This window comes from Pempheris klunzingeri, chromosome 18, assembly GCF_042242105.1.
Source record: "Pempheris klunzingeri isolate RE-2024b chromosome 18, fPemKlu1.hap1, whole genome shotgun sequence".
Taxonomy (NCBI): Eukaryota; Metazoa; Chordata; class Actinopteri; order Acropomatiformes; family Pempheridae; genus Pempheris; species Pempheris klunzingeri.
In genome coordinates this window covers 19,145,853-19,290,031 of record NC_092029.1, presented here as the reverse complement: position 1 = coordinate 19,290,031, position 144,179 = coordinate 19,145,853, and the positions used below count along the sequence as shown (strand labels likewise).

The 144,179-nt window shown below is 41.1% G+C and overlaps 8 protein-coding genes and 1 pseudogene across 8 annotated transcripts; 1 reads left to right on the top strand and 8 right to left on the bottom strand.

Annotated features, from left to right (window-relative positions):
- Nucleotides 1–21,004: 21,004 nt before the first annotated feature.
- LOC139218344 (potassium channel subfamily K member 10-like) lies at nt 21,005–53,092 on the bottom strand. Its single transcript, XM_070849905.1, has 7 exons — nt 53,038–53,092; nt 51,085–51,470; nt 27,456–27,573; nt 26,103–26,263; nt 23,711–23,903; nt 22,820–22,962; nt 21,005–21,634 (listed from the first exon to the last, which is right to left on the bottom strand). The coding sequence occupies exons 1-7, from the start codon at nt 53,090–53,092 to the stop codon at nt 21,005–21,007; spliced, it is 1,686 nt and encodes a 561-aa protein (XP_070706006.1).
- Nucleotides 53,093–59,764: 6,672 nt separating this feature from the next.
- On the bottom strand, nt 59,765–60,751 carry LOC139218137 (trace amine-associated receptor 1-like). Its single transcript, XM_070849692.1, has one exon. It carries the CDS (start codon nt 60,749–60,751, stop codon nt 59,765–59,767), a length of 987 nt encoding a protein of 328 aa, XP_070705793.1.
- Nucleotides 60,752–73,858: 13,107 nt separating this feature from the next.
- Nucleotides 73,859–74,845, bottom strand: LOC139218159 (trace amine-associated receptor 1-like). Its single transcript, XM_070849715.1, has one exon. It carries the CDS (start codon nt 74,843–74,845, stop codon nt 73,859–73,861), a length of 987 nt encoding a protein of 328 aa, XP_070705816.1.
- A 6,156-nt stretch (nt 74,846–81,001) lies between these two features.
- On the bottom strand, nt 81,002–81,988 carry LOC139218134 (trace amine-associated receptor 1-like). The gene has a single exon (XM_070849689.1). It carries the CDS (start codon nt 81,986–81,988, stop codon nt 81,002–81,004), a length of 987 nt encoding a protein of 328 aa, XP_070705790.1.
- A 2,790-nt stretch (nt 81,989–84,778) lies between these two features.
- LOC139218128 (trace amine-associated receptor 1-like) lies at nt 84,779–85,765 on the bottom strand. The gene has a single exon (XM_070849681.1). The coding sequence runs from the start codon at nt 85,763–85,765 to the stop codon at nt 84,779–84,781; it is 987 nt and encodes a 328-aa protein (XP_070705782.1).
- A 3,784-nt stretch (nt 85,766–89,549) lies between these two features.
- Nucleotides 89,550–90,536, bottom strand: LOC139218139 (trace amine-associated receptor 1-like). The gene has a single exon (XM_070849694.1). It carries the CDS (start codon nt 90,534–90,536, stop codon nt 89,550–89,552), a length of 987 nt encoding a protein of 328 aa, XP_070705795.1.
- A 3,781-nt stretch (nt 90,537–94,317) lies between these two features.
- On the bottom strand, nt 94,318–95,304 carry LOC139218105 (trace amine-associated receptor 1-like). Its single transcript, XM_070849651.1, has one exon. It carries the CDS (start codon nt 95,302–95,304, stop codon nt 94,318–94,320), a length of 987 nt encoding a protein of 328 aa, XP_070705752.1.
- Nucleotides 95,305–100,214: 4,910 nt separating this feature from the next.
- Nucleotides 100,215–103,649, bottom strand: LOC139218343 (trace amine-associated receptor 9-like; annotated as a pseudogene).
- Nucleotides 103,650–109,422: 5,773 nt separating this feature from the next.
- On the top strand, nt 109,423–132,036 carry LOC139218342 (adhesion G protein-coupled receptor F5-like). The gene is made up of 29 exons (XM_070849904.1): nt 109,423–109,462; nt 109,680–109,733; nt 115,635–115,790; nt 115,905–116,072; nt 116,258–116,287; nt 116,816–116,971; nt 117,085–117,252; nt 117,366–117,395; nt 118,046–118,201; nt 118,315–118,482; nt 118,596–118,625; nt 119,260–119,415; nt 119,529–119,696; nt 119,813–119,842; nt 119,977–120,167; nt 120,642–120,693; nt 120,851–121,018; nt 121,390–121,815; nt 123,001–123,072; nt 123,234–123,449; nt 124,062–124,259; nt 124,418–124,549; nt 124,650–124,831; nt 126,817–126,987; nt 127,071–128,450; nt 128,575–128,616; nt 130,319–130,366; nt 130,459–130,528; nt 131,016–132,036. The coding sequence occupies exons 1-29, from the start codon at nt 109,423–109,425 to the stop codon at nt 131,072–131,074; spliced, it is 4,917 nt and encodes a 1,638-aa protein (XP_070706005.1). The 3' UTR covers nt 131,075–132,036.
- Nucleotides 132,037–144,179: the final 12,143 nt, after the last annotated feature.

Below are 144,179 nucleotides of genomic sequence, written 5' to 3'. Positions count from 1 at the left end.
CTGCTTATTTATTCATGATTTCTGATCCCTTCTCACATGGCCGACCCAATCCTGGCTCTGACAGGTCAGCACTCAAGGAGCCAGACAGCAGTCCCTCAGGACTGAACTCATTTCCTGCCCTCTCCCTTCTCTCTGTGCCAGAACTGTGCAGTGGCCTTGTTTCACTGTGTTTACAAAGACTCAGATCAGTTCACCTTCTATTCAGTCAATTGGGAGGATCATTTATGATTCAGTTAGTGCATGCATTCTCATTTGACTTCTTTATACAATTAGGACAAAATGTTGCTTCACACTGAAGTTGCACTATGGCAGAATGTAAATATTCAGGCAAAAAGGTGCACATTTGAAGAAATTCCATAAACAATTGGACAACAATCAGTGGCTTAAGCATTAACCCTAACAGCATGACAGCATGTCCCTTAATTCGTTCCCTTATTGGAGGACATAAATTAGATGACACTGAACAAAATGGACAGAGACGGATTCTAACCCCATTTGTCTGTATCGAGAAAAAAGGGTTGTAATTTTAAAAGATTGTTACCAATCAACCATCGGAAGTCATTGGTCAGTCAGTGGAAAGCACTGCTTGTCTCAGATGTCAGCACCATAGCTGCAGTGTTGATCTCTCCTGTCCGACAAGAATCTGGAGCCTCGAGTCCCATAATGTCGCAGATGTAATCAGAAAGTATAATTTTGCCATGGGGTCAGTTAGTTAGCTGTGAGCTAACAAGATTTAGTCTGTGTTTGTTTTTGAAATACTGGCACCATGAAAAGCATGCTGAATCAGACATAGGCAGTTGCTGTTTACAATGCATGGATCCATAGATGTACAGACAACCATGACTGGATCACTTTGATACTTAAGAAAATCTAAAATCCAAATGATTCTTGGGCAAATTCTGCAGTTAAAAGGATGGTCTTTTTTTTTTTTTTATCATTTCCTACCAATTACTCAGTGACATTACCATTGCCATTCATATGCCATGTACGACCTCCACAGGGCTGACCACAGTTAGCGAGCTTTTTGATATATACATTTGCTTGTGTTTGTGCAGCACTACGTAATCCTTTGCGCACCCTGGAACAGGAACTGCTAATCTCACACAGATGGCCATGTGTTAGTTCAGGGAGGTGGAGGGCATATGGACAACAGACCACTAGCCCAAATGCCGCTTCCGCCACCTAGGAGAAGGCTCAGAAGGCCTGGCATGCTGTATGTTACTGCTGCCAAGGACACACACACACAGTGTCCAAGTGAGATCACTCAGGAGTACGAACACCAGACTCTCATACATATCCCCTTACTCAGCTCTTATTCGAGAAAATTGAGACTGAAGAACTGGCAGGCATGACTATACAGTACCAGCTTGTTCAGGGAGAGGCAGAATCGATGGCAAATGGGGGGTGGGGAGTGCAGCTGTCAATAGCAACAGATGAGAGTCTGACATCAAGATTAATAAAGGAAAGGATGAAGCAGTAGATGGAGTCGTGTCCTGCTGTGCATCACCCTTTTTACCTCCAGCCACTTACACCTTTCAGCTGCTGTAACTGACTCAGTGGCTGCTCCTTTACTGATCATCACTGCTCACTCCAGCAGCAAGGCTGCTTCTGGTTGTAGTGTGACCAGTGTTCCTTTAGCTTTGAACTTAGTGCCTTTACTATTCTATATCTATTTTCTTGTTTGTGCAAAGCAATGATCTCCTCTCCCAGATTTCTAACATGCAGCCAAATGTCACTGTGAACAGTCCCCTAATCAGTCCTGGTATTCGATGTGTTCTATCTCAAGCACACCTGATGCAACTAATCAAGAGCCATATTAGTTTGAGACAACACCTGATTTGCAAATGTGTCCCTCTTATGAGGGGGGTTGAATAAATTTGAGACTGCAGTAGTCATTAAAGCTGGCATATTAATGGTAAACGGTCTGTATTTGTATAGCACCTTTCTAATCATTTCAACAACTCAAAGCGCTTTTACATCACATCCTCATTCACCCATTGACACATCGTTCATACAGGGGGAATCTAAGCTGGAGTCACACGCGTTCACACCCGAAGCTATGGTTCAGTGTCTTACCCAAGGACTTCAACATGCTGACTCATAGGAGTCGAGGGACGACCCACAATCGGAAGGTCGGAAGGCCCACAGCCGCCCACAAATATTGTGTTGAATTTAGGAAAACCACCTGTAATATTAGTTGTCTTGAGCTATTTCTGTTGTTCTTGTTTGAGTTGTTCATTGAACAAAGCTGAAAGCAGCCTCTCACCATCTTTCCTATCGTCTGTCTACTTCTTAATAAAAGGCAAACACAAGCTTTCCCTTCATTTTTAAGCAGCATTTCAATCTGAGGAACCTAGTCGACAGATTTTTCACTTACATGTGTCACTTATCCTCCTACGTGTTGCTATGAGCCGTTGCCATCTAAGTTGGAGGACAGTATTCTTTCACACACATAACAAGTGCTGTTGGGGTTCAGTGCCTCGCCCCATGGACACTCCTTCATGACAGGCGAGGGGCCGGGGACTGAACCGCCAATCTTCCAGTTGATGGATGACCCATTCTACCAGTGAGCCACAGCCATTCACTAAATGAATAACATAGTTATCAATATCATCACCTCTGTGTGATACTCAAGTTAATAAGTCATCAAAGCCATGACAGGAGAACCTGTACATCTTTATCTCAGTCTTCGTTCAATATTTTCCACTGCTTATTACTTTTTATTTTTCCCAGCTCAAACATGATGACTGTCCTAGTCTGTCCTGTCTTAGTACAAGTGGAAGTCCAGGATGTAGAGATGCTAAGAGAAATCCAAGGGATTCTGATGGTGAATATCAAAAATCTTTTATCAATGTGTGGATGAACCAACGCACAGAGTCTTCATCAGGGAATAAGGTGCGGTGAGCAGGTCACAGGGCCAAACAGCCAAAACCATAACGGTAGTCTTTTCATAAAACACGGCTGTCTATAAAGTAGAAAGGAATTTAGAGCCAGCAAGTTTTTTCTGTTTTTTTTTTTTTTTGCTAGCAAATGAGCTGGGAGTTATGGGTGGAGGCAAAATGGAGGAAAGTAAAACACTGTTCATTTGCATATAATACCCATATTGTAATCATACAACGGCAGTTGAAAAGTTTCCAATTATTTTGTTCTCTGGCTGTTAATTATCTCCAGTGTGAACATGGGCTCAGTCATACAAACTATGACTCAATGACTCGTGCGTATGACTATGCTGTCCCGTGGTTTTAAGTCCTGCTACTGTTTCTGTGAAGTGATGACTCAATAACTGATCTCGATTTGTCCCAGATTGCTGCTCCCGTCTCCTGCTGCTCTGTGATTACACCTCTCACAGATACTGTTAAACAAACACGCTGCTACTAAAGCTACTCTTCGGTCCCTACATTGGCTGGGGGGGGGGGGGGGTTGAGGCAGATGCTGATTCAATAAATAACTGGATAGAGGGATGATCGGCGGAGATGACTGAGATGTAGGGACAAAATGAGAGTGCTGCTCAGGAGGATGTCATATGCCGTAGTCTGTGTCAAGGCCTGTCAAGACTGAGACGCAGCACTCTGCTGGTCCCTATGAAGCTCAGGATAGGGCTTAGTATATGTCAGCCAAGACCATGGTGACATATGTGACATTATTTATAGCCAGCAGATCCGCTGAGAGACCCAGGGGCTGCTTAGAGAAGGTATTATTTGAGAACCTAAAGACCTGGCCACCATAAGCTCACAGGGCATTTGACAGCAAAAAATAACCCACAAACACAGCACCTCTCTTCTCAAGAGAGGTGCTAATACTGTCATAAGAAGAGAATTACAGCAAAGACAGTCAAGCAAGCGCTGAGACCAGTATTTACTAGATCCCAAGTAACGAGCTGGAACAATAGCATTGGTGTAAGACAACAGGAAACCTGTCTTTTTCATTCTGACACATCCTGGACTTTTAAAAAAAAACCAAAAAAAACCTCAGGTCTCCCGTGATACATTTCATGTTTCTCATTAGAGCAATCTGTTCCATTTGCTGCACCCCAGAGGTAAAGCAAGTCATACCTTTGACAGATTTAAGATATGATCACAGATGGATTAGCAGTTTCACTGTGGCGCCTGGGCTGGGAACTCCGTGATGGACAATGAGGTAGATTAATGTCCCCTCCCCCTCAACAATCAGGACACAGTGCTACTCCAGTTCTTGCAGCTCAGCCACCTCTAGCATGACACCGATGTGCGCGTTGGAAGGGTTAATGGTAAGTCAATTAGCATGTGGTGCTAATCCACACGAGGCAAATGTTATCTCTCAGTAGACAGTAGGATTAGGGCCGGAGGTTCCCTCGTTTGGTGTGCTACTTCACCTGAAGCCACACCTGCCTGTACATCCCAATTCAAACAACTTCCAGCCATCTGTGGCTCCTTCACTACCAAGTGGTGGGCCTACCCACCCTCCAACGTGGTTACCTGGTCAAGAAGCAAGGCAAAAGTCAAGGTCGCAAACTGTGAATGTCACATTCACAATCCTCAGACAGGAGGATTGAATCCCAAACGCAAACAGTATTAAAAAAAAAAAAAGACGAGTTACAAATGTGATCAAGTTGAGAGGCTGACTCACCTGCTGCAGTCTCACCTCAGGCTGCCATTGCTGGCTTTTAATCAGCTGATTGGATCATTACTGAACAAGTTTTCTGTGTTTTTTTTTCCCCCCACAGCATATAGGTGCAGAGCAACCATCTGCCTCTGCACATCTGAACACACTCAGAGGCTGGTACGTGCACTGACATGTGATGTCGACTAAGCACTCAAAACTGTATCTCATTTAATCTGCCATCAATAAGTTGAGTTGAATGAAAGGGCAGCAGGGAGTTGCTTCCGAGCACAGAGGCGCTGTGCATCTGTATTGGAGAATATCTCATCCCCCAGTACATTAATATCAGCCAGGGATCCTGCATGTGTGTGTGTGTGTGTGTGTGTGTGTGTGGAGGGGGGGCAATTGACCGCTAAGCGGATCGCTGAGTCTATGGGAGCTAAATAGGGCATTGTGAGAAAGGCGGAGCAGAATCAGCACCCAGATGATGGAAACGCATCGGCATTCGCTCTAAAACGGCGCAACACCTTGGTCTCATCAACACTGGGCTCCATTACATTAGTGCATTACCCGATCCCTCCTGCTACACCTCTTACTGGCCCATCCATACGCACACACACACACACACACACACACACACAACTCCGCAATGTGTCACATACAAACACGTATGATTGAGTCCCCGCGTGGTTTTTCCACCGTCCAGATAATCCGCGGAGTCACAGTGTGGCTCGGCGCGACTTCTTACCTCTCCTCTCAGGAGATCTCTCTGTCCTCGAGATGCAAGTCGATCATCGGGGCACTGTAGTGTTCACACAGTTAATTCCACAACCATTTGTAATTTCCATCCCTCGTCTTGGAATCATGATTTCACCGGATCACTCGGTTTTTCTTGTTTTTTTTTTTTTTTTCTCCCCTTTTGCGTAAAAGCAGCGACGCGCTCACAGCCTGCTCTGGTCCCACAGCTGACGAGCGAACAACTCCATCGATTTCCTCGCGTCGATCAGCTCCCAATAAGGGCTATTTTAAGTTTGAGAAGTGGCAACTTTGACGCCATCGTATGTTTCTGTTATGATGCGCGTTTGAAGGAACGTGGAGCCTCGGCGGCGCGCTGACGGGACGGCGGCTGATAAGATCCCGTCGGAGCGCCCTGCGCTGCTGTCTGTGCTCTGATCTGACTGCAAAACACCCGCAGTCCAGTTCCCTGCATGCACTGACTGACTGCGCGCTGTGTTGTCGGCAGAGAGAGAGAGAGAGAGAAAGAGAGAGAGAGGCAGCAGATGGACAGGAAATTCACGGACATGTGACACATTTGAAATGCAAATTCTGGACGTTTCATATCACACTCGGGAGGCTCATTAAGAAAAAAAAAAAAAAAAGCAACAAAACAGCACTTGTAAAAGAGATTGGGGGACATTCCTGACGAAACCACTGCCCAAGACTGGGTGCAGCTCTCCCAGAAGACACCATTTTAAAGGGCTTGGTAGTAACTAATGGCTTCATTAATGGTTAATGTTTCATTTTATCCATCCACTGTCTATACTGCCTATTGCTATTATATTTATTTTTTTATTCTAACAGAAAAAAAAAAAAAAGTCCAAACCAAAGATCAGACATTTTCCACTTCCCACCAAGCCATCAGATCTTCAGTCATGAATGATGTTCAAGCAGCAGTTGTAACTTTTATACAAATATCTCCTCATCCTGTGCTGAAATTGCCACTATATCTTCACAGCGGTGACATGAGACAAGTAATCTGTTAAATCTGTGGGAAAACAGCTTCACCTCCTTCAGGCTCCTCCTAATGTCATTTGCACAAATCTACTGCACATGAATCAAAACACCCAATCAGCTCAGCAGCAGACTGTAGTGCGAGCGTGCACATGATGCACAGGCGACCTAATCTGGCAGATATACACACGGGATGACCAGGACTTCTTAGCACAGTGGACGTCAGTGGAAATCAACCCAGCCTCAAAGAAGTTTGTGAAATAGTCACGGAATCTATTCTATTCACTCCTGCCCATGGGCAGTGGTGACGGTGATGACAAGCAAAGCATCTTTGTCTCCATAGAAACAGACAAAAAAAGCACGATTTCTTTAATGAAATCAAATAAGCTGGACGGTCATAGCATGAACTGATCACATTGCTGACGTATCTAGCACACATGCTTGCGATCAGCAAGCAGCGTTCATGTTTTGTCCTCTTGCTCTGCAGCTACCGCCCACCACCTTAGTTAGAGCGGAGGCAGTGTCAGACTGAGGATGAAAATGAATTCACAATTCTGTCTGATGTCAGGTTAGATTTATAAAGCAACCCAGCTCTAACTCATCTCCTCTCCCTGTGTATTAGAGCATAAGCCTTCTTTGTGGCCTCAACAATGCACTACTTTACCTCAGTCAGTCAAATCCACCATCTGCTTTGTGTAATACCGTAGAGCTGAGGACCAGATCAGCTCTCTGATCCGTTAGCTCCAACATAAATAATGGATACAGATAGATGAGCATGTGAGGGCATAATACTGCAGACATGGGTAGTGCCAAAGACTGACATGTTAAATTGAAGTGATATAAAGGGGACATGTTATGCTCAGTTTCAGGTTCATACTTTGAGGATTCTACTGGATTATGATTACATGCTGTTGATTTTTTTTAAAAACCAAATTTTCCCCATTCGGTGCATAATGCATACCGCTCTTGTCCCCCTTCTTTTCTGAATGCTCCATTCTAGCTCCTGTCTCCTGTCTCAGCTCTGCCACCTCCAATGGTCAGCCGCATTATCCTAGCTCAAACGCTTACTCTCTCTTCTCTAAGCGCTATGGATTTATAACCATATATCGCATAATAGCTTTGGTCATGCTGTCATTGTTTATGCACTGTTGCCCATCAAGTTGGAATCAAATGTTTTTCACCTCTTCTCATGAAATGATTGTGACAATGTGATTTATTCTTGATAAATAAAGTTTGTATCTTCTCAGTTTTATTGATCAAACTCTTCCAAACATATCACAGTGAAACTTAAACCACAATGATCCTTTGCAAACTGTGTATTCAGGCTTTAACTAAATTGGGGGTATTGAACAATTATTCCAACTTTATGGGCAACAGTGTAGGAGAGAACCATGCCTGTTCTATCGATTATATTGTTGAAAGTTTGTGGCTAACGCAGATGATGTTTAAACTAGCTGCTAGAGCCCTGTGGTGTCGCCGTAGAGATCATTGTCGTTAACATTTAAGACAATGTACATTCGTGTTTGTTCTGGTAAGATGGCAAAGGGTTTAGATTATTTTTGTACGACTGTATTTCATACAGCAGTGGTCCTGTGTCACATCGTGCAGACTGGGGTGTAATACTGCAGATTTAGATTTCCTACACTACAGTGCAGCATTTGAATCACTCACTTTTATTATTCCATTTTTTTTTTTACGTTTATCCAAAGACTTGGACTAAAATGATTCATAAAAACTCTCAGAAAGTGAACAGATGAACTATACCAAGTGTTTAAACTTACCAAGGTCCAGACATCATGGAACTCAGTGGTAGGCAGTTTCCATAGCAATCAAAGTAATCCTCTCTACAACATGAAATATTCAGCAGTATTCATATTCATAAGCAATTGAAATGAAAAATGGTATCACTTACTGTGCTTAACAGGCTTGTGTGGATTTGGGTTGATCAGATTTGACTAAAAGTGACCAAATAATCCGCCGACTGCCATCAGATAATGTAATGGTGCTATATCGTGATTGGTAACACGCATTCGCAATTCAGCACATTAAACTGTGAGTAGTTACAAAGGAATGGGTAAGGAAATGACCAGGAACCACTATATAGTAGATCAGTGATTCCCACAGTGTGGGCCGAGGTCCCCCGTGGGCCGTGTAGGTACCACAGGTGGGCTGCAAGAGGTCATTTACAATAAAGCACTGAATTTTCACCATGCAAGCTGTGCCGCCACCTAGAAACTAAACATGGACAATATTCCAAGCCACGAGAAGAGAGAGTATCTGAGCTGCAAGGAAGTAATTGAATCCACGTGTCACTGGGAGTGAAAACCCTTTTTCTACACTCTCCAGATTGATGAGTCTCAGTTCAAGGGAGCAGGACAGCCTTGTGGAGTTATTATGTGATACTACTCTGAAACTGATCTTCACACAGAAGCATTTGGCACATTTCCGGCTGCACGTCTACTCAGAATATACTGATGACTAGAAAGTCTGGTTTTTCTTCAAATTGACATTATGTTGTTACAGATTGTTGCGTGTATGTGGATGGATTATTAATTTGCACCGCATTGCCCCAGGCCTTACTGAATCATCACGATCCTAAAATAAAAATGATATAGGGGAAATATGTCATCTTAGTCTCATGTGTTAATCAAAGGTTTGGGTGGTTTGGTATCTAAAGCAGTCTGGTTTCCGCTTGTACTCCAAGTAGTTTTGATCTGATCTGATTGTAGCAGACTTTGGTTGCATCCTGGTAAACAGTCTGTTGGTGACAAAAGAGGCAGAATGCATGATCAAAATGCAACCTCAGAACTCATCAGTTATCGTCTAACGATGTAGTTCTTTCTCAGATTTATCTGTATTCATATGGGTTGTTAACAATGATCTGCACATTGGATGGATGTCCATTAAAATTGGCCCTAAAGTGTTGTTAGATGATAACCCATGGGTTCCAATGTTGGTTACTAGGTAACTTGATCCTCAGTAACTATTATCAATTTCTGTATCATATCATAAAGTGTTACCAAAATGTCTTTAAAAAATTTACTTTTCCCAACCGGGCCCTACCCACGTCAGGCCATTTAATATGTGGGGAGCTCTATGTGGGGAAAATAACATGATTCTAACTAAGGTAGTACATGCAGTGTTTGTGTATGATCCCATTCATTCCATTGTAAGAAACTGAAAACACATTTTCACGGTCTATAGAATAATTTTCTGAGAATGGCCCCGGATTTCTAAAATAGTGACTGAAAGCAAAATTCACCAGGCAGCTCAAGCCTTACTTAGACAATGAGCAAAATGAGACCATCCTCCCAAGGAGAATAACAAAAACAGTCCCAATCACGGTGCATAATTACATGCGGCCATAGTAATTATGAATGGAGCAGCAGAGAAAGTTAGTTGACTGTATTATAAAGCGACACAATCTGCACAGGGAGGAGGTCAGGGTGGATTCATGGGTTGAGAAAACATCATTACCATTACTTCTGTTCGTTGTTCGAGAGGGCATGTCCCTTAGCCAAACGGGAAACAGGGAGAGAGTTGCCAGCTGGAACTGAACCAGCAGTGATTGTGACCATGCAGCTTATGTTGTAACAATTCAGCTACCAAGGCAGTCCAAACCCGTGCATTTTGTTATTTAATTTGGAGGATTTGTTGGGCAAAACACTTCAGTCCAAACGCCTAAATCTGAGCGAGTACCTATTATCGCGATGACTAATGAAAACCTTATTTTTAATAAGCAATGTGGGCACACTATGGGCTCAGGCAATATAATTCAATTCAATTTAACCTCACACATTTTGTAAAGTTATAAAATGTATTAAAAAAAAAACCTCCTACAATATCTCCTGCCAGCAATAAATACTGGCAGCCAATGAGATGCTCCAACCTGAAGCTGTGGAGACAGCAGAAATCACAGCATCAAGGCAAAAATAAAATACATTAAATAATTTGCTTGGAAGGCAGGTGAGTTGTTAATAGCTGTGGTATGCGGTCTAACCCCAAGCAGAGCAGTTGATGACAACGCTGATCTTTCATCAGGGAAATGTACAATGCACTTCACTGCTGAATCTGTAAGCTGATAGTAAGATGATAGTATTTTCCATGTAGCTGCAAAATCTGTGCTCAAGTAATCCAGGAAATATAACAGTGACCAGACTTCTTTTAGGTTATTCCTATGCAAAAATTCAAACTAATGCAAAGTGTATGCGTTATGCATTACACAAGTGTGAATGTATTCTTGATGTCACAGTGTAACCAGTCTTCCATTCCTAGTTTTCCATTCAGCAGTCAGCCAAGTCCCACCAGTTGATACAATTTCTTTGGTTTTTCTGATTGAAAAGTGAAACATCTGAGACACCTTTCTAACTTTCTTTCGTCTCATTTAATATCCATATCCAGGAGCTGGGTGTGTTTTTTTTGAAAGACTTGGGGGATGGGTGTCAGAGGCTCATGTGCAATGTTTCCTGGTCGCTGGCGCCATCTACAGGGATGCATTGGGTTTTGTGCAATGCCTCCCCAATACTGATGCAAAGCATGAAAAAACCCCAGCTGTAAAAGTGATTTAAGTACAGTAAGAGTTTACAATACCACTTATATCCACATGCATATGTTCTAATACAATACAAACTAAAGTGATAGATTTACAGTGGTGGAACTAGTATCCGAGGACTTTAGCCAATCACAGTACAGTACAGGGGAAGAAAAAAAAAAAACGCTAGTGAAACATTACAGACAGAAGAAAAACAATCTTCTCGCTGAGTTCATGCATTGGTATTAAAATCTTTTAAAAAGTTTATTATAGTTGCAACACAACAGGACAGTTAGCACCTTCTTTTATTATCTAAGATTCCGTGTGATGGCAGAGCCTGGTTGTTACGTTAGCAGGTGCTTCTTAGAAGCCAACCACAGGGGATGCCAAGCAACCACCATAACTGTAATATTCGTACAGGATTTTTTTTTTTCCAAATATGTGATTGGTGCTGCTGATGCGCCTGCTGAAGCGACTGCAGCTCATGCTGTCACAGCAGGGGGACGCACGGCGGGACTTAAGGCAGATATTATTGACAGAGAAGACAGAAGATGACAGGCTCGCCTCAGTGTGAGCACAGGAACATCATGCATGAGGAACGAGAAAATGCTGGTGCAGGCCTTGGTCCTTAAAAAGCAACAATATACCTGATGTAACATATTTTATTGACTTTCTTTTTAGCAAAGGGCTCACAGAGTAATTTTCTCTGTAGGTGTATTCACCTGGTTGTTATTTCAGCAGTGATTATGAGTATCCACCTGACTATTGCTCAGGGGCCATCTGGTCACACTACAAAGGCTACTGTGTCATTATCCTCAACTCATTCCTCAGACACACACAAACACACTTACACACCTGACATGATGACCTGACACAGTAGCTAGCATCTACCAGTGGGAGTCTACACTACACCCTGTAGGCAGAACTAGCCTCCAGCCAGCACACCTCTTAGTTGATAACACTGATACTCAATCAGCACATCACTTGGTGGAGCCCTTTGCTGGCTATTTTTGAGGTGATGTTCCCTCTCAGGCAGCCTTCCCGATCCTCTTCTCGGCCTCTGGTGCACGAGGTCCCGAAAGATTCCACAGGACACACAAACCTGGTCACGGTGGCTGGCGTGCACCAAAGTAGCCCTCGCTGCGATCTTTACCACTGTTTTAGGTTAGAGAGTTAGGGAACATTAGCTTGCAGTTTACTGCATACAGCCGGTGGCTGGACTGAACGTACGATGTGGAAGTTACACTGGAATTTGTCATTTTTTAATGTGCCAGATTTCACAAAACTGGAGTGACAATTGTGATGGAAGTTTCTGGAGCTTCAGAGCTCAGACTTCTCCCCTGTAGTTTGGGATCATGGAAAAGTCACTAAAGTTCATTAATATATGAATGATGAATGAAAACATGCTGATTTGTTTTTCTGCATGAATAATTGTTTTAAAAAAGACCATTTGTTTAAGGTATTACACATGACCTGATAATCCAATCTGAGTATCAGCCCCACCGACACGCTTAAACAATGCATGATAGTGACAGGGGACCACCTTGTGGGTGATGGACAGACACAAACCAGCTGCAGTTGCTGATGAGACTACACTTGTGCTGGTTCCAGCAGCTGCTTAGCTTAGCTTAGCTTAGCACAAAGACTGGAAACAGGAGGAAACAGCTAGCCTGGCTCTATCTAAAGCTGCAGTGACTTCCTGTAGGCTCCACTGGTTTCTTAGAAAGTTGATGGTAATGATACTGGGTCTGATTGACAGACTCTTTTCATTTTGTCTGACTGCTCAGCTGTTCCTTAGAGGATATCTGGCCATGAATGGCGTCAAACTACCAGCAGTACAGTAGTAAAAGTCTGTATCACATTGTGCGTGGATTCAGCTGCCTGTCCTGTTTCCTTAAACAAACTAGCTGCAGTTTGTCTATTCTGATGCTAAAAAACCAAGATGGCGAGGGCCATGAAAACAATATGGCGACGCCTGTACAGCGGGACTCAAGGCCTCAAAGTGGCGGTCCACAAACCAAGCCCTGAGTCCAGATAAAAATTCATAGTTGAAAAGTAAATACGAAGATGGAATGATGCAGGCGGCACACAAACAGAGGCAGCGCTACGGAAACGAGTCAAGCTTGGCTTCCCCTATACCCGATCTTGCACGCCGAGTGAATCTGACAGCGGGGGGAACACCCTGCAGAAACTCGGCGGCTCAACTCGAGGCCTCTGTTGGTGAGGGACACCCGCTGCATCATCCCATCTAAGGGAGTGGGGTCGACTCCAACTCAGTGGGTTTGATCTTTTCAAGGTCTATATACAAACTTCCGTATGACAACTGGTGACATCATATGTGACATCATATGTGAGGTCACCATTCCAACCAACTGTGACATCATCTGTGAGGTCACTATTCCAACCAACTGTGACATCATCTGTGAGGTCACTAATCCAACATGGTGGCCAACTGTCATCAGAATCAGAATTCCTTTAATAATCCTCAGGGGGAAATTGCTTTTTGTTCCACACAGCTCCAAAAGAATAAGAATAAACACAAAAAAAACAAAATCACCTGTGAAGTAACAGAAGAGGCTAAAGCCTTAACACAACAAAAGACTAGGGCTGTACTGGAAATGGCCTACTAGACTGGCAGTTTGTATTGAATAGGACAAAATGTAGTTTGTCTTATACAGTTTGCAAACAAAAGCAAAATCTGCAGCATGCATGGGACCAGTCTACTTCACCTACTGTGTCCCATGATGCAAGGCGCTTACCGTTGTATGAACAAAGACGTTCCAGAAAGCCATGTAAAGTTTGACTTATTTCTCCTGAGCAGTCCACCTAAAGCTGTTAGTGAGGGAATTTCAGGCAAGAAATATGCTACCCAGCTGCTGGACATTCACTTCTGTTAGATTTACAAGGACAATTTAAGTGCTTGTTCCCACTTTGGTCGACCTGCTTTCTTCTGAAATCTGAAGCTTCAGCTGAAGTACAGAGCGGTTAACTTTCCCCCTGGCTCTGGATGAGAGCTGCGATGTACGTGACACTGCCCAGCTACTCATCTTCTTCCGTGGGATCACTGCAGACTTCAAAATCACGGAGGAGCTGGCAGCCATGCAGTCAATGAAAGGGACAACAACAGGGAGTGAGTTCTTAACGGAGGGAAATGGAGTTTGCAGTGGCTGCTCCTTCAGCAGCTAATCAAAATATATAATTGACTGCCTTTTACAATGGGAGAAAATTAACATTGAGCACAATTTAGTTCAAGTTATCGTTGGTTCGGCCCTCCAACACAGTTCAGATTTTTAATGTGGCCGCCTGTAGAGATGAATTGCCCAGCCCTGGTTTTGGTGGTGAGCAGCATTTGGTTGGTCTGCTTCTGGTGCTTTCTTGTGATGTTCTTTGTCAGCGCCCAGCCACCAAGTTTGGGTCTGTGTAGCATTGCTTCAGCTGGATTTCACCTGTGAATGCAATGGCATCAGAGAAACAGAGAGGCACAACATCTCAGCATTAAATCTTCACAGTAGATGGCGGGTAGATGTTTTATTGAACCAATGCCAGCGTTAGGTATTTTCAAATGGACTCAAGATCTCACACCTGCATAGATCTGACCTGCATTAACCCATGAGAGACCAGTCTCATTACAACACTTCACAAGTTTAGCTTTAATCATCCCATTTTCACATTCCGTTGGTCCTGCACTTTGTGGGCGGTAAGAGCAGTGATGGAGGATGTTGAAGCCCAAAAATTAGGTGGTACAGTTACAACACTACCAACAAATGCTGGCATTGATGTCAGAGTTGTTAAGACAGAGCATCTTTTGACTGTGTGCGTGAGTGTGTGTGTGTGTCTGTGTGTGTGTGTGTGTGTGTGTGTGTGTGTGTGTGTGTGTGTGTCAGTCAGTGAGTTGTAATGCAGGTGATCCATCAGCAGATGGCACCAGAGACCACGCATGACTGTACAACATCTGCGAGACTGCATTAGTTTATCTGGTCACTTTTAAAGCATCCAGATGTGCTGTAGTGACAATAGCATGCCTCATCATTGAATCTCTGCCAAGGAGGTTAATGTATGAATGATGGCAGCAAAATGAAAAAAAGCACAAGAGAGATTTCACCAAAAATACCATATCTTAACCTCCCATTTGCAATTTCTGACATTTGACTGATTCAGTAAAGATGCAATATGGTACATTTACTTTCATCTTATTTTCAGCTTTAATTTTAGCTTCTCAGCGTTCAGCTATCAACTGTAGTTCAACAGCATCTGTCACTTCTGACTGCGTGCTGTCGTCAGATCCTGTCTCTGTTTTGGGCGTCCGCTCCACCTGCCCTTGCTGTCAGTGCGATGGCTCTGGGCGCTGTTGCTTCTTTTGACAGTCCTGATTAGATTCTGGACGGCCCACCGCGGGAGGCAGTCTTTTTCTCCAGTATCCAGCCAGACTACCAAGGTTTGGGTCACACGTGGCTGGATGATGGCCAACGCCAAGGCCTTTTATGCCCACACCCTCTGCCTTGGCTGTGCCCTCCACGCCCTCTGCCTGCTCGGCTTGCTGAGCCAGATGACACCTTTCAGCCTCTTCTGACTAGCAGTTTGCTTTTCTTTAGCTGCAGTATTTATTAGATCCTAAGCATGCTTATTGTAGTCCGGGATAGTCTGCAGGGATGTAGTTTTTCAAGCAATGCAGTTCTTTTTTTTACCAGCATTTGAATGTCATCAGAAAGTCCATTCCAGTGAGGTGTAAGGAGGCCCCAACTGTCTCCCCAGCTTTATGTTTCACTGCAGTGATGTGAGAAGTGTTCATTCTGGTGGGAAACTGTGCTCTTCAAATCCAGTTTCTTTGGTCTATGTGCCTTGGTCAAACAACGATACGTTTTAGTGTCTTTGCTTCTGTTCTGTTCAGGCTTATCTCTACATACTTTACTTTCTACTCTACGGTTCAGTCTTTCCCTTTTCTCCGCCCTCTTCTCCGTAAACTCTCTGCCTTGAATAGCAGATGCTTTTTCTGTTCAGCTGCATGCTCAGTTTAGCATGCTCTTGTTTTTAAATGGTCTAATTGACCCACACTAAGGCTTCCCTCTTTTGGAAAACCATTGTGTTCCCAAATTTTCAATTGATTTAAACCGCCATTATTTACATATTGTCACTTGGAGGAGGAGGGATTTCACTTTACTCTGACTTCTACCCACTCTCTAGTTATTGTCTGTTGTAAAAATATATATATTATTATCTTTCAAATTAGAAAGGGTTGAAAAAAAAAGGAAAGAGGCTGCTGTTTTACTCCTAAGGTACCAAACCCCAACAATGCATTCACAGGCAGTAGGAAATCCTAGCACTTAAATCATGGAACCTTAAACCATGAACTTCTACTGGGGATGCTCAGCTGAAGGAAATCAGTTAACTAGTGAAGTTTGATGCAGTTAATTGAATTTAATGCAGTTGGACACATCACATAATCATTCAAGATTCAGCAGTCACCTTTCCAACTATTCCTATATATATTCTGGACGTCATTCAACTTTGGAATCATGTTCAACCCATTGAAAATATTTAACTTTATTCAAGTATTACAATGATTTTCAACTTTTAAATCCCTTTCATAGCGATTAGAATCTCATTCCTGTTCCTTCAGCTGATTCTTCATTCAACCCAAAAGGCAGCAATGCAGTTTGGCATCAGCTTTTCAGTGGCTGCTCCTTCATTCAAAAGGGAGCAATCCAGCATTCACGGCACAATTTCTTCAGATATTGCATTCTCTAGTTACCTTGAATGGTTCCTCTTGTGCTGGGATTGCAGTTTGTCTTGTCTTGGTGTGTCTTATTGCATGGGGCCTCTCACATTAACTTTATGCAAGGTGTTGCACCCTCTCTGAAATAGCTTATCCAGGTTTGATTGCCTTGATAAAATGACTCCCTATTCTACAGACTCGGTGACCAAGGTGCATATAATCAAACAGAGCAAACACAAAACTCCTCTTCAAAGTTTGAACTGAATTTCGATACAATTGTGTTTCACCATAAGGAACAAGTTCACCTTGCTCACCTGCATGCAAGCCTGTTAAGGAGCCTCCATTGCTGCACGTTTTGAAATCAGCCAGTCACAAAGTGCATCTGAAGGTGATACGTTTCTGTGAATGGACTCCCAGGGGTTTTCAGAGGTAGTACACACGAAACAGCTCAAAACAGGATACTTTCAGTTTTTAGAGGTCACAGGCAATGACTGTGAAACTGATCCAACCTCTTTCCGTCCCGATAAAGGACACTGGCGTGAAAGGAGGAGGTACATGTGACCCAAAACCACATCAAGGACCTTGAGATGGACCGCCACACACTCAGAAATAGCACTTAATTCAGTCATCTTTATTTCCAAAATGCAACCACTACATTTAATATAATGGTTGCAGTGATACTGTGAGCAATGTCCAAGTACAGAGCATGTCCTGCTTGTGCATCTTGACACAGGCAGTTATAAAAAAAACATTGTAAGCATCATCCTCTGAAGCACGTGGTGGTATACAATCAACACCATATACATCATAATACAGTTTTGCAATATAGCATGCCATTTTGTTCCATGTCTTTGTTTTCTTTTTGAGCTTTTGACACTTTTGAAGCTCTTAGAAGCATTTTCTAAAACACAGGTAGTCCTTGCTTTTGCCGCAGTCTCACACTAGTGTTAGAGCTTCAATTCGTAACGGGAACAGGGTCAGACGGATAATGTGCATACAGAGACACTGAGTACATCAACATGAGGCTGAAGAGTGTGTGGAAAGAGACGATGTGAGCATCATAATATCACTGTAATACAATCAGTGGCACAGTTAACATTTTTATGCATGTTGTGGAATTTCCCTCAACAGCGGTGTGTTGTGTGGGAATAATATTTTACGCTAGGCTGCCACCACCACCACCACCACGGCTGAAAGCTGCAGCTTTTGCAAACGTGCAGTCCCACTAGACTGCAAAATGTCTCCAACTGCGCATAGTTCCTTTAAAAAAAAAAAAAAATCCACCAAGAAGTATTAAGGCCTCCACAAAATTATGTTTTCAAGCACGTTTTTCAGCCCATCAGATATGTCAGCTGTGGTGGTTGCCACTAAGGTCCATCCAGGCACCTTAATCTTAAGTCAAACGTAGATGTTTCAGGTTGTAGATGAGGCTAAACTCCAAAATGTGCCACCCCAGAAGCTTAGGGATGATCTATACTTCCAGTCTGTGCATATGCTAGTGTCAGATACGGCGACAGGATGATCTCACAGCAATAGCAGCGTGCTTTACGAACTTACACCCCTCAGCCACTTTATTGGTGTTCCGCGTTCAGCACGGAACAGTTCCCTTCTTGCGTTATGGCTTATCTTCCATTCTGTTGTCACTTCTGTTCATTAGCACGGGTGCAGTCATTGTTCCCTCGTGAGAATACATGTTAGGCAATGTCAACGACAACGATGATGACAACAAGCCCTGAGATAGTGTTCAAAGAGGTCATGATTTGGATAGTACTGTTGGACAGACAACATCTTAGCTCAGGAACCATGCACAGATAACATGTGTTCTGAAATCGCACTCATTCACATTTACAGCTTTCCCCAGCAGTGTTTTTTTTTTTTCTTCATCATTATTTTTGTGTAATACTTCCCAAATATGGACTAACTTCAGGTCCCTCCCTCTGTGCTGCACTTCAACTCTGCCTCCAAAGCTCCTTCCAACAGAGGAGGCTGACATGCATATGCAGGTAGGGTACATATCTGTGTCCACAATGGTACACAATGTTAACAGTGCAGATAGCCAGCCGGCCATGGAGCTCTGGGTAATGGGCAAGAGCTCCCCGCAGCTCAGAGCTCCGGGGGGGGGATTACAAGCCAGCCTGCTTCGGAGTGCCAGTATCATCGCTGTTTGTGATTGGGAGTTTTAAATGAGGAACTTGCTTCCACATATTTATCAGTCGTGTGAAAACAGAGAGCGAGGGACACAACATACACAAGCACACACCAGCAGACAGAGAGAGAGGGGGGGGGGGGGTGTGTTCGTAGTGGCTTCACATTCCAACTTCAAGATCAGCTCTACGGATGATTTATAAAAGAGCAGAATCGCCAGAGAAATGTGCTTCTACCACCGACAGCCAGGCCACTTCTCACCAAGAGCTGACATAACATGATGCTTCCAACTCGGGAGTGAGAACAAAACATGAACTAAGCTCTACATAGCTAGAAATACCAAAACTCCTATTGAAGCCACCACTGAAGATACTGAGCTTGAGCGAGAGCATGCACGGAGGTGGGGTGTGTGTGTGTGTGTGTGTGGGGGGGTGATCTAAAGGAAGCTGCTTTTTACACAGATCACCTGTCAGGATACAGGGACAAGCAAATTTGACAAAAAGATGTTTTTATAAAAGTTACCACCTGCTGCTGCTTTAACACCCACCCTGCACCAAATCCGGATAGATTTTCCGTTTGGCGAGTAAATCATAGAAGGCTAGCTGCCACGGGTGAACGATTGGTAAATGGATTGAGTCTCTTCTGCATTTTGGTGTCTTTTATGGGCGCGCTTGCTTCTATCCTCTGCTGTGTCTGTCGATATGCTCGGATGCAGGGTGCTAGTGCCACATATTCTAACTTTTCATGCCACACGCTGTAAAAAGTCGGCGCATTCAAAACGTATTCGAACAAAAAAAACTATGAACTCGTGGAGGAAAGGAGATCAAATCAAACGCTGAAACATGACGCATCATTAACAGCATGCTAAGGAGTGTTAGTCAGCCAACATTATTTCCATCGACCACACAAGTTTCAGATTAAAAAAATATATATACCTTATCGTCTCAATACAATGTATTGAAACAAATATATATGTGACAAATGTGGATTTATTTATTAAATAATATCATCGTTATTTATACCCATGGATGGGCAGTCAAAACGTTAATTTCAGATGCTGCTTCAAATTCCCTCTTTGACATCCATCAACAGCAATATATTCTTCATATATAGATTTTATATAGAGATTTTTTAGAAATGTTTAGAATGATCTGTGTTTCTAAGATATCTGTAATTTTCTATTCTGCATCGTCCACTTTTATCTAGCTCCCCATCTCACATCAGTGCAAATCTGAACTTTCCTGGCTTGTACAGCTGACACATCTTGGAAGTGATTAACAGACCCCCCCTTTTATATGTTCAAGGATACTTCCAGATCCATCACAACTCAGTTTTAATTGTAATATATCTTTTTTTTTTTGCACCCTATAACTTCATTGCTGAAATCTGGTACCACGCTGACATCACTACAACAAAGGCAGATGAGGCAAGATACAAGAAAACGCAAAGCTTGTTCTTCTAGATAGACGAAGGGCAAACCCAGTCAGACATTAGAGGGGAGCTGTTCTGCCACACCATCACCGAGAGTGTATGTTTCAATGAACAATACAATGATAACCCAGTTGGTTAAGACAGAGCTAGTGGCACGCAGATCATTAAAAAACACAGATAATACCTGTCCTGGTGTGTTCAGGGCCGGATATACACAAATACAGATGGACAATGGATAAACAAATGGTTTCAGACCACATGTCTGCAGAGATGGGCGTATTCATACATGTTTGTCGGCAGGTACAGTCATGCATAATTTTTTAGACTGCACATAAACCCTTTCCAAAGTCATTTTTCTGCTTAAATGAACGAGCTGTCACACTGATGCATGTGACTTACTGATGGTGTGATTCAGACAGTGTCTTCCCTGTGTACTGTGTATTAAAGCGGTTACAGAACTGACTCAAAACGCAGTTGTGCACACTGTTGATAGTTGATATATAGACTATACATCACTGAGAGAAATAATGGCCAAAGCTGTGAAACTAAGACAGAAGTTGTTATGTTTTAAACACCTATTAGCTGAATAATGTTTTTTTTTAATATGACCATCATTTGGCATAGCACAATTGGAGAAACCCTACCAAGTCTTGCATCTATACAACACAAGGTGCATCAAACAGATCCATAGGGCACAGTGAATATGTGAAAATTACAGTATGTAGCACAAAGGGACAGGTGTCCCTGCTTAAGCACACACAGGAAGGAGAGAGACCTAAGGCACCAATGGTGGTATTTAAAACCTCCATTTGTAGGGGAACAGACTGTCTATCGGCCCATCTGAATATGCAACGCTTTTGTTTGTTTAAGTTTTGTCACTCAATATCTTTGATCTGATCTGGAATAAACCCATTCTGTGGCTTGCAAGCTTCTACAAACAGTGGAAAATCAGACAAGCTAGTGTTGCACTCCTTGTCTTCGTTCTCATCCTCCCCCTCGTCCTTTCTTTTCCCTTCATCTGCAGTGGGTGTGCTGCAGTCGAAAGTGGGTGTGCTGCAGCCGTAGGCCTCGCTGTGAGGTCGGCGAGCCTCGTTCGGGATGTTTTTCTTCAGATCTCGGTTCCTGTTGCGCTTGGCCAGCTTGGTGACGGAGCCCAAGCGGTTGAAAATGTTGTCCTCAGACGTGGTCTGGTGGTTGGAGTGCGGGTCGCACTGCTCAGCCCCCCGCAGCCGAAGATTGTTTAGCTTAGTGTCGATGCTCTCCTGGGAAGAGGTCTTATAGCTGTTGGTGTCTAGGCTGTTGAACATGGCACGGCGCTCTGGGGAAAGCATGTCCAACGACACGGCGCGCTGGTCCAGGCCAAGCTGCCGTCTCTCCATGCTCCGAATGGTGGCGGCTCGCTGCAGCTTGTCGTGGACCTCGACACTCATACGCCGACGCGTCTCCCGGAATTCTGCTCGAACATTTGCTTTCCACTCTGCTGCATGAGCCTTGATCTCTCCAACCTTGACCAAAGACAAATATTACAGTTATCATTATTATGTATGTATACTTTGTTCTAATATAATGTTGCAGCACAATGCTAAGGTTCTTTAAATAAAAAAGTCATCCATGAAATTTTGTCAAACATTTTACTTCCTCATGCCTCTGCAAATCATTCTAATATATCAACCTGAGACGGTTTACAGATCATAAGCTTTCTGTATGTAACAAGGGGCTGTATAGACGCTGCTTTGGTGTCGGGGTATGAAAGATAAAATGGATCCACTGCATTATATAACAATGTAAAGCTGTTTAATTCCCCAGTAAAAATACTTAAATCCTTTTATATTGTATAGGAAATGGTGGCCTCACACAAAAGCATGAGCCCATATAGTAATTTAACAAGAATCTGTTATTTTTGTTCTAAATTTCAACTTTAAAAATGTTCAAACTGTAATGGCCTGTTCAAATGCAAACATTACTGTCTGTCAGTGCAACAGCATGCATATTCAGATTGACCTATTGTATGCCCTATTAGTAAACTAGGCTACTAAACAGGAGGTGGATACTAGTGCTCTCCTGGGAAGAGGTCTTATAGCTGTTGGTGTCTAGGCTGTTGAGTGTGAAAGTGGTGGGTAACTGTAAAAACAGCTACTTTGTGCTGTACAACCTCGTTTGACTGCTTATTTTTCATTTCTCACCCTCAAGAACCTGGGCAGAAGCCTGTAAAAAGGCCATCACTGATAAGATAGCAACATTTATATGCAAGCATATGCAGCACCACTGTCACTGTTTTTACGGTTAAGGATTTTTAAAGATAATGGTAAAAATGTAGCCATGCCATAAAATCCATCATCACAACATGCATAAGCTTGGAAACTTCTTTGGAATTAGTTTGAATGAATTACATGTTCAAATTTGTTTGACTTTTAAAAAACGTGACAAATGATTAAATAACTAATTGCATTCTGCAGTTTTTTCTCATCCAAACAAAATATTATATTCCTAATATTCCTTCTTGTATTCCTAGAACTTTGGGTTTGATAACTTCAGGCTAAATCAATTAAACATATTGCATATAATAAACATGATTATTGGTTGTAGACCTTTTTAGTAATTCATAAATCAGAATTCAATATAATTTATCAGAATATAACATATCAACATCTTCTTCATGTCAGCATTAATTATTTCTTATGACAGCGTACCTCTTCTTTTGTCTTTTTGGACAGCACTCTCAGCCAGTCACCAATCATGTTCAGCACTGCAGCAAAGTAGGCCAAACCACCCAGGATCCAGAACCACACTAGTGGTCTGTACCACTTCCGGTAGTCAATCCTCCGGTCTCCCCCTGGGAAATTGACAGATTCACATTTTACTGTGTTTGGATTATCTTCCCGGTCAGCGACTGTTGAACAACAGGTAGGTCCATGAAGCGGATTCTGCTTTAAATTAGACATATTACGCTTATTATAGGTTTATACTGGAATTTGGGGGTCCTGCTAGAATATGTTTATATGTTGTAATGTCTCATACTGCTCACTGCTTCTCAGCCTCTGCCTTAATGCTCTGCTTTAGCTCTCTTCAAGGCCACCCTTCAGAAAGCCCAGTCTGCTCTATTCAATTTCAACAGACTAACCTGCCGAATAAACAGGAAAACAACACGAAACGTGGCAAAACTTACAGCTTCCAAGTCTGAACTCACAAGTTCATTCAAAATAAAAGTAAATCTGCTGTGTCTTTACTTCCACAGATGAAGGAGTGGGCGTGGAGGCTGCTGTGGGTTTTTGCAGACACCAGCATAGTATGTCCCCTTTAATAAAACAATTGTCACCAGCTGCTTTTAACATTACTCAAATGTCACAGCAATGCAGTGAGGTCTTCATCCATATTTTGAAATGAACATGCCAGTGAGAAGAGCTGCTACACACTGTTTTACTAGGAAAAAAGAAGGCACATGTCAAGTGTTTCTGTATTAGGGAATCCACTGATCACAATTCCAATTGGATGGCTATTTAGTGATTAATTATATGTAAGAAATAAAACAGGTCAGACATTTTCATTCATGAATATTTTGACTACGAACGATGTGCTCTCACCTGCCACATAGTCACCTATTCCAACTGTCGTCAGAGTGATGACGACAAAGTATGTTGACTCCAGGGCCGTCCAGCCCTCGATGTGTTTGAAGATTACGGCTGGGATGGTGACAAACAAGATGCAGCCAGCCAGGATGAAGAGGAGGGTGGAGGCCACCCGGATTTTAGTCTGGCTGATCTGGTTGTGCTTATTCTGTGAGAGAACGTCACAGAAATACACATACAAAGTACAAACGGTGTAAGTCACAACACCAGCACTTCCCCCAATTCCAGGCCTTGTACTGCTATTGATATTATGAACATCACTAGGAAAGACTGGAGCGTGATGGATGTGTGGAGGGTATTTAACATTTTACTCTGCCTGTCATCAGGTCTAGACAGTGACTGATTATTTATTGATATCCCAGCTTCTCCTTACCCATGTAGCCTAATATGTTACACTGTGATATACAGTATGTGCTATTCTTGTATTGAATCATACATAGCATAACTTAGTAACACCATAAATCACATGGATGCCGACTAAATTCAAGTATATTACACAATACGATGTATACAAGACCATTTTAAACTGCCACTACATGAGTAGATAAATATGTTTAAAGAAACCAACATTTCACAAGAGATAGCCAAGGAGGCATGAAAGGCCTTTTTAAGCATAAATACTGCGCTTTGTTAACTCAGAGGGTAATTTTTTTAGGCACCACAGTGTTTTTCTTTTTAAAGAGAGGTAGAAGGCTTCATTTAGCTTAATCTTGCACCCATGGACTGTGTTAAAAGAAGTGGACGTAACTTCCTGGTCTGAAGGGTGAAGCCGAAGGAGAAGTGCCTTTAACCTGCATTGTTTCTAATGGCCAGCAGGAGTCGACTTGGATGGCTCCAAAAGAAGTCGGATTGTATCGCATATTATAATAGAATGACCACATTTCTTGTTTTACTTTGATACAGCATGATGTTCAATCAGGTCCTATGTAGAGTAAATGAAACGATAAAGCAGGACAGCACTACCTTGCGAATAGTTAATCAGAAGCAGGTCATGCCTAAACCTAACCAATCATAGACAAGGGCAAAAAAACTCATCCTTCACTTCTGACTCTAAAATCAAGATGGCAATGGCTGTAATGGCTGGTTTTAAAAATGCTAAACTCTCTAAATGGCAGTCCACAAAACAATGGGAACCAATGACATCACAGTGTCTTTGTCCACTTCTTTTACACAGTCTATACCTACCTCATGTGTCATCCTGACCTCCCTCTCTACATTCACCATGCACGGATCAAGCAATGCCCCTGTGGGGAAATATATGATTTTGAAAATGGTTCATAATATTCACTCTAAATATTTAATCTCATAGTTTGTGAAATGTAAAATGCGGTAGTTATTAGATCCATAATGTTTGATTATATCGCGTAACAATATTGTTATCTATTGATTAAGAGACAGGAAATCTTGGTAATGTAAATACCATACGTAAATATATCAGACTGTATTCTTAAATCCAATTACTCAAGTGTTGTATGTTTCATCCTGTCACTTCTTATTTGTACTGAATATAAAACTTTGATTTTAGTTCATTATAGTATGATCAATTAAGTGTTTAACCTTCTGTTCTACTTTCAACAGTACTATATATTAAACTTTGATATTTAACTTGAACCTATTAAAAAGAAGATTTCATATCCGACCCATCAAAGGGTCAAGACTCCTGATACATCTACCAACAGCCACTCTGCCTTTAACCAACTTGTAGAAACACATCACTCGCCCTATTCATCCCATACTGATGGTTTTACCAGCCGAGGACTACTGGTCAATGACTCCTAACGCCACAGTTCATCTATCGGTATCACCTTGCTGGGTTGGCTGTGCCAAGCCATGTCGCAGGCTAACACGGTGCTAAATAATGCTTGACCCGACTCTGTGGCGATGTTGCAAGTCTGACTGATTCTAAATCTACATCGTAGGATGAAAAGACATTTTCCTACATTTGATATTGACATGATGTATGTTGAGTGAATTTTGTGTGAGTTTGGGCAACTTGAAGATATATTTTTCAGAAGAGTTAGCAGCTCTAACTGACCACATGATTACTAATGGGGAAAATTCTGTGCATTCTTTTCCAATTTACGTAAAAAAAAAGTTGGGTCTCTGAGAAAAGTCATGGCAACCTGCTCCTAATAAGGCCACAGGATTTGATGTATTTTTTGCATATGTGCTGCCAATGGTGCAGGAATAGTATTGCTGTGTAAAAACATACTGATGAAGAATAATATTTTGACTAGAAAATTTCCCATGGAAATTAAACTAGGGGACCACATTCAAAATGTCAGTTTCATAACCACATCATTTCCACAAAGCTACATGACAATAGGATATTTACAATGTGACTCACCCGGAACATCTTCTCCACCTTGGCAATGCTTTTGACAAATATGGTCCCTAGCTGGTCCCCAACGCCTGCCAGGAGGAATCCAAACAAAGGGATGCCAAATATTGCATACAGAATGCAGAAAATCTTTCCCCCCTCTGTGCTTGGGGCAATGTTGCCATACCCTGGAGGAGAGAAAGGAAAACAAAGAGGCTTTATATGAGTTCACAAAGCAAACCCAATCACTGGACAGATTTAGTGAGGGATATGCAATAGGCATATGGTGAATAGTATGTGCCTCAATAGCACCTGTCTAGTCATTTTTACACAACACAGAGCTTTTTCATGGCATTCACATTCACCCATTCTCACATCATACATACAGGAGGAGTTTAAGATGGAGGGGACTATTTTCCACACACAGTCACACACCTATGGCTTTGCTTTTGCCCAAGGTCACTTTGACATGAGGACTTGGAGGAGCCGGGGATCTTCCGATAGATTGACGACACACTCTCCCTCCAAGCCACAGCCGCTCAATATTAGACATCGTTTTGTAATTCCAGAAACATGTCACTTCTCATAATTAATTAATTAGCCCCAATATCACATGTCTGGAACACTAGCGTGAAGTAGTAGTAATAAGTAATGAAATCTGTGATCAGTCTGATCTCTTCAGCTGATACACTTTGACCAGATTCAACCAACCCACCATTGCTCCTGGGTGTTTTCAGAGTTGAAACAAGCTTGAAGGGCAGCAAGCACTGCTTTTCAACTTGCTGTTAGCGTTACTCTTTAAGCAGGCCACAGGCTGATGTTTCAATAAGTGTAATGTACTGTTTCAAATGTAATTCAGAAATCATGAATTATATTTGGTAATGACAAACAAACAATTGATCTCAGGAATACATAAATGGGGAAAACACCTGTGCCGACTAGACACAAAAACACACGGGTGCTACTGCTGCTACAGATAAAGGTCTCAAAGCTAATTCTACTAATGCACTCATTAAAAGTCACTCTGTTGTGACACATTGGGAAATGTTCTACAGTGCGTCGTGTGTAATCATCCAATCAGCTTAATGACAGCATGAGGAGCTGAATTATCACTTTTGTTTGAGGCAGAGTCGTAATCAGAGAGTTGATGTGAACCATGTTTTGTTCCAGAAACAGGGCAGCTTACTTTGATTTCATTTGAGGTGCTTACAATCCTTTATATCTACATCTGTATATTCATCTTAGAAAACAGATAAACAAGATGGAGTACAGGGCAAATAATTGTGTAAACCCACCACCCAATGCAACATACAGTCCATACCTAGTACATCACATTAATCCGTTCACTATGACCCTTGAGTCATGCCGTAATCACAGTACCTATGGTTGTGATGACAGTTCCAGCAAAGAAGAATGCACTACCCAGATCCCAGTGGCTGGAGTTGTAGGAGGTATCACCGATGGGATTCACTCCAGCATTCACAGCCTCCACAGAGTGCTGGGAAGAGAGGTAGAGACAGAGGCACATAAGAAAGGTGTGGTCTCACTGGGGTTATTGAGGATTCTGTCTTACTGTGCTTTGGATTCACAAGTTTGCCAAACTACCCGACTCTCCACTCTTCAGTGTCTGCTGAGCTCTGAGAGACAGTTTGCTGCCGATGTTGGTGCTGATAGCCTACTGCTGTAGGTTTTGTTGGTGCTGATACTGGCACCCAGATGTTCCAGTATCCATTATCCATTATTCCCCTGTCCTTTTACAGGGAACATACACAATGCTTTCACTGCTCATCTGCAGCTCTACCTATCATAACTTTCTGCTACTGATACACACAAGCACTGAAACACCAGAACGCACTCACCTACAGTGTCAGCCAGCGGTCCCTTGCATGTACCAACTGGAGTGTTTTCATTCAGCAATCTGAATGCGAGAGCCAAGGTAATGAAAGATTACATCTAGTTGTACACGGCAGCTACCATTCCAGCCTAAACTATTAAAACAGACCCCAACTCAACAGGTTAAATAAAACTTAGGTTTAAGGAAAAACAGCATGTATTCCATTGCAATCTATGGCTTTTCCTCCGAGCCATTGACTGCTCTGTGAAAAATTTGCATATATGGAAAAATTAGAAAAGGACTTTAGCAGCATGAATACCGAGCAGGCCTTTCAAAGGAGGACACTCATCAGCCACTATGCAAGAGTCCTCTGCCAAGCTCTCAACAAAGACTCTCATCCATCTACAAGCTTAGGGCTTTCTTAGTCAAACCCCAGTCAAACCCTGCCTCTTGCTTATTCTCTTTTGATAACAATTGGTCTTCTCACTTCCAACTTGCCAGCGCAAATTGACACTGCCGCTATTTGTAGTACACTGACTATAGCAGATCCCCATGAACCCCTCAACTCGTCCTTCACCCTCCTCCGCTCTGGCCATAGATACAAAAAAGCTAGGGCACACTGTAATACATTTGTGTACCCGTAATGTTCCACATATACATTTCAAATTAAGAATGAATCTGAATCCATACAGCATGATGTGACACTGCTGAGCAGATAGATTTCTTGTGGTTGTCTAGCATCTGCTTTATTGCTATTGGCTTTGTTGCTACTAAAGTAATAGTTTTAGTGCATCTGCAAGGTCTGAATTGGTTTTTGCCACATTTTCCCATGGTGGTTTGAAGTTGTTTGTTTTTGCTCATGCAGGATATTTATCTCATTGCTAGATAATACTTACCTCAAATTTTATGGTTTATGGTTGTTTGCATTATAATGGAATTTATCGCTGAACTTGTGCTTATTGCTAATTTGGTTTTCTTTAAGAGAGGAGATATGACCTGGCTTGCACGTGAGCAACAATGTGTCTTTATACAGACTATATACATTTTAGTTGTAGAATATTTCCCTTGTATCAGGGGATACTGTTTACTCAGGGGATACTCACTGTTTATCTAATGTAGTTGATTTTATTAAGATCTCAGATGAGAAGGGCATAGCAACATGGCATTGCATCACATAGATAAGGTGCATTTAGTTCAGAATATTTTCCTGGAATCAGGATAGTGTATCTGGCATGTCTGCCTCTCAGCCAGGATGCTGTCTGAGCTCAGATCGGAAGAGATTGCTTGGTTAGCAATCAAGGGACATTCCAATGTGCTTGTTGCATAGATTCAGGATGACAAATCACAACAGTTCTGTTATTTTGGGTCAGGATCAGCTCTTTTAAGAAAATGCCTGTCGGTGCTTGTCTTCTTTGAGAGCTCCCTGAAACAGCTGAGCCTTTTGGACAGTGGAATAAATGATCGATTTCTTGACATGACCGAACTAATATTTGCTTACCACAACCTCAGAAATAACCAAACCAAACAAACTAGTGGTATAAAGCACAAATCAATTCTATCAGCATGAGTCTTTGTAATGAACTGAATGAAATAATTCAAAATAGCTAAAATCTACCTTTTTTTCAAAGCAAAGTGATCCCATCAAAGGTTCATAATACTGTGATGTTCTGCACTGATGAACTGTCTTCAGTTCCGTAGTATGTAATCTGTTGCCAGATAGGGCAGTTTTAGCCCAAATTGGACTGCTTTCTATTTAATTGGCCAATTAGAGTAGTTTGAGGTGGGTTGTGATAATTCGGGACACTTTTTACACTATTTGGGTCCATCAGCATAATGGCTGTATTCCAATAAAGTGGCTTCCAATCCCATCTGACTAGTACGTAGGATACTGGCTGAGCAGAGGACACAAAAAGACTTTCTCAGGTAAGACAAGTCTCACAAATCCGTCCATCAGTACATCAACAACACTCCTGTTAAAAACAAGTACCCTCCTCCACTGCTTGTGAGATGCTATGAGGAGACTCAGGAATGCTTCTCTCTTGGCACTCAGTAGGGAGGGGGGAGGAGTGGGAGACAGCAATCAATATACCCTGTGGCCACTTTTAAATACCTGTTGATGCCTTTCAAGCTGACCAATACACCTGCAGGCTCTAGTAAGCAACACACTCAGGAACAACAACTTTGTGTTTGTCTATCTGGATGACATTCTGATCTTTACTCAGACCTTTTCTACGTGCTCTCTTGAGACTGCAGGAGAATCAGTTGTTTGCCAGTTCAGAAAACTGTGAGTTCCACATCTCAGGTGCTGTTCCTGTGTTTCAATGCAGGCAGCACTCAGACGGAGTGCTTCTTCTGTAGTTGCAATGTTTCCTGTGGTTCACAAACTTCTATCGGCTTTTCATCAAGAGCTACAGCTTTGTGGCAGCGCCCCTCAATCCCCTCACCCGCCGAGGTCCCCTTTTGTGTGGTCTCCATCTACTGATGGAGCCTTAAGAGTGAAAACATTGCTTCTCCACACCTCCCATCCTCATGTTCTCAATCTGTTAAAGAACACGTTCCGGCTCACAACAGCATCATTTCTGTTTTACTTCACTGTTTGCAATCGTGGAAAAGAACTCTCTGCTCCTATAGGTCAAAAACAACCTATGGCGAAACAATTCTGAAATGTATGATACACAGGTTGTCTTTAACTATGACACACAACGCTGTCATGCTCATTTTCACTCCTAATGCCCCATGTCTAGTCTGATCCCAGTGTAAGTCATACTTCTTCAGGTGTCAGAAACATAATTAATACATACTAGTAACGTGTCTAGGTTAAATAAGAGCCAACTTTGACAGCATTTCTTCTGCTAATACTGTTCACTGCAGCTTCTGTGTCTAATTCTCATGCAGGTGAACGCTGTCCTTGTGTGTTTCATCGTGAATTAAATGTTACTATTCAATATGTGAGCAGACTAATAGAATTTAGGTTAGACGAATAGGCCCTCATCATCACTCTACCCAGTCTACAGTAACACCTTTCAGGAGACTGAAGAAAATTCCTAATTCCTCCAGTCCATCACCCCATTCAACCTGGGGTAATGGAGTGCAGGCAGAGGGCACAGAGATAAGGCTGAAATCAGGAGCACACTGGCAGCAATTGACATGTCACCTACAGTTAAAAAAAAAAAAAAACAAGAAACTAGAAGCACCTGACAAGTAACTTAAGTAAAATCACAGTACTTTATTGTATTTGTATTTACAGTAACATTAATGTAACTGTAAAGTAAAACCCAATAATTACAGTAATAAAAGTGCTGTACTCCTGTTTATGGTATTAATGTTTCACCTGTAAAATACAATACAGTCATTTCTAAGAAGGCCTACTGTATCTTTGGTTATGGTAATGCTGTTTAATTGTAAAACTGCACTTTATCAGTACTTTACTTGTTAAATAAGGCAATTTCTTTAATACAGTACTTCTTGTCAATCAATAGTTTATTAAAGCAATAACTGCCTAAACAATAACTGCAGAGAGACAATAAATAATACAGTTTTCACTTATTTAACAGTAACACACATGACATGTAAAATCCTATTTTTCTTGTGCTCAATGGACCATTATTAGTTATTAGCACAATTAACCGCCATGTTAACATTATATAATACCCCAAAACACGAAGATTGCACATTCAAAAACAGCAGGGATAAAATCAGCACAAAAAACATGAAGGCAATTCTTCTGCCAAACCATTTTTGAGACATTCGCTAGTTGAAAAGGCAAAAACTGTGGGGATAACATATCACTATTCTTACATAAAACACAATATTTAAAAGGCTTAAATACAAGCAACCAAATACATAAATGGAGGGAAACAATCTAATTTCCCTTAAAAGTCCACTCATCTAACCTAACAACCTAAACGCTGGGACTGTGGGGGAGTTGCCGTAGTAATACGTAGTACGTATTTCGTGAAAGTTCATGAAATAGTCATGAAATTAAATCTATCAATTTATGTCTGTAAACACAAATTTCTAATTTTTTTTTTCAGTTCCCTTACCATTTTCAAACTAATGTATTTCAATGGGATTATCTTTTTGTACTGTGCACAGTTGGTATATCAATGGAAATTGGACCAAACATCTGCACCGGTAACAGTTATATTTAAAACTTACAGTATTTACAAGTGTTTCCCACTTTACAGACAAATCCACTTCATTCATCAGTTGGACAAAAGTGACTTAGCTGAGCAAAAAGATCTTTGCCTCATTGTTTCTTAGGATCGTAGTTATTCCATCACTACTCACTCATCAGTTCCACGGTGCTGCTCCACAGCAACATGGATAGCAGATCCCTGAAAAACAAACAGTAAATAAGAAATGAATGTAATGTGAACATGTGCTGAGCTCGCCTTTTAAACCAGCTTGTCCAGCTGCCTGGTGTTTGTAGCTGTCATATTGCCTCCCCAGCAGTCTGCAGCATAAACCAGTGCACTTGCCACCACTGACTGCTGCCCTGCAGACATCAAAAGACCTGAGCCTCCTGAGGATAAATAACTGGCTCTGTCCCTTTCTGTAGAGGGCATGTGTATTCAGGTACCAGTCCAGTTTATTGTCCAGGTGCACACCTTGTAGGGGTGTAAAAATTCACTGATACAAAACGGAAATCGATTAAACAGACTATACAAAGGCCTAAGGACTAAAGACCTTACAGTGTAGTTGAAAGTGATTACCGAGGTACAAGATACCAAGTAGACAGCGCTTCACTGACAAATGCATTTTCTACAGAAGTGAAGAACAAAGTTAAACAACAACTTTCCAATGCAGAATGAGTCAAAATAATGACAGACGCCTGGACTTGTTGTGCCACAGACTCTTATGCAACTGTCACAGTGCACCACATCACTCACGACTTCAAGGGACATGGCCAGTGAAAGACAACCCACTACAATGGTGAAAAGCACAGGTGGTGCTGTCGTCTCTTGCCAAAAAAAGTATCTCTGTATACCAGTAACCAGTGTGGCATCAGAAATAGTATTCAGCAAGAGATATTATCTATGGTCATATAGATAATATGGTCATGTTGATCAATGAATTTTCCTTTAAAAGAATCTCGACAATGTACTTTTTCAATGTGTGTGAGATATATTATATTTCACATCAATATGGTGAGGTGAAAGAAAGTGTGTCTGCATGTGTTTGTTTGAGTGCAAGGATACATTAATATCCTTGCACCATTGTTCATGGAGATTTTGCACTGTTAAGTGCTAAAGGTCTAGACACATTGCAAACAGCAGAATGACACTTTGAAAAGTACTTAAATGTGTACACTAGTGCTTCCTAAAGCTACTAGCTTAGTATTGTATGCTATTTTCGGTGATTTCAGGTTTCATTTAAGTTACTGTGGTGTTACCCCACCTCCACTTGAGTCCACGACTTGGCAGCAGCACTTGTGACATAATGAGAAATCTTTGAAACGCTGTTTTATGTAATTACTATAAGTTTACCTTTCGACAGCATGGTTAGTGCTCTTTGTCTCTAATATGTGGTATTAGTAAACATTGAGTTTAGTTTTGTTTTCAGTGTTAGATAAGTTTTGCAAAGTTTATGAATTGCAATGTACTGAAGGGGTTAGAGTTTTAATATTTGTTCATATTTCATACAGCCAGCCTGTTTTGACTGTGTCTATTTGAAAAATGAACACAATGAATGACAATGAATTTTCATTTTTTCCATACAAATAGATTCAGATTGCATCGCACCAAATCAAATCTATCGTACTGTATTAAAAGGTATTGGTCCTGAATCTTATCGTAATCCATGTATCTAAGTTTGTATCGGATTGGCACATAAGGGACAGATACACACCCCTAACAATTCTGTATTTGTAGGACTGCATGATCTTGATGTCCTTTCCTGACTGGATGAGGTGGGGGCTTAGACCTTCGAAAGTCCACGACCATCTCCTTGGTCTCTGAAGCATTCAGTAGGAGGCCATTCTTCTCACTCCAGGCTCTCACCAGGTCCCTGTACTCCCCTTCCTGTCCCCTCCTCACACAAGCCACAATAGCCTTGCCATCAGAATATTTCTGAATGTGGCAGGACTCGGAGTTATATTTAAAGTCTGATGTGTACAGGGTCAACAAGAACGGAGACAGAACAATCCCTGTGGAGCCTCTGTGCTGCTCACCACTGTTCCAGACACACATTTCCCCAGCCTGACGTACTGTGGCCATCCTGTCTGGTAATCAGTGATCCAGGAAGCCGATGCTGCTGCAGCCTGTGAGCTCATACACACTGTCGTCCCCCAGCTACAGACTCAGCACCCCCAATCCCTCTTCCTCATCTCCTGTGACGTCAACCATGCTTCCATGTCTTCTACTCTCCCCACCGTCATCCAGTATGTGAAATGCCACACCAGGGACAATAACATTTTGGACTTACTGTATGCTAACATCAAGGATGCATACACCTCACTCCCTCTCTCTTGGTCAATCAGATCATAACCTCGTCAACCTTCTTCCAGACTATACCCCCTTGGCGAATAAACAACCACGAGTGGAGCGGTCTGTGAAGGAGTAGTCTGTGGAGGCCAGGGCAAGGACAAACAACAGAATGGGAAGCACTCTGCAGCTCTCATGGGGAGGACATTGACAGTTTTACCCACTACATCACGTACTACAAACACTTCTGCGTGAAGAACACTGTGCTCTCTAAGAAGGTACAGTATTTTCCCAACAACAAACCCTGGGTGACCCCCAACATTAAAGCCCTGCTGAACAAGAAGAAAAGGGTTTTTAGGTCGGGAGACAAAGAGCGGCTGTGGAGCATTCGGCAAAAAAATAAGGAAGGGAAAGGACAGCTACAGGAGCAACGGTTTGAGCAGAATAACACCAGGGACGTCTGGAGAGGACTAAGAAAGATCTGTGGACATGGAAAAGATGAGGGGAGACACCAGGACTGCAGAAACAGAGAATGGGGAAACCAATTGAACCTGTTCTTCAACAGATTCGCAAACTGACCTCTCAGTTTGCTTACCGTCCTGGAACCGGGGTAGACGATCCAGATCTACACAGATCACTTTCCCATCTGGAGAATGCTGGAAGCACAACGAGGATCATGTTTTTTGACTTCTCCATTGCCTTCAACACCATCCAGCCAGCACTTCTGAGAGCGAAGATGTAAGGAGCGGGAGTTGACCTTCACCTGGCATCATGCACAACTGACTACCTCACCAACAGACCACAGTATGTGAAGCTCCAGGACTGTGTGTCTGGTGTGGTGGTCTGCAGCACGGGGGCCTCCCATGGGACGATTCTCTCTCCCTTTCTCTTCTCCCTCTACACTTCGGACTTCAGATACAACACTATAAACGGTCCCATCCAGAAGTTGATGATATAGCCATCGTTGGATGCGTATCTGTATGCGTGTAACCGGGTTGCTTGTCACATGTTGCTTGTACACATTAATTAAATTCTCTGGCCCTCCCTTGTCTTGATGTAATAGAGAAGACTCACGAGAAATATTCCATATCAGCCATCAGGCCAAGTATAAATATCAGAGCACTAGCTAATTGCTCTAGCTCACTAGCTTGGTTTGTGTTTTTAGTCATTTTCTGTCTTTGTTATTTGTCTTTTCATTATGTCTTGTTTTGACTAACGGTACAGAGTATGTGTGTCTGTGTGTGATTTTTATAGTGTTGTGGCAGGTGGCTGTTAGAGACAGAGACAGACATCTTGGTGTGTGTGTATTATTTTTCTTACCATTTTAGAAATTCCACTGGTGGTCCATCAATTTTCAGTGCAGAGTGGAGATATGCAGGTCCACTGCAATCCATTGTCCTGTACAAGTTGTCCTGTGGTTTTAGATGTCAGTTTTCCCTTTGACGTTTCTGTCTCTCTATCAGGGTTCATTGCCTATAAAGTACCTGAAAAGTTACAGGAAACACACAATATGGAATGCTTTGTGATGCATATAATAACTTTTATACATTGGAAGTTTTCCTGCCAATATATATTCTTAATGGAATCAGCCTCTACATATGTAAAAGACAGGTTGAGACAGTTTACCCTTACTGTTGAATGAACTCAAATGTCCACACCATATCCTTCTGGTACTCACGGTTGGATATGTGGCAGGGTGCAAAAAGTGTGGGTACGCCAGACAGGCAGGGGAAATGGATACCATCAGACACAGCCTTCAATACTAACCATCCAGCACCCACCAGTCAAGGTCTCCTGAACCAAAAATGAATAAAACACATGACATCAGTTATTTCTGACCATGGCACTTTTTATACTTGATCTTTTGACATTTTAAATAAGTTTTAGTATTTATGAGTGAGTGAACTTTTTTTGAACTGGGGTAACAAGGAGCAATGCACAGCCCAAAAAACTACTACTACCTTCATGAAATCTATATTGAGTAACAACATATCATAAAAAATCCTTAATACAAATCCAAGATTTTCCCTAGGTCCCCCTAGGTCCAACCTCTTCTTTTTCTTCTTTGGTGGACTTGAGGACGTTAATAAGGACTCTACCATACTCCTGCATGGCCTGCTTGAGCATGACACATGCCAAAATATTGTTAGATTTATGTGGGCAAAACTTACAAAGAATAATCTTGAATCTTGTGCTAACTATCTTTGATTCCCATGCTCAGAACACAATAATGCTATCTGAAGTGCAATGAAGGGAACTTGAGACACAGAGTAAATACTCGGGTACAGTTTTACAAACTGCATAAACATGAATCCCTGTAAGCACATATGCGTAATTTAACAAGGCAGACTGTAAACAAGGGGATGTTAACATCTTGACAAATTAACAAATTAGCAGAAGTAAGCTAATTACAAATCCACATTTCACTGGTTCGTTGACTGCTTAGGAGAGAATCATTAAACGACGAATGTAACGTTAGACAGCCTCTGTCTGAGCCTTAGTAATAATGTTACCTTGATAGTCAGACTAATATAATCTCTGAACCTACTGAATCTACTACTATCTCCTACTTTTCTACAGGACATAACTTGTTACTATGATTTTCTACGGTGCATAATTTGTTACTGTGACTTTTTTTATTTTTATTCTTGATAATCCACTAATTAAAGATCAGCTCTTCCAGTCCGCGTGTCGAAATGTCCTTGACCTGAACCCCAAACTGCTCCTGAAAGCATAGCTTCAGTGTGAGTGTCTGAATGATTAGTTTCTTCCTGGTGGTTGGCAACTTCCCATCAGTGTATGACCTGTGTTCGAATGGGTGAATGTCAATGTAATGTTAAAGTGCTTTCTGAGGTTTAAAAGACTCGTAAGGTGTTACACAAGTAGTCCATTTACCATTGTGATTTTCCACAGTAGCAACATCATTACTGTGATAACTCGTTGATTACTGTAATTTGTAATTAATACAATGTGTGAGTGTGCGTGAAATTGCTGCACATGAACACAGTAAATTACTGTGAGTTTCACAGACATTGTTTAGAATGCAGGCATCACACTCAGTGCCAGTCTGCGCTGTGAGTGTCCGTTCTGGCAGATGTAGTCTCGGCTTAATGACTCACACTCAGGGTGTGACAGATAGCTGTATGGTGAAGGGCAAACGCATAAGGACACAGCTCATCCACAGGGAATCAACCTCTGATTAAAAGTTTCTCTTCGTTACAGACTTGTAGCCCTAGTTTGGACTTTTGCACCCTACAATAAAGATAAACAACAAAAAAGGATATGTTAGAAGTGACTTTGTGGCACAGCACAGGGTTTCATCTGAGTTGCCTGTTACCATAACATTATATGAAATCAAATGAATAGTGTTAAGTGTAACATAAGGTAAAAATGAAAGTTACAAAATGATAGGTTTTAAATGGAATATGATTTAAAAAAAAGAATTGGGCATCCATTTGATACTGAATGACAAAGCAATATCATTAGGTGCTTTGGGAGTATTCCAAAATATTGTAATGTGGTGAGCAAAGATTGGGAAAGGAAGAAGAATTCAGGAGTGGGCAGCTTAGCAAGGGGGTGAGAGAAGCTTAACAACTGTACTGTGAGAAACTTCAACAATGACCTTGCTTCTGGGGCTATCTGGGAGGTCCCCACTCCATTGGAGTCTTGCGCCTGAGCAGTGGCCTGAATGAATTCTACTGTCAATTTGAAAGACAAAAGGACAGTTTCATTCCTTGTGAGTCCGGCCATCAGCTTCAGCGCACCAGCTCCAGGTCCACCTAACCCACCACAGCAGGGGCCTGGCAATTGAGCAAATTGCCCACCTCAGACGTCCTCTCCTACGGGTTAAGGTTACTTCCAGCAGCAACTTCTGAAGCAATGCATCGTCCGGTCACTCACTAAAACAAACAACGCAAGGCACTGTCGTCATACACAGGAACATACCAGTAAGTTGTTTTTTTAAGCATTTTTCATCTCATGCCTTTCAACGATATAGGTGAACTACGAACGTTGTGCTGTTGTTTTAAAATGATCAAAGAGAAGTTAAGTTGTAGTGTAATCTTTGCTCAGTTTCTATGAGTTACTTCATTTTGAGTGTTGCCAACCTTTCGAAACATCATTGATTATGTTACTTAAGTCACACATGTTGAAACCCTTGCCTTAATAAAGGCAATATTAAAACTAAATATAATGACCTTTTTACTAAATACTTCCATTTACATTCAGAATGAAAGCGTCAAGATCTTGCAGAGAGACCGTTGTGCTGCCAGTCTGTCCTTGCAACACTGACCTCGATGTTAATCCTCTTGCACACATGAAGGTGGTAGCACGGGATCATCTTCTTCAGTTGGCTGCAGTCCGCCAGCACTGATGCAGACGTTATGGAGCACTCCACAAGCTGTGACATATTAAGCAGGGGGTCTGAGGGTCCCCCCTGAACACTCAATTCTGTTCTGCATACTGGTGAATTGATATAAGTAGCAATTTGAATTTTTTCCTGTATCGATTTATAGTGTAAAACACAAAGTTCAGGCACCAGGTGACTATGTGAAATATAATGGAATATACTGTATGTGAGGGAAATTTGGGGATTTGGCTGTATGGGTCACGGTTGGGTCAGGGGGGTAACCCTCAGGCCAAAATTGAAGAGGTCTGTCTCTGTGTTTGGAGCACAGTTTAGCTGTCTGGTTGTTTTGGGTTGGATGGCACCTTCAGATAGGCAGCGACAGTCCGTTGTCAGGGTTATCAAGGTTGCAGGTGATAGCTGTGCTGTGCTCCATACATTGCAAGATAGACTTGTAACTAGTGCATGTGGCACCTATTCAATGACAAATGCATTCATTTGTAATGAATTCATAGATCCCTGGACATGCTCGTGGATGTTTGAGTGACGTTTCAGCACTGTTGTATTTTCATTTTGTGAATTTGCAAAAACAAAAATGAAATAGAACAAAATAAAGCCTATTGAAGCATACTGAAACACCTGTGATCCATTTCTATAACATAAACTGTGGGGACGCAAAATCCATGAGTAAAGAAGTGACCTTATTTTTGTTGTAATATAATCTTGGTTTATGATAAATAGATCAATAAATAAAAGATATTTTTAGAAAGGCAATAGTGTCACTAATTGTAATGCCACCTGTTGTTAGTGATTTTTATGGTCACTATATAACCAGTGTGTTGTCTCCCTGTTCTCTTGCAGTGTGGAGCTTCAGATATTTAGACCTTTGTGATAATAAAACAGCGTTATTGCACCTGGGTAACATCATTGTAGAGACTAACAGCCATAGCCTGGAAGTGGATGACATGAGGGGACAGGGGAATAATGATGAGGCTTGTGGCGGAGAAAGAGTGTCGCCATAACCATAGCAACTCACTCTCACCTGCCTGGATGCACACAGTGCAAGAGGAGAGGGTGAGCCGCTGTGCTGCTGCTGCTGACTGAGATCACTGAGCTGGATGTACGGGAAAAATAGGTGTGTGTATACTACTGGTAGCTGCTGTATTCCTTTTTTTTTTAGATTTATTCCAACCTTGGTAATGTAATATTTTCCATCATGTTGTCCGTTTATATAGCCTGAATGAAACAACATGCCAAGAATGCGTAGGGCTAAATAAGATGTGCTTTTAGTAGTCCATCCACAGAACATTGTAGTTTTGCTAGGTAGACCCACGTCAATAACATCCGCTGTTGCATAATGACATTTATAAAGTCGTAATTCGAAGTTATCTTTTGTGTTTTAGTGCTGGCAAAATTCAATTTGCCAGGTTTCACACTTCCTTTATCCATAAGGATTCAGCATGAGAGGAAGTGGATTCAGACATATGAACATTTGAAGTAAATGGTAAATGATCTGTATTTGTATAGCGCCTTTCTAGTCATTTCAATTAGATTATCATGAAAGCGGGTGGCGTTTTGGCCCGTTTTTATGGGGCCACCATCATGTGCGGTCGAGGTATGGGCTCATAAGCCCAACAAAATGAGATATGTTAATAACCAGAATCAAAAACAATTGGGTCGTTTTATGGTTTTGTCATGGAGAGTGAGAAAGAGACTTCCTGGAGAGTGCATTTCGATGGGAAGCAAAACACGCAGCAACTATAAAAGGGGGAAATCAGTTGGAAGAAACCAACCACAAGGGAGGAATTCTGTCCAGATCTGTCCTGGATCTATTGTCAGCCCCCACGATGCATCTTTCTATCAAAGATATGGTCTACACTGAAAATTACCAATGCAAACAATACAAACCTGGCGAATTAAGTGGTAGTGGGACTCATCAACTACCCTCTGAATACCATTTTAAGCCAATGTGACACTACTTTGGGTTGATTTCACAGTCTAGTGCCACGCACCCTTACAGGGCGATGATCAAAACTCTGCTCAACTTTTCAGAAGATACACTGAACAGACAACTTAGTGCTGGGTTATTTTACAAAGACCAGGGCTATGGACTCCATAGTGATTAATAATGGATCTAATAGAGATCTTAATCACAAATCTCAGTTTTCTGCTAATTACAGAGAAATTCTCTTGCTGGGTCCTCTCCAAGGGGACATCATTTTCTGCACATGAAAATTAAACGGACAACGTCTTTTGTCTCATGGGTACAACTGTATTTCGTGGGGTGTGGGCTTCTGACGAGCTGCCATCACTGAGTCGTTTGTTTAGACTCCTGGCTTACTTTGTCGTGAACACGCATAAAGGACACGGACCCAAGGAGCACTGGTTGTCTTTGACTCTAGAAGAGGGCGGTAATGGCACTTTTTTTCCACTCATTTGGATTCCCACCAGATTCTCTTCATTACCCCTTGAGAATCTTGTTTTCTGGAAAACCAGCCCAGAACCTATACGGAAGACCAGTTTTACTGAGGGGGCCAGGCTGGGGCCAGTTGTCAGAGGGCCACATTCGACCCAAACAAAAGAGACATAGACAGTGTTCAATCTTTTTTAATTTTAGGCTGTACAAAACCAGTCTTCATCTGGTTCTGACTTACTCTTGCTGGGTTATAGCTAAGCCTTTTTTGTTGCTTTGCAGCTGACTGTATTGCATTATCGCATTGCTCAGAAATGCTCAACACTTCATCCTACAAGTTATTAAACAATAATTCCTCCCTGAAGTCATTCAATCTCTGAACCAATGCTTCAATATTTTGTTTGCTTTTTGATCCTAACCTGGACCCGGGAATGTTCACCACTTATAATGGCAGCACCTTCATAGCTTAAATAGTGCCCGAGTACTAGAGAAATCTGTTTTTTTTTTACATCTTGTGTTTCATCAGCCATGATGCTGGAGACCTCACTCTGTTCCACTTCTTCTGTAATTTTGGTTCAAACAATGTCTGCCAAACAATCCAGAATCTCATTCTGAATGACTTTGTTTGTTTACTTTCCATTATGAATGGAAATCAACCTTTTTTAAATAGCTTTGTCGTGTTCAGCAACTGTCTCAACAATTGCCAAGTTCCCTTTATTATCTGAGACGGCAGACTCATTGTGTCCTCACTGAGCGATGTTTTGTGTGGCAGTAAATAGTAGCACTTCCTCAGATGTTTTTTTATGTATTCTCAATTTTCTCTAACCTGTGTGTTACGCTCCTTGTTTAGGACATTAGCCAGTGTTGCATTAGTTGTTGCAGTGCTCTCTATGTAATCATTGCTTGGTTATGCTGCTCAAACTTGGCATAGATTGCAAAGCCCACCCTCTCTTTAGGTGGATTTCAAGTTTGGCTTCCCCAGTGGGTCTTCTTTACATGTGCTGATATCTGTGGAGTTAGACGAACCAAAATATATAAGGCACATATACTATAGGAATCAAGAGATACTAATTGGAAATCTATATTGATATATCCATGAGAAGAGAGAGAATTTGATTAACTCATTACTCATTTCTACATGGCCACACCATATGAACTTTAAATACGCTGCTTTACAAGGCTAATGTTTTTTGTTAACATCACAAACCTGATTGTCCTGTGCTTGTGCATGCACGTGTATCCTCTGTCTGTCTCGCACTCTGCTTTTATGTCGCCCTTAGCTTCACTGATCTGATTACTTTTTGTAGTTTATTATTGCATCTAAGTTGATGTTTTATCACTATTGGCACTTTGAGGCATTAATATCGTATAACATACAATATCCATCCATCCATTACCGCTTATCCTCCAGGGTCATGGGTGGGCTGGAGCCTATCCCAGCTGACTTTGGGGCGAGAGGAGGTGTACACCCTGGAGTGGTCACCAGTCAATCACAGGACTGACACATAGAGACAGACAAATTCACATTCACACCTTCGGGCAATTTAGGGTCACCTAACCTGCATGTCTTTGGAATGTGGGATGAAGTGCAAACATGCAAACTCCACACAGATTCAAGCCTGGATTCGAACCAGGAACCTTCCTGCTATAACAATATGATGTTGTTATAATCATTTTCTACCTATTTAAGATGCTATGACTAGCTTCCGCATTACCCTGCATTAAAACATATCATGTGTCCAAGATGAGATGGTGCTGCTCCCTTAACTTGTATGATCAACGTCACCGGTAATATTCTTTTCCACCTCTCTCTCCTACTCCGCAAACAACCGGAAGTAAGGTCTCATTTGAATCGTGACGACGGGGCGGGTAACATTGGGGATAACTAGAGTCTACAATCTACAATCCCTGTCTGCGGTGGGCATCGTGATGCAGTGTTTAGTATTGTGCCTGCCAAAAAATCCATTATAAGACATGCAACAAGAACAAGAGGAAATAATATATAATATAATATAATATAATATAATATAATAATTTTTTCCTGCCACTGTTGCTTAATATAATATCTGATGATTGCTCGTGGGGATTTTTGAATTCTTTGAATTCCTGAATCGTTGTGTCTCTTAATTAAAGAGTTTGGTCTTACCTGCTGTTTTGTAAAGCGTCTTGAGATAACACTGCTATGAATTGGCGCTATATAAATAAAGATTGGTTGACTAATTGATTGATTAAATGATAATATAAGTTTTAAAAATGTTCGTCTTACCAGATTCAATTTGGTTGGTGATGGTATCACTTGCTGGGCCTTCAGTCTGGATGTTATTGCAAGAGGTATCTGCTGTCTGATCCAAATCCGCTCTTTTAGCCAAGAGATAAGGCTTCTTTCTTCTTAACAGGCTTGAGGATGGCTGTGTTTATCGGAGGTTATCGGAGCCCCTTTTGTGTGGAAGTCAAGCATTCTCCTCTCCGACGGCGTCTGGATCATTGTGGAAATCAGGAGGGCTTCCACACCAGAACCGGCATTCCATAGCTTCCACCACATATTCACTCATCTTGTAAAAGTTGTCAGTTGCTTTTTTTCTTTTTCTTCTTTCCGATTGAGTAATGTTTATACCTTCCAGCTCATCGGCAGTAACTGCGTAAAGAAAGAGAGAGGTTTTAATTTTAAAAAACCATTTGGAAAACAATAAAACAGAAATGGATTCAATGAAAATATATGCCTGACTTACCGAGAAATGGGGCTTCGTTCCTGGGAGGGATGCGAATGTCCCTTCGAACTTGAATTTCTAGAAGATGATGATCAATGATGATGGATTTAATATTTTATTATTTGGGCCCAGCAAAATTAGTGAGGACTTTTTGTCTTTCTCAACTCGGTTTCCCGGAGTCCTTTAGTTTCACACAGCTCCTTCCTACCTCGCTCTCACTTCTTATCTGCAAACCTGCAGGGTCCAGTCCCATTTCAGGGGAAGCTATGCTTCGGGAGCAAGTTGGGGTTCAGTGTCTTTCAGAAAGTTGCCACTTTTCTGGAAGAAGCCCACCGGAGTATAGGACGAAGCCACAATGTGGTCACTAAGAATACAAAACCACCTGCAGAACATAGAGACAGTTTGCTGTTCTGTTCAGGAAAGAGAAGGATAACTTTTACACCGCGCTCTTTCACTCCCAGTTGACTCCCGCTGTTCCTACGCTGCCACATGAATCTCAGCATGCTATTAACCCCGCTGACGCAGACGCTTGCCGTGCCGCTATCTGAGCTGGACCAAACCCTGCCGGCTGCGCACACACTAATCGCTCACAAAGTGATATCAAGTAAGAGGTTTTTGTCTGAGCAGAGACAGTTAGTGCTTTAGTGTGCTGTTGTAAGTTTGTAATTGTAAACTGACTTATTATTCAACTCTTGCGGAGCCATCCACCATTTTGAACTCTCAAAAATAATGACTTCTCAAACGAATGAACAGTCCAACAGGAAGGCATGGTGGCAAAACAGAACACGCATGGCAAAATGTTGCTGTAGTGATATCGTATTGTTAACAAAAAAAGTGAAATATATGAAACAAAGTGATTGTATATAAAGAATTATTATAATATAATACAGCATTATACAGTATATTATGTATGAGGTAGCTAATGGATGGCAAAAAAGTTACCACTGTTGGTATTCTCTGGCAGCCTGACCTGATTTTATGGTCCTGCTCTTGTTTACTAAAATGATATCTGGTTTGCCAGAACCCAGCATTACGTATATGTCAGCTGGGATTTGGAGAGTACAAACTTGTAGACACACATGGCTTAAAATATTAAATTACTGTAACAAATAACATTTGTGAAGCTGACTGAGCAGATTTACAGTATATATGTCATATGTTGTTATTCCACTGTGAGCTGTGCAGATTCAGAGAGACATTTGGAGACAAAGCCGCAACACAGAGCGTAGTATAAAGTGAAGGGAGCTTTGTGCCCTTTCTACCATCCTTTAAATCAAAGAAGAGCAGGCTTGAAAATGTCATCAGATGAAGCTGCCACCTGTGCCCTCCTGGAACAAAGAGGGCTGATGTGTGACATTCATCTGGCACGGAATCCTTGACTGTGGCAGATGCCTATCCGTCTTAAAGGAGAAATACCATGCTCATTGTCAGCCTCATACTTGTATTTGGGGCTCCTACTATATGTTTGCATGTTGTAATGTTATTATTAAAAAGTCATTATTTTTCTATCTGGGGAGGGGTCTTTGGTAGCTCAGCAATACAACGGGGTACCGTTAAGGCCATCAGTTTGAATTATTTCCTTCTCGACTAAAAAAAAAAAAAAAGAAGCGTCTTTATTACCCATGAGTCTCATCAACCGTTGCTATGGAGACAAACACAGTGCACTTTGCATTACATTGCAAACCTTTCATTATTTCTATGATACTATTGTATCGTTTACATTACTGAATTTAATAATAGATCATCTAGTTGCAGTTTTAATGCTAATTTGGTTGTACTAGATATTTGAAATATTTGATAGATATATCCTTAAAAAAAGAACAACATATTGTGGGTGCATTTGATTATTGTTTTGGGCTCTCTGATATAAAATAATAAAAATAATGACTTCTCAAATGAATAACTCCCTGTTAACCCCTCCACCATTTCAGGTGGTACAGGCAGCCCTATACTCTCACTATGCATGTTGCATAGCGCTCTGCAAATCACACCAGGGATCTGCCTCCTCCTCGTGTCAAATCAGGTCTCAATGTTTACAACTTCAATGACGAGAATGAAGCGGAGCTATCCTTCTGGTCAGAAAAGGAGAAAAAAAACTGAATTGCTGCTCCCAGCAATCGTGAAATTTGAAATCATGAAACTTGTGTTCTCTACTAGTCAAGTTTGATCTTAGCAAATGACAGTAACATTAAATTGATGATCTCTGTCTAGTATGTCTGTCTTTACTAATCTATCTGGGCAGTGCACGTCTTGGCCTGTCTGTGCCTTTCTTCTAAGGAAATAAATTATGCCGAAATCACTATCCTTATGCCCTCATGAGTACAGAGTAGTGTACTCAGTGTTGTTCTCTCACTGCACAAGCGCCTCGTCCAGGCGCTACCCAGCACTTTTCTGACAGAAAAAAATCTAGGAGGACAGGCCTTACCGCACAAGCCCTCCATAAAGCACATGCAGGCTGTGACTTTTCCTATGACATCTCACAACGCAGTGACGGAGGAGCCATTCACACATAATTTGACCAGTGTAACATCTATAACATCGACAATGTTGGATGACATTGTTTTGCACAACAAGACTTGCAGTGGCCATAAACAATTATGTGTTGTAGATAAATGCAGAAAATAAATATGAGCTGTGAAGGATATATGCTTGCACTTTTGTGCACTGTGTAGACGACTAAACACATACTTCAAGGTAAACTTCTCATTGCAATTTTTGCAGCCAGTAGAAATTTTCCTCAGCAAAATCCATTACAGTATTATAAAATTATTATTATTATAAATTAATTATAAAATTGAGTAAAACATTGACTAAAATTAGAACAGACTTCCACAAACTAAATCTTGACTGAAATAAAACAAAATGAAATGACTAAAATGTAAGCAACGAACTAAATTTGAAATTCGTGTTAACATTAACACTGTATTGGCCTGAGAGCAGGTTACGCCTGGAAGGCTGCATCAATAAAAGAGCTGGCACAAAGAACATTCACACCTATGATCATAGGTGGAATCACCACTTAGGCTAACATGCAGGTGTTTGGACAGTAGGAGGAAACCTGAGTAGCTGGAGAAAACTAGGAGATGATGCAAACATAGCATACAGAAACACTTGAAATCATTTGAATTAGTTTGTTTCAAGCATGCTGGATGTCTTTCATTTCCTCAAGTCAATCATGCCCCTTTGGGCCCAATGTGCTCTTGCTTTTGAGGCTATTTCTGCTGTTGCTGCCGCCGCTGCTGGACCAAAGAACAAATGCTAATTTCTTGGCACGAGCTTTCATGACCTGAAGACCTGATTTGACCTGTCTGAGCTTAAAATATGTGCAATTATCACAGAATAAACCAGCTGTTGCGTTAGCAGGCCCAAGGCGTCAAACTGGAAGTCCCCTTTCTCAGCTTGAGATAAGAATTGTGTTCAAATGCAGGGGTGCACAGACAGTACTGTCGTCCCGGAGATACACTATGTGCAGAAAAACAACAACAACAACCTCCTGTCTCTCTGTTTAAAGGAGTCCATCGAAGAAAGTGCTCGTCATTTCAGCGCAGGAGCATGTGATGTAACAGCATCACATCAGCAGCTGCACCCTGTCTCCCCGCTGGCCGTAGGCTTAAGCTCATTCTACAGCAGATCTTTTCTAGAAAGGGGACTGATCTGATACCCGATATCTCTCTGGCCTAAACAAGATTAGCGACCATCTCAGTGTTTGCTTTTAGAACGAAGCCATGCAATTACAGCACTCATTTCCAATTGTGGCATATGCGCGAGCTGTTAGTTACAGAGGTGGGTGGGTTTACTATGCAGCTCTGGGTTTATGTGTTTCTCTTGTTGAATGTGTCAGGCAGTGAAACTGAGCTGGCACTGATCCACGGCAGCTTTATGGGCTCAGATGCAGTGACTGCGCTCTATATTTGCCTGTCCATTATCATACAGGATTTCACCACTGCTGATGTCAATAACCGTTCAGGCCAAAACAGCTGGGTGTTACTACGCTGCTTTACAAGTGGCTGTGAGCACCGGGCCATGAAAAATCCTGGTGTTAGCGGAAGCAAAAGTGTTGCAGCACAAGTCACATTCAAATATGTTCGTGGGATCTTTCTTCTAAGCCTTAATTCATGTTCTCCTGCATTAATAATGAAGGTCTGCCTTCTGACAGTTAGTAGAAATCTTGTTTCCAAGCAATTTTCTTAGATGGACTGTGAGAAATTTGGCATCTGACATCCAAATAATGGCTGAACATTTATTAAGGGAGAGGGAGACTATGCACTCTCTCACATTCGTGTGATGAATTTATATATGTTGTAGTTTTTTTTTTCCACCACAAGAACTTTATGCACTTTATGGACTAAATTTGGGCTATGCTCATTCAGGCTGAATGAAATGATCGGAGCGCTGTCTAAAAAGGAGCAACCTTCTAAACAGGAAGACACTGTAGCATCGCAAGCTGGGTCAAAACTTTCTACAGCCACAGTGGTAACACTTTACAATGGGGGTACATACACTAACATAGTTAATAATCATTAACAATGTTAATACTCATTTACTATGTTTATGTTAACTACAGTATTAGTTTATGCATTATTTCATTGTTTATAGAGCTGCAATTAACATTCATTAGTACAGTCATAATTAACTAACAGTTCATTAGTACAGTAATCAGATTATAAGCATAAGCACAACAACAATAAGCAAGTAACTGTTAGCAACATTAGCGTTAGCAGCAAGTAACATTTATAAGGGGATTACGTACTAATTAGGATACTAATATCATCAAATGGTTGATAAAGATGTACTTAACATGTATATTATGAATTTCAAAGCTAAACAGTTTGTTTCTACATGTTTAGGGGTAATTCTTCCACCTTATGACTTATTTCTGGTGAAGGTTGAGAGCAGTGAACACACTCCCTGGTCTTCAAGACACTCACGATTTTATCGGCCTTTAAAAATTCATCCCTTATCATCAATTGATCTCTAATGACCACCATCTGTTAAGAACATGATGCATTCCAGTTTTAAAAAGATGGAGACTGCGTGCTACATGTAAAAAGAAAATGCAATTATTATCCTGTTAAAATACTTAGTAAGGAATGTGAAGTGAAATTTTTGTATCACTTCAGTTTAATGCCTTTCCGTTTGTGTAAAATGAAAACATGAAAATGAAAAGAGCTCTTGTAAACAAATAGAAGCGTCTCTCCTTCTTTTCCACACCAATTCCATGTTCCACTGGGAATGTTTCACCGGTGGGACTCATCATGCAGTCTACTTTCCAAATGAGATCTCTCCACTTAATTAAAAACTCAGTTTCACAACCCTATTATCTACAGGAATATTTCTTATCATTTAAAGTATTCCGCCAAAAATTGGCTTCATTTGGTATTAGTTAAGTAAGGCATTACTCATATAAATGAAATAAATTTCCTACAAAACAGATTGACACATGTAAAGCATTCTAAATGATTAATTAGGGTTAAGTAATGGTTGTTCAGTATAACATGCACAGTAATTTATAGGTAAGTCAATGAGTGGAGATAAAGGAGCTAGCAAACCTCTATATGAAGACCATGAAGTATGTCCACTGATCTCAACCTTTACCCAGTTTTCTCTTAATGAAATAGGTTCGCAGTGGACTTCATGTAAAAATTGGCCCTGTGATTGACTGGCGACCAGTCCAGGGTGTACCCCGCCTCTCGCCCAATGTCAGCTGGGATAGGCTCCAGCTTCCCCCACGACCCTGACAGATAAGCGGTATAGAAGATGAGATGAGATGAGATGAGATGAGAATATGTCAACAGTTAAAAATGTTAACAAGAGGCATTTGTTAACAATTAATTAATGTGTATTATTGTATTACTTGACTTTTAGTTGATGCCTATATCTAATTGACTAATGTTAATCTTTATAAAGTATTAGATAAAGTAAAACTTAATATCTAAGTTTATGGGAACACCATTAGACAAATTAGTTGAAGATGTCCAAAAAGGAATGGTATATTAGAACAATATATTAAACTTACTGGATAATAGTTTGTAAATATAGGCAGGAATTGTGTTTTATCTACATGTGTAAGCATTTAAACATGAGTAATGGTCATTAGGATTAGTGATTAGGAAACATTGCAACTGATCCAAACCACAGTGGTATTTTGCACTTCTGTGGTATGGTGGTGCTGATCCATGGTGGTTGGATCAGGTGGTGGGGGAGGCTGCCGGACAGACCTGGTAAACCCACACGTGTAGTGAAGGTGTGCTGGGAGTGTCTGGTGGAGGCTCCCTGTCCAGCAGGTCTTCAACTCTCACCTCCGGAACAATTTCTGGTTGAACCTTTTGAATGTGTTGGTTTTGATTTGCTTTCGTGTTCACTGAGTTTGATTATTGTGACGTATTGCAGCCAGAAAGTTAAGCTGATGTTAGGTTGCTCACACAGACACAGGCCCTGCATGCAACCTTTCCTAACCGCACGCCTGCATCACACACACTCACACATACAGCTTTCCAAAAAGGCCTTGACTGCGATGCAAAGCTAACAGCCACAACATATGGCTTGGCGCTGTGTCCTCCTTTGACCCACACACCAGGGGGGTTCTGGCAGCCACCATTTCGTCCCTCCACCTTTGCGCAGGCCTCCATCTTACCTTCTTTTGCATATTCACATGTACACACCCCTCATATACGCACAACCATGTTTAAATACACATGCTGTCTTCTTTAATGTTGTACAAGAGTGAGTACTGCCAAGCTCTACTCTGTCAAGAACTCCGAAATCCTTCAACTATCTATCAATTCTATCTATTAGTGATTTTATGAGACTGACTTATTTAACTGGCTTGTTTTTCCTTATTTATCAAGGTGGTATAGAGGTGGACTTTACACTGAGCCCCATTAATCCATCTAATTATTATTAGTCAATAAAAACTATAAATTTCCGTGAGTGCCGTCCCAGAGTGACAACAAATAGTTTCTTTGTCTTTGTCAAATTACAAAGAAATTCAGTGAATCAACTAAACATGATTAACATGTCTTTCTGATCCACACTGCTTCAGGCAGTTTCCAGGATGTGTGGGAGCCATCAAGACATCTACACTTCTGTATGTACTAGACAGTTCAGTGGATTTGTATCCAATCCCAGCATCGCTTGCAGGAGTATGTGGAGTGTAGAGTATGCGTGCAGCTTAAATGGCGTCAGATCGATATCAAGCTCAGGTTTCAGTAGACCTGAGTCCCCTCTGGAGACCAAATTCGTGACTGAGGAAAAGCTGGATTATCGACCAGCGGCTGCTCTTACCTTGATGACAGCCTCCAGCTCGTCTGGGGACACACACGGGTGTTTCTGCAGGAAGGCGGCCTTCTCTGCTGTAATGGTGATCTTCTGGTTGTTTTCGAAGGGTTGCTCCAGCGCCCGGAACACCAAGCCCCCCGCCACCAGGTAGGCCACCACCACGACAAACACTGCCAGCACCGTCTTCAGCTTCATCATAGTGAAGGGGGCTGAACCGTCGGCCACCGCCTCCATGCTGGCCACCATGCTGGGAGGGCGGGAGGAGACGGACAGCCGCGGCACAGCGCAGCCCATCGGGTTCTGCATGGTGGCCACGCTGGCGTGCACAAGGCTGGACTGAAGCATGCCTGGCTGCACTTTCTTGGGGGGCATCAAGTTGGTCTGAACCGCCACTGAAATAAAGGACAAATGATCAACTGCATGCTCTGTGCTGCAATATTTGCACTTGAGAGTGATGCTTCTTGCTGATGAACACTCTGATAAGCAACAGGAGAACAGCACGAATGACCTTTCAGATGACCATTGGTTTCATGTGGTGGGAAAAAAAGAGACAAAATAAAAAAAGATAAAGACCTCAGGGCAAATACGGGGACTATAACGTGATCAGAGAGAATTCTTTCTTTAAATTCTGAATTATTTTGAACACCAGATTTCGACGGAACACACAGCACCACCATTTCAGCCACTCATTTTTTCACCCCCAAGGATTCATATTTGCCTGTTTGATAGAAAGGAGAAGACGTCTGACTGGAAATCTTAGCTCAAGGTCTTGCTAACTTTGTCCGGAGCTTTCAACTCCATCTCACGATCATCATCAGCGGCTGAGCGCTTGGGCAACCCTTAGAAAGTGGTCCCTTGAGTTGATAAATGGCAAAATGGAAATGACTTCACCTGGCTTCACTTCAGCGATGGAAGTGATCAGTGATAATGTAGGAGAGGGAACATACATTCCAGCTAAATGTCACACCATCTCCTGCAGTCCTGCTAATTATCTCTGAGAACCCACACAGGCTTTTTGACTGTGGTTAGAATCCAAAAGTGATTTTTTTTTTTTGGATTAACTCCCACTGTGAGTGACAGCCAGCAACACAAAAAGAGATGGATTTTTTTTTTTTTTACATGCTATCATGCATTCACCAAAATAATGTTATGCAACAGTGCGTTGGGGGGGGGGGGATTGTGACCACAGTGTCACGTTTCACCAACACTGAGCACCTTAATTACAACCAGCAGAATCGACTGCTCTGATTTATTGAACCAATCAGCCGCAATGTGACGCGTGATGTGTTCATCTGCTCACATGCAGGTGCGACGCGCTTCAGAAAGCACCCAAGTGGGCCTCCTAATGTGTGGGAGGAACACTTGGACAGCCAAAGAAGGCCGAAGGTGAATGTGCTAAGCTGATAAATCACATGCACTGGTCTGTGTGACGGCCAGGCAAGCAATACGCTCCGGCGCCGTGTGAGAACGTGACACACATACAGGATGATTTTTTTTTTTTTTTTTGCGTGGCGTGACCGGTGGTGGATGAGGTAATGTTCCAACTAGACCTCTGTGCACATCACGCCGAGCTTTAGTTAACTGTCGGTGCGTGATCTGCTCATGCAAAGAATCGTTTTCTCCAGCTGTCAGCGCATCTCGCCCTCGTGTTTTGAGCAGTGGGAACGCCACAGACCATTTGGAGACGTGGCTGCAGCATTCTCCCATCGGAAACTTCAGCATGCACCACCAGCCTCTGCTGTGCCCCCCACCCCCCCTCTCTAAAATCAACTTCTGATCAGCATTAATCTCTTATTGGCAAAAGTCTGCTGGAGCTGGAAGCAATCACAGCTGTTGCAGACTGGGTAAAAACTAACACAACAATATAAAGGGACAGACTGCAGCTCTCCAAAATCAGTGGAGAATCTAACGGGTAGAATAAATGCAACATAAAACAAAATAATAGATCTACAGTCTTACCTGGTGGAGGCTCCACGCTCCCTGGCTTTCTTGGATTCTCAGTGGGAAATTTCATCTTGTTTCTCCTGGTTCTTAGTGCTGCTGCCGGGTGAAATAAATGCCTTTAATCCCTCTCGATCGATTCTCTCGACTTTAACCGAGACAGGATGGAGAACGGCAGGGTGTAAAAACACATCATCCGCGGCGTGGGCTCCTGCTGTAGTGGCAGAGAGGGGCTGGCTCGATGCGGCTCTCTCCTCTCTTCACCCACGGCGGTCCTCACAACACACGCTCACTAATCGCAGCATCAGTCGGCCCCGCCGTCCGAGCGCCGCGGACGCGATGCTCCATTGGAGAATCTACAGCGTTCCTTGAGATGGAGGGGGGGGGGTTTCTTTGTCTGTTGTGTATTTACGTTATTTTGCATCGGAACAGCCTCTAGATCCGCCTCTCTCAGATAGATCAGAGCCGCTTTCTGTGCGTTGGTCTCCACGCCATTGCGCACCGGCGTGTCATGCGGCTGTGAACTACAAAACCCAACGTCAGGTTTCTTAAACAGTTGGCCCAGTGGGGGGGAGAAAAAGAGAGAGCAAAGGAGACGGTGGGTGAAATGGTCTCAGTGTTCTTGTGGGAAGCTGACAAAGGCGGGTTTGGAAAATGTTGTTTTTGTATTCAAATACTTCTCTGCTTCTTCTTTTACTTCTTGTTATCACAGAAGTCGGTTGTAAAGACTGCGGCCTCTCTCTGCGCAGACTCTGCTCCTCTCCTGCTGACAGTCTGAGCTGAGGGGAGTCACTGACACAATCAAGACAGTGTTTTCATTTGTTTGGTCTGGTTGATTTATTTGTTTTACTGGGTTGTCACATGACTACAAGATTATCAGAATGACATAATGTAATGTAATATCATATAATATAACAGTTGGTGTCTTGGGTACACCACAATGTAACCAATAGGAGCTGTCCACTGTCCTTTTGTACTAACAGGAATACTGACGGGCACCTAACAAAATCTTGATATTTGGATGTATTTGGATCCAATTCCAATTTCCAGCCACTGGGTGGCCATAGGTCCAAGCATCATCGGATAATCCGTAATGTACTTGTAATTCAAAATTTAAAAAAAAGCATAAATCTGATTTTTTTTTGTGTTTTAAAAACCAAAATGGAAAACCCGTTATTGGTGTCACAAAGATCGGATAATCTGTAATTCACCAACGTTTTGGTATCAAATCAAAAAATTAAAAAACAACCAAAAGTGGTCCTTTTTTGCTCCTGCCAGTTCCTTTTGTCATTATTTGTTTTTGACTGAGGGGTGTCCAAATTAAGGCCCGCTGGCCAACTGCGGCCCATGGTCCAATTTTCATTGGGCCGCAGGAAATTCTAAAAATGTATTGGAACACGGCCCACACATGGAATTTGCGCTGGACTGTGTTGTACTTCTTAGTCTCACCACTTGGTGGAGTAACTGTCTTGAACGAGGCAGCTTCTCTATAAAATGAGTAATAGAAGAAGAAATTTGCTACAGGTGACCCAAAATGGCGGAATTAAGGAAACGTAAGAGAGGAAGTTAGTGTAGAAAGTTTCAGACACGGTGTGTGATGAGAGCACAGCTAATAACTAATGAAGATCACGGAGGAGCTGCTTGATGTTAGCAGTCTGAAGAGGACCACGACGGGTGAGGATGTGTCTGAAGCTGTGCCAGGTGCAGTTGGCATGATGGGACTTAAATGGGACGAGCTGTGTGGAGGTACGACGGAGGGAGCTCCAGCTGGGACAGGGGAGCGCAAAGGAATCTACGGTGTCCACCGAGGGGCAAGAAAGTGGAGGTAAGGCTGTTGATTCGAGCAGCAGGGCTCTAGCACAGACTATTTCAAGCTTCCCTCTCTGATGCTGATGGTTGGCATTTTTAGTGGATCTCACTGATCACCTGAACACACTGAACAAGAGCCTACAAGAGCAGCTTGTACCACAACTAATAAATGAAAGCCCACTAATGGAAAGGCTGTTTTTTTTCTTGAATCATATTCAATTATCAAGCAGAATTTACCTACATTTGATTGATTTTGCCAACTTTAATCCACTAGAGGTGAGGCGATATACATCACCTCTAGTGGATTAAAGTTAGCACTATAGCTCCCTTCTAGTGAGCGGCCCAGCCCTTTGTATGTTTTTCTGTATGTGGCCCTCAGTGAAAAAAGTTTGGACACCCCTGATCTAGAGGATTGAATGGCCATTCTAAAAGAAAGTATAAGAAAGAGCAAAGCAGACAATCTACGGATGGATAGATAGATCGATAAAGATCCTTTTTTTGCTCTTTTCAATAAGACATGAAATATCCTATCTGAAAAGTTTGTGATTTTATTTTATTTGCATGAATTAATAGCTTGGAGACAGCCAGTATGCTCCTTCCCAAGTAGTGCTGTTTACAATGACCAGCAGAAGTCTTCACGAATTACCAATTTAAGGTTTTACAATATCTTCATAGTCTATTTATCATGGCCAAACTACTTTGCATTGTTTATGGTAATTCTTTGTTGCTGGCTACGTTATACTACAACACCATATACTACACTACAACCTCAGTTATGAAATCAATCAGTGCTAAGGCCATTACATTACATAAGGGACAAATCATTCTTCCAAAGCCGTGTGTTCATCATCATATTAATTTGTTTTGATGTAAAAGCAATTGCTTTTCACCAAAAGGTCAGAGCTTCCTTTTGTCCATCACTGAAGTTCATAACAGAATATCCAAATGTGACAAAAGATTCAATACAGCAATATATGCCGATGCTCTATATCGTGGTACATTATCAACACACAACAACAAGCAATACCATGATATTTTATTGAATTATCATTTATAAAGGGAGATGTAGACTTATACAGCTTACAAATTATATTTTAAGATTGTACATTTTCATTGATTCATTGAAGAGTCTGGTTTAGACCTGCTCTTTACAGAAAACTTGTATGAATTGGCACTAAGTAAATAAAGATTGATTGATTGACTTGTTACAGCTTCTTTCTTTCAGCTTCAACAGCATTCGCATGTGCTTTCATTCAATGCTAGGCAGATAAACCAAGGGAGACTGACGTTAGATGTTGAATTAACAGTTGGCAAGCTAAATCTGCACTCCTCAGGCAAAACTAAAGTAATATTGATCGCTTGGGGGAAATGTACCAAAACCATTGAAAAGGAACGATGAAATACCTTCCAGCTGTCCACTAAAAATGCATCATCTCTACCTGATTCGTATATTTCTAGTTGTAAGGCAGTTGTAAGAAAAAAAAAAGAGCCATTTCTATTTAGCTGATCTGCATTGCAGGTGGAAGACAAAGGGACTGACAATACAGAGAATGAATAACTCAGGACATCACTAAAGACATAGTTGGCACGAGATGGTTTGCTGTCTTGAGTCCTATGCCAAGACGTTAAAGTTCTGGCATGAGTGATCTGGCAGTTTGAATGGGTGCCATTCTGCAGTGGCTGAAACCACTTTACCTAAAGTATGCCGGTTCATAAGGCTACAATGTACGTGCCACTGCTTGACCATATTCACAGAAATACAGCTAAGCAGATGAAAAGATGTGACGGAGGACAGCCACTACGGTGTGTTAGGGCTAATGACTGACAATTTTGACTAAACTACATGAGTAAGGCAGGAGGGTGGTGGATTATAGACACAGCTGGTCCCTCATTGGTCAGGCATGATGTCTGAACATGCCACCAGCAATAGTTCCATCCCTTTAACCCGCCCTCCAAAGGCAACTGACACAAGATAAGTGATGTTTGGTCACAATTGAGTTTGGTAAACCACATTGAAATGTCAGACTTGCACAGACTGTAGAGTTAAAAGTAACATCTGTCACTGTTTTTTAGCTCAGATTATTTAATTTGAATACAAAGCTCACAATTCAAATACAAAAAGAACAGGACAAAGCCCACAACAAAGTTTTTCCCCAAAAATTATTTCTGTTCTCTCAGGTTTCCCCATTCCTGGGGCACCATCTGAGCCTCTAACACCCATGATAGAGGACCACAATTCATCTCACAGGTATGGCAGGCATTCTGTAAAGGGTTGGGGGGCAACAGTCAGTCTCTCCTCTGGCCGCCAATCCCAGCTCCTGGAGCATCTACCTGCCTTGGGTTGAATATTCACACAACTCTCTAGTTAGCTCTGCCACAGGCTTGTCCCCCTTTGAGGCCTCTCTTGGCTACCAGCCTCCTCTGTTCCCTTCACAGGAGGAAGAACTGTCCGTGCCCTCTGTCCAGCACCATCTGCAGCGTTGTCAGGCTGTCCGGAGGAGGACACAGGTGGCCCTGGAATCCACTTCAGAAAGGAACAGACAGTCAGCCGATAGACACCGGTCCCCAGCACCACAATACATGGAAGGTCAGTCAGTCTGGTTATCATCCCACAACATACCCCTCGGGACCGAGTTGCTGTCCGGCTTAAGCTCCCAGTCTCCATGCGCATCCATCCCACCTCCCATGTCTCTCAGCTCAAGCCTGTCGGCACCAGCCCACTGGAATCTATCTGTTAGGTAACATTATGGACCAGGCTTCCCCTTTTCATCTCCTCTACAGGACGGTCCTGTTTTTGAAATTAGTATGAGTAGATAGACATCATGAGTATGTGATAACAATCTAATGTTTTGATTTTCAGTTGAAAAGGGAACAAAGTTGCCTGGCAGATACTCTTCAAAGGTGTAATATTTTCTATTATTCGTCTTTTCAAATGAGCTGTAATTTCTATAACCTACTTTGTCATTGTTTATGTAGGGAGGACTAGCCCATTCTTTATACTTTTGATAAATCCAACCATTTGCTTAGACCTGCCAGTGCCCAAAGTTAAATAAAATGAGTAGGCTAGCTTATTTTTCTCCATGGCCTTGATGTCTGTTTTGTTTAAGCATGCACTACAGCCACTAGTGCACATGTTCATTTTTATATGCAAATTCTGGGGTTTTGTTCTAAAATGAGATGTTTTTCGTTTTGTATATTGACTTGCAATTATGAATCCATAAATATAGAAAGTCTGTGAGCCACAAAAAGTAAGACTAATAGAGTAAAAAAAAAATAAAGACTTTCCAACTGTCCTGAGGGACAAACTCATGTAGGAGAGTTTGGACTTTCATACCCCTACCCACAGATCAAAATGGAGGTCCCAGATCATACAAGCCTTGATTGACACAATTTGTATGTACGCATGGTAAGTTTATCCCGAGTTAATGTTCTGTTGTAATGGGTTTCCTCTGCATTCATTCAGTCATAGGGGACCACCAGGGGAAAGTGGAAGTAAGGAAAGTGGAGAACTAAACAAAACTGCATAATGCATCGTAGGTCAGTGTCTATCAAAAGAGCATCCAAGTCAACAGTGTTAGGTAGTGTTTTAATCAATATAATATACAAGATTTACAGAGAAATTCTGTGACATTATTAATTTGTCATTTAAATGATATGTTGATATGTAAATTGTTAAAAGCATACTCTTCACACCGAATGGCTACACTTCGATTGGCATATTGCTTAATGTGGTATGTAAGACTAAAACCATTTGCATTTTTTGTCATTCCCTTGTACTATCTTTCATATTTATGTATAAAGATTTGGTGTGGCAGATCTCATTATGTCATGTCAGTGTGCAGACACAATAAAAAACAAAAAGCAAAAAAAACATTGCCAGAGAAGACAAGAATCTGATCGTGTTGTTCCCCATCTTCCCACTGCCATTCAGACCTAACAACAGTGGTGCTACCATTTTTGCCAGTTATTTGAATTTAGGACAGGGTCTATGCCATCCTAATGTTTGACTTATAACTTATAACTAAGCTAACTAAAAAACATGTTTCTGTAATATCAAAAATCCTAAATGTCCTCCTAAACTGAGATAAGATAGGATTTCACACTTGTTAATTTTCTCTAATAAAGCCACAGTTCAATATCATTGCTTTCTGTTATCAGTATGTATATATGTGACCATGGTAGAAACATTCAAATATCAAATGCATTATTGTTTGGTCAGAATCACTGCTAAAATAATTATTAGACACAATCGTTATTGTAGTATGTCTTTATTTTATTTAAATCACACCTGCATATATGGGCAATTTTTGATCCATGTGTGTAAAGGTGATGTAGTGATACAAGAACTATATGTTTATAAAGTAAGAAAGGTCAAATGAAAGTAATGCTTTGAGGTAATAAAACAAAACAAGATATTGAATACATAGCTAGTATTTTAAGTGGCAAAATGAAATGATTTCAAAAGATATAACAAAGAAATACTCTAATTTTTGTATCAAAGGATTAAAATCATCAGCAGTTCAAATGACGTGTTGGATAGGTTCAGATGTTTTCAAGATTGTCTTAAAACTGCCTACATTCTCATATGCAGACTAAAAGATTTACTGGTGGCTCACTATAGAGGATACCAACTTGGTAGATGGCTTCTGTAAAACCATTCTCCAACATAATGACATTTTTTTTATTTAACACTGATTCCCTAACAAACTTTAGAGGCAGAGACTTTCTGGTGTTTAGGTAGATATTTGAAATGTCACATCTGGCATAGAAATCCTACCTAAGTTATGTATGCTGGGGAAATTAACTCCTTCTGTAAAATAGCCTATAAAACATTCTTTTGCAGATTATAACTTATGTAGAACCTTATCAGCATATATTGTAGTAGTGTAGTTCTCATTATTCAGTCATTAAAATGGTATTTGAACATCGAAACAAGTCAAAGGAGCTTTGAGTTAGAAAAATCACCTTGAAATATTTTTCCAGATATGATCAATCTGAATGCTGATCTGAACCAGCTGTAAAAGAAAGCATAAATAAATGGATTGAGCATTGAATTTGACAGTGCAAGCCAGTTTAGTGTTTCAATCACAGAAATTGGTATAACATTATATGTTAAAGGCTTTAAGTTTATAGAAATAAAGCAAGGAGTCCAACATAACAGGAAGACTCCCAAAACAATGGCCAGAGTTTTGGTGGCCTTTCTCTCCATCTTACTGACAGTTGCTCCACACTTTGTGGCCTGGATCCTGCATGCCTGTCTCTGTGCCACAAGGAAAATCTTCAGGTAGATACTAAGCATTATAATAACTGGGATATAAAAGGAAAAGATGCTTCCCAGAGTGGTTGATATTAAAGCATCAATTAAACAATTATCTTCACATTTTCCTTGATTAAAACCTGCAATCATGATGACAATTCCAATTAGAACAGCAACTCCCCAGGTAACCAGGATCATACTTCTAACAACATGATCATTTATTTTATTTTTATAAGCTAGAGGCTGACACACTGCATAATATCTGTCAACAGAAATACAACATAGGTTTAAAATAGAAGCTGTGCTCAGCGTAACATCAAAACTTCCTCGTACTTTACAAAATAGACCCTCGTGATACCAACACGACGTTACAGTGAATGCCATGCTGAAAGGAAAAACTAAAACTCCGACAAGCAGGTCAGCCACAGTCAGAGACAGGATGAGGTAGTTAGTGTGAATGTGCAGCTGTTTGAAGTAAATGATGGAGATTGTTACAAGAAGGTTTCCACATATTGTGACAACAGACAGTGAGCCAAGAAACATATATGATAATACACATATTATGGAGGGGTTGCTTGTAAATATGTAAGTTGCATTATCTGATTCATAGCAGGGATGTATGTCAGTAACAGTGTGAGTCCCATTGACAATCACTTCAGATTCCATGCTTCTAGATTCTTGCAAATCAATTTCCAATATTAATCAATTACATTGTCTTGAATATTTACTTCAGCATGTATAAGCACAACAAAATCAATGTTCATATGACAGACAGACATTAAGTTAAAATCACAAAATACTTCCAATTCATTAAGTGTCATACCATATGCCTCCAGTTTGCTACCACGACATGCTATTGAGCAGAGCCTTTGAACTTGATGATAAAAGCCCCATCTAATTACCATAATTAATGAAAATGGCTCCTGTCCAATCAGAACTGTGTATGTGTCCCTGAGTCTGTTTAACAGTTTCAAAGTAACATGTAAAATGAGTAACTTAATGTCTGCTAGAAAGCTAATATAGGATATACTACACTTTATACAGATACGATGCAAAGTACTTAACTTCAAATGTGTGAAAAATGCAAGGCTGGGTCTGAGATATATATTTTCTTCTTTCTTACAACATTTTTGAAAGGCACAGCCACCCAAAACCCAAAAGTTAGCTTTGCAATAACTTCTCACAATACCACGTGTTTAAGGTTTCTTGTTTAAATCTGTTGCAATAATCCCAGACATTTGGCATTATTATAACTGGTATATAGTATTGTTAATAGCTGATCACATTCATTGAGCCATGCTTTTCATTAACTATGAAGGCTTTATATTTGAATACAAACATAATTATCTGTAGCTTAGGTTGATGGTGAAGGTAACAGTAAAAAATAGCCATGTAAGGCAGAAAATAAGAAAGTTCCATTATTTAATTTCATAGCAGGGATGTATGCCATTAATGGTTTAAGTCCTGTTGATAGTTGGTCGGCACATGTTCCCCAGTATAGGCATTTAGTAGTAATGATAAAGAAAAGGTAATATGGTAGAACATGCCTTTATAATACATGTCACTTTTGTGCACCGTGTGTGTGTTTTTCATATATACTTTAGCTAGCTAGTGATTTTGATTACTGGTATTCTATTAAATGGTAAATGTATATGTTGTTTGGGTATTCTGAAAGATTAAACACAGTTTTTATATTGTTAGTTAATTATCATCATTTTGAATGGTTAATGGCAAAAGTAATTAGACATTTCTACGAATGAATTGTTCAAGCATGTTGTTTGGATTTATTAATGGTTTCCTGATTCTTGTTTGAATTAAATGTTTAAATCGCTTTTTTATTATTATTATTTCATCAATTATGGGTCAAATTTCGACCCATATATATTCACTAAGGAATTTTGTAGGAAGTTTTGATATGTTCACACTTGCACATATTTACTGCAGACGACTATTCACATGTGCTGATGTGATTTTATTTCATGTCAATGTGTTCACCATAGTTCACTTCAGTTGACAGTTACACCACAGATAAACTATAATACAAACACAAAATCCTAACTGTTTGTCCTATCTGAACTGGAGTTTCAAAGATAGATCAAATCCTTTCTTCCTATTATAGAAGTGATTCTCTGGCTGTGTCACATCCTATCCATGTAAAGATGGGCTATCTATTTCAGCATTGATTAGTCAGAGTTTTGGTGGACGAGAAGAAACGTTCCATATTTGAGAAGTTTTCTTCCCCATCATCAGGCCAGGATAAAGATTTGGTGTAGCAAGAGATGGTAGATCCCATTATGTCGTGTCAATATGCAGAGTTTTAAGGACTGCAGACAAAGTAAAAAGCAAAGAGCAAAAAAAACATTGCCAGAGAAGACAAGAATCTGATCGTGTTGTTCCCCATCTTCCCACTGCCATACAGACCTAACAACAGTGGTGCTACCATTTTTGCCAGTTATTTTGAATTTAGGACAGGATCTATGCCATCCTAATGTTCGACTTATAACTTAGAAAATTCTTCAAATAGCATGGTTCTGTAAGCTAACTAAAAAACATGTTTCTGTAATATCAAAAATCCTAAATGTCCTCCTAAACTGAGATAAGATAGGATTTCACACTTGTTAAGTTTCTTTAATGAGGCCACAGTTCAATATCATTGCTTTCTGTGATCAGTATGTACAGTGGGACAAAAAAGTATTTAGTCAGCCACCAATTGTGCAAGTTCTCCCACTTAAAAAGATGAGAGAGGCCTGTAATTTTCATCATAGGTACACTTCAACTATGAGAGACAGAATGGGGGAAAGAATCCAGGAAATCACATTGTTGGGCTTCACTATACAGTGAATGGCACATGTGAAGACCGCATGTTTCTTTGTCTGTAAAACTATTGGGCTCCTTTCCCCAATGCCCCCCAGTTTCACAGATAGGTGTGAAATCACCCCCGCGCCCAGCTCCACTGTCACCATTGGCCGGAGGGGACACATGATTTTACGACCACAGGCCCACAAAACCAGTTCACCCCCACTGAACTCTCTCTTTCTCATCGTCTCTCCTGAAGTGGAGAGACCAGGTCTTTCCTGCTCCCTCTCCTCCTGCAGAGGAGAGACCAGCTCTCCTGATCTTTCCTGAAGAGGAGAGACCAGCTCAACTCAGCTAAGCTCTGCCTCAGTGTGGCCTGTCCAGAGCAGCCACCTCCTTCATGGTAGCGACACAAGGTCCTGCCTGAAGTAAGCAGATCAGCGCCAGCAGGCACGACCCAGAGTCTGCCAGCTGATAACCAACAACAGGAGCACCCCAGCAAGTTAGTACAGAGCTGCTAACTAACAGGAACAAAGGAGCGATCGGATTCCTCCAGCCTGCAACCACACAGCACGGACACGAACCACACCTTTCCTCCAGCAACAAGCTGAGAAAGCAGCACCCTCAAGGACACTTCGTCCCCCCTTTTAAGGACTGGTAACAAACTCTAACTGGGCATAATTAGCATAGCATTACTGCATACATGGTTTACCCTTGTTAATGTATTGACTTGCTTTAATGTTCCTTGAGTTTGATTATTGTGATGTGTTGCAGATTACTGTGCATCCATTAAGTTTAGTTGATGTTAGCCTACAAACTGGCCATCACCATTTGGTCTCTCTCCCCCACCTTTGTGGGACCCATCTCACATTCCTCAGCCTTATCACACACACACACACACACACACACACTCTTACACTCATATTATTTTAGTTTAGTCATAGAGATTTAGTTAGATTGTTTGATTGATTTTGTTTCTGCAACAGCAGATGTCTTTAACACCTACTCTGCTTCAGCTGTACTTACAACCAAAGTACAAGTCCTTAATGCATAACAAATGATGTCCCTGAATTTTGCTCTGTTTTAATAAATGTTTTAATACTTGCTGTCTCCGTTAATGTTGTACAATTGTGGACACTGCCAACCTCTACACTGTCAAGAACTCCAAAAATCCTTCAGCTAGCTATCAATGTGGTAATTTTGGTAGTAATTATTAAATTAATTATAAAACATAATTCCAAATTGATAGGTTAGTATTTTTATGAGACTAAATCAATTAAAACGGCTGTCTTTTCCTCGTTTTTCGAAGTGGTGCCCCAATCGAGGTGGACTTTAATCAAAGTTCATTTATTTTAATAATTATTAATTATCTTTGATAATTATTAATTATTTCTGATAGCCAAATTGAACATTACCACTTGTTAAAGCACAACAAATGGTGCCCCGTGTGAGGCAGAGTACTGTTGGCAATTGTTCATATTTGTACAATATTAATTTTCAGCAAAATTTTGGTCAAAACCAAAATTTTTGAAAAAACTTTAAAACGAGCAAAATTATCATTTTTAACCACTAGTCAGTCACAGAAGTACTTCCAGCTGTACTTTCAAGTGCATTGTGGTGAAAATCAATCTAACTAAATTAAGCTAAAAACAATTTGAAGAGTTAGTGTTACTGTGAGTTAAGGCTAAAGCTAATGCTAATACTGGTGCCTATGTTTGAAAGCAAACATTGAAAGCCCCATAGTGTTACATTTAGAGCTTGCTACTGCTGCTAACCTTTCAGGTAAACCTACCCTGTAGGAAGAATTTGGTTCGGCATCTGAATGTCACACATTCAATGCAATCTGTCCATTCGCTGTTAACTAAAGTGCTTCCTGTTTGTTAAGACACAGCGTGCCACCGGCCCTGTGAACTTAGAGCTTGAACCTGGCTGTTACTGCCGTGCATTTCAGCCTGATTAAGAAATAGAGCCTGAGAGAGAGCCACAGCGTGCTATCAGCCCTGTGAAGTTAGTACCTAGCTGCAACTGCCACGTGTTCCAGCTTGAGTAACTTAAAGAGACATTCCTGACTGTTACTGCCGTGCATTTCAGTTAGAGAGTCAAAATTTTGGTGAGTAAACTTATTTTGTGTAAATCTGCATTTACCTTAATTGGCCGTAGTTTGCTATCCCCACCAGTTCCACTAGATAGTGTATAGCTACCTTCTAGTGTAGGCCACCACAGTGTTAGGCTAGTAGTATTCCCCAAGCTACGCTTCAAGGTGTCTGCCACCGCAACACCACAGCCAACCACTTTTAAATTTTATATTTGATAACTTGTTTTACCTCACCCCTTTTCAGGCAACAATGGAGAACCCCTGTGTAGAACAGTTTATTTCTTCCGTAGCACAGAGCCTAAAGCCCGGCTACCCCGAATTCATTAACAAATTGAATTTCAGTGAGTGTACAGAAGAGATAGACTCCCTACTAAACGACAGGTGTGATGCACAGACTGCATCCAAGGGCTCCTTGTTAAAATGCTTGCTTTTGACTTTTCACAGGCAAACCAGCCTCGCCCTTCAGAGCAGAGCAGCCATAGAGAAGGAGGTAGAAATCCTGAGAGCGCAAAATGCTAGCCTCTTCCATGAGGTTCAGATGGCTAATAAGAAAGCCCTGCGCTACTTAGAAGACCTGCACACAGCAGAGTTAGATCTCTGTTCGCAAAAAGAAGAAATGTATAGACTGAAGTCAGAACATTTGGCCCGACCAGAGTCGATCAGCCAGTGTGATTCCGGTTACTCCGATTCACACTCTTCTATCAGTGACAGGTTCAGTTTTTCCCCAAACAGAGGACATGAATTATTCCCACCTGAACACAAGTTCTTGGGAATGAAGTCAGCTCCTCAGCCTCCGCTGAGAGACCGAGCTCAAAGCCACCTGACTTCCCATTCCTCTGAAACAGACATAGAGGAGTTGTCTAGTATATCTTCTAGAAGATATTCCGTCCCAAGTCCCTCATTCACATCATTGCACGACACATTTCTCCATGCTTGTCCCTCCAAAGATGGGACTAGAACAGTCCAGGACTGCTCAGCCTCCTCTCTGTATCACCGTCAGAGTGGCCGCTGTTCAGCCCCTGTTCTTCCACCACAGAGAAGTGTAGGGCATGATTTACATATCAATGACACTAGCTTAGTCTCGCCTTCACAGAGTCCCCGCCTTGAAGAGCTTGAGCTTCTAGCTAGAAGCATTGACAGGTTTGATCCAGATAACTGTGATCACCAAGTTGAGGACTATTTCAGGGAGCTAGACTACAACTTAATTGACTTACCCCATGCAACTGAAAGGGAGAAAGTTAGACTTGTGTGGAAAACCAGCTCTAAAGCGGTCCACAAGTTTATACAGTCACGACCTCCCAGTGTCAGAAATGAGTATAAATTGCTACGTCAAGCACTTACAGAAGAATTTTCCTGTGCTACTGACGACACCACAGCAATAGTTGCAGCCCTACAAATTAAACATGCCCGTCGTGAGCATCCAAAAGAGTACTACCAACGTTTGAGACACGCATATTTCCAGGGAAAGAATGCACCAGGCTTAGAAGAAAGCTCCACCTTCAAAGCTTTATTCTTGAGAAACCTCCACCCATGTGTGCGTACTCACGTTGTACTCAGGACACAGGAAGGTGACCCCTCATTGCAGGAGATACGGAAGATGACACAGGTAGTTTGGGAAACTATTGTCTCTTCCAAAGCAAGGGGGGGGACAAGTGAGCCACCCAGCTCACACACCAAAGTGTCACATAGGTCAGCTGCCCCAAAAGTTCACCCTCACAACCAACGAAAGGGGGGTGACAAAAGACCACATAGGGACACTGAGCGTAACCGCCAGGTCCGTCCACTGCCCAGGGATAGACACTCCGAGCACAGGAGCAGGAGACTGCCATACGCAGAAATCCAGGCAAGGAACAGTGACCAGGTAGCGTACGGGTCAGATGATGACTACAGCATCTCTGACTGCAGCTCAGAACAAGGCACGGACAGTGACTTTGTATGTCTCTCTCCCTCTGGCTACCAGGAGCGTTACAGCCCTGAGCCACGAAAGAGTAAGAGCTCCAGAGCTCACTCCTTTTGGTCATGGCAGCACTGACCAGATGACAGACACCCAATCTACCTCACCTTCACTACAGTTATTTAGGCAAATTTGAATTTGTTAGCAACAGCAACAAACTCATTTGAGCACTCAGTAATAAACAAACATTACTGAAAGCCTAAATTCTGATTGGATTCAACACCACTGCTCAACTTCCAAGTACACTTGGACCAACTTCATATTTTGTCAGTAAGATCATACAAAACACACTTAGGACACACTGTTATGACTTTGTCATTTTAGGTGCCTCTATCTCTGCTACATAACACACTGACATTTCCTGTTCCCACTAACCCTCACTAACAACTGAGAAACACAGGTTATTAGGATGCAGTATGTCATTGTTGTGTATAAAGAACTGTTTTGTAACGTATGTCTGCTCTAGCTTAGCCAAGATAGATTCAGCATATGCCCAGTTGGATAACAAACTGCCCAGTAGTTACCAACTTGTTTCACCTGGACTGACAAAAATGAACAATGGCCGAAACATGCACAATTATCCCATCAGCATCCCACATCAGGTGACATCCTGATGGCAGGGGGGATGTTGGGCTTCACTATACAGTGAATGGCACATGTGAAGACCGCATGTTTCTTTGTCTGTAAAACTATTGGGCTCCTTTCCCCAATGCCCCCCAGTTTCACAGATAGGTGTGAAATCACCCCCGCGCCCAGCTCCACTGTCACCATTGGCCGGAGGGGACACATGATTTTACGACCACAGGCCCACAAAACCAGTTCACCCCCACTGAACTCTCTCTTTCTCATCGTCTCTCCTGAAGTGGAGAGACCAGGTCTTTCCTGCTCCCTCTCCTCCTGCAGAGGAGAGACCAGCTCTCCTGATCTTTCCTGAAGAGGAGAGACCAGCTCAACTCAGCTAAGCTCTGCCTCAGTGTGGCCTGTCCAGAGCAGCCACCTCCTTCATGGTAGCGACACAAGGTCCTGCCTGAAGTAAGCAGATCAGCGCCAGCAGGCACGACCCAGAGTCTGCCAGCTGATAACCAACAACAGGAGCACCCCAGCAAGTTAGTACAGAGCTGCTAACTAACAGGAACAAAGGAGCGACCGGATTCCTCCAGCCTGCAACCACACAGCACGGACATGAACCACACCTTTCCTCCAGCAACAAGCTGAGAAAGCAGCACCCTCAAGGACACTTCGTCCCCCCTTTTAAGGACTGGTAACAAACTCTAACTGGGCATAATTAGCATAGCATTACTGCATACATGGTTTACCCTTGTTAATGTATTGACTTGCTTTAATGTTCCTTGAGTTTGATTATTGTGATGTGTTGCAGATTACTGTGCATCCATTAAGTTTAGTTGATGTTAGCCTACAAACTGGCCATCACCATTTGGTCTCTCTCCCCCACCTTTGTGGGACCCATCTCACATTCCTCAGCCTTATCACACACACACACACACACACACACACTCTTACACTCATATTATTTTAGTTTAGTCATAGAGATTTAGTTAGATTGTTTGATTGATTTTGTTTCTGCAACAGCAGATGTCTTTAACACCTACTCTGCTTCAGCTGTACTTACAACCAAAGTACAAGTCCTTAATGCATAACAAATGATGTCCCTGAATTTTGCTCTGTTTTAATAAATGTTTTAATACTTGCTGTCTCCGTTAATGTTGTACAATTGTGGACACTGCCAACCTCTACACTGTCAAGAACTCCAAAAATCCTTCAGCTAGCTATCAATGTGGTAATTTTGGTAGTAATTATTAAATTAATTATAAAACATAATTCCAAATTGATAGGTTAGTATTTTTATGAGACTAAATCAATTAAAACGGCTGTCTTTTCCTCGTTTTTCGAGGTGGTGCCCCAATCGAGGTGGACTTTAATCAAAGTTCATTTATTTTAATAATTATTAATTATCTTTGATAATTATTAATTATTTCTGATAGCCAAATTGAACATTACCACTTGTTAAAGCACAACAACATTGTAGGATTTTTAATGAATTAATTGGTAAATTCCTCTGTAAAACAAGTATTTGGTCACCTACAAACAAGCAAGATTTCTGGCTCTCACAGAGCTGTAACTTCTTCTTTCAGAGGCTCCTCTGTCCTCCACTCGTTACCTGTATTAATGGCACCTGTTTGAACTCGTTATCAGTATAAAAGACACTTGTCCACAACCTCAAACGGTCACACTCCAAACTCCACTATGGCCAAGACCAAAGAGCTGTCAAAAGACACCAGGAACAAAATTGTAGACCTGCACCAGGCTGGGAAGACTGAATCTGCAATAGGTAAGCAGCTTGGTGTGAAGAAATCAACTGTGGGAGCAATTATTAGAAAATGGAAGACATATAAGACCATTGATAATCTCCCTCGATCTGGGGCTCCACACAAGATCTCACCCCGTGGGGTCAAAATGATCACAAGAACGGTGAGCAAAAATCACAGAACCACATGGGGGGACCTAGTGAATGACCTGCAGAGAGCTGGGACCAAAGTAACAAAGGCTACCATCAGTAACACACTACGCCACCAGGGACTCAAATCCTACAGTGCCAGACATGTCCTCCTGCTTAAGCCAGTACATGTCCAGTCCCGTCTGAAGTTTGCTAGAGAGCATTTGGATGATCCAGAAGAGGATTGGGAGAATGTCATATGGTCAGATGAAACCAAAATAGATTCCAAAACACAGGAAAAGGTGTTGTTATCCTTTGTGCAAGCACGTACAAAGTTCATCGGTAGTTGGTTGACCTGTATAAGAAGACTGAAGGGGTAGTTTGAATTTTGGGACGCATCATCAGTAGTGCTCCTCCGGATCCTAGGGTGTTTCGGCCTTTCACACTATACACCCTCACCAGAGGCGGCCGGCTGCAGGGCGATCAGTCCTGAGCCTGCGTCCCATGCCCAATTAGTCATGAGAGTCAACTTGTTGTTAAATGGCAGACATCTCATGGGACTATGCATAGCAGGGTCGTCCTGTTCCCTGAGTCAAGCCTAAGCTGACCGCATACCTCCTGATTTATTACTTGTGGGCCCAGCAGGGGTCCTTCCTCTTCATCCAGAGCCACTGGCTGCTTCTCTCTGCTGCCTCTGATGCAGTTTTGATGGCTGTGCGCAGGCTCTGGCCCCTGATTCCCAGGTCTCTCAGCAGTTTGGTGGTAGATGTTGCCACAAATCCTCTACATCCAACCTCCACTGGGCGGACTTCCGTGTTCCAGCCGTGATGTTGTGCTTCAGCAGCTAGCTCAGCATAGCACAGGTGTTTTCGCTCATATGCCTCGTCCACGGAATCCTCACAGGGTACGGTGAGCTCGATTATATAGACCTTCTTTAGGGAAGGGGACCAGAGCACCAGATCAGGTCTTAAGGCGGTGGTGGTGATCTCTGGAGGAAACACCAGTTGTTTGCCAATATCCGCGAGCAGTTTCCAGTCACGTGCTAAGCACAGCTGACCTCTCTCCGATGGTGTGGAGCTGCTCCTGGTTGCTTTAGCCCCTTCACAGACAAAGGCAGTTCTCCTTAGGGGGTTGGATACTGGAGGTGGTAGGAAGTTGATGGAAGTTCGCTTGTCCTCCAGGGTGGCTGCAAGGCTCTTTAGAACTTGGTTGTGGCGCCCTTGGGTGAGACTGGCCTTACACCCTGTTAGTATGTGCCGGAGAGAGGCTGGTCTGGAGCAAAGGGTACAGCCTGGATCATCACCAAACCACTGATGGCAATTGGTTGGTGTTGGAAGGACGTCGTAAGTAGCTCTGATGGTAAAGCTCAAACTTCGTGCTTCCATGGCCCACACATCCCTCCAGCTGAACCTCCTCCTCTCCACACTGTCCCACCGTGTCCACTGTGCCTGTTTGCCAAGGGAGACCGCCTTGGCCCACCTTGCAGACTCCTCCTGACGGCGTACTTCCTCCACCACCATCTTCCTCCGTGCTGGTGCAGTGGCCTTACTCCAAGCTGGGCGGCTAGTTGTTAGACCAAGGCCTCCTCTTCCGTGCTGAACATTCCCCACGATGTCAGCATGTCTGAGCGCTGATGTTGCCTCCTCCACTGCTGTTGCTGGTGTCCATTTGCGAACTTTTTGGTAAAAACTCAACTTGTCGTGTTTGGAGGAGAAAGAATGCTGAGTTGCATCCAAAGAACACCATACCTACTGTGAAGCATGGGGGTGGAAACATCATGCTTTGGGGCTGTTTTTCTGCAAAGGGACCAGGACGACTGATCTGTGTAAAGGAAAGAATGAATGGGGTCATTTATCGTGAGATTTTGAGTGAAAACCTCCTTCCATCAGCAAGGGCATTGAAGATGAAACGTGGCTGGGTCTTTCAGCATGACAATGATCCCAAACACACCGCCCGGGCAATGAAGGAGTGGCTTTGTAAGAAGCATTTCAAGGTCCTGGAGTGGCCTAGCCAGTCTCCAGATCTCAACCCCATAGAAAATCTTTGGAGGGAGTTGAAAGTCCGTGTTGCCCAGCGACAGCCCCACAACATCACTGCTCTAGAGGAGATCTGCATGGAGGAATGGGCCAAAATACCAGCAACAGTGTGTGAAAAGCTTGTGAAGACTTACAGAAAACGTTTGACCTCTGTCATTCTCTGTCGCTCTCTTCTACTTTGGCTCTCGACGAAGGCGGTCGCATTCTCCCCTCTCTCCTTCCCTTATCTCTTCCTGCTCTGCTCTCAGTCTTGTCTTGTCTTGACTAGGAGCCTCTCTCTGCACTGTTCTCTAAAACCCTAAACCTTAACCATGGAATTAGTGAACTCGTCTCTCCATGCAGTTGATAAAATTTTCAGCACCAGAAGAGCGGTGCCTGGGGAACCGGCATGCCCTCAAGGAACGTTTCCAGCTGGCTACACAGTCGACTCGTGGGATAAGTGGAGGACCATGTGCCTGGCGGACCTGTCCATTGAGGACATGGAAGATGTTTATCTGTTTGGATCCATGATAATAGGTGCTGTGCTGATTGGTTTTTGCTTTGCACTGATGTATCGTCAGAACTGGAAGACGGTGGCAGCAGTCAAGGGCCCCACTCCGCTGCCGACCATGATTGAGGGCTTAGGCAGTGCTCAGGCCGCGGCCGCGGCTGCAGTTCTCAACCGCACGGATAACATCTTGGAGAAGCTTTCGGCTCTGCAGAAAGGATTGGATCGTTTGGATCGATTGAGTGACCAGAATGGACAACAGAGTAAGCCAAGTCTATTGAATATGGCTGTCTCGCTCTAACCCAAATAATCTAATCTAAATTGGCCTCCCCTAAACTGTGGCCTTGGCCAAGGTCACTGCTGGAACAATCTCCCCTCTGAGTTCACTGCAGCTGGGACGCTCTTCCCCATCCCACCCCCATCCACCTGGTGCTTGTTGGCTTGTCTGGAACCAGACCAGGGATGTCTCCATGGCAACCGCCATGTTATCGCCGACGACCGCGAATGAACTGAGGCGGGTTTTGGGAACTGATGAACAAACACATCAGGACTTACTCCTGCCCTGCATCCAACGCCTTCGCCAGCTTCCACCCCTCCAGCACGAGGGGCGTGGTCCAAGGGTTCGCCTATTGGGGCTGTAGCCAGCGGCCTGCCTCCTGCGGTGCTGGAAATTCTACACTTCTCTTTTCCCCTCCTCTACTGCAATGTTGTTATGGTCATGTAATGTGCTAAAATTTGTGCTGAGGTTTTTTTACCGGCCCCACACTGCACTTCACATGAGTACAGTCTGGTGTCGCATGTTTTTTCTCCTCCCCTCTCTCTCTCCTCCTGTTCCCCCCCCCCCCCCACTTTCCCCACCACTGTAAAAGATGGAATTTCCCCCCTTGGGGAATCAATAAAAGTGAAATTGAAATTGCCAACAAAGGGTATATAACAAAGTATTGAGATGAACTTTTGTTATTGACCAAATACTTATTTTCCACCATGATTTGCAAATAAATTCTTTAAAAATCAGACAATGTGATTTTCTGGATTTTTTTTTCTCATTCTGTCTCTCATAGTTGAAGTGTACCTATGATGAAAATTACAGGCCTCTCTCATCTTTTTAAGTGGGAGAACTTGCACAATTGGTGGCTGACTAAATACTTTTTTGCCCCACTGTATATATGTGACCAAGATAGAAACATTCAAATATCAAATGCATTATTGTTTGGTCAGAATCACTGCTAAAATAATTATTAGACACATTCGTTATTGTAGTATGTCTTTATTTTATTTAAATCACACCTGCATATATGGGCAATTTTTGATCCATGTGTGTAAAGGTGATGTAGTGATACAAGAACTACATATTTATGAAGTAAGAAAGGTCAAATGAAAGTAATGATTTGAGGTAATAAAACATATCAATATATCAGCATATTCTTTCTGATTCTTGTTTGAATTAAATGTTTAAATTGCTTTTTTAAATGATTTCATCAATTTTGGGTCAAATTGACCCATATGTTTTCACTTTATTGTAAGTTTTGATACGTTCACACTTCATACGTTCCTATTTACTGCAGACGACTATTCACATGTGCTGATGTGATTTCATTTCATGTCAGTGTGTTCACCATAGTTCACTTCAGTTGACAGTTACACTACAGATAAACTATAATACAAGCACAACATCCTAACTGCTTGTCCTATCTTAACTGGAGTTTCAAAGATAGATAAAGTCCTTTCTTCCTATTATAGAAGTGATTCTCTGGCCGTGTCACATCCTATCTATCCATAGAATTACAAAACATTCATTTTCAGATTATAACTTCTGTAGAACCTTATCTGTTATCTCCATATGTGTGTTGAAGTAGATGCCAGTATTAATATAATAGAAATATCAGTATATCAGCATATATTGTAGTAGTGTAGTTCATTAAAATGGTATTTGAACATCCAAACAACATGTCAAAGGAGCTTTGAGTTAGTAAAATCACCTTGAAATATTTTTCCAGATATGATCAATCTGAATGCTGATCTGAACCAGCTGTAAAAGAAAGCATAAATAAATGGATTGAGCATTGAATTTGACAGTGTAAGCCAGTTTAGTGTTTCAATCACAGAAATTGGTGTAACATTGTATGCTAATGGCTGAAAGATTATACAAATAAAATAAGGAGTCCAACATAACAGGAAGACTCCCAAAACAATGGCCAGAGTTTTGGTGGCCTTTCTCTCCATCTTACTGACAGTTGCTCCACACTTTGTGGCCTGGATCCTGCATGCCTGTCTCTGTGCCACAAGGAAAATCTTCAGGTAGATACTTAGCATTATAATAACTGGGATATAAAAGGAGAAGATGCTTCCCAGAGTGGTTGATATTAAAGCATCAGTTAAACAATTATCTTCACATTTTCCTTGATTAAAACCTGCAATTATGATGACAGTTCCAAGTAGAACAGCAACTCCCCAGGTAACCAGGATCATACTTCTAACAACATGATCATTTATTTTATTTTTATAAGCTAGAGGCTGACACACTGCATAATATCTGTCAACAGAAATACAACATAGGTTTAAAATAGAAGCTGTGCTCAGCGTAACATCAAAGCTTCCTCGTACTTTACAAAATAGACCCTCGTGATACCAACACGACGTTACAGTGAATGCCATGCTGAAAGGAAAAACTAAAACTCCGACAAGCAGGTCAGCCACAGTCAGAGACAGGATGAGGTAGTTAGTGTGAATGTGCAGCTGTTTGAAGTAAATGATGGAGATTGTTACAAGAAGGTTTCCACATATTGTGACAACAGACAGTGAGCCAAGAAACATATATGATAATACACATATTATGGAGGGGTTGCTTGTAAATATGTAAGTTGCATTATCTGATTCATAGCAGGGATGTATGTCAGTAACAGTGTGAGTCCCATTGACAATCACTTCAGATTCCATGCTTCTAGATTCTTGCAAATCAATTTCCAATATTAATCAATTACATTGTCTTGAATATTTACTTCAGCATGTATAAGCACAACAAAATCAATGTTCATATGAAAGACAGACATTAAGTTAAAATCGCAAAATACTTCCAATTCATTAAGTGTCATACCATATGCCTCCAGTCCGCTACCACGGCATGCTATTGTGCAGAGCCTTTGAACTTGATGATAAAAGCCCCATCTAATTACCATAATTAATGAAAATGGCTCCTGTCCAATCAGAACTGTGTATGTGTCCCTGAGTCTGTTTAACAGTTTCAAAGTAACTTGTAAAATTAGTCATTTAATGTCTGCTAGAAAACAAATGTAATATGATATATTACACTTTATACAGATACGATGCAAAGTACTTAACTTTGAATGTGTGAAAAATGCACAGCTGGGTCTGAGATATATATTTTCTTCTTTCTTACAACACTTTTGAAAGGCACAGCCACCCAAAACCCAAAAGTTAGCTTTGCAATAACTTCTCACAATACCACGTGTTTAAGGTTTCTTGTTTAAATCTGTTGCAATAATCCCAGACATTTGGCATTATTATAACTGGTATATAATATTGTTAATAGCTGATCACATTCATTGAGCCATGCTTTTCATTAACTATGAAGGCTTTATATTTGAATACAAACATAATTATCTGTAGCTTAGGTTGATGGTGAAGGTAACAGTAAAAAATAGCCATGTAATGCAGAAAATAAGAAAGTTCCATTATTTAATTTCATAGCAGGGATGTACGCCATTAATGGTTTAAGTCCTGTTGATAGTTGGTCGGCACATGTTCCCCAGTATAGGCATTTAGTAGTACTGATAAAGAAAAGGTAATATGGTAGAACATGCCTTTATAGTACATGTCACTTTTGTGCACTGTGTGTGTGTTTTTCATATATACTTTAGCTAGCTAGTGATTTTGATTACTGATATTCTATTAAATGGTAAATGTATATGTTGTTGGGGTATTCTGAAAGATTAAACACAGTTTTTATATTGTTAGTTAATTATCATCATTTTGAATGGTTAATGGAAAAAGTAATTAGACATTTCTACTAATGAATTGTTCAAGCATGTTGTTTGGATTTATTAATGGTTTCTGATTCTTTTTTGAAATGTTTAAATCGCTTTTTTATTATTATTATTTCATCAATTATGGGTCAAATTTTGACCCATATGTATTCACTAAGGCTCCCACTTGAGCTGCCACCTTATTGTGGTGGGGGAGTTTGAGTGCTCGTATGATCCTTAGGAGCTATGTTGTCTGGGGCTTTATGCCCCTGGTAGGGTCTCCCAAGGCAAACAGGTCCTAGGTGACGGGCCAGACTAAGAGCAGTTCAAAAACCCCAATGAAGAGAAGACAATCAAGGACCGTGACGTCGCCCGGTATGGCACAGCTGGGGCCCCCCCCTGGAGCCAGGCCCGGGGTTGGGGCTCGCATGCGAGCGCCTGGTGTTCGGGCCTTTGCCCACGGGGCCCGGCCGGGCCCAGCCCGAATGGACGACGTGGGTCCGACCTCCTGTGGGCCCCCCACCCGCAGAGGGAGTCGTAGGGGTTGGGTGCTATGTGGCACGGGTGGCAGTCGAGGCGGAGTGCCCCGACGACCTGGGCCTCGGAGACAGCCTCTGGCTGTAGGGACATGGAATGTCACCTCGCTGGGGGGGAAGGAGCCGGAGCTTGTGCGGGAGGTTGAGAGGTACCGGCTAGATATAGTCGGGCTCACCTCCACTCACAGCTTGGGCTCTGGAACCCAGCTCCTCGAGAGGGGCTGGACTCTCCATTTCTCTGGTGTTGCCCGCGGTGTGCGGCGGCGGGCTGGTGTGGGCTTGCTTATAGCCCCACAGCTCAGCCGCCATGTGTTGGAGTTTACCCCGGTGAACGAGAGGGTCGCGTCCCTGCGCCTTCGGGTCGGGGACAGGTCTCTCACTGTGGTTTCGGCCTATGGGCCGAACAGCAGTGCAGAGTACCCGGCCTTCTTGGAGTCCCTGGGAGGGGTGCTGGATGGTGTGCCGACTGGGGACTCCATTGTTCTACTGGGGGACTTCAACGCCCACGTGGGCAGCGACAGTGAGACCTGGAGAGGCGTGATTGGGAGGAACGGCCTCCCCGATCTGAATCCGAGTGGTGTTCTGTTGTTGGACTTCTGTGCTAGTCACAGACTGTCCATAACGAACACCATGTTCGAGCACAAGGGCGTCCATCGGTGCACGTGGCACCAGGACGTCCTAGGCCGGAGGTCGATGATCGACTTCGTTGTCGTGTCATCTGACCTCCGTCCGTGTGTTCTGGACACTCGGGTGAAGAGAGGGGCTGAGCTGTCAACTGATCACCACCTGGTGGTGAGTTGGATCCGCTGGCAGGGGAGGAAGCCAGAGAGACTCGGCAGGCCCAAGCGTATCGTGAGGGTCTGTTGGGAACGTCTGGCGGAACCCGCTGTCGCTGCGGTTTTCAACTCCCACCTCCGGGAGAGCTTCTCACAGATCCCTGGGGAGGCTGGAGATATTGAGTCCGAGTGGACCATGTTCTCCACCTCCATTGTCGGCGCGGCCGCTCGGAGCTGTGGCCGTAAGGTCTCTGGTGCCTGTCGTGGCGGCAATCCCCGAACCCGGTGGTGGACACTGGAAGTAAGGGATGCCGTCAAGCTGAAGAAGGAGTCCTACCGGGCCTTATTGGCTCGTGGAACTCCTGAGGCAGCTGACAGGTACCGGCAGGCCAAGCGTGCTGCAGCCCGGGCGGTTGTGGAGGCAAAAACTCGGGCCTGGGAGGAGTTCGGGGAGGCCATGGAGGAGGACTACCGGTCGGCCTCGAGGAAATTCTGGCAAACCGTCCGGCGCCTCAGGAGGGGGAAGCAGTACCCCACCAACACTGTTTACAGTGAGGGTGGGGAGCTGTTGACCTCGACTGGGGATGTCGTCGGGCGGTGGAAGGAATACTTCGAGGATCTCCTCAATCCCACCGCCAGGTCTTCCATTGAGGAGGCAGAGGCTGGGGATTCAGAAGTGGACTCGTTCATCACCCAAGCCGAAGTCGCCGAGGTGGTCAGAAAGCTCCTCGGTGGCAAGGCACCAGGGGTGGACGAGATCCGCCCTGAATACCTCAAGTCTCTGGATGTACAGGGACTGTCTTGGTTGACACGTCTCTGTAACATCGCCTGGCGGTCAGGGACAGTGCCTCTGGAGTGGCAGACCGGGGTGGTGGTCCCTCTTTTTAAGAAGGGGGGCCGGAGGATGTGTTCCAACTATAGGGGGATCACACTCCTCAGCCTCCCCGGGAAAGTTTATTCCAGGGTACTGGAGAGGAGGATACGGCCGATAGTCGAACCTCGGATTCAGGAGGAACAATGCGGGTTCCGTCCTGGTCGCGGAACACTGGACCAGCTCCACACTCTCCATCGGGTGCTCGAGGGTTCATGGGAGTTTGCCCAACCTGTCCACATGTGCTTTGTGGACTTGGAGAAGGCATTCGACCGTGTCCCTCGTGGCATCTTGTGGGGGGTGCTGCGGGAGTATGGGGTCCGGGGCCCTTTGCTAAGGGCTGTCCGGTCCCTGTATGACCGGAGTAGGAGTCTGGTTCGCATTGCCGGCAGTAAGTCAGACCTGTTCCCGGTGCATGTTGGACTTTGTCACCGGTTCTGTTCATTATTTTTATGGAAAGAATTTCTAGGCGCAGCCAGGGGCCGGAGGGGGTCAGGTTTGGGGACCGCATGATAGCATCTCTGCTTTTTGCGGATGATGTTGTCATGTTGGCTTCGTCAGGCCGAGACCTCCAGTGTGCACTGGGGCGGTTTGCAGCCGAGTGCGAAACGGCTGGGATGAGAATCAGCACATCCAAGTCCAAGGCCATGGTTCTCGACCGGAAAAAGGTGGTTTGCCATCTCCGGGTCGGTGGAGAGTCCTTGCCTCAAGTGGAGGAGTTCAAGTATCTCGGGGTCTTGTTCACGAGTGGGGGAAGGATGGAGCGTGAGATCGACAGGCAGATCGGTGCAGCGTCTGCAGTAATGCGGTCGCTGTATCGGTCCGTCGTGGTGAAGAGGGAGCTGAGCCAAAAGGCAAAGCTCTCGATTTACCGGTCGATCTACGTTCCTACCCTCACCTATGGTCATGAACTTTGGGTCATGACCGAAAGAACAAGATCTCGGATACAAGCGGCCGAAATGAGTTTCCTCCGCAGGGTGGCCGGACTCACCCTTAGAGATAGGGTGAGGAGTTCGACCATCCAGGAGGGGCTCGGAGTAGAGCCGCTGCTCCTCCACATCGAGAGGAGCCAGCTGAGGTGGCTCGGGCATCTGTTTCGGATGCCTCCTGGACGCCTCCCCGGGGAGGTTTTCCGGGCATGTCCCACCGGAAGGAGGCCCCGGGGAAGACCCAGGACACGCTGGAGGGACTACGTCTCTCGGCTGGCCTGGGAACGCCTCGGGGTCCCACCAGATGAGCTGGAGGAGGTGTCTGGGGCCCGGGAAGTTTGGGCATCTCTGCTAAAACTGCTGCCCCCACGACCCGACCCCGGATAAGCGGTTGAAAATGGATGGATGGTATTCACTAAGGTATTTTGTAGGAAGTTTTGATATGTTCACACTTGCACATATTTACTGCAGACGACTATTCACATGTGCTGATGTGATTTTATTTCAGGTCAATGTGTTCACCATAGTTCACTTCAGTTGACAGTTACACCACAGATAAACTATAATACAAACACAAAATCCTAACTGCTTGTCCTATCTGAACTGGAGTTTCAAAGATAGATCAAATCCTTTCTTCCTATTATAGAAGTGATTCTCTGGCCGTGTCACATCCTATCCATGTAAAGATGGGCTATCAATTTCAGCATTGATTAGTCAGAGTTTCGGTGGACGAGAAGAAACGTTCCCTATTTGAGAAGTTTTCTTCCCCATCATCGGGCCAGGATAAAGATTTGGTGTAGCAAGAGATGGTAGATCCCATTATGTCATGTCAGTATGCAGAGTTTTAAGGACTGCAGACAAAGTAAAAAGTAAAGAGCAAAAAAAACATTGCCAGAGAAGACAAGAATCTGATCGTGTTGTTCCCCATCTTCCCACTGCCATACAGACCTAACAATAGTGGTGCTACCATTTTTGCCAGTTATTTTGAATTTAGGACAGTATCTATGCCATCCTAATGTTCGACTTATAACTTAGAAAATTCTTCAAATAGCATGGTTCTGTAAGCTAACTAAAAAACATGTTTCTGTAATATCAAAAATCCTAAATGTCCTCCTAAACTGAGATAAGATAGGTTTTCACACTTGTTAATTTTCTTTAATGAAGCCACAGTTCAATATCATTGCTTTCTGTGATCAGTATGTATATATGTGACCATGGTAGAAACATTCAAATATCAAATGCATTATTGTTTAGTCAGAATCACTGCTAAAATAATTATTAGACACAATCGTTATTGTAGTATGTCTTTATTTTTTTTAAATCACACCTGCATATATGGGCAATTTTTGATCCATGTGTGTAAAGGTGATGTAGTGATACAAGAACTATATGTTTATAAAGTAAGAAAGGTCAAATGAAAGTAATGATTTGAGGTAATAAAACATATCAATATATCAGCATATGGTTTCTGATTCTTGTTTGAATTGAATGTTTAAATTGCTTTTTTAAATGATTTCATCAATTTTGGGTCAAATTGACCCATATGTATTCACTTTATTGTAAGTTTTGATACGTTCACACTTCATACGTTCCTATTTACTGCAGACGACTATTCACGTGCTGATGTGATTTTATTTCATGTCAATGTGTTCACCATAGTTCACTTCAGTTGACAGTTACACTACAGATAAACTATAATACAAACACAACATCCTAACTGTTTGTCCTATCTTAACTGGAGTTTCAAAGATAGATCAAATCCTTTCTTCCTATTATAGAAGTGATTCTCTGGCTGTGTTACATCCTTTCTATCCACAGAATTACAAAACATTCATTTTCAGATTATACCTTCTGTAGAACCTTATCTGTTATCTCCATATGTGTGTTGAAGTAGATACCAGTAATAATATAATAGGAATATCAGTATATCAGCATATATTGTAGTAGTGTAGTTCTCACTATTCAGTAATTATAATGGTATTTGAACATCGAAACAAGTCAAAGGAGCTTTGAGTTAGTAAAATCACCTTGAAATATTTTTCCAGATATGATCAATCTGAATGCTGATCTGAACCAGCTGTAAAAGAAAGCATAAATAAATGGATTGAGCATTGAATTTGACAGTGCAAGCCAGTTTAGTGTTTCAATCACAGAAATTGGTGTAACATTGTATATCAAAGGCTGAAAGTTTATACAAATAAAGCAAGGAGTCCAACATAACAGGAAGACTCCCATAACAATGGCCAGAGTTTTGGTGGCCTTTCTCTCCATCTTACTGACAGTTGCTCCACACTTTGTGGCCTGGATCCTGCATGCCTGTCTCTGTGCCACAAGGAAAATCTTCAGGTAGATACTTAGCATTATAATAACTGGGATATAAAGGGAAAAGATGCTTCCCAGAGTGGTTGATATTAAAGCATCAGTTAAACAATTATCTTCACATTTTCCTTGATTAAAACCTGCAATCATGATGACAATTCCAATTAGAACAGCAACTCCCCAGCTAACCAGGATCATACTTCTAACAACATGATCATTTATTTTAATTCTATAAACTAGAGGCTGACACACTGCATAATATCTGTCAACAGAAATACAACATAAGTTTAGAATAGAAGCTGTGCTCAGCGTAACATCAAAACTTCCTTGTACTTTACAAAATAGACCCTCGTGATACCAACACGACGTTACAGTGAATGCCATGCTGAAAGGAAAAACTAAAACTCCGACAAGCAGGTCAGCCACAGTCAGAGACAGGATGAGGTAGTTAGTATGAATGTGCAGCTGTTTGAAGTAAATGATGGAGATTGTTACAAGAAGGTTTCCACATATTGTGACAACAGACAGTGAGCCAAGAAACATATATGATAATACACATATTATGGAGGGGTTGCTTGTAAATATGTAAGTTGCATTATCTGATTCATAGCAGGGATGTATGTCAGTAACAGTGTGAGTCCCATTGACAATCACTTCAGATTCCATGCTTCTAGATTCTTGTAAATCAATTTCCAATATTAATCAATTACATTGCATTGAATATTTACTTCAGCATGTATAAGCACAACAAAATCAATGTTCATATGACAGACAGACATTAAGTTAAAATCACAAAATACTTCCAATTCATTAAGTGTCATACCATATGCCTCCAGTTCGCTACCACGACATGCTATTGTGCAGAGCCTTTGAACTTGATGATAAAAGCCCCATCTAATTACCATAATCAATGAAAATGGCTCCTGTCCAATCAGAACTGTGTATGTGTCTCTGAGTCTGTTTAACAGTTTCAAAGTAACATGTAAAATGAGTCATTTAATGTCTGCTAGAAAACAAATGTATTACACTTTATACAGATGTGATGCAAAGTACTTAACTTCAAATGTGTGAAAAATGCAAGGCTGGGTCTGAGATATATATTTTCTTCTTTCTCACAACACTTTTGAAAGGCACAGCCACCCAAAACCCAAAAGTTAGCTTTGCAATAACTTCTCACAATACCACGTGTTTATGGTTTCTTGTTTAAATCTGTTGCAATAATCCCAGACATTTGGCATTATTATAACTGGTATATAATATTGTTAATAGCTGATCACATTCATTGAGCCATGCTTTTCATTAACTATGAAGGCTTTATATTTGAATACAAACATAATTGTCTGTAGCTTAGGTTGATGGTGAAGGTAACAGTAAAAAATAGCCATGTAAGGCAGAAAATAAGAAAGTTCCATTATTTAATTTCATAGCAGGGATGTATGCCATTAATGGTTTAAGTCCTGTTGATAGTTGGTCGGCACATGTTCCCCAGTATAGGCATTTAGTAGTAATGATAAAGAAAAGGTAATATGGTAGAACATGCCTTTATAATACATGTCACTTTTGTGCACCGTGTGTGTGTTTTTCATATATACTTTAGCTAGCTAGTGATTTTGATTACTGGTATTCTATTAAATGGTAAATGTATATTTTATTGGGGTATTCTGAAAGATTAAACACAGTTTTTATATTGTTAGTTAATTATCATCATTTTGAATGGTTAATGGCAAAAGTAATTAGACATTTCTACTAATGAATTGTTCAAGCATGTTGTTTGGATTTATTAATGGTTTCTGATTCTTGTTTGAATTAAATGTTTAAATCGCTTTTTTATTATTATTATTTCATCAATTATGGGTCAAATTTTGACCCATATGTATTCACTAAGGTATTTTGTAGGAAGTTTTGATATGTTCACATTTGCACATATTTACTGCAGACGACTATTCAAATGTGCTGATGTGATTTTATTTCATGTCAATGTGTTCACCATAGTTCACTTCAGTTGACAGTTACACCACAGATAAACTATAATACAAACACAAAATCCTAACTGCTTGTCCTATCTGAACTGGAGTTTCAAAGATAGATCAAATCCTTTCTTCCTATTATAGAAGTGATTCTCTGGCTGTGTCACATCCTATCCATGTAAAGATGGGCTATCTATTTCAGCACTGATTAGTCAGAGTTTCGGTGGACGAGAAGAAACGTTCCCTATTTGAGAAGTTTTCTTCCCCATCATCAGGCCAAGATAAAGATTTGGTGTAGCAAGAGATGGTAGATCCCATTATGTCATGTCAATATGCAGAGTTTTAAGGACTGCAGACAAAGTAAAAAGCAAAGAGCAAAAAAAACATTGCCAGAGAAGACAAGAATCTGATCGTGTTGTTCCCCATCTTCCCACTGCCATACAGACCTAACAACAGTGGTGCTACCATTTTTGCCAGTTATTTTGAATTTAGGACAGGATCTATGCCATCCTAATGTTCGACTTATAACTTAGAAAATTCTTCAAATAGCATGGTTCTGTAAGCTAACTAAAAAACATGTTTCTGTAATATCAAAAATCCTAAATGTCCTCCTAAACTGAGATAAGATAGGTTTTCACACTTGTTAATTTTCTTTAATGAAGCCACAGTTCAATATCATTGCTTTCTGTGATCAGTATGTATATATGTGACCATGGTAGAAACATTCAAATATCAAATGCATTATTGTTTGGTCAGAATCACTGCTAAAATAATTATTAGACACAATCGTTATTGTAGTATGTCTTTATTTTATTTACATCACACCTGCATATATGGGCAATTTTTGATCCATGTGTGTAAAGGTGATGTAGTGATACAAGAACTACATGTTTATAAAGTAAGAAAGGTCAAATGAAAGTAATGATTTGAGGTAATAAAACATATCAATATATCAGCATATGGTTTCTGATTCTTGTTTGAATTAAATGTTTAAATTGCTTTTTTAAATGATTTCATCAATTTTGGGTCAAATTTTGACCCATATGTATTCACTTTATTGTAAGTTTTGATACGTTCACACATATTTACTGCAGACGACTATTCACATTTGCTAATGTGATTTCATTTCATGTCAGTGTGTTCACCATAGTTCACTTCAGTTGACAGTTACACTACAGATAAACTATAATACAAACACAACATCCTAACTGTTTGTCCTATCTTAACTGGAGTTTCAAAGATAGATCAAATCCTTTCTTCCTATTATAGAAGTGATTCTCTGGCTGTGTTACATCCTATCTATCCATAGAATTACAAAACATTCATTTTCAGATTATACCTTCTGTAGAACCTTATCTGTTATCTCCATATGTGTGTTGAAGTAGATGCCAGTAATAATATAATAGGAATATCAGTATATCAGCATATATTATAGTAGTGTAGTTCTCATTATTCAGTCATTAAAATGGTATTTGAACATCGAAACAAGTCAAAGGAGCTTTGAGTTAGTAAAATCACCTTGAAATATTTTTCCAGATATGATCAATCTGAATGCTGATCTGAACCAGCTGTAAAAGAAAGCATAAATAAATGGATTGAGCATTGAATTTGACAGTGCAAGCCAGTTTAGTGTTTCAATCACAGAAATTGGTGTAACATTGTATGTTAAAGGCTGAAACATTATACAAATAAAGTAAGGAGCCCAACATAGCAGGAAGACTCCCAAAACAATGGCCAGAGTTTTGGTGGCCTTTCTCTCCATCTTACTGACAGTTGCTCCACACTTTGTGGCCTGGATCCTGCATGCCTGTCTCTGTGCCACAAGGAAAATCTTCAGGTAGATACTAAGCATTATAATAACTGGGATATAAAAGGAGAAGATGCATGCCAGAGTGGTTGATATTAAAGCATCAATTAAACAACTATCCCCACATTTTCCTTGATTAAAACCTGCAATCATGATGACAATTCCAATTAGAGCAGCAACTCCCCAGCTAACCAGGATCATACTTCTAACAACATGATCATTTATTTTAATTCTATAAACTAGAGGCTGACACACTGCATAATATCTGTCAACAGAAATACAACATAGGTTTAAAATAGAAGCTGTGCTCAGCGTAACATCAAAGCTTCCTCGTACTTTACAAAATAGACCCTCGTGATACCAACACGACGTTACAGTGAATGCCATGCTGAAAGGAAAAACTAAAACTCCGACAAGCAGGTCAGCCACAGTCAGAGACAGGATGAGGTAGTTAGTGTGAATGTGCAGCTGTTTGAAGTAAATGATGGAGATTGTTACAAGAAGGTTTCCACATATTGTGACAACAGACAGTGAGCCAAGAAACATATATGATAATACACATATTATGGAGGGGTTGCTTGTAAATATGTAAGTTGCATTATCTGATTCATAGCAGGGATGTATGTCAGTAACAGTGTGAGTCCCATTGACAATCACTTCAGATTCCATGCTTCTAGATTCTTGCAAATCAATTTCCAATATTAACCAATTACATTGAGTTGAATATTTACTTCAGCATGTATAAGCACAACAAAATCAATGTTCATATGGAAGACAGACATTAAGTTAAAATCACAAAATACTTCCAATTCATTAAGTGTCATACCATATGCCTCCAGTTCGCTACCACGGCATGCTATTGTGCAGAGCCTTTGAACTTGATGATAAAAGCCCCATCTAATTACCATAATTAATACAAATGGATCCTGTCCAATCAGAACTGTGTATGTGTCCTTGAGTCTGTTCAACAGTTTCAAGTAACTTGTAAAATTAGTCATTTAATGTCTGCTAGAAAGCTAATATAGGATATACTGCACTTTATACAGATGTGATGCAAAGTACTTAACTTCAAATGTGTGAAAAATGCAAGGCTGGGTCTGAGATATATATTTTCTTCTTTCTCACAACACTTTTGAAAGGTACAGCCATCCTAAATCTTGTTAATTTTTATAATAACTTCTCATAATACCATGCGTTTAAGGTCCATCCATCATCTTTCGCTTATCCGAGGTCGGGCCTCAGTGGCAACAGGTCAAGCAGGCCACTCCAGACGCCCTTCTCCCAAGCAACACTTTCCAGCTTGCCCTGGGTGATCACGAGGCGGTCCCAGGCCAGCCGAGAGATGTAATCCCTCAAGCGGGTTCTGGGTCTGCCTCGGGGTCTCCTCCCGCAGGGACATGCCCGGAAAATCTCTAAGGGGAGGCACCCAGGAGGCATCCTGACCACATGCCTGAACCACCTCAACTGGCCCCTTTCAAAGTGAAGGAGCAGCGGCTCTACTTTGAGCCCCTCCCGGATGTTCGAGCTCCTCACCCGATTTCTAAGGCTGAGCCCAGACACCCTACGGAGGAAACTCATTTAAGCCGCTTGTATCCGTGCACATGTTCTTTGGGTCATTACCCAGAGCTCATGACCATAGGTGAGGGTTGGAATGTAGATCAACTTGTGAATGGTCCACTGTTCCACGACCAGGACGGAATCCGCATTGTTCCTCTTGAATTTGAGGTTCGACAATTGGGCGGAGCCTCCTTTCCAGCACCCTGGAGTAGACTTTCTTGGGGAGGGTGAGCAGTGTGATACCACGATAGTTGGAACTTGAGGCTTGAGACTTGAGACTCTGCCTCCTCCACAGAGGTTGTGTTGATTGGGTTCAGGAGTTTCTTCAAACCATTCAATGATATCCCCAGTCCAGGTCAGCAGTTCTCCTCCCCTGCTGAATACAGCCTGAACCACCAAACAGTTTGCCAGAACTTCCTTGAGGCCACCCGAAAGTCCTTCTCTATAGCGTCCCCAAACTCCTCCCACACCTTCAGTGGTCGCTGAGGTGAAAATCTCAAAAGGCTGCAAATCTTCTGGCCCCCCGATACCGTTCTGCTGCTTCAGGAGACCAGCCAGGCCCAAAAAGCCTCCTTCTTCAGCTTGACGGCCTCCCTCACTGCCGGTGTCCACCAAGTGGGTACTTGGGTTACCACCCCAACCAGCACCGACGACTTTCTGGCCACAGCTCTCAGCAGCCGCCAATCTCCCCCAGGATGTAATAGTAGGTCTTCCAGAGGTGGGAGTTGAAGACCTCCTGCCGCAGATTCCGATGACACAACCACAAAGTCGATCATAGATCTTTGGCCTAAGGTGATCTGGTACCATGTACACTTATGAACCACCCTATGCTCGAACCTGGTGTTTGTTATGGCTGAACCATGCCTAGCACAGAAGTCCAATAACAAAGCACCACTCTGGTTCAGATCAGGCAGGCCGTTCCTCCCAATCACCCCCTTCTAGGTTTCTCTATCATTGCCCACGTGAGCGTTGAAGTCTCCCAGTAGAACTATGGAGTCCCCAGATGGAACCCCTTCCAGGATCCCATCCAGATCCTCCAAGAGGGCCGGATACTCTGAACTGCTGTTTGGTGCATACGCACACACAACAGTCAGAGCCTTCCCCCCAGTGACCCATTGTCACATGGAGGCGGCCCTCTTGTTCATAGGGGAGAACTTTGGTTCCAGAGCCGACACTGTGCGTGGAGGCAAGCCCAACTATATCTAGCTGGTAGCGCTCAGCCTCCTGCACCAGCTCCGGCTCCGGCTCCTTCCCCGCCAGAGAGGTGACGTTCCATGTCCCTAGAGCCAGTCTGCGATGCTGGGGGTCTGCATGTGCAGGACCCCGCCTTGGCCTGTCGCCCGGCTCTCCACGCACCCAACCCCTGTAGCGACCCCTGCAGGTCGTGAGCCCAGAGGGTTGCAGTTCCATGTTGTACCTTCGGGCTTGGCCCACCTGGGCCCCATGGATCCAGGCCCAGCCACCAGATGCTGCTCGGTGAGCTGCCCACCGAGGTCTGGCTCCAGGGGGGGTTTAAGGTTTCTTGTTTAATTCTGTTGCAATAATCCCAGACGTTTGGCACTATTTCAACTTGTATATAGTATTGTTCATAGCTGATCGCATTAATTGTGGCATGTTTTTCATTTGCTATATTTATGGGCTTTTTATTTGAATACAAACAGAATTGTCTGAAACTTAGGTTGATGGTAAAGGTCATGGTAAGAAAAAAAAAAGTAAGAAAGTTTCATTATTTAATTTCATAGGAGGGATGTTTGCCATTAACTGTTTAAATCCTGTTGATAGTCCCTTCTGGTTCCATAGGTTTGGATTCATGCAATTCAATGAGAAATCCTACCTAAGTAAATGCAGTTAGGAAACATGTTTCTGTAATATCAAAAATAACTAAATGTCCTCCTAAACTGAGATAAGATAGGATTTCACATTTATGAAGTTTCTGTAATGAAGCCACAGTTCAATATCATTGTTTTCTGTGATCAGTATGTATATATGTGACCAAGGTAGAAACATTAAAATGTATTATTGTTTGGTCAGAATCACTGCTAAAATAATTATTAGACACAATCGTTATTGTAGTATGTCTTTATTTTATTTAAATCACACCAGCATATATGGGCAATTTTTGATCCATGTGTGTAAAGGTGATGTAGTGATACAAGAACTATATGTTTATAAAGTAAGAAAGGTCAAATGAAAATAATGATTTGAGGTAATAAAACATATCAATATATCAGCATATGGTTTCTGATTCTTGTTTGAATTAAATGTTTAAATTGCTTTTTTAAATGATTTCATAAATTTTGGGTCAAATTTTGACCCATATGTATTCACTTTATTGTAAGTTTTGATACGTTCACACATATTTACTGCAGACGACTATTCACATTTGCTAATGTGATTTTATTTCATGTCAATGTGTTCACCATAGTTCACTTCAGTTGACAGTTACACTACAGATAAACTATAATACAAACACAACATCCTAACTGCTTGTCCTATCTTAACTGGAGTTTCAAAGATAGATAAAATCCTTTCTTCCTATTATAGAAGCAATTCTCTGGCCGTGTCACATCCTATATATCCATAGCCTTACTAAACATTCTTTTGCAGATTATACCTTCTGTAGAACCTTATCTGTCATCTCCATATGTGTGTTGAAGTAGATGCCAGTAATAATATAATAGAAATATCAGTATATCAGCATATATTATAGTAGTGTAGTTCTCACTATTCAGTAATTATAATGGTATTTGAACATCCAAACAGTTTACAGTTACACCACAAATAAAATACAATACGGACACAAAATCCTAACTGCTTGTCCTATCTTAACTAACTTAACTAGTAGTGTAGTTCTCATTATTCAGTCATTAAAATGGTATTTGAACATCGAAACAAGTCAAAGGAGCTTTGAGTTAGTAAAATCACCTTGAAATATTTTTCCAGATATGATCAATCTGAATGCTGATCTGAACCAGCTGTAAAAGAAAGCATAAATAAATGGATTGAGCATTGAATTTGACAGTGTAAGCCAGTTTAGTGTTTCAATCACAGAAATTGGTGTAACATTGTATATCAAAGGCTGAAAGTTTATACAAATAAAGCAAGGAGTCCAACATAACAGGAAGACTCCCATAACAATGGCCAGAGTTTTGGTGGCCTTTCTCTCCATCTTACTGACAGTTGCTCCACACTTTGTGGCCTGGATCCTGCATGCCTGTCTCTGTGCCACAAGGAAAATCTTCAGGTAGATACTTAGCATTATAATAACTGGGATATAAAAGGAGAAGATGCTTCCCAGAGTGGTTGATATTAAAGCATCAGTTAAACAATTATCTTCACATTTTCCTTGATTAAAACCTACAATTGTGATGACAATTCCAAGTAGAGCAGCAACTCCCCAGCTAACCAGGATCATACTTCTAACAACATGACCATTTATTTTAATTCTATAAACTAGAGGCTGACACACTGCATAATATCTGTCAACAGAAATACAACATAAGTTTAGAATAGAAGCTGTGCTCAGCGTAACATCAAAGCTTCCTCGTACTTTACAAAATAGACCCTCGTGATACCAACACGACGTTAAAGTGAATGCCATGCTGAAAGGAAAAACTAAAACTCCGACAAGCAGGTCAGCCACAGTCAGAGACAGGATGAGGTAGTTAGTGTGAATCTGCAGCTGTTTGAAGTAAATGATAGAGATTGTTACAAGAAGGTTTCCACATATTGTGACAACAGACAGTGAGCCAAGAAACATATATGATAATACACATATTATGGAGGGGTTGCTTGTAAATATGTAAGTTGCATTATCTGATTCATAGCAGGGATGTATGTCAGTAACAGTGTGAGTCCCATTGACAATCACTTCAGATTCCATGCTTCTAGATTCTTGCAAATCAATTTCCAATATTAACCAATTACATTGAGTTGAATATTTACTTCAGCATGTATAAGCACAACAAAATCAATGTTCATATGAAAGACAGACATTAAGTTAAAATCACAAAATACTTCCAATTCATTAAGTGTCATACCATATGCCTCCAGTTCGCTACCACGGCATGCTATTGTGCAGAGCCTTTGAACTTGATGATAAAAGTCCCATCTAATTACCATAATTAATACAAATGGATCCTGTCCAATCAGAACTGTGTATGTGTCCTTGAGTCTGTTCAACAGTTTCAAAGTAACATGTAAAATGAGTCATTTAATGTCTGCTAGAAAGCTAATATAGGATATATTACACTTTATACAGATGTGATGCAAAGTACTTCACTTCAAATGTGTGAAAAATGCAAGGCTGGGTCTGAGATATATATTTTCTTCTTTCTCACAACACTTTTGAAAGGTACAGCCATCCTAAATCTTGATAATTTTATAATAACTTCTCACAATACCATGCGTTTAAGGTCCATCCATCATCTTTCACTTATCCGAGGTCGGGCCTCAGTGGCAACAGGTCAAGCAGGCCACTCCAGACGCCCTTCTCCCAAGCAACACTTTCCAGCTTGCCCTGGGTGATCACAAGGCGGTCCCAGGCCAGCCGAGAGATGTAATCCCTCAAGCGGGTTCTGGGTCTGCCCCGGGGTCTCCTTACGCAGGGACATGCCCGGAAAATCTCTAAGGGGAGGCACCCAGGAGGCATCCTGACCACATGCCTGAACCACCTCAACTGGCCCCTTTCAAAGTGAAGGAGCAGCGGCTCTACTTTGAGCCCCTCCCGGATGTTCGAGCTCCTCACCCGATTTCTAAGGCTGAGCCCAGACACCCTACGGAGGAAACTCATTTAAGCCGCTTGTATCCGTGCACATGTTCTTTGGGTCATTACCCAGAGCTCATGACCATAGGTGAGGGTTGGAATGTAGATCAACTTGTGAATGGTCCACTGTTCCACGACCAGGACGGAATCCACATTGTTCCTCTTGAATTTGAGGTTCGGCAATTGGACGGAGCCTCCTTTCCACCACCCTGGAGTAGACTTTCTTGGGGAGGGTGAGCAGTGTGATACCACGATAATTGGAACTTGAGGCTTGAGACTTGAGACTCTGCCTCCTCCACAGAGGTCATGTTGATTGGGTTCAGGAGTTTCTTCAAACCATTCAATGATATCCCCAGTCCAGGTCAGCAGTTCTCCTCCCCTGCTGAATACAGCCTGAACCACCAAACAGTTTGCCAGAACTTCCTTGAGGCCACCCGAAAGTCCTTCTCTATAGCGTCCCCAAACTCCTCCCACACCTTCAGTGGTCGCTGGGGTGAAAATCTCAAAAGGCTGCAAATCTTCTGGCCCCCCGATACCGTTCTGCTGCTTCAGGAGACCAGCCAGGCCCAAAAAGCCTCCTTCTTCAGCTTGACGGCCTCCCTCACTGCCGGTGTCCACCAAGTGGGTACTTGGGTTACCACCCCAACCAGCACCGACGACTTTCTGGCCACAGCTCTCAGCAGCCGCCAATCTCCCCCAGGATGTAATAGAAGGTCTTCCAGAGGTGGGAGTTGAAGACCTCCTGCCGCAGATTCCGATGACACAACTACAAAGTCGATCATAGATCTTTGGCCTAAGGTGATCTGGTACCATGTACACTTATGAACCACCCTATGCTCGAACCTGGTGTTTGTTATGGCTGAACCATGCCTAGCACAGAAGTCCAATAACAAAGCACCACTCTGGTTCAGATCAGGCAGGCCGTTCCTCCCAATCACCCCCTTCTAGGTTTCTCCATCATTGCCCACGTGAGCATTGAAGTCTCCCAGTAGAACTATGGAGTCCCCAGATGGAACCCCTTCCAGGATCCCATCCAGATCCTCCAAGAGGGCCGGATACTCTGAACTGCTGTTTGGTGCATACGCACACACAACAGTCAGAGCCTTCCCCCCAGCGACCCATTGTCACATGGAGGCGGCCCTCTTGTTCATAGGGGAGAACTTTGGTTCCAGAGCCGACACTGTGCGTGGAGGCAAGCCCAACTATATCTAGCTGGTAGCGCTCAGCCTCCTGCACCAGCTCCGGCTCCTTCCCCGCCAGAGAGGTGACGTTCCATGTCCCTAGAGCCAGTCTGCGATGCTGGGGGTCTGCATGTGCAGGACCCCGCCTTGGCCTGTCGCCCGGCTCTCCACGCACCCAACCCCTGTAGCGACCCCTGCAGGTCGTGAGCCCACAGGGTTGCAGTTCCATGTTGTACCTTCGGGCTTGGCCCACCTGGGCCCCATGGATCCAGGCCCAGCCACCAGATGCTGCCCGGTGAGCTGCCCACCGAGGTCTGGCTCCAGGGGGGGTTTAAGGTTTCTTGTTTAATTCTGTTGCAATAATCCCAGACGTTTGGCACTATTTCAACTTGTATATAGTATTGTTCATAGCTGATCACATTAATTGTGGCATGTTTTTCATTTGCTATATTTATGGGCTTTATATTTGAATACAAACAGAATTGTCTGAAACTTAGGTTGATGGTAAAGGTCATGGTAAGAAAAAAAAAAGTAAGAAAGTTTCATTATTTAATTTCATAGGAGGGATGTTTGCCATTAACTGTTTAAATCCTGTTGATAGTCCCTTCTGGTTCCATAGGTTTGGATTCATGCAATTCAATGAGAAATCCTACCTAAGTAAATGCAGTTAGGAAACATGTTTCTGTAATATCAAAAATAACTAAATGTCCTCCTAAACTGAGATAAGATAGGATTTCACATTTATGAAGTTTCTGTAATGAAGCCACAGTTCAATATCATTGTTTTCTGTAATCAGTATGTATATATGTGACCAAGGTAGAAACATTAAAATGTATTATTTTTTGGTCAGAATCACTGCTAAAATAATTATTAGACACAATCGTTATTGTAGTATGTCTTTATTTTATTTAAATCACACCAGCATATATGGGCAATTTTTGATCCATGTGTGTAAAGGTGATGTAGTGATACAAGAACTATATGTTTATAAAGTAAGAAAGGTCAAATGAAAATAATGATTTGAGGTAATAAAACATATCAATATATCAGCATATGGTTTCTGATTCTTGTTTGAATTAAATGTTTAAATTGCTTTTTTAAATGATTTCATCAATTTTGGGTCAAATTTTGACCCATATGTATTCACTTTATTGTAAGTTTTGATACGTTCACACATATTTACTGCAGACGACTATTCACATTTGCTAATGTGATTTTATTTCATGTCAATGTGTTCACCATAGTTCACTTCAGTTGACAGTTACACTACAGATAAACTATAATACAAACACAACATCCTAACTGCTTGTCCTATCTTAACTGGAGTTTCAAAGATAGATAAAATCCTTTCCTCCTATTATAGAAGCAATTCTCTGGCCGTGTCACATCCTATATATCCATAGCCTTACTAAACATTCTTTTGCAGATTATACCTTCTGTAGAACCTTATCTGTTATCTCCATATGTGTGTTGAAGTAGATGCCAGTAATAATATAATAGAAATATCAGTATATCAGCATATATTATAGTAGTGTAGTTCTCACTATTCAGTAATTAAAATGGTATTTGAACATCCAAACAGTTTACAGTTACACCACAAATAAAATACAATACGGACACAAAATCCTAACTGCTTGTCCTATCTTAACTAACTTAACTAGTAGTGTAGTTCTCATTATTCAGTCATTAAAATGGTATTTGAACATCCAAACAACACGTCAAAGGAGCTTTGAGTTAGTAAAATCACCTTGAAATATTTTTCCAGATATGATCAATCTGAATGCTGATCTGAACCAGCTGTAAAAGAAAGCATAAATAAATGGATTGAGCATTGAATTTGACAGTGTAAGCCAGTTTAGTGTTTCAATCACAGAAATTGGTGTAACATTGTATGCTAATGGCTGAAAGATTATACAAATAAAATAAGGAGTCCAACATAACAGGAAGACTCCCATAACAATAGCTAGAGTTTTGGTGGCCTTTCTCTCCATCTTACTGACAGTTGCTCCACACTTTGTGGCCTGGATCCTGCATGCCTGTCTCTGTGCCACAAGGAAAATCTTCAGGTAGATACTAAGCATTATAATAACTGGGATATAAAAGGAAAATATGCATGCCAGAGTGGTTGATATTAAAGCATCAATTAAACAATTATCTTCACATTTTCCTTGATTAAAACCTGCAATTATGATGCCAGTTCCAATTAGAGCAGCAACTCCCCAGCTAACCAGGATCATACTTCTAACAACATGATCATTTATTTTATTTTTATAATCTAGAGGCTGACACACTGCATAATATCTGTCAACAGAAATACAACATAAGTTTAGAATAGAAGCTGTGCTCAGCGTAACATCAAAACTTCCTCGTACTTTACAAAATAGACCCTCGTGATACCAACACGACGTTACAGTGAATGCCATGCTGAAAGGAAAAACTAAAACTCCGACAAGCAGGTCAGCCACAGTCAGAGACAGGATGAGGTAGTTAGTGTGAATGTGCAGCTGTTTGAAGTAAATGATGGAGATTGTTACAAGAAGGTTTCCACATATTGTGACAACAGACAGTGAGCCAAGAAACATATATGATAATACACATATTATGGAGGGGTTGCTTGTAAATATGTAAGTTGCATTATCTGATTCATAGCAGGGATGTATGTCAGTAACAGTGTGAGTCCCATTGACAATCACTTCAGATTCCATGCTTCTAGATTCTTGCAAATCAATTTCCAATATTAACCAATTACATTGCATTGAATATTTACTTCAGCATGTATAAGCACACATATTTACTGCAGACGACTATTCACATTTGCTAATGTGATTTTATTTCATGTCAATGTGTTCACCATAGTTCACTTCAGTTGACAGTTACACTACAGATAAACTATAATACAAACACAACATCCTAACTGCTTGTCCTATCTTAACTGGAGTTTCAAAGATAGATAAAATCCTTTCCTCCTATTATAGAAGCAATTCTCTGGCCGTGTCACATCCTATATATCCATAGCCTTACTAAACATTCTTTTGCAGATTATACCTTCTGTAGAACCTTATCTGTTATCTCCATATGTGTGTTGAAGTAGACAGTGAGCCAAGAAACATATATGATAATACACATATTATGGAGGGGTTGCTTGTAAATATGTAAGTTGCATTATCTGATTCATAGCAGGGATGTATGTCAGTAACAGTGTGAGTCCCATTGACAATCACTTCAGATTCCATGCTTCTAGATTCTTGCAAATCAATTTCCAATATTAACCAATTACATTGCATTGAATATTTACTTCAGCATGTATAAGCACAACAAAATCAATGTTCATATGAAAGACAGACATTAAGTTAAAATCACAAAATACTTCCAATTCATTAAGTGTCATACCATATGCCTCCAGTTTGCTACCACGGCATGCTATTGAGCAGAGCCTTTGAACTTGATGATAAAAGCCCCATCTAATTACCATAATTAATACAAATGGTCCTGTCCAATCAGAACTGTGTATGTGTCCTTGAGTCTGTTTAACAGTTTCAAAGTAACATGTAAAATGAGTAACTTAATGTCTGCTAGAAAGCTAATATAGGATATACTGCACTTTATACAGATACGATGCAAAGTACTTAACTTCAAATGTGTGAAAATGCACAACTGGGTCTGAGATATATATTTTCTTCTTTCTTACAACACTTTTGAAAGGCACAGCCATCCTAAATCGTGTTAGTTTTGCAATAACTTCTCACAATACCATGCGATTAAGGTCCATCCATCCATCCATCCATTATCTTGCGCTTCTCTGAGGTCGGGCCGCCGTGGCAACAGATCAAGCAGGCCACTCCAGATTCCCTTCTCCCAAGCAACACTTTCCAGCTCCTCCTGGGGATCCCAAAGCGCTCCCAGGCCAGCCGAGAGATGTAATCCCTCAAGCGGGTTCTGGGTCTGCCCGGAAAACCTCTAAGGGGAGGCACCTAGGAGGCATCCTGACCACATGCCTGAACCACCTCAACTGGCCCCTTTCGATGTGAAGGAACAGCGGCTCTACTTCGTGTCCCTTCCGGATGTTCAAGCTCCTCACCCGATCTCTAAGGCTGAGCCCAGACACCCTACGGAGGAAACTCATTTAAGCCGCTTGTATCCGTGCACATGTTCTTTGGGTCATTACCCAGAGCTCATGACCATAGGTGAGGGTTGGAATGTAGATCAACTGGTAAATGGTCCACTGTTCCACGACCAGGACGGAATCTGCATTGTTCCTCTTGAATCTGAGGTTCGACAATTGGGCGGAGCCTCCTTTCCAGCACCCTGGAGTAGACTTTCTCTGGGAGGGTGAGCAGTGTGATACCACAATAATTGGAACACACCTTGTGGTCCCCTTTTTTGAAAATGGGGACCACCACCCTGGTCTGCCAATCCACAGGTACTGTCCCTGACCTCCACGCAACACTGAAGAGGCGTGTCAGCCACAACAATGTCCAGAGCCTTCAGCAACTCAGGTCGAATCTCATCCACCCCTGGCGCTTTGCCCCGGAGGAGCTTCTTAACTACCTCAGCGACCTCTGCCAGGGACATGGATGAGGCTTCCCCCGAGTCTTCAGACTCTTCCTCCTCCACAGAGGTCATGTTGATTGGGTTCAGGAGTTTCTTGGAAGCGTTTTTTCCACCGCTCAACGATATCCCCAGTCCAGGTCAGCAGTTCTCCTCCTCTGCTGAATACGGCCTGAGCCAAGCCCTACTTTCCCGTCCTGAACCACCAAACAGTTTGCCAGAACTTCCTTGAGGCCACCCGAAAGTCCTTCTCTATAGTCTCCCCAAACTCCTCCCACACCTTCAGTGGTCGCTGAGGCGAAAACCTCAAAAGGCTGCAAATCTTCTGGCCCCCCGATACCGTTCTGCTGCTTCAGGAGACCAGCCAGGCCCAAAAGGCCTCCTTCTTCATCTTGACGGCCTCCCTCACTGCCGGTGTCCACCAAGTGGGTACTTGGGTTGCCGCCCCAACCAGCACCGACGACCTTCTGGCCACAGCTCTCAGCAGCCGCCTCTGCAATGGAGGCTTTGAACATGGCCCACTCAGATTCCATATCCCCAATCTCCCCCAGAATGTAAGAGAAGGTCTTCCAGAGGAGGGAGTTGAAGACCTCCTGGACAGGGACCTCCACCAGACGTTCCCAGTACATCCTCGTTTGGGCTTACCGGGTCTGTCCAGCAGCCTGTGACCCATTGACATCACCAAACTTTTGCATTCTGCTTTTGTGATGCTTTTCCAGGCTTTCACCGCAGCCTCTTTCAGTTGTGGTTTGTTTTGGGGGGTTTCTCCCTTCAGTCTGCTCTTTAGCAGGTAAAATGCATGCTCTATAGGGTTGAAGTCTGGAGATTGACTTGGCCAGTCTAAAACCTCCCACTTCTTGCCCCTGATGAACTCCTTTGTTGTTTTGGCAGTGTGTTTTGAATCATTATCTTGCTGCACCATGAAGGATCTCCCAATCAGTTTGGTTGCATCTTTCTTTAAATTGGCAGACAAAATGTTTCTGTAGACTTCTGAGTTCATTTTGCTGCTGCCATCATGTATTACATCATCAATGAAGATGAATGAGCCCATCCCAGAAGAAGCCATGCAAGCCCAAGCCATGACATTACCTCTACTGTGTTTCCAGATGAGCTTGTATGTTTGGGATCATGAGCAGATCCTCTCTTTCTCCAAACTTTAGCCTTTCCATCACTTTGGTAAAGGTTCATCTTTGTCTCATCAGTCCATAAAACTTTGTCCCAGAATTTTTAGGCTTGTCTCTGGACTTTTTGGCAAATTCCAGCCTGGCCTTCCTATTCTTCTTGCTAATGATGGTTTGTATCTTCTGGTGTGGCCTCTGTACTTTTGTTCATGAAGTCTTCTGCGAACAGTAGACTGTGACACCTTCTTAAAACTGCCTACATTCCCAAAAGTTAGCTTTGCAATAACTTCTCACAATACCACGTGTTTATGGTTTCTTGTTTAAATCTGTTGCAATAATCCCAGACATTTGGCATTATTATAACTTGTATATAGTATTGTTAATAGCTGATCACATTCATTGAGTCATGCTTTTCATTTGCTATGAAGGCTTTATATTTGAATACAAACATAATTGTCTGAAGCTTAGGTTGACGGTGAAGGTCATAGTAAAAGAAAAAGTAAGAAAGTTCCATTATTTAATTTCATAGCAGGGATGTTTGCCATTAACTGTTTAAATCATGCAATTCAATTTTCCAATATTAACCATTTAGGGGAGGCTGATGTAGGTTTACAATAGCAGTTGGTTGGAACACATCTATTTTCTGTTATATAATAATAATATGGTAATATGGTAAAACATGCATTTATAGTACATGTCACTTTTGTGCACCGTGTGTGTGTGTTTTTCATATATAGGTAGCTAGTGATTTTGATTCCTGGTATTCTATTAAATGGTAAATGTATATTTTATTGGGGTATTCTGAAAGATTAAACACAGTTTTTATATTGTTAGTTAATTATCATCATTTTGAATGGTTAATTGCAAAAGTAATTAGACATTTCTACTAATGAATTTATTAATGGTTTCTGATTCTTGTTTGAATTAAATGTTTCAATTGATTCTATTGGTTGCTTAAGTTTTTGTAAAGATAATATTTTGACAATGTGCCAACAAACCCCATGTTGGGCTAGGGCTATAATATATACTCTTGAGTTCTGCAATAACTTGTGGTATTAATGTGCGTAATGCTTATTGTCGCAATAATCACAGACATTTGGCATTTTATGTTTGTATATGTTATTGTTAATATTTTATCAAACTGTGTGACTTAAACTTAAATATCTGAAGCTTGGCGAGGGTACAATGTACCTGTCTAAAACATGTATGTCAGAGAGTAGATATATTATCTTTATTATTTCAGCCTTTATCATTAAAAATGATACTTTTTCAAGTTTATATTCCAATTCAGTTTGCAGTTTCAATTTTGGCAATAGGCTAGATCCTTAAGAGGACAAGTAAATAAGTCTATAATTTCCAAATGGTGATAGATTATGTAGGCTACAGAGTTGGGAAATGTGACTTTGGATTGCAGAACTATTGTTGTTGCATAGTACGACACCAGTGCTTCAAGCTAACACTATCCACACAGTATCCCTACAATGATAACACGGTATATGTTTTTGGGAAGCATGCAGTGGTTAGCACTGGGTACTTCAGCTTCCTCCCACAGTCCAAAGACATGCAGGTTAGGTTAACTGGTGTCATTAAATTGCCAGTAGGTGTGAGTGTGAGCGTGAATGGTTGTCTCTATGTGTACGCCACCTCTTGCCCTGATATGTGTAATCAATACTGATCCATCTGACACAACCTCCATCCTTTGTGTGCTTTCAGTCAGTCTATAAAAATGTGCCTGACTTCATTGAATTCAATCATATCGTTCAGGGCACTTGCTGAAATTACTAATGCCCTCGTTCTTGGGAGAACAGTTTCATTTTACGAAGTGAAAATGAAGTGAATAAAACAGTTTGAACAAGCAAGAGACGAAAAGTCAGAAAGAGCGTTAGTGTTAGTAGCATTAGTATTACTCAAGTTTATATTCCAATTCAGTTTGCTTAAACAAGAAGTCAAAGGAGAGTGGAGTTTGAAAAATCACCTTGAAATACATTTCCAGAAGTTTGTATTCTACAACTGACCGTAACCAGCTCCAAAAGACAGCATAAATAAATGGACTGGGCACTGAGCTTGATAGCACAAGCTAGTTGAGGGTTTCAAACACAGGAACTGACATTGAGTCATTACTAGACGAAAGAAATGTCATATAAAAGAAAGGAGTCCAACGGCTGAAAGTTGTTGAAGCCTTCATCTCCATCTTAGTGACTGATGCTTCAGACTTTGTGCTGTGGATGCTGCGTGCCTGTCTCTGTGAAACGAGGAAAATTTCAAAGTAGATACAGAGCAATATGAATTACGGACCCTTTAATGTTTGCCATTAGAACATTATTTGAACAGTTTTCTTTGCTGCATTGGTGCACCAATGACACCAATTCCAATTAGAGCAGCTCACCAGGATCATGACCACAACAACATAATAATTTATTTTAGTTCTGCATGTCAGAGGCTGACACACTGCGTTATATCTGTTGATGGACAAACAACATAAGTTCAGGATAGAGCATGTGCACAGTGGTATATCAAAGCTGTCTTGTACTTTGCAAAATCAATCTTCATTCCAGCATGAACTTACAGAGAATGCCATGCTGAAAGGAAAGACAAAAACTCCTACAAGTAGGTCAGCCACAGCCAGAGAGAGAATGAGAGAGAGTTTATAGGACTGCGGTGCTGTTGTAAGTAAATGTTGGAGATTATTACAAGAAATTGCCACACATATGGTGACAGCAGATAAAGAGCCAAGCATAATAGATGACAAAATACATGATGTAGAAGTGCTGCTCAGTAGTATGTAAGATGCATTACCTGATTAATAATGTATGCTAGTAACAACATAAGTTGTGCTGATGATGGATTGTGTTTCCATGCTTCTGGGCTTCGTTAAGTGATCGTTAAGGCTGAGATTTCTTATTTAAGAATTATATTTTGAAGTCCAGAATTTGGTTCACCATGAATGCACAATTTCAATACAAGCTTTCAAGGACAAATATCTGTACAACCGCACAAGACTGTCTGACAGGTGTGCTTGGTCACTGTGCCATGTGCAAGGTCAGTGGCTTTATTGCTTTTGAGTATTTATCACGAACTATCTCACTGCTGTAATTAAAATGAGCGTTTTGAAAAGTAAGTTCCAGGAGGACTACTCAACCTGTGAAGAAGAATTTCATAATCAGTCTTGGCTACACAAAAGCTTTGCCAAATTAGAAACGAGAATCATTTTAGCCAATTTATCGCCGAGTTTTTATTGAAAGTCTCACCTTACAAAACTCCATTTGTGAAAAACAAAGACACATGTTGTGTAAGCAGGCTCAAGTTAAGTGTCTAACTGGAAGATGTTTTCAAGACAGATTCTCTATACACCTTATTTTATTCAGTAAAACAGACAAGGTTTTAAATCTTAATCTTTTTAAATTTTAAAAGTCTTTAAGTCTCATCATCCAAGCAGTCATAGTGAAGTTCTCTCTTCAATTTTGCAGAAATATTCTGATGACATGGCTGTTGTGGTGTGTGTGATGAAGGGGAGTACAGGAACCTGGTATGAGCCTTTAGTAAGTGAAGTGAGAGGAATGGCTCCTACTGAACAAGGAGACCAAGGAGATGGTTTAAGGCCCCACTTCGACATCGAGGTGGTGCAATCCTACAAATACGTAGTTGTGCACCTGGACAAGAAACTGGACTGGTCCCTGAATACACATGCACTGTACAGAGAGGCACAGAGCCAGCTATTGTTCCTCAGAAGGCTCAGATCCTTTTGATGTCTTCAGTTAAATGTTGCACGCGTTCTACCAGTCAGTGGTGGCAAGTGTACTTTTCTATGCTGCAGTCTGCCGGGGAGGTAACACAAAAGCTGAGAACACTAGGTGGCTGGACAAGCTGGTTAATGAGACTGTGGAGAGACACACAGAGGAAACTGCAGGAAATAATGGACAATTGCTGCGGCTGAGGACTGAGTGGTACAGAGGATCCTTTGTCTCTCTCTGCTTTCTCTTCAGGCACACACCTGGACAATGTGCAGAAGTGACTTTTTATTTATACTCTACTTCAGCTCAATGACTGACTTCACTGTCTCACTGACTTTGACTTTCATTATTTCTCCATATTTATTTGAATGTGAGAGCTACTGGATACTTAACTTTCCCCGTAGCGGACTCAAATGCAGACTGTGGAAGCAGGAGCTGAGTAGAAAACAGGGTTTAGTAAGGGCAAGTGAGTATGGCTGACGAGGGGATTATTAGCAGAGGGAGATCTGGGAGTCCTGGCAGCAAGCTGAGGATGAGGAAAGGTTATCAACCTAATTTTTCAACCCAATATTTTCCGAACAGTAACCCTAAAGTACACAAGTTGTTGTTTCAAGGTTAAATTCAAAGTTTTGAACCACTGTCTCACTGTCTATGAATACATGTATTTTCTTGTTTGTTTTAAGTTTATTGACACATTAAATTCTCTTTTTTAAATCATATTAATTGACTGAATATTTTCAGTAAGATAACAGTGGAAAAGATTGAAAATATTATCATTTAGTCAAAGTCCTACCTTGAATGGGTTTTGAACCTAAAATTACTAATTTATGATGTACTTGTCTTTTCCATTACACTATAAAGCTGCTGATAGGACCAGGACCAAATGACACCAGATGGCGGCCGGTGTGTATGTAACACATAGCTTTCATGTGCATGCATAATGTATAATTTTATCCTTTTATTCTGAATCTGTTTCATTTCACTTCAGCTTCCAGTCTGCCCACCTGCAAAAAATTCAATAGGACCGTCGTGTTTGGTTTGAAAACATAAAACCATAAAACATGTGGCTTTTCGTTTTAGGCCTTTGGTTCTTCAATCAAAAGGGAATAACAATAAAATGAATTGGCAAGAGCAAAAAAAAAAGGTTTCTTTGTTGGTTTTTTGATTCTGACACCAAAAACCTGTTTTTCCATTTTTGTTTTGAAACAAAAAACAGATCAAATTACAAGTAAATTACCCCGTGATCATCCAGTCATACCCAGACAGGGACAATTGTGGTCATGCTTAAAAAACAATGTTGACTCACTGAAGGAAATAGGAAACAAACTCTGTTTTTACATGTTAAAACCCTCTGAGATCCATGGGATTTTATACTGAACAAGCAGCACTAAGCACCATGTCCAACATTTACTTCTGTCAATAAAACTAAAACAAAAAGTTGTAAATTAATAGTCCCGGCTTTTGCCTGGCCCATTGCTTATTCTCTTAGTGTGTATATTGATCAATTCTCCTCCACTATCTTTAATGGTGACATATTATAGTGTACAGGTTACATTTCTGAGCTGCGGGTGACACCAGAGTCAGTCTGAGTGTCTGAGTGTCTGATTCAGAGGCTTGGCTGTAAGGAATATGCCGTCGCACTGCAGCCATGGCATGCTTTTCTGAGAACAAGAGGAATTTTGGCGATAGGATATATCTTTAAGAGGACAAGTAAATAAGTCTATGATGAAAATTTCTATTGTTGTTGTACAGTACGACACCATTTGTATCCACACAGTATTCCTCAGTATCAACTTAGCCTATAATGATAACACGGTATATGTTTTTGGGAAGTGGTTAGCACTGGGTACTTCAGCTTCCTCCCACAGTCCAAAGACATGCAGGTTAGGTTAACTGGTGTCACTAAATTGCCAGTAGGTGTGGTGACCATGTGATTGACTGGTGACCAGTCTAGGGTGTACCCCACCTCTTATGTGTAAGCAATACTGATCAGCATGGTAAGTAGTAGTATGTAAAATAAACTAGACTATTACTGTAGAATAGTGTAGGTTGGAGGTAAATACACCAAGTACTACAGTAAAAATGTTTTTTACTTTAAAAAGCAAAACACAAAGTAATGCAAAAAGAAGGGGGGTCTCAATCTGGGTTAAAGTCCGATGTTTTTTAACCATCCATCCGACCCAACCTCCATCCTTTGTGTGCTTTGTCAGTCTAAAAAAATGTGCCTGACTTCATTTTTCCTCCTGTGACAGCTATGGCCAGTAGCGCACTTTGTAGCTTGAATTCAATCATGTCGTTTGGGCCACTTGCTGAAATTACTGATGCCCTCGTTCTTGGGAGAACAGTTTCGTTTTACAATGAAGTGAATAAAACAGTTTGAACAAGCAAAAGACTTTGATACCAAACTGAGGAAAGGTCAGATAGAGCGTTAGCGTTAGTATTATGAGATGCTGATGTGCGCTTGAACAATAGCTAGCTCAGGACATCATCAGTGACTATGAATCTTTGAACTGAACAAAAGAATGATCAGAAAAATGATTTCCAGTCCAGCATGCTGTAGACGCTTAGATGAATAAAGTTTCACTTAAAACAACTTTGCAGAATAGAGTTTTTACAATTATTTATTTTTCTTTCTATTCTTGATTGTTTTGTTTATATGAAACTGTATCTGTAACTGTAGTTAATGGCAGTGTATTTCTCGTATCAACCGTTATCGCTGTAATGTTTATTTCTCCTGATGTTGGTATCAGTAACAGTATCATGATTTAAAACACAAGAGCATGTTTTTTAAAATCCAACATTTGATGCATATGGATCCAAATACTTACTTATGTCTTTATAATTAAGTCTCCAGATAGATGATATGATGCGACAACCTTCAATTAGAGGTGTGAATGTATGGTTTGGTTGTTAGTCCCTGGGCTATCTTTGTCACAAACACACACACACACACACACACACACACACACACACACACACACACACAAACACAAACACCTCTTGTCTGCATCATCTCACCTTTTCAACCTAAGGCCTTATTGTCTTATTGCGATAACAAAACTAACAGAGCGAAAACAATTTAATGACTACTTAATGATTGGAATAATGACATAATACACCCAGAGAGTACAATTTAATGAGGTATCAGGAACAAACAAGAAATCTGAGAATAGCTCTCCTTACAATCTAGGGAATACATTACGATTATTTATGAATATCAAGACAGAAGTAAAAATGATGATTCAGGATGATCAGGAGATCTGGGATTCTCCCACTTGGATTATGGCATTATGTGACTATGCTGAAACCCAGGCAACAAAAAGATAACAAATGATCAGTTCTCCAACTTTGATAGTCCACAGCGTAGAGTTGAACATAGAAAAGTGACTGTGCATGCTGTATAGTGAGTACGTTCTGTAAATTATTATTATTATTATTATTATTTTACATGTTTTCCATCACGTGTCCAGGATAAACCATTTGAGTGCCTGAAAGCATTAACCTGTGAGGGTCAGGGAAGTTGCTCTACATCACTCAGGTTGAATTAATTCCTAGAGGGCACATGGATATCTAAATGCTAAAAACTTATATATTCATAAACTATACATAAGCTATTTAGAAACCAAATATAGTGCAAATTTTGACAAATTTTTAAATTTCCACTATATTTGGTTTCTAAATAGTGTTGCAGTGCTGCAATGATTGATTACCGCACATTCAATTGTTAAATATATTACATATTTGTTGTGACTTAACACATTAATTAATACATTAATATACTGTTGCTGCATGAAGCAGCAACTGGAAAAGCGAGGGTGAATGTCAACATATATTTGAAGAGGCGGACGGCTCAGAGGTAGATTGGGTCGTCCACTAATCAAAAGATCTGCATTTCCTTGGGCAGGACACTGAACTACAACTTGCTTCCTTGTGTGTGAATTTGTGTGAAGGAATAGTCTCCACCAGCTTTGATTCCTCCTGTAAAAGACTAGATAGGCGTTACATAAGTACAGGCCTTTTACCTCAGCATCTATCGGGCTATGTAAGATAAGATAAGATAAGATCAACTTCATTAATCCTGAAGGAAATCATTTTGCCAGAATACAATACAATACAAAAGTTGAAGCAGTATACACAATTACAGACAGGAATTAAATAAAAATCAAAATAAGTACACAAAGTACAAAGTGTAAAGTGTCTAAGTGTGTAGTTTACTGAAGTTACCTCTCATACTCTTCTGAGAACTTGGACAGGTTGCAGAATAAGGTTTCAGTTTCAGTTGTCTAATGCTTTTCATACTTTCATTGCATATTTTACATATTATTGTTGTACCAAACACAATGCCACCGTAGACTGTAATTCAAGTTGGGTCACAAATTTTCACAGCTATGATTTGTGTGTACTGAAATTCGTGACCTATTAGATTATGTGGCACTAATGGATCAACTACATGAAAAAGTGTGAAAAGTCTCGATGAGGTGTTCTATACAGAGACCTCAACACTAAAATTCAGCTTTCAATGAGTGCCTATCTAATATCTCAGTAAATAATAATTGACTATAAATATTATGGGGGCAAAGTTTTTGTCAATACATCTGAGAATGAGATTAACATTCAGGTAACAGGGTCCTCAGAATACAGTGCAATAGTGTCAGTGTCACAATAACTGGACATTTTCAATGTTGGGGTCCGATGAACATACGGAAATGCTAATTAAGTGCAGGACTGACAAGAAAGGCCTCTTCTCAGGCAACGCTGCAGTCAAAGATTTCAAGGGAGTATCACTTTTTTTTTGAGCATTTGTCATTGCTGGGCATGTCAGCCAGTTGCTGTGCTCTTTCTCCGTGCCGGAGGCGCGGCAGCAGCAGCCTCCTGGAAATGTATGGAGTGATGAAAGCCATCAATCACACCACCAGTGCTCATTTCATCAAGCAAGCCAGGAGACTGTTGTAGTCTCAACTCTCTCTGTTGCTGGCCCAGTCATTCATGAGGACTGGGCCAGGGAGACAGTGAAGGAGGGAGAATGGCCTGATAGACCTCACAAACTACATAAAAGAGGCATGACGAAAAATGAATGGCATGGAGACACTGATTCAAAAGTACATTTTAGTGAATTGTAATTAACCCTTTCATGCATGAATTATGATAACCTCAGTCAGGAATTTTTTACTAAGTGTTTTTATTAATATTTAGGAATGAAAAACATGATTTGAACTTTATTTTCTAATGATATATTTACATGTCCAGTAGTTGAATTACAGCTAGTGATGCATGGTGTACACTTCAGTGGACATGTGATTAATGATTTCCTCCCAATATAAAATCAATACTTGGAAAATTTAGCAACTGCATGACTCCTTAGATGTTACTTGATGTCACCATATTTTTCTAACCTGCAGGGTCTCTTTTTCTAGAAGGTTTGAACAGAAAAACAAAAGAGCAACTTGGTGTTTCTGGCTGTCTGTCGACCATCTTGGTTTCACTCTTTTTTTTTTTCACTTCCAATGGCTTCCCCCTGGGTAGCAGTCAGTGTATGAGATGAGCTTCCACTGTAGAGGCTGATGTGCAACTATGCCGTCAAAACTCATGCATATACAAGAAAACAGCTTTTTGAATAGCTGCACACTGTAGTGACCTCTATGCATGAAAGGGTTAAGTGTTGATTGATTTTCATGTTTCATTTTATGTGTGGTTTTGTGTTAATACGAACCCCGCAACCAGCGGAATGCTGAAAAAACACAAAAAAAACATCATCACACACACAGAGCTCTATCAGTTTATCTACACTACTACATATCTGCACCAAGGATTAGATCACCTACTGTAACTTGCTAGACCGGTATGTGACAAAGTACTCAAGGAAGAACTGATGGCCTTCCTTGTATCTGTGGTTGTTGGTCTTTTCTATCTGCAGACGGTAAAATGAGAGTTCCCTCCTGACAAAAGGCCTCTTTTGAAGACAGAAGACAAAGAGAGGTAAACAAATACAATTAACATTTTAAAATGTAACTCTTGCATTATATAAGCGGGTATTACTTATTGATTTTATGTTGAATCAATGTCACTAAACAGATGAATACATAACTTACAGGAAGTAAATGGGGACAAAGGGAACATTTATATTTTCATTATAAATCATCATGTCAGTCATTATGTTGCTATATTTGTGTGGTATCAAAATCTCCTGCTAGCCGTGGTTGCTAAATGCTAACAAACAGTTGTTTGAGGTTGAGCTGCTCAAACTGTATTATGTTTTAAAAGGCCGTTGGACGTAGGTAAGGTGTAAGGTGAACCCAAGTATCGTGTTTTAGCCGTGTAGGAAGACTGGTGAAAGAATGTTTTAATGGGAAATATATCATGAAGCAGAGCCGAGTCAGTAAAGATGACTCGGAATTTATATTTTTAACTTAGAGTTATTATATATTTTAATGAATTTGGATTATCAAAATGACACAAATCTCAACCAGCTTAGTTAGAAGTTAACCTTCATGAGTAAGCGTGAACAGTAAAAACAGTACTTAAGTGAAACTGCTCATAAGAGATGGCTTTCAGTACCATGGGTTTACAAAACCAGGAATACTGACGCAAAGTAAGACACGGAGAAAAAACTGTAGTTGAATAAGTAAGAGTAAGTCCTAAAAGATTGAATACATTTAAAAATATGAACTCAATCAACCATTCTAAGCACACAAGCCATGTAAAAGCTCTGTCCCCTTTGGATTCAAGTGTGATTTGAGGTTAGAGTTCCTTTTACAGTTCCTCCAAGTTTCTTTTCTGATGACTGCAGACATCTTGAAGGACAGTACGGTATTCACAGTATGCGGCCCTGTTTCACACAAGAATCTTAAGGCTAAGACGATCAGAAAATGTATTTCACAAAACTTCTGAAGCCATAATTTAAGACACTCATTTTGTTTTTGTTCATTTTGAAGTCTATGTTTTTATCATAAACTCCATGTCTGCATCTTAAAGTGATATGTCAAATGGATGATGTGTAAATTAGAATATAAGAAAATGAAATCAAATGAACAAAAACAAACACACCACACATTGTTTGAACAGTGGATCAGAACAAATGACCTGTGGCTGAAACTTTAGGTGTTTATATGAGGTCAAGTGTAATGTCTGCTTCCAGTAGCTGCTAAACCAGTCAAAGTTTACTTTCTTCTACATACCTCAGCTCAGTAACAGGAATTACAAAAGGAAGGACTTTTTTTGCCGTCTTCCTGCTAGCGTTTAGAGCAACACTTGTATACCAGAACAACCTCACAGCGTCTCCAGCGTCTATGCTATCATCATCTATCAAGATATCTATAATGAGTAATTGTAGGCATTTCTTCTGACTGATTTAATAATAAGAAACCATTGTGCTGCTTGTATTCTCTCTCTAGTTGGTATGGCATTACTAAAGGCAGTAGGATACATGGTTGCTCTTCTGGTTATATACTACAGTCTGGAGAATCAGGGATACAGCCAGTCTCTGACTGCATTCTTTGAGGTAAGAATAAGAATTAATAAGTAATAACGCTCAAGGTTAGAGTGCTACACCATGAGATACTGCAGGTATGAAATGTATTATTGTGGTGTGAATAATCAAAGTTTAGTTTTGTGTATAGTGAGTATTTAGTTACAGATTGTGTAGACAAACTGTACAATTGAAACGCATGCTAATTATTTCTTAGGACTTGATGGGTACAAAAGCATCACACATCCATGCCAGACAGAAAAGAATGGGTGAGTCACATTTTCATACTTTCAGCGGAATGTATCAAGTGACGCTGTTTGCTATTTACTTTTTTTGTCTGCTCATTATGTGTTTTTCACGTCTTCCCAGCTATTTTAAATCCCTCTGACTCTTGAATCCATGCTGTTATAAGCATCTCACACCTGGAGCATCCCAGAAAGTTTGTGGTTGTGTTAATAGTTCCAGCTGGTAATCCCAGCAACACCACAAGACGCATCAATGATAATAATCTAATAGTATAATTTATAATAATGTAACACTGACAGATCCCACCAAACAACGTGGTGTTACTTTTATTTAGGTGAAAGATCTGAGTACTTCCACCGCATTCCTCAGTATACAATTTAAAGGCAGTAGGAGTATTACTATTTTATAATACTTCCATTCCACTACATTTCTGAAAGGAAACTGTACCTTTTACTCCACTATATTCATTCTACAGCGCTCTATAACTTCTTGCAGATTCACACTTAACATATAAAACACATTATCAGTTTATAAGATATAGTATGATGCCTTGTTGTTGCTGGATATACATCATTTAAAATGCTGCTCAGCATGTAATCAATGTTTTGGCCTGGAGATGGAGCTCTGTATCCAGTTCTGTTTGTGGCTAGTTCACTGCATTGGGAAAATGCCATTCAGTTTTTCATTTGTTTTATTTTAATGAGAAGCTACTACAAGTAGTGGACACTCTAATCTTTACTTTCTTGAATCGTGAAGCAAGGAATCACCTCGTGACCTTTTTGCATGGACTTAATGAACCTGAATCAGAAAGTTGGCTTCAATAAGTGCCTGAAGAAAAGAATCTGTTGTATTCAGACAGATAAAAACTCCTGCCACGCTTCGTTGTTTGCGATACCACAGTTTTGATTGAGAAGATTACACCTCTTGGCATGAGAAAAAATGTGGTCTAACAAAATAGTGATGGGAAGTCCAGCTCTTTTCAAAGATCCTGCTCTTTTGGCTCAGCTCCCTTAGAAGAGCCGGCTCTTACAGCTCCCAAATGGCTCTTCATTTAGTATCACTTGTATTTTAGCCTGATTTAGCAATTATTCAGTGTTTTCATAAAAGCCTTATTTTTATGCAGTTCATATTCAATTCAAGTTCAATATTCAATATGTTCAAATATCTATCTCTTAGAACTATCTTGACTCTCCTTACAAGCCCATCTTTGTCTGTTATCTCTGAGACTCTCCCAAGTCTCCACACGGATCTCAGTATCTATCACTGGTAGAAGGTATCTATTAGTTGTGCGCTGCTGTTTGATTTTGATGTTATGGACGTATTCCTTTCTCCAACGACTCCAAAACTGTTCTGCCAGGTGCTGCACTTGGCGCCATCCTTTTTGTCTATAAAAAGGTCCTGTCCTTCCACAGGTCTCTTTAGTCTCTGACAGACCACACACACTGGCGAATGTAGGATGTGACAGACTGACTTTATCCTGGAGTCCAGGACCAATAGTCATTAGATCAGATTTTGGTGTTGGTAAAGCCTTTACCATGGTGTTTCACCATTTCAAGGTAATATGCACCTAGTTTTATGATTAAGATACATACTACTGTTTGTTCACACAAAGGTATTTTGAATGATAATATAATGTATAATATGTATTAAAATTATTTTTCAAAAGTTATATAATAGCACCATTAAGATAATATCACCCTTAAAGTGAAAAAAAAAAGCCTGTGAAAAACTACCTGTCACGCTCTACGAAGGAAGGTAAAGGCGCCCACAGCAAGGCACAGACCATTGGTCAACAGAATACCTGGCATTCCATTGGTTGGGGAATTTTGACAAGGTCATTGGGCAACAAAATCCAAACGATGAGAAGAAATACAAGGGCAGGCGTTTATTGAGGGCACAGAAGCAGCCTGAAGCTGAAGATATATACACGAGTGTCAGCATACAGTTTGAGCAGAGACAGAGCAAATCTAAGTGTAAGAAGGGACTGTTTGACTGCAAGGGCAGAGTTTTGAGGGAAAGCGCTGCAAAATCTGAAAGTGAAATCACTGAGTAATGCTCTCAAACTGAAAGATCATGCTCTTGAATAAAGAGCAATAAACTCCATATTAGTTGTAGTAAAAACATGATGAACATACACTGTATACCAGACATTTAAAATCTATATTATGTTATGATACTAAAAGTGCTGCTGATGTCTTCATGTTTTCCTTTTTACAGGGCCAACACCACCAACACCATCACCTACACCGCCAAACGGTATGACACATGAAATGTAGAGAATGAAGGTCTGTGTATGTGTTATTGAAGATTTCCACTGGTACTACTGTAAAATCAAGAAAATGGGCACATTAAAAAAGGGCACTCATCTTTTCAGAGGTCAAAAAGGCAGATTGAGCACTATCTGGGGTCCATCTCTGCATAGGCCTGGCTCTTGTAATATCTGTTGTAGCTACACAGCTATTTCAATGCTTTGGAAACACATACAGTTGCACTCAAAAATTATACAACCCCCATTGCAAATTAGATGTATTGGCAAAATTTACAAAGCTGTGTTTAACGATCAACTGAAACAAGAACTGAAATTGTTCCACACAACTAATATTACAAGTGATATCTCCAAATTCAACAAAATACGCCATTTTTAATGACTATTGCAGTCACCACCGTTTTCGGTGGCTCGCGGACCTTTGCCTGGGAAAAAAAATGTTAAGAAAAAAAATCCTGTGCTTTTGTTCTGAAGGGGATTTTTTTATGCAGCGCCGTCTGTTCACACCCCTGAACAGTAGGTGGCGATAATGTCCTGTGATGCTAAATGACACCCGCTATTTCACAGTATAGAAGAAGACCCGCAACGTTTGTTTTCATGCTAATTGAGTATGTAGGTACGACTTGACTACGTGAATATAGATTTTCTTACGTTGAGGACAATGGAGGACAAAAGCCTCAGTTTTGTGCAGCGAGCTGAGTGAGTGAGTGCTGTTTAATAACAAAGCACCATGTTTTTCAGTATCTACTGAGAAGGTAGTCGGAAGAAAAGTTAATTTTGTATATTTGAATCTTTTTGAATTGCACTTTTTGTCTAATTTATTTTGAGTTTGTGGATAAAAACTGCTGCTGAAGGAAATGGATGTTTCCACAGTGCAGTGTTGGGTGTCATAGATTTAGTGAGTGCTCTCAGCTAAAGCTACAGAATTTGAGTCTTTCAAAATACTTCTCAGCAGTTGCACTTTTTTACTTCCTGTTTGTGCATGAAAGCCCTTTTGAGTCTGAAGTGTTCTGTATGTTGCTTATCAAGTGCTACTGATTGAATATGGTTAATCCAGGGCTGTTCAGTGTGGATCCACTGATGCAGGGTGATCACAGCTACACTTACATTAACATCCTTGAAACCTTGTGTCCCTAAGATGCACCTTTTGGTTTAAATTAAAATGCAGCTAATTGAGTGTCTCTCTAGCATCACTACCTGCTGGTCGTTTTGGTTTATCATTAAACTTAATGATAAACTTAAACTGCGATACCCTGGACTATCTCAGGTTCAAGCTGCTCCATCTTTTCATTAAATACATTTGAGAAGTTGAAAATGTTCCTCGATTTGGGTCACGGCTTGTCACTAAGGGGCGATGGTGGGTCCCGAAGCCAGACCCGTTGAGAACCACTGCGGTAGAGCACCCTTTTACTGTTATGTCCTGTTGCAAATGTAATGCATAGCCAGATACCAGGATCTGACAGCATTCTTGAGGAATCTTAGCCCATTCCTCATCGGTTAAACTCATCTTGAGTTTGCATGCTACAAGTGCCTTCTTCATGTCTCACCAAAAATGTCTATGGGATTCAAATCAGGTGACTGTCATGGCCACTCTGGAGTCTTCCAGGACTTTTTCTGAAGGCAACCCTTCATGGACTCTGAGATATGCTTTGGGATCATTGTCCTGTTGGAAGGTTCAATGATGCCCAAGCTTCAGATTCTTCACAGACGGTATGACGTTTTCTCCTGGGATTTCCTGATACTTAATTGAATCCATCTTGCCCTCCTACCAACTGCTGCAGTTTTTCAATGCCAGAAGAAGCAAAGCAGCCACAGAGCATTACCGAGCCACTGCCATGCTTCACTGCAGGCAAGGTGTTCCTTTCAGTGCATGCCTCATTCTTTCTCCTCCAGATATACCGCTGATCCATTGACCTGAAAAATTCCAGTTTTATTTCATTGCTCCACAGAACAGAATCCCAAAATATATTTATATGGTTCAAGCATGTTGGAGCCAACTTGCCTTGTGCTTTTGGGTCAGTAGTGGTGTACGTCTTGGAGTTAGGACAGGAGGCCTTCAGCATTTAGTAAGCGCCTTATTGTTGAAACTGAAACCTTAGTTAAGACGCTTTCCATAAAGAGCAGGTCTAGACCAAACACTTTAATTAAGAGAGAGACCCAACGATTCAGGAATTCAACATTAAGGATTCAAGAATCCCCACATGAGCAAGCGTCAGATATTATATTAGGCAACAGTGGCAGGAAAAACTCCACTTTAACAGGAAGAAACCTCGAACAGAACCCCCCGAACCCAAACTGGAAGGAGATTCCACAGGAGAGGAGCCTGATAGTTGAAAGCTCTGGCTCCATCACTACTTTAGAGGACTTTAGGAACCACCAGTAAGCCTGCATTCTGGGAGCACTGTGCTCTAGTGCGGTAGTACGGTACTATGACTTCTTGAAGATATGATAGAGTCTGACCACTAACAATCTTGTAGGTTAGGAGAAGGATTTTAAACTCTATTCTACATTTTAATGGAAGCCAATGAAGAGAAGCCAGTACAGGATAAATGTGGTCTCTTCTCTTAGTTCTCATCAGTACACGAGCAGCAGCGTTCTGGACCAGCTGGAGAGTCTTTAAGGACTTATTGGGGCAGCCTGATAATAATGAGTTACAATAGTCCAACCTGGAAGTAACAAATCTGTGGTCTAATTGTTCTGCATCATTCATAGACAGGATGGGTCTGATTTTAGCAATATTACGTAGATGGAAAAGGCAGTCCTGGAAATATGTTTTATGTGGGAGTTAAAGGACAAATCCTGATCAAAGATAAGTCCTAGATTCCTCACAGTGGAGCTGGAGGCCAGAGTAATGCCATCCAGAGAATAAGAATGAGAATAAGAACATTTTATTCATCCCGAAGGAAATTACTTTGCCAGTGGTCAACAATTCAGCAGCTATATTGTTAGTGTGGCACCTGCCTCCTCAGAAATCTGGTGGTAGCCATTGTAGGTTTCCTCATTCTGCAAAGTCCAGGTAGTGTTGCCAGTGTTTCTTTAGCTTTGAACTTGCAAACTATGCCTCCAACACTATCTCTGGGAACACTCAATGCCTTTTTGTTACCTTTTCCTTCTTTGTGCAAGGCAATGACCTCCTTTCTGAACTTTTTGGACAGTTCCCTTGACTTATCCATATATCTGACATGCAACCAAAGATCACCCTTGCCTATCGGGGAATTGATGTGTTCTTTGTCAGACACCTGATGCAACTAATGAGGCCCTTGATTATTTGCATCAGATGTGCTTGAGATAACACCTGATTTACAAATGAGTGCTCTTGTGAGGGATTCTATTCAGGGGGTTGAATAATTTTGAGACTGCAGTCATCATTAAAAGTGGCATTTTGTATTGGATTTGGAGAAACCACTTGTAATATTGGTTGTGTTGAGCTATTTAAATTGTTCTTGTTTGAGTTGATCATTGAACTCGGCTGAAAGTTTGTACATTTTTGCCAATGCACCTAATTTGCGATGGGGGCTGAATGATTTTGAGTGCAACTGTATGTTTGCCTCTAGGCTGATACAATTTGCATAAACTTACCTGTGGGCAACTTTCATCATGAAAAGTGTTGTGAATGTTGTTCTGTATGATGGTGTTTTTCTCCTGTTCTCTTCCATAGACCCAGTGGACATTGATTTAGTCCTTGACTTGCGCATCCCAGTCTTAAGTGTGCCATCAAACTTCATTAGTCTATTCAGGGACGCTGTGGAAAATGTCCTGCTCCCCTACACCCTCACTCAGTCTTTAAAAGTAACAGGCTTAAATTTCACCACAGGTAGGAGCTTTTATTTGTTTCCTTGTGTAATTCAGATGGCTGATTTAATGCTGTTTTATCCAGTAGTGTATGATCTACTGTATATGCTATGTTTTTTTTAAATGTCTTTAACAGGTTGCTATCCAAACTCCACTGGAGGGCTGAAGTGTCAGTGTGAGGAACAGTTTGCATGGCCATGTGACAAGTGTAACATTTACGGTGCATGCAGTAATGATACCAGTCCAACCTGTGGTTGCATAAATGGACTTCCCTCTGATGGAGAGTTCTGTGAACCAATCACAAGTAAGCATTACTGTTTTGTATCTGTTTCAGTGAAGTTGTGGTTTGCAAAAAGGTGGTTTGAATGTGTTGAATGATGTATTAGAATCAAATTTAAAGCAATCTGATGTTGATTACAATTGAGTTTGATGCTTTCCTAAATCAGAAAAATGTGGTGGAATAATTTAATCTCCAATGTTGCTTCACAGATATCACTCAATGTTCAACCCCAAATCCTGGTATGTGGAAGAGTTTGATATGTTTTGCATGGATAAACTTGAACAGGGCCTGTTGTAATTGAAGAGTCTTGTTGGGAAAGTAAAAAAGCATTTATTGATGCTCGGTGCTTAAGATTTATTTATTCTTTTTTACAGTGACAATGGCGCCAATGACAACAACGCCAATGACAACAGCAACAACAACAACAGAGGGTATTACACATAAAATATAGAGAATGGAGGTCTGTGTGTGTGTTTCTGAAGATTTGCACTGATACTGTCAAATCAAAAAAGTGTAGGAGTATCCATTGTGGAAAGACACCTGTTTTGATAGCTTGGAAATACTTACATTTAGACTCATACATCTTAGATAAACTATGTAAAGTTTCAATTCAAGCAACAGGGTCAGCTAAAAAGTGCATGTGGGCAACACTTAGATCAACATAATTCATGTCCTGATGACTGTACATTATGAAAAGTGTTATGAATACTGTTCTACATGATGATGGTCAATCTCTGTGCTAGATTTTCTCCTGTTCTCTTCCATAGACCCAGTGGACATCAATTTAGCGCTTGACTTGCGCATCCCAGTCTCCAGTGTGCCATCAAACTTCATTGATCTATTCAGTGACGCTGTGAGACGTTTCCTGCTCCCCTACACCCTCACTCAGTCTTTAAAAGTAACAGGCTTAAATTTCACCACAGGTAGGAACTTTTATTTGTTTCCTTGTGTAATTCAGATGGCTGATTTAATGCTGTTTTATCCAGTAGTGTATGATCTACTGTATATGCTATGGTTTTTTAAATTCCTTTAACAGGTTGCTATCCAAACTCCACTGGAGGGCTGAAGTGTCAGTGTGAGGAACAGTTTGCATGGCCATGTGACAAGTGTAACATTTACGGTGCATGCAGTAATGATACCAGTCCAACCTGTGGTTGCATAAATGGACTTCCCTCTGATGGAGAGTTCTGTGAACCAATCACAAGTAAGCATTACTGTTTTGCACCAAAGTGATCTGATATTGGTAGAAAATTGAAGGTTTTAAGTTTTCCCATGCATACCTGGTGTAATAATTGAATCTCCAATGTTGCTCCACAGATATCTCTCAGTGTCCAACTCCAACTTCTGGTATGGGAAAGAGTTTGATATGTTTTACGTGGATAAAATTGAAAAAAGCCTGCAATACTTGAAGCAACATGTTAGAAAATTAAAAAGTATTTATTGATGCTAAGTGTTTCAGATTTTTAAAAATATTTTCACAGTGATTTCGACAATGACATCAATGGCGACGACAACAACAGTACCAACAACAACAACAGTTCCAACAACAGTACCAACAACAACAACAGTACCAACAACAACAACAGTTCCAACAACAGTACCAACAACAACAATAGAGGGTATTACACATAAAATGTTGACAATGAAGGTGTGTGTGTGTGTGTGTGTGTGTGTGTGTGTGTGTGCGTGTTTCTGAAGATTTGCACTGACCCTGTCAAATCTAAAAAGTGCACAGCTGTTGGTGTATCTGTTGTGGCTGGACTGCTGTTTCAATATTTTGGAAATACATATGTTTGCATCTGGTCTCATACAACTTACATAAACCATGTAAAGTTTCAATTCAAGCAGAAGAGTCAGCTAAAAAGTGCATGTGGGCAACACTTAGATCAACATAATTCATGTCCTGATGACTGTACATTATGAAAAGTGTTATGAATACTGTTCTACATGATGATGGTCAACCTCTGTCCTAGATTTTCTCCTGTTCTCTTCCATAGACCCAGTGGACATCAATTTAGTCCTTGACTTGCGCATCCCAGTCTCCAGTGTGCCATCAAACTTCATTGATCTATTCAGTGACGCTGTGAGACGTTTCCTGCTCCCCTACACCCTCACTCAGTCTTTAAAAGTAACAGGCTTAAATTTCACCACAGGTAGGAGCTTTTATTTGTTTCCTTGTGTAATTCAGATGGCTGATTTAATGCTGTTTTATCCAGTAGTGTATGATCTACTGTATATGCTATGGTTTTTTAAATTTCTTTAACAGGTTGCTATCCAAACTCCACTGGAGGGCTGAAGTGTCAGTGTGAGGAACAGTTTGCATGGCCATGTGACAAGTGTAACATTTACGGTGCATGCAGTAATGATACCAGTCCAACCTGTGGTTGCATAAATGGACTTCCCTCTGATGGAGAGTTCTGTGAACCAATCACAAGTAAGCATTACTGTTTTGCACCAAAGTGATCTGATATTGGTAGAAAATTGAAGGTTTTAAGTTTTCCCATGCATACCTGGTGTAATAATTGAATCTCCAATGTTGCTCCACAGATATCTCTCAGTGTCCAACTCCAACTTCTGGTATGGGAAAGAGTTTGATATGTTTTACGTGGATAAAATTGAAAAAAGCCTGCAATACTTGAAGCAACATGTTAGAAAATTAAAAAGTATTTATTGATGCTAAGTGTTTCAGATTTTTAAAAATATTTTCACAGTGATTTCGACAATGACATCAATGGCGACGACAACAACAGTACCAACAACAACAACAGTTCCAACAACAGTACCAACAACAACAACAGTACCAACAACAACAACAGTTCCAACAACAGTACCAACAACAACAATAGAGGGTATTACACATAAAATGTTGACAATGAAGGTGTGTGTGTGTGTGTGTGTGCGTGTTTCTGAAGATTTGCACTGACCCTGTCAAATCTAAAAAGTGCACAGCTGTTGGTGTATCTGTTGTGGCTGGACTGCTGTTTCAATATTTTGGAAATACATATGTTTGCATCTGGTCTCATACAACTTACATAAACCATGTAAAGTTTCAATTCAAGCAGAAGAGTCAGCTAAAAAGTGCATGTGGGCAACACTTAGATCAACATAATTCATGTCCTGATGACTGCACATTATGAAAAGTGTTATGAATACTGTTCTACATGATGATGGTCAACCTCTGTCCTAGATTTTCTCCTGTTCTCTTCCATAGACCCAGTGGACATCAATTTAGTCCTTGACTTGCGCATCCCAGTCTCCAGTGTGCCATCAAACTTCATTGATCTATTCAGTGACGCTGTGAGACGTTTCCTGCTCCCCTACACCCTCACTCAGTCTTTAAAAGTAACAGGCTTAAATTTCACCACAGGTAGGAGCTTTTATTTGTTTCCTTGTGTAATTCAGATGGCTGATTTAATGCTGTTTTATCCAGTAGTGTATGATCTACTGTATATGCTATGGTTTTTTAAATTTCTTTAACAGGTTGCTATCCAAACTCCACTGGAGGGCTGAAGTGTCAGTGTGAGGAACAGTTTGCATGGCCATGTGACAAGTGTAACATTTACGGTGCATGCAGTAATGATACCAGTCCAACCTGTGGTTGCATAAATGGACTTCCCTCTGATGGAGAGTTCTGTGAACCAATCACAAGTAAGCATTACTGTTTTGCACCAAAGTGATCTGATATTGGTAGAAAATTGAAGGTTTTAAGTTTTCCCATGCATAAAAACCTGGTGTAATAATTTAATCTCTGTGTTGCTCCACAGATATCTCTCAGTGTCCAACTCCAACTTCTGGTATGGGAAAGAGTTTGATATGTTTTATGTGGATAAAATTGAAAAAAGCCTGCAATACTTGAAGCAACATGTTAGAAAATTAAAAAGTATTTATTGATGCTAAGTGTTTCAGATTTTTAAAAATATTTTCACAGTGATTTTGACAATGACATCAATGGCGACGACAACATCGGTACCAACAACAACAACAGTACCAACAACAACAACAGCAGTACCAACAACAACAACAACAGTACCAACAACAACAACAACAGTACCAACAACAACAACAGCAGTACCAACAACAACAACAACAGTACCAACAACAACAACAGTACCAACAACAACAATAGAGGGTATTACACATAAAATGTTGACAATGAAGGTGTGTGTGTGTGTGTGTGTGTGTGTGTGTGTGTGTTTCTGAAGATTTGCACTGACCCTGTCAAATCTAAAAAGTGCACAGCTGTTGGTGTATCTGTTGTGGCTGGACTGCTGTTTCAATATTTTGGAAATACATATGTTTGCATCTAGTTTCATGCAACTTGCATAAACCATGTAAAGTTTCAATTCAAGCAAAAGGGTCAGCTAAAAAGTTGATTTAAAAAGTGCATGTGGGCAACACTTACATCAACATAATTCATGTCCTGATGACTGTACATTATGAAAAGTGTTATGAATACTGTTCTACATGATGATGGTCAACCTCTGTCCTAGATTTTCTCCTGTTCTCTTCCATAGACCCAGTGGACATCGATTTAGTCCTTGAAATGCGTATCCCAGTCTCCAGTGTGCCATCAAACTTCATTGATCTATTCAGGAGCGCTGTGAGACTATTGCTGCCCCCTTACACCGTCACTCAGTCTTTAAAAGTAACAGGCTTAAATTTCACCACAGGTAGGAACTTTTCATTGCTTATTTGTTTCCTTGTGTAACTCGGATGGCTGATTTAAAGCTGTTTAATCCAGTAGTGTATGATCGACTGTATATGCTATGGTTTGAATTTTTTTTTTTAAATGTCTTTAACAGGTTGCTATCCAAACTCCACTGGAGGGCTGAAGTGTCAGTGTGAGGAACAGTTTGCATGGCCATGTGACAAGTGTAACATTTACGGTGCATGCAGTAATGATACCAGTCCAACCTGTGGTTGCATAAATGGACTTCCCTCTGATGGAGAGTTCTGTGAACCAATCACAAGTAAGCATTATACTATTCAAATAAAACTGATCCAGTTTGCAGAAAGGTAACAAAAGAATATCTGCTATATCTGTCTGATTGTCCTACATGGCTGACATGAAGTTGGTTTGGGTTTTGATTACTTATTATACATGGAATCATGTCTAAAGTGATCTGATGTTAACTGTAAATGAAGATTGAATGTTTTCCCAAGCATAGAAGCATGGTGTAATCATTTCATCTCCAATGTTTCTCCATAGATATCAACCAGTGTCCACCCCCAGCTCCTGGTATAGGAAGAATTTGCATATTTTGCATGGATAATGTTGGATAGAGTTGAGGACACTTGTTAGAATTAATTTTTTTTATTATCTATTCATTCTTTTTTACAGGAATAATGACAACAACACCAACTACACCAGCGAAGACGACTACACCAGTGATGACGACTACACCAGTGATGACGACTACACCAGTGATGACGACTACAGCGATGACGACTACACCAGCGATGACGACTACAGCGATGACGACTACACCAGTGATGACGACTACAGTGATGACGACTACACCAGTGATGACGACTACAGCGATGACGACTACACCAGCGAAGACGACTACAGCGATGACGACCACACCAGCGAAGACGACCACACCAGTGAAGACGACCACACCAGTGAAGACGACCACACCAGGGAAGACGACCACACCAGCGAAGACGACCACACCAGCGAAGACGACCACACCAGCGAAGACGACCACACCAGCGATGACGACCACACCAGCGAAGACGACAAAAACAACATCATCAACAGAAGGTATTACACATAAAGAAGACAATCAGACTCCACTATCTAGACAAGTAAAGTAGAAGTTGTAACAAGGTTTCCATAGGTGAATCTGTGGAAGGATCATTACTGTTGAATTCTAACAAATTGCTTCTCTGTGATAATAACTGTTTCTGTCATAGAGAGGAGCTTTTCTCTCACCATGGTCATGGATTTTGATCCTTCATTCAATAGCCCGACCAGTGTAGTTTACCAAGACACAGTTAATGCTGTAAGTTGTAATGTGGCTTCTGTCTGTGTCATTCAGTCTTGTCATATTGTTGATGTGATATATGATCCTGATATAATTGCAGAACTGATATAAAACTGCCTATGTCACTATCTCAAACAGATTACACAACAAAGTAGGACACACATCTCAACTCTAAAAACTGTAGAGTTAACTAGGTTCCGGTAAGTCAAATTACATTCCTCTTTTTGTTCATCAGTTTTAGAGACGATGTACTTTTCTGATGACCGGTTGTTTTCAGGGTTGTAGTACACCACATTAGCATAGTGCCAGGGTAATTACATGTTTTAATTTGAAATGTAGCGTTGAAGAGTGGTAGAAAAGACATAAATCATAGGTATTTTGTATTTTGGTAAGTCAGTCGGCCTGCCACTTTGGTCTAAACTGAAATATGTCAACATCTACATAGATTGGCATATTTGGTCCAGAAAATTCATGTTGTTGCATGATGCTGGCATCATGGATGATATGGTTAGCACTTAGCTCAAAGGGCCGCTGTGCAGCCTCAGAGCCACTAGCATGGCTGTAGATTCTCAATCTTGTTTTTAGAATAATTTCAGTGGTGACACAGTTTACAATAAGCTGCTGGCTCACGAGGCTATATTATGAGTAGCGAAGTTGAATATGGCACCCTACCTTGTGTAGTCTCACTTTGGCCTCGTATTTTTCATTGCTTCACAGATGCTGCAAATTTAGTATCAGCAAAAGTTATCTTGTCTGACTCAATTAAACTGTAAATCAGGTTACTTTTTCATGTGGCAAAACAAGTATGTGGGTAATTGTGGCAAGCATCAAGTTTCCAGGGCAGATGTAATAAGGACTACATTACAGTGGTTTATGATTAGATTTTCATTGGGAATGAATTCTGTTTTACAGGAGTGGAAGCACCATTGCGGAATACGTTATAACAGCGTCCTCTTTTCAAGAGACAGAAGTTAACACAGTAAATACAGGGATATTCACACAGCTGAGCGAAAAATACGCAATGATATTTGACGGTAAGAAAATGTATTCATTTTTGAAATATTTTGAGAGATGCAAATTTTAGTTTGATTTCTTTCAGCTGTCACATTAGCATTGTGTGACATGACAGGAATGTTTGATCATTATACATTAGTTGATGCTATGACCGTCTGACCTTTCTGTCTGTTTTTTACAGGTCTGACACCCTTAATCTTCGAACCACCTACAGTATTTTTTGGGGAAAGTGTGACTGTGACATGTGCTCCTCCAGCGAGTCTGAATTTTAGTACCAACTGGAATGCTGAGTGGAGACGTAATGGGGAGTTAATAGCTGAAGATGGTGAACACCAGATTTCAAAACAGAATGGAGCGTCAGTGTTAACTGTGTCAAAGTTTTTCAGCACTGACAATGGTAAGAGCCGGTATGGTGATTTCGGGGGACATTTCCACATCATGCACATTTCCAATGCAAGCGCTGTCTAGGACTATATCTGGTCACAGAAACTTAACCAGCAATGTAGTCATGGTTTTACTTAACACAGCTATGGTGAACTATAGGGCGACAGACTAAATGGTTTCATACACCTAAAATGATTTTTTTACCTTGAACATTAAACCAGGTTACAGGTAAAAAAAAAAGAGTAGAAATACATCACAGAAGGTTTTTTTTATTATCAGTGACAGATGTGTGTCAGTGTTCCATTCTGAATAAAGGGGAAAGCCATTAATAGACAGTATTACTAAATACTGTTGTGGGCTGTTACATAGGCTACCTATTTGTTTTTGACATAACCTATAATATTCAAATTCATTGTTAGTAAGTGTGACTGTCTGCTCATAGAGCTCTAGGGTTTAAATGGGGCATTTTGGAAATATATAGAAGAAGCTTCCACTAATCTAAACCTATATCTACTGTATAAATCTGATTTAGCCTGCCTCTCCTAACCCGGTGGTGTTGTCATCCCATATATTTTCATATTTGTTCGGCTGGCTTTAATTATTTGACGATCACCTTTCCTTGCAGGACGCTATGAATGTAAGCTGATAGACAGATCAGTTTTCAGACAGACATCCAACGGCGCATTCAATCTCAAAGAGATACCCTTGATTCAAGTGACGCCAGTCAGACAAAGGGTCAAATGTGAGGTTGGAAGTACGGTAGAGCTGCAGTGCTCTGTTGACAGCCCCAATGAGGTTCAGTTTAAAGACAGACCTGATGCAGGTGAGCCTGAAACAAAGAAACATCTAAAGGAGAATTAAGAAATCTTATTTTACATATAACTGTAGTTCTCCAGTTTGAATGTGTCCAACTAAATTAAAGTTATTTCCAATTAGTGATGGCTTTGTCTAAATTCAGTGTTCTTCTTTTTGTATGTTTAGGCACAGGTGGCACAGTCACCTTTCGGTTCCTACTCCCTAACCCTTGCATAGCGCAGGAAAGGAAGTTCACTTGTCAAGTGAATAACTTAGAAAGATTTAACAGAGAAATAACACTGGAATTATCCACAGAGAGTAAGTATTAATCCTGCCATTAGAACACTTTATAAAATTCAGCTCAAGATATTTTTTGTTGTAATTAAAAAAAATAAATAAATAATGTCTTTACCCGTAGCATTTGTATGTCTCGATGATCCTGACTTTGGTGATGGAAATATTGGGGACAGAGCCGAAGCTCCCTGTGAAGCGAACAGTGTGGGACAGAAGACAGCAGTTTGTCAGGCCAATGGTAAATGGGAAGATCGACAGGACAACTGCATTCTACGACCAGTCGACGAGCTGCTCACACAGTCACAGGTGACCTAGTTCTCCAGCTGTTCAGGACACCAAATGATGACATCAACAGGGGCACTTCTAGTGAATTGGGGGCCTTGAGAATGATGGTCTTGGCACTGGTAGAATGAGATCTTTTACTTATGTAAAACACAGCAATCACATGAGGGGTGGGATATCTATCCACTCATTATCAAATCCATTCCTGCTTATTGATCAGTTAAATTCCACACCATGTTTTCACCGTCGTGGATCAAAGCTTAGCATTTAATGATTACATTTTGTCACAAAGTCTCTATACTGACTGACAGAAACCATTTAATTTATAGCCAAACTATTTAATTAAGAGACCTGAGCCACAAAGCTATTATGCTATCCAGCTAACGTGATGGATTGGCTCACACGCCCTCCTCAAACCTATGCCATTATTATGTGTTTATAGGACTATTGTTTTTCATGAAAGGTGGCAGATGGTTATTATATTGATGTCTTTTGTCAACTTGACAGGCTTGACTGGCTAGTCTTAAGTTTAGGTAGCCTCGTATGGGTTCATATAGACTAAGATGAGAGGCGAGCCGAAAGGCAGAGGCAGAAGGGTTGAGGCGTACCTGACTGGTTAGTCTTGCTGCATTTAAGGTGGAAGACGGGTGTGTCGGAGGACTAAATGGAAATACCTGATATGGATGCATGTGGGGTGGATCGTAGTCGAGGGTTGAAGTGATGAACTCTGAGCAGCGCACGAAACCGAAGAAGGCCAAGAGGAACTCCGAAAGAGCTCACTTCAGCTGGGTTTTTAGCTCTCTTCACTGATATTCTCACAATACCCAAGTTTGCCAATATTAACAACTCTGCTAAGGTCTTGATTCCATTGCTCCACTTAAAGTTAAACCAATCCCAGTTGTTAACCCTTCTGGATAAATGCTTCTATCCAACACTACAGACGAAACAACAGAAAGGCTGAGTTTAGATGGAAAAAAGCCGGCATCCATGTTCACCACCACAAGAAGGAGCAATTAACCACACTAAACCTACTTATCAAAGATGTAGCAGAGCAGTATACAGTATTTCTCTGGTCTAAGCCAAGGTTTCTGTTTTATACTAATGGTGGTTTCTAAATTTCTTTGTGGACAAGGTCACTGGTTTCAGACCACATTCAACCGTTTCTCACTCTGAAGAAGCTACCTGTCTGAGCTCAACCTCATTCCCATGCAAGACCAAGATATAGTTTTTCGTGTGTTTTTCATCCTGCCACGCTGACATACTTCCCACTAGATTGTTTAAAGATGTCCTGTTATTGTCCTCTGTTTCCTCTCTGTTATAATTTGCCGTCGGAGCTCCTACACTTTAGAACAGCTTTCCCCCCCATCAGATTTGCTGAATGTGTGGTTTGTTTTAAGAGGCTGCTATAAATTCTATAGATTAGCCTACTTCTAAAGTCTCCTTATTCTCTGTTTTTCTTATTTTGCTCATGCACTTTAACTCTTGTTTATGTGTTATGCTTTTGTGTGTGTGTGTGTGTATGTATGTTCGGCTATTGAAACAGTAACTGTATTTTTTAAGAAGTGCTATAGAACTTAAGTGTTATCATCATTAGTAGTATTATCAATTAAATGTACTTACATTGGCTCTCAAAGGTGGAGCTCATTTGAACAACTTCTTACACTGCTAGATAGTCAGTCAAGCCTTTACCATTGCAGTGTGTAGGATTTGGGGGTATTATTTGGCATACTTACGTTTTTCAGTGGTGTATCATCACTTAAGAGTGAGCTAAGAGTCATTGTGTTTTGATTAGCTCAGAATGAGCCCTTTATATCTACAGAGGGAGCAAGTCCACCATGTTGAAGTGGCAGCAAATTGAGTTTCCATCGATGTAATTATTTACTTAACATAATAATCTTACCTCTGTCCCAACCTGTCAGAAACAGTCATCTGTCATGTTTCAAAAAGGCTGTAAGTGACCCTTGAGATATTGTCTAATGCTAATGCTTCTTTTCTTTTAAATTTCACAGTTCCTGACTAACAATTCGCTGCCAGGATTCTTGGACCAACTCAGCGACGTTACTGTCAACTTCACAGACGATGTGGTCGAATCTCCCGCCAACATTAATGCCATTGTTAATATACTCACCAATGTAGCCACGTTGGCATTAAGTACCCCGATAACCAAAATTTTAATGACGGTATGTGAATTTGTTTCCGCGTGTCCTACACGACGTTCACTACATTTCACACGATCTGATATCATCTTTCCTTTCCCTTTTAGGATGTTCTGTTAACTGTAGGTGTCCTCACCACAGACGGGGCAAGGGGTTCATGGGACTCTCTAAACACCGACGGCCCCAGAAACATCTCAGTAACGAGAAGTACCAGCCCCAGTAACACAAGTGTCAGCTCAACATTGTTGCAGTCTGTTGAGACTATAACAAGTGGCCTTAGCAGTAACTCTTTTGACATTGCCACACCTTTTATTCTCTTGAACAAAACTACGTTCACAGACACTTTTGAGGGCGACTTTAATTCATCAGTAGAAATAAACATACCAGAGTCTGATGGAGGACAAAAGTCAATCACTGTGATAACATTTGCTTCAATGGATAATGTTCTCCCTGCGAGAGACGAAGACAATTCAACCTTCAACGTCATCAATGGGAGAGTCGTACTTGTCCAGTCCAGCGGCACCATCAACAACGTGTCGTTCACGTTTGATGTTGAAAATAACACACTGACGATGCCTCAGTGTGTTTTCTGGAACTTCAGCCTCTTCAATGGTCTCGGGGGATGGGACAACGAAGGTTGCGTGTTGGGAAACGACATAAATGACACCGTGACCTGCAACTGCAACCACCTGACCTCGTTCTCTATCCTTATGTCACCCTTCAGTCCAGATGACATTGCGTTGAGTATTATGACCTACATCGGAGTTGCCGTATCCATTGGTTCCTTGGTCATATGTCTCATTATTGAAGCTGTAATATGGAGAAAAATAAGAAAGAACAACACATCATACTTGCGCCACGTTTCCATCGTTAACATTGCGGTGTCTCTCCTGATTGCAAACATTTGGTTTATTATCGGGGCAGCTATTTCAGATGCAGATGAAGTGAACCTATCAGCATGCAATGCAGCTACATTTTTTATCCATTTTTTCTACCTAGCCCTGTTCTTTTGGATGTTGGCCTCAGGTTTGCTCTTGCTCTACCGCACAGTCAGTGTCTTTGAGGGGGGTTTGTCTAAAAAATCTATGCTGGTTATTGGATTTGCTATAGGCTACGGGGCACCCCTCATCATCGTGATCATAACTATAGCTGTTACTGCATCTAAAAAACAATACATCTCAGAAACTGAGGTCTGCTGGCTCAACTGGTACGAGTCCCGTGCTCTGCTGGCCTTCGTGATCCCCGCGCTGTTAGTAGTGATGATTAACCTTGTAACCCTGCTGGTAGTGATATACAAAATGTTGAGGAGAAGGGTCGTGGGAGACGCTTCGCAAGCAGGTGAGAGGCACGTTCTAGTGATTATTTTGAGGAGTTTGGCCGTCCTCACGCCATTTTTTGGATTAACTTGGAGTCTGGGAGTCGGAACCATGACCAACCCACGCAACAGAGACATCCATATTTCATTTGCATTCTTCAATTCACTGCAGGTACAGTACTTAATAACAATGATACTGTGTATATATGTGCTAGCTGAAATAATTCTGTGGATTCTGAGTTGTTCCTTTTGTAATAGAAGCCCTCTGATGCTATTCTGTGTGTCTTTCTTTAAAGGGTTTCTTCATATTGGTGTTTGGAACACTGTTGGACAAAAAGGTATGTATGTCTCAATATTCAAAACTTAAACCAACTGTTCATTTAATTCAAACCACTCTGAAATAGAATTTACATTAGTTTTTTTTCCTCTAATATTGTATTACTAATGTGCACGATAACCAGTGCTGTTAATTTATGCAACAAGCAGATGAAAGAGAGAGTGAATAATGAAACAGCAATTTCACTGCTGAATGATGAAACTACTATTCAACAGTGTTTCTCCTTGGATGGTGTTGTACCAGTGGAGGTGAAGCTTGTGCACAAAGTGCAATGCAAATTTTGTGTGTGTGTGTGTGAGTGTGTGTGTGTGTGTGTGTGTGACCTTGCTCAAAATCTTCCCTGCTGGCTGGTATATTTATGCACAGTAAGGAGCAGGGGAACACTGTAGAAGTGAATATCACAGAATGAAATGCACGTATGAGGGATCAACTCACAATAGACAAAAAAAGGCATTTTCTGTAGAAAATGCAGTGTGAATGCTGACTAATGAAATGCCCATTGCCTGATAAAATGCATTACCACTGCATTGCAGAACAGCCGTGAATTGACCTTCCAGTCCTGTAGTTCCCACAAACTCTAATGGGAAATGTAATGAACTCTAACCACTCAGTGAAAAAGGAGGGACGTCCTAATTGCTAAACATCTTAAGAACAAACAAACACTACTGCAGGTGTAATCAGTTGAATTAACAGTATGGCACATGGTAAATGGGCTGCATTTGTACAGCGCCTTTCTAGTTATTTCAACTTTCTAGTTATTTCAACTCATTCACACAGGAGGAAATATAATTTGTAATCATTCACACAGTGAAGCTAGCATGGCTTCAGGAGCAAGTTGGGGTTCAGTGTCTTGCCCAAGGACACTTCGAATCGATAGAACCTTGCTTGATGCTTTTGTCAACTAGGATGTCCTGGAACCACTGAGTAGCACAGCATGGCTGAACTCCTTACCACTAGCATAATACTAATACTAGCATGAGCAGGTAGCGTTACCATTGCTGCTAAAAATGCATGCAGTCAGAAATTGAACCTACAATTCTGTAGTTCCAACAAACCCAAATGTAGCAGGTCTTGTATTACATTGTTGCAGGCAATGTGAGGACAACTGACTTGAACACTTGAACCACTCTGCCTCCGAACAGTTAATCATCCAATCGAAGTTTGAAATACAACTGCTCCAATTGTAGGAGTAGTTCTGCACTGAGTCGTAACAGCAGTGTTGAGTCAGCTGTTGAACAGCCAATCCTGCGGTTCCTACAAACTCCGATGACACTACATGTACTCTGACCAAACTAATTGAACAGAAATCATTGATAGTGAAAATAGAAAGTGCTCCTAATTGTTTCGGATCGTGAAGACAGTCAGAAACTGCTGCAGGCGCAATCTGTCGTGAAAAACAGCAGTGTGGATTGAAGCAATTATCCTCCCTGATAGTCTGAGCAGGAGCCTCAGACCACCAGTCCCACGTTGCATTGCATGGCTTTATTATTCAACAATCATGATAAAATATGAAAAATTATTACAGTGTGCACTAATACTGCCGTTTTGCCACATGACATAATAGCTCTAGCAGTTATCCATCAGGGAGCTACTGTAAGTAAAAGTGAATTGGTGTTACACAAAATCTCATTTATAAATGCGTTTTTATTGGAAGAACCTGAGTTTTATAGAAGTGCGCTAACTTTTTAGAGTTCACTTTTCAGGTGCGGTCAGAAATAACAATAAAGTCATCATCCGCAAGCAGGACAAGGGTAAGATTGGTTTTCATAATGTTAATCATCTTTTGTGTGTGTGTGTGTGTGTGCGCGGTGATTTATGTTTATTGCTTTTATTATCGTTTTAGAGCACCAGCGCTGGAATCTCATCTTCCAGTGGACTGGCCTTTTTGCGGAACTGGAGAGGAAGAGGAGGAGGTATGGCAACTATTAGGAAAAGAAACAAAAGCTGATTTTCTAAATGCTAGCATGGAGGTTTTATAGTAACACTACTGGATCGAGAAAAATTGGTTATAATAATTACATTCTTATAGGGATCACGTCGACCTGGACATGATCACTATGAGTGGTTTCCACTGGGAAAAACTATTTATGCAATTCCACATCTGAGATAGTCAGAAGAGCTACGATATTTCTCACCTGGCAGAACGAATTTTCTGAATTTTGTTAACAACATCCAAATAAAATGGATTTATTAACATTTGTACAACAATAATTGTCCTGTCCTTCCCGTTCTGCCAGCACTGCATGACTGAAGCTTTCAGCATGTTCACATCATTGTTTTGAGAATGTTTGTTGGCTCAAATCCTCACAGACTTGCCTGCATTGCTGTAGACGCCTGCTCTTGTTTTCTAATCAGTTGTCACATCGACTGAATCACCTTGTTCTGTTACTGTTTTTTCAGGTGGTTACAATATGTCATCTAGTGTCTCCGGCACGTCTCACTCCTTCAGCAATGCTTGACGGTCTTTGCATACGGCTCTGGTCAGGCGGTCAGACAACCAACCAAGCCAACCAGCTGTTTCGCAAAGACACTTTTTTTTTTTTCTTTCTTTCTTCATCGCAGCTTTGATATATGAGGGTTAGATTTGAAGTATAGTGTAAAAAAATCAAGAGTCTGGCTTAATCTTTAGGAAGACGAACAAAGCATTAATTGAGTCATATTGTCATAGTTGTATTTCATCAAAACACTGCTCTCAACGACATAATGTAATACACAACCAGCAAAAATATTTATTAGTATTACATAATTGTATTGTAGTAACCTTTTTATCGGATCCCCAAAGGTGCATTTACTTGTTACAAAAAGCACATACAGAGGATAAATTTCGTTTCATGTGTTGATGCACTGTGCAACGTGTGTGTGTGTGTGTGTGTGTGTGTAAACAGGAAGACACATACAGTTTACTTAGAGATTCATCACATCATTTTCACATAACAAACGCTGACGTAAAATGGCCGTCGTTTGGTTCACTTTGGTTATCAAATCAGTTAGATAAGGTTAGGATTTCTTTCTCAGATCAGTGAACTTGTTTACTCAGTGGGTAGCATCACAATGACAAATTGACTTGGACTGGACTATCAGTCAAATATCATTCCAAACAGGTTAAAGGGGCGCCAGGTATAACCCAGAGAAAATATAAAAAGCTTATCTTTGCTGTGGAGCCTCTTTATATGTGTGCATGCGTGTACAAAAACCGCTACTTGATATTCAGTGTGTATTTGTATAGTGTAATGTCATGTGCAATATGAATGTTTATGTGACTGCTGTTTTTACTGAATAGTTAAAAGATGCTTTTTTTTGCTTTTTCCCCTGATTATTGGAAGTTGAGGGTGAGGGGAGTGGGTGTTCAAAAATGTCAGTGTATGTACTATATGTCTCTTTCAATGTCAAAACCAATAAATACAGATGCTAAAAAACAGTACAGTGTTGTTTGGGTGCAATTATTTGTGCAATCTGAGTCTGGCTCCACTTTTAATTTCTGCAAAATGTATTCTGCAGATTAGTTAAGATGGCAAATCAACAATGAATCAGCAGTGGTTACAGTGCTGACGTGGTTACAGGTAAACTCAAGTGTTTGATTTTTGATCGTTTTTGATTTTTGATATATTCATTTTATGGGTCCCGCATTATAGGGAAGTCTAATGCAGGGGTGTCCAAACTACGGCCCGTGGTCCAATTTTCATTGGCCCACAGGAAATTCTAATAATGTATTGGAACACGGCCCACACAGGGAACTGGACTGTGTTGTACTTCTTAGTCTCACCACTTGGTGGAGTAACTGTCTTGAGCGAGGCAGCTTCTCTATAAAATGAGTAATAGAAGAAGAAATGTGCTACAGGTGACCCAAAATGGCGGAATTAAGGAAACGTAAGAGAGGAAGTGAGTGTAGAAAGTTTCAGACGCGGTGTGTGATGAGAGCACAGCTAATAACTAATGAAGATCACGGAGGAGCTGCTTGATGTTAGCAGTCTGAAGAGGACCACGACGGGTGAGGATGTGTCTGAAGCTGTGCCAGGTGCAGTTGGCATGATGGGACTTAAATGGGATGAGCTGTGTGGAGGTACGACGGATGGGGCTCCAGCTGGGACAGGCGAGCGCAAAGGAATCTACGGTGTCCGCCGAGGGGCAAGAAAGTGGAGGTAAGGCTGTTGATTCGAGCAGCAGGGCTCTAGCACAGACTATTTCAAGCTTCCCTCTCTGATGCTGATGCTGATGCTAATGCTGGGGAGGGGGGTGGCTAAGTCGTGGCTCTGTGCTGCAGCAGTTTTATTTCCTGAGATCAGGAATTGAATTGAATTCAATTCAATTCAATTCAATTCAATTCAATTCAATTTATTTTGTATAGCCCAATATCACAACAGAGTTGTCTCACAGTGCTTTACAAAGTTTACTGAAATAAACAAAAAGTGTAAGCGAACAAACAATCTAATAAAGCAGTTGATGAGGCCAATGGATCAGTCCGGTGGATCAGTCCGAGGCATCAACTGCCCTTTATGACCCTCCTTCTTCGGGAAGGAAAAACTCAAAAAACCTAGTGGGAAAAGAGAAACCTCCGGGAGCACCACAGTGAAGGAGAGATCCAGCTCCCAAGGACGGACAGGCTGTAGCCTTGGACAGACGCACATCCATTGGCTGGTGGAGAACCACATCAGCAGGACCAGGACCAGGATCCATAGGAACCAGAGAACCACATCAGCAGGACCAGGACCAGGACCAGGATCCATAGGAACTAGAGAACCACATCAGCAGGACCAGGACCAGGACCCACAAAAATCAACCAGTTTTGAAGAGAGAAGGAGCTCTTCATGAGCTCAGTGACCCTCTCTGATTGGCATTTTTAGTGGATCTCACTGATCACCTGAACACACTGAACCAGAGCCTACAAGGCAAAGAGCAGCTTGGACCACAACTAATAAATGAAAGCCCACTAATGGAAAGGAAAGGCTGTTTTTTTTCTTGAGTTCAGTTATCAAGCAGAATGTACCTCCATTTGATTGATGTTGCCAACTTTAATCCACTAGAGGTGAGGCGATATACATCACCTCTAGTGGATTAAAGTGAGCACTATAGCTCACTTCTAGTGAGCGGCCCAGCCCTTTGGATGTTTTTCTGTATGTGGCCCTGGTCTAAAGAGTCCAATTAAGCAAAGTGAAATATGTCATTTATATTTCTCCTGACAGCAGCATGGTCACCTGGTTTTGGAGAAACACTGTTTGAGAGCAAAGCTGCATTATCATACAGTACTGTACAAAGGTCTTAGGCAGGTTTGAGGACATGGTGTAAAATAAGAATGCTTTCAAAAATATAAAACTAGAATTTTTATTTGCATCAATTTACAAAATACAAAGTGATCAAACAAAAGAAAAACATAAATCAAATCAATATTTGGTGTGACCACCCTTTGCCTTCAAAACAGAATCAGTACTTTTAGACTTGCAGTCAGGGATTTTGTAGGATTATAGTCAGACGTATGATCAATCAATTATATCAAACAGGTGCTAATTATAATCAGTTTCACATTAACATTAACAAAGAGAAACAGCTGTAAGAGGCTTAAAATTGGGTGAGGAACAGCCAAACTATGCTGCTAAGGTGAGGTTGTAAAAGACAGTTTCATGTCACAGGTCATACACCACAGCAACAAGACATAAAGTTGTTATACTGCATCAGCAAGGTCTCTCCCCGGCAAAGGTTTCAGAGCAGACTGGGGTTTCAGGATGTGCTGTTCAAGCTCTTCTGAAGAGGCACAAAGAAACGGGCGATGCTGAGGACCATAGATGCAGCAGTCGGTCAAGGAAACTTAGTGCAGCAGAAGAAAGACACATTCGGTTTACTTCCCTGTCCAGCAGCCATCAGCTCAGAACCAGCAGAGACCAGTGGGACCCTGGTACACCCATCTACTATCTGGAGTAGTCTGGCCAGAGGTTGTCTTCATGGAAGAATTACAACCAAAAAGCCACACTGAGACGTGGAAGCATGGCCAAGCGAGTCGACTATGCACTAAAACACAGGAACTGGGGTGCTGAAAAATGGCAGCAGGTGTTCTGGACTTGAATTGAGTTCGATTGAAATATTTGGCTGCAGCAGAAGGTAGTTTGTTCGCCGAAGGGCTGGAGAGTGGTACAGTAATGAGTGTCTGCAGGCAACAGTGAAGCATGTTGGAGGTTCCTTGTGAGTTTGGGGCTGCATTACTACAAATGGATTTTGGATTTGGTCAGTAGTAATGTTCCTTGTAAATGTCCTTAATGCTGAGAAATATAGACAGATACTTATATATCATGCAATACCATCAGAGAGGCGCCTGATTGGCCGCAACTTTATTCTGCAGCAGGACAACAACCCCAAATGTACATCCAGTGTCATCTTCAGTCATCTTCGTCAATTTGAATTACAAAACAAAAGTGAGGTTACCCCGCGAACTCGCTGTATTTTTTGTTGATCGAAGTTGATTGAAGTTATATAGCCTATAGATTTTTTTGAGGTTGGGAGTGAAAAACAAAGCAGTGCAGTCAAAGCAGCACATAATATCATTGCCATCCAGTATGTAAACAATATGTAAAGCCTTTATTCACAACTGACCAGCACATTTGTGTTAAACAGACTTTGGTGGTTTTTCTGCATTTGATGTAAGTTTTTAACACGTCATGTTTAACATGACATTTTGTAGTGCTGTCACAACATTATTAGGGCCCGAGCACCAAGCGGTGTGACATGTCAACATTCATTCACAGTCATAGCGCCACCTGGTGGCGACAGGAAGTGCTATGTTTTACGCTATGATGTCTCAAGACCAGCTAGTTGACCAGATCCACTTCAGATTTGGTCAGGAAAGCCTCAAGACGTTGATGTTGGTCCGTAGTGAAAATTGTGAGTTTTCGTCAAAAGGTATCGCCGTGGCGACACGGCGAATTTCGATCGAAAATGTTCCTTCGCATGAGCATTAAAAGTGCAGTAACTCCACTCTACAAGGTCCTATCTTCACCACATTTACACTGTTTGATGACTGTCAGGCTCTGAAGACATGCACATGCTAATTTAGAACCATAGTCATAGCGCCACCTAGTGGCGGGAGGAAGTGCATGTTTTATTCCCTGACGTCTCTCTCTCAGCAGGTTAACCACAGCCACCTCAAATTTGGCCAAACAGTCCCAAGACGTGGATGATACAAAGTTATGAAGCTCTTGAGGTTTTGTCAAACGCTGTCACCGTGGCAACACCTCGCAGATCCCTTCCCTCCTGTGGTCTCTCCTGTCATCTTTGACAAACTCCTACACAATGGAAACCAGGACTACAATCCACAAACTGGCATTTTCACCTGTAGCGTACCAGGGATCCACTATTTTGCGTACCATGCCCACTGCAAAGGAGGTGATGTGTGGGTGGCCCTGATGAAGATCAATGAGCCGGTAATTTACACATATGATGAACACAAAAAGGGCTGGATCAGGCATCCGGCAGCGCTGTACTCCCGTGACGACAAGGAGACTCTGTGCATGTGCAGCTGCCATCTGAGCAGGCTGCAGGACTTTATGCTGCTCCATATGTCCACTCCACATGTTCTGGATATTTATTGTAGCCAATGTAAGAACTGTGTACAAGGAAAGGTGATAGTAATGAATGGTTAATGTTACCATATTTATGCTACAAGAAGTCTCAAAGGTACAATGTAGGTCAAGTGAACTGGTTTACAATGAGTGGTGGAAGAATAATAGCTTTTATATATAGTAGCAGCATTCTTCATTGAATTATTCTTTCCATTACATCCATCACATCTCTATTTACATACATCAATGGAGTTTCAGAACGTTGTGTGATAATGTGCAGAGTATGTACATTGTATTAATATATGTGGTCATTGGCAGTGATATGTAAGAAGCAAAGATCCTTGTGAGGTTTCTGGAGAGCAGAGGTCAAATAATACGAGCAAATAGCTGAGTGTGGTAAAAAGCAAACTTCAGACCCTTAACTCCATCCTGTGTGTCAGATTTGGTCTGAAGTTGTCTGCTGAGGCTTTCTATGAGCACAAGCTGCCTGATAATGTTTTGCAGCTTTTTGGCACATCAGCTGCTTCCTCATTTAAGTCAGCTCCCTCAGATGATGAACCTGCCGTAGAAACCCTTGACCAAAATGTAATCAATTATTTTCAGGGAGTTCATTCCACAGTGCAGGTAAAAGTTTGGGTTCAGGTGTTTTGCATTTTTGAGGACACAGCGCCCCCTTGTGTCCTGTAGGAGTAACTATTTATCACTGTTCCTCCACTCGTTTTCTCTTTTTCACTGTTTTGTCTTTTCATTTATTATATCTTTACTTTTCATGAGTCATTCAATGATATGTGTTAGCACTGTTCATTTGGGATAAATAAAAATAGTGTGAAGTGTGTGTACATGAAAATTGTGAGCCGCATGGAACGGTCAGTGTCCGGCAGCAGGACGAAGCCACCGCACACCCCGACATGCACAAAGGTGCGAGGGCCCTTCAACGCTGCTTGCAGCTTTAATTTCTCTTTAATTTACAACACGGCATATGTATCAGCTCTATGAATAATGTGCTTGTGATGAATGCAAAGTTATCCAAGTTTTTCAAACTCTCTGACAAACTCTTCTGCATTATCCTAAAAATGCTGCGTAATACTCGTACCATGCCTTTAAATCTCTCTGCAGAGTTGCAGCAACGTGGTTTTTGCATATGGTCAGACACACTGAATGTAGCTGTTCTCTGAAACAAACCACCTGTGGTGGTTTTAGTTTGTTTGTCCTCATAAAGCTGTGGTATCATTTGCATAGTATCATATCCGCACTAATATGACCACGAAATGTTGACTGAGATGACAAGCTATTGTAATGTTCCCTAAACTCACAGTGTAGATCATCATGTGCCTGACACACACCTATTTAAAGAGGTACATCTTATAGATGCTGCAAACAGCAGATATACTTGAAATAACTGCCTCTAAAACAGGATTTCCCATTACCTTACACCCACTGCAACTTTTTACTCTTTAGCCTATGAGATGAGTGGTATTAGTGAGCTTGCTGATGCTGGAATTTACATTTCAAGTAGGCTAGCTTAAACTGAATTAGCTTCCATATTTAACAGACAGATGATTTCCTAAAATGTTTAACTTTAAATGAGGCATGCTTTTATTCTGGAAGTACCACAGGATTTCCACAAGCCATAACCCACTCCATCAGCGTACATTACAAAATACATCAAGTTCAAAAAGAAAAAACTGATGAAATACTGATTTTGAAACAGCCCAAAGGGATGGGTAACACAACATTAAAACACTTGCACTACTATCTCAACCCAACATGCTATTCACAATCCTAAGTCTCTGGTCATAGGCAGAGCTCAAAGTCTACAAGGATCATTACAGCATACATCACTACATCATATGCAAATTCCCAACATGTATTAGTTTGCTCACCTAAAGTAAAGCAGGGATCATATAAAGAGTAGACGAGATACAGCTGATTGTTCTGTTTGCCCTTAGACAACATAGAAGATAGAAGATAGTTATTCCACAGTTAAATGCATTTCCTGTCAATTTAAATGCCCTCCAGACCGTTCCCTCTGTATGACCTTGAATCGTATGTGTGGCACGAGACATTTAAATGAGCAGGGAGGCTTTGAGAAAATGCAAAGAGTAGATTCTTTTATTTTTCCTGTAGTTGGGTTACTTATTTCTTTTTGCCTAAAAGATATCTAAACTTACACTACTCACAAAAAGTTAGGGATATTCAACTTTCAGGTGAAATATATGGAAAATGTAAAAAGTGAATGCTACAGTGATATTATATCATGAAAGTAGGGCATTTAAGTAGAAGCATGCAATGGTAATTTTATTCATTATAAACAATTTATTGAAAGAAAATCTAACAACAGTGGTAGGTATACCACAACAAAAAATGTTCAGTGTCTCAATAAATTGGGATGTGGCCAAAGGACGTCCACTCCTCTCCTTTCTGTGACTCTTCCAGTCTCTGTATCACTGTTCCAACCTCCTGATGACACTCTGTGACCCTCTAAGCTCAGTGAACACCTCCGTCTGAGGACTTCCTGTTTGAAGCCTCCAGTGTTGAGGTGCTGCTGATCAATAGTTAGGTGTCGTCTTGGTCTCATGATGTCAGAATGTGAACAGCAGGATGAGGAGGACTGTTTAAATACCAATTCTAACTGAAGCAGGAAATGTATTGGTCGATTCATGGATCAAACCTGTTGTGAATGTTGCTGTTAAGCTTCTTGTTAGAGAACAGCAGCTGGTGCAAAAAGTACTGAGACACTGAACAGTTGGACATGTGCATTCAAAGGTTTAGAGAAGGTCACATTAAGTTCACCTGGAAAGGTTAGAATGCATTTTAGGTTCATCCTGAAATTTCACCTGAAAGCTGAATATCCCTAACTTTTTGTGAGTAGTGTACTTTGCGTCAAAGGTTTTTTGAAGTTTGATATGGTGGTGGCGTAGTGTAATAGTATGCTCCTATGACCTCCTATCATAAGCTGTTGTGAAAGAAGTACTCAGATCTTTTACTTACACAAAAGCAGCATGTTCCACCAATCTAGTGGAGTAAAAGTATGAATTAACAAAGAATTAAAACACTCAAGTGCAAGTACCTCAAAATGTTTGCTTTCCATTATTTATCATAAGTCTGACCTGGATCTGTCCATGTGGCACCTGATTCACTTGTTTGGTGGTGACCCCACTCCTTTCAAGTAGTCATACTCATTGCTGGATCTATTTAAAAGACGCAAGAAATAACCAGCTTTGCACTTATCGAGTTCACTTCAGCACAACACTTCATGAGGCCGACTGACGTGTGGAGAGCAGAACCTGAACAGGTTTCATGAAACAGACCGCAGCTTTGTGACCCCCTGAATGAGGATGCTTGATTTGGTAGACAAATATCCATGGAAAGCCTGAGGCTCTGTGAGTATACCAACCAGTCCAGCTGGCATGGAGATGTACCATCCATGCAAATGATCTTTCAACAAAAAGTCAGGACATCAGTATGTCCCGTGACAACCCACCCCACTTGCACACCCACACCCTGTCTAGCCGAAACCCAGTCTTTCTAACAGATGTGCTCAGCCACTTGATACCTGATAGATATAGAATATGGACTACAGTCAAATTGCTGTTTGCTAATTGCAACAATCGTGACGCAATGATCATCTTTCTGATTCTGAAGTGTAAAGCCGTGGTAAGCTGAACTCTTTATTAATTTGTTTTTGTCTTTGTAAGAGATGAGATCACAACAGAGGATAGATCTTGCTACGTAGCACTTAACTGTACTATATCCCTGACGCAAAGGTTGAAGTGTAAATAGTATCTTAACCCTTTCATGCATAGAGGTCACTACAGTGTGCAGCTATTCGAAAGCTTTCTTGTATATGCATGAGTTTTGATGGCATAGTTGCACATTAGCCACTACAGTGGATGCTACTGCATCATCTCATACACTGCTACCCAATGCCAAGCCATTGGAAGTGAAATAAAAGAGTGAAACCCTGTAACACCAAGTTACTCTTTTTTTCTGTTCAAACCTTCTATAAAAAGAAATCCTTGCAGGTAAGAAAAATATGGGGACGTCAAGTAACATCTAAGGAGTCATGCAATTGCTAAATCTTCCAAGTATTGATTTTAGGGAGGAAATTATGATTAATCACATGTCCACTGAATTGTACATCATGCATCACTAGCTAGATTTCATTATATTTCCTCTTTATGAAATATGGGTTTTAAAAAAATAAAGTTTTTCATGCCTAGTGATGAATAGAAACACTTTGGTTATCATAATTCATGCATGAAAGGGTTAAAAGCAGAAACATCTGTCTGACTTTAGAAGTTAAATATTGTAACAACCCCTCCCTTAATTCCTCCACAATGTCATATATCTTGTCTTGTTTAAATCTGAGAGTTCTTCTTGCTTTTGCAGTGGAAACTCTTATCCTTTCAAAGTTAAAATGAAATGTCATTGCTGTTATATGACAATCAAACCAGTATACAATTAATGGGAACTATGCTATTCTGATAATACACTAATACGCTATTTTGTGATATCATCAAGGTGGAATGCATGGAGATTTCACTACTTCTATGAATAGGTGACTGGATGTGAAGAGTAAATTGGCGATTTATTGCATGCACTGCATGTACTTCCCATATTGAGGTAATGTGTTGAATGATGAATGGTTTTCAGATTTAAACACCAGAAACACATCCATTCTGAGCTAGAATTCTACTTTTTTGAACTTTGTAAATGTTATGTTTAGTGAAAACAAACAATTCTAAATAAGAAAATCACCATTTCTTATTTTTTTTATCTTGTTTGCTTAAAAAAATACTATTATTATTGGGGTATTTCAAAATAATTAGAATGGATATGGCTATTGAACAGGTGTTCCTGTTATTGTGTCCAGCCTTTAAAAGTTAAACAATGTATGCATCTGTGTGTATGTAGGTGTGGTTACTGTTCGACACACATATCAGCATCCAAGTGGTACAAGGTTATATAACCTTGGCTAAAAAGAAGTCGTCCTAACTCAACAAGAAAATGACGTGGGCATGATTTGTACCACATTAAAGATGCTTTCCCATTCCACAGTTTTACTCGCCTCTACGTGACTTGACTCAACTCGGTCTCTGTGGTTTTCCATTATAATTGAGTACCACCTCAACGTGGGTGGGGTCGTCATAGCACGGTGGCCCGAAACTCCAGTGGCGTAATTTGTAGAGTCGAGTCGAGTTGAGCTGAGTAGGTGCCAGTGGAAAAGCGCCGTAACAGGCCTATACCATACCAGGTATATGAGGCTGATTAAGTTGTGAGGAGTGAACAAAGCACTGTGACAACAAACACGGAAAAGCACCAATTTGTTTGTGTTCATAGTCCAAATTCAAAGTGATGCAAAACAAGAATAAAGTACAAGCTTTCCATATTTTGGAAGGCAAAACAGATAGCTGCTGATAAGAAAAAACTTTGGAACAACATGTCAAATAACATATATATAAATATATGTATATGTATATATATATATATATATATATATATATATATATATATATATATATATATACACATATATATATATACACATATATATATATATATATACACACACATATATATATATACACACATATATATATATATATATATATATATATATATATATATATATATATATATATACACACACATATATATATAATGGATTCTGTTGAGACGGCGTGTGAGGGTATTTACATCCAAATCAGGTGAACGGTGTAGGAATTACAACACATTTTATATGTGCCCTCCACCTTTGAAAGGGACCATAAGTAATTGGACAATTGGTTGTTCAGCTGTTCCATGGCCAGGTGTGTGTTATTCCTTCATTATGTCATTCACAAGAAGCAGATAAAAGGTCTAGATTTCATTTCAAGTGTGGTATTTGTGTTTGGAATCTGGTGAGGTCAACTCTCAACATGAAGTCCAAAGAGCTGTCACTATCAGTGAAGCAAGCCATCATTAGACTAAAAAACCAACAACAAACCCATCAGAGATACAGCAAAAACATTTGGTGTGGCCAAATCAACTGTTTGGTACATTCTTAAAAAGAAAGAACGCACTGGTGAGCTCAGCAACGTCAAAAGACCAGATTACAGTTTGCCAAAAAAAACATCTAAAAGAGCCTGTGCAGCTCTGGAATAACATCCTATGGACAGATGAGACAAAGATCAACTAGTACCAGAATGATGGGAAGAGAAGAGTATGGAGAAGGGAAGGAACTGCTCAAGATCCAAAGCACACCACCTCATCAGTGAAGCATGGTGGTGGTAGTGTCATGGCGTGGGCGTGTGTGGCTGCCAGTGGAACTCTTATATTTGTTGATGATGTGACTGCTGACAAAAGCAGGATGAATTCTGAAGTGTTTCGGGCAATATTATCTGCTTATATTCAGCCAAGTGCTTCAGAACTCATTGGACAGCGCTTCGCGGTGCAGATGGACAATGACCCGAAGCATACTGCGACAGCAAGCAAAGAGTTTTTGAAGGCAAAGAAGTGGAAAGTTCTGCAATGGCCAAGTCAGTCACCTGACCTGAATCCAATTGAGCATGCATTTCACTGCCCCTAGAACTGAAGACAGCTGCAGTAGAGGCCTGGCAGAGCATCACCAGGGACGAAACCCAGCGTCTGGTGATGTCTTTGGGATCGAGACTTCAGTCATTGACTGCGAAGGATTTGCAACCAAATATTAAAAGTGACAATTTGATTTATGATTATGCTGGTTTGTCCAATTACTTTTGGTCCCTTGAAAAGGTGGAGGGCACATATGAAATGTGTTGTCATTCCTACACCGTTCACCTGATTTGGATGTAAATACCCTCAAATTAATGCTGAAAGTGTGCACTTAAAGCACATCTTGATTGTCTCATTTCAAATCCATTGTGGCGGTGTACAGAGCTGAAATGCTGAAAATTGTGTCAATGTCCAAATATTTATGGACCTGACCTGTTCATTCTCTTTGTTCCTATTTGAGGCTGCTGTTAGTTTATCATACATTTACTGTGATGATAATTATGTAAATTATTGAATTTACAGGGCATTATTTATGTTTTTGATATTCTTCGTATATTCCTTCACACCAATTATCCTGCACACTGATTCACCATGGTCATATCTGTGTAACTGAAAGGTGTATGTAGTGTTTACAGTATTCATCTTCTCATCTTGTCGTATCTTAGTATTTTTCCCACTAAGGTAACAATGTACTCCAAGGCGTTTGTGCTTCTTCTTGGAGCTGTGTACATCTACTCTGAGGTAAAGATGGCTCTTAGTCTAATCCGTTGTGTGTATTTTATATTGTGTTTTTGGGGGGAGGACTATAACCATGTGATTCTTTTTTATATTTCTACTTCAATGTTATTTTCATATTCTAAAATTCTATTGTGTGCATTGAACACAATTTAGTTTTACCTGTGTATAAAGAGTTGTATTCAGTGACTACAAATTAAAATAACAAAATCTAACTTTGTATATATTTGGCATGCTAAAAATACAACACTTATATATCTTAATGTGACATAAGATTGAATTACCCCTGTGGCAGAACTAATTCTGTTTGCCTATTCTTACCATTGCAGGTCTTCGCAACAGGTGAGTCACATAAAGCACTTCTGTGAAATTCCTTTGAAAACTTGCAGTTTTAGTATTAAAGGCCAGGTCTCACCAAATGAGAAAACTTTGCACCAAAGTGAATCTTCAATTGTTCAATTGTGGTGAACTGAGCAGCCAGCTGTTTTTATGGTCTTGAACCTATTGATGAGATGAAGACAGAAGAAGCTATCATACTGTAATGCTGGGTTGCACAACAACTTTTATTTAACCTCCTAACCTCAGAATAAAAATTGTTGCACAACAGACTAGTGGTTTGCAGACAGTTCATACAGAGCAACAACTTTGTAGATACTGTACATGAGTATATGCATGTATCCAATGTACAGTATATATGTGTGTGCATGGTTAATCAGTATGCGTTTCCACTTTTCAGTTTCCTTTTAATTATTTTTCAGTCTTTTTTTCG

Coding starts and splice junctions, on each gene's coding strand:
- LOC139218344 (XM_070849905.1), bottom strand. CDS start 53,092: ATGAAATTTCCCACTGAGAATCCAAGAAAGCCAGGGAGCGTGGAGCCT. Junction 27,574..51,084: donor AGCTGGAGGCTGTCATCAAG/GTAAGAGCAGCC, acceptor CTCTCTTCCCAG/CACTCTGTGGAGGCTGTGAA. Junction 21,635..22,819: donor CCAAAAAGACAAAAGAAGAG/GTACGCTGTCAT, acceptor TCTTTGGTCAAG/GTTGGAGAGATCAAGGCTCA.
- LOC139218137 (XM_070849692.1), bottom strand. CDS start 60,751: ATGGAATCTGAAGTGATTGTCAATGGGACTCACACTGTTACTGACATA.
- LOC139218159 (XM_070849715.1), bottom strand. CDS start 74,845: ATGGAATCTGAAGTGATTGTCAATGGGACTCACACTGTTACTGACATA.
- LOC139218134 (XM_070849689.1), bottom strand. CDS start 81,988: ATGGAATCTGAAGTGATTGTCAATGGGACTCACACTGTTACTGACATA.
- LOC139218128 (XM_070849681.1), bottom strand. CDS start 85,765: ATGGAATCTGAAGTGATTGTCAATGGGACTCACACTGTTACTGACATA.
- LOC139218139 (XM_070849694.1), bottom strand. CDS start 90,536: ATGGAATCTGAAGTGATTGTCAATGGGACTCACACTGTTACTGACATA.
- LOC139218105 (XM_070849651.1), bottom strand. CDS start 95,304: ATGGAATCTGAAGTGATTGTCAATGGGACTCACACTGTTACTGACATA.
- LOC139218342 (XM_070849904.1), top strand. CDS start 109,423: ATGGTTGCTCTTCTGGTTATATACTACAGTCTGGAGAATC. Junction 116,288..116,815: donor ATGTTCAACCCCAAATCCTG/GTATGTGGAAGA, acceptor TCTCTTCCATAG/ACCCAGTGGACATCAATTTA. Junction 119,416..119,528: donor AGGCTTAAATTTCACCACAG/GTAGGAGCTTTT, acceptor TTTCTTTAACAG/GTTGCTATCCAAACTCCACT.